This window comes from Astatotilapia calliptera, chromosome 6 (assembly GCF_900246225.1).
Source record: "Astatotilapia calliptera chromosome 6, fAstCal1.2, whole genome shotgun sequence".
In the NCBI taxonomy this organism is placed as follows: Eukaryota; Metazoa; Chordata; class Actinopteri; order Cichliformes; family Cichlidae; genus Astatotilapia; species Astatotilapia calliptera.
In genome coordinates this window covers 16202356-16324251 of record NC_039307.1, presented here as the reverse complement: position 1 = coordinate 16324251, position 121896 = coordinate 16202356, and the positions used below count along the sequence as shown (strand labels likewise).

Here is a 121896-nt window from a genome sequence, read left to right as displayed (position 1 = left end):
TTTTATTTTTTCCATTGTGCTTTAGTAAACACCTCACTTTATAACAGCTGCTGGGGTCCCACACAATGAGGTTTATCAGACCAGTCGACAGCTGAGGCTGGTTCTGTTATAAGAGTGTGCGATCTACTGTTTGAATAAAATCTTTGTCAAATTTTGTGCGACGGTAGCTATTAGTACAAGCTCGAGCTAATTCAGTTTTGGTTGTTACACCAAAAATGAAAATTAGTCAAAACATTATATTATCAGTCATCAAATTTCACAACATTAAACAAGGCCTTGTAAGATTGCAAGGCCTGCGAGTATAACATATCACATGAAAGGACATGGAGAAAGCTTGCCCTTTGGTGCAGGGGTTGCTCTCTGTAAGTACTCTTGTTATGGCTGAGCTCAGCTCGTGAAAAACAAGCCCCAGTAGCAACTGACTCTGCAGAAAGTTGGCAACTTCTGCCTCGGATCCGTTTACCCCACTCTGTGGCTTTACAACTGTTCATAGCTGCAGTGCTGTCGTTCCCAATCACTTCCATTTTGTTATAATTCTGTTCCAAGCTGGAATTCACCGAGTTCCTGAGAGTGACCCATTGTTTCACAAATGTTTGTAGAAGCAGTCTGCATGCCTAGGTGCTTCATTTTATACACCTGTGGCCTTCGGAGTAACTGGAACACATGAATACAATGAATTGGAAAGCTGAGAGGAGACTCTGCAATATAGTGTAGGTCCGAGTTGCTAACAAACAAATAAGCAAATTAAAAAAGAAGAATTAGTGGTCAATGAAAATGATCTGTACTGGACTGAAAGTGGATGAAAAAGCAGCCACTGTCCAAAGAATTTCCTCTTCTTTCTTTTTTTTGACTTGTGTTTTACACTCAGAAAGCCGGGAGAACTATTCCACTAACCGCTTGGTTAGTTTTTACTTCCTTTTGTTTGTGTCTTGAGGTTTGAAGGTGGGGCTAATGAAGTTTCACATAGTTTCATTTTCAATGAATCTAGTTTTGAAGTCCATTTAAGAGTCCTGCCATCTATAATCTCATAATTCTCTCCAGATCTTATTTACTGCTTTGTGGTAGTGGACCAGATGTCTGGGATTCAGTACCTGGCTTACTCGTGGGCTTTTGTCATCACACAGACTGGTTTTGGTAAGTTGTTTTTTTTTTTTTTTTGCACAGCTCAGGCTGGCAGTTTGATCGTTTGCTTTTTTCTGTGAGGCTGAACCGAAAAGTCACTGAATAATTTCTGGGCTAAGCCACTTTTTAAAAGTCCTGATGGATAATCTCTTACATTTGTTATAATATGATGTTAGAATATACACTTTTCACTGCTGTTTACTGTTTATTTATATGTATGTACTGAATGTATACCATTGTATGGTATTACACAAGCCCAACTTTTTTGAAAATGCGCTTTTAAGTAAACAAAGAGTTAATTTATATAGTCCTTTTCAAGATGAGGAACAGTTACAAAGTGTTTTGCATAGGTATCAGTAAAAATCACCCAGGAAAGCGAAATGAACACACACAAACTGTGCAAAAGGTCACAAACCACAACCCAAATTTCTATTGAACAAAAGTTTTAAGCTACTTTTCAAAAGAGGCCACACAGTCACGGGTGCAAAGCGTGAGTGGTAAGTTGTTCTAAAGTTCTGGAGTGAAGTTTCGTCCCTGTATGTAGAATCACAAGAAGGACCCTATCTGAGGGCCTAAGAACCCAGCTAGCTTTGGTCAGACGAGTAATAAAAAAGCGAGAGGAGACAGAGATAAATTACAAATATATTCGGGCTAAAAATAAATCACGTGTGGTTCTTCTCTGTTTGTGATGCCTTTCTTTTTTTTTCCTTTTTTAAAATTTTCATCAAGTTTGCAGTGAGATTCACTTCTTGAAGCAGTATGAGGGTGAATCCGTTGTTCTTCCCTGTGAGATTGAACAGAGGTACCCAGCGCCCCTGGGAGTCTCACTCAAACGATCCTGGCTGGTTGAAGAAGAAGTGCTGTTCAAGTACACCAAGGAAGACTTTACAGTTAAAAATTCTGCTGACAAAAGCCGCATTCGCGTCAGGGGAGACCCGAGCCTTCATTCTGTGAATATCACCATCTCTCAGCTGAACGCCAGCGACACAGATCGCTACTACTGCGAGTTTGTCGTGGAAAATCTTTCCTCTGCAGATGACCGCATACGTGGAAAGATGGAATTCTTCCTCCTTGTTGGTGCTGGTGAGTGCAATTTTGTTTTTTATTCAAACTAGAGGGTTTTTTTTTGTTTATTTCCAGAACTGTTGAGTATAAAGGCAAAAATCTCTCTACTCTTTTCCAAAGTAAGTATGTGGTGCTGTTGTATTGGGAATTGGACTTGTTTGTCTAGCACATCAAATCAAGTCGACTCGTCAGCTTCGTTGTTGTGCTCATCAAGCCTTTCCTAAACCGTTTTTGCTTTGTGGCAACGGCACTTTATCCTTTTGAAAGAAGCCATAGCCACCAGGGAATATGTCCATGTCCATGAAAAGCTGTACATGGTCTGCAAAACCGCTTAGGCAGGTGGCATGTGTCAAAGTAACATCCTCATGGATGCCAAGACCCGAGGTTTCCCAGCAGAACATTGCCCAAAGCATCACATCGTCTCTGTCATGTTGCTTTCTTCTAATACTTCATCCTAGTGCCATGTGATGTAAATGAAAACGTGATTCAACAGACCAGGTCACCTTCTTCCATTGTGTCCAGTAATGATGCTTTAGTGATTTCAGCAGTCGACAGGGGCACTCTGACTGGTCTACACACAACCAGCATCGACTTTCTTTTTGGCCAGTTTGAGTTATAGTACCCGTCTCTTGGAGTACAAAGCATAAGACAGTGTCTCAAACATCTTGAAAGTTCAGGTCTGATTTTAATATTTGAGTTGCCCAAGTTTCTTCTCTTTTCATAGATGCAGTTTTTTATCAACTTTTTGCGTAAGAATTTGAAATTAAATATAAATTTGCTCATTAACACACGGTGCCAGATTCATACACACAGCAACAATATCAAAAGATGAATTAAAGTGTGAACCTAGCTTTTTAAAAGTTTAGGAAAAATCCTTACTGTTGGTACCCCTGTCTGTTACTTCACGTTGTTTGCCTTTCCCTCTGGAGATGGAGCTGAGGACAGAGGTCAGCGGACATGGAGGTGACAGAGATGTGTGCCTGGGGTTCAGCCATGCTCCCCTGCCTCCCCAAACATGGCTTGGGAGGGATGACTCTAAAGAGGCAGTCTTTCTCCTCTTTTTAGTTCCCAGAGGGTCCTGGATAACTTTTAATTGATTAGATCAGGTGCTACGGAGCACTTAAAGGCTCTAAAACATAACCCCTGTATTACAACAGCACCGTTTGCCTTTTTACATGTGGGCATGTGGACAACTGACGAAACAAAGTCTGTAAATGACATCAAATGAGCCAGTGTTGTATGTGAGAGACAGCTTAAATAAGTAACTGTACAAATACGTCTGGTGACACTGCTGATATAAATGGGGATGTATGACTCATTGTCTCGAATAGTATACAGTAGTCAGGGATTTTTGTATCAGTGATGTGTGAGAGTTAACCTAATTATAAATAATGCAATAGACCTTTTGGATTGTAAAGAAATAAACATTCAATAATTGTTCAAAGATGCACTCGCCATTTTTCTTAATGTTATTACATTTTTGCAGATGGCAATAATGAATGAGAAATCATCTGTAACGTATTCACAAGTCAAATGTTTGTGAAGGAGTTTGTGTCGTTTTGAGATTTGGAGTATCAATCAAGAATTGTGCCAACTGTGCAATAAGTATGATGTTAGCACAGGGTCAGAGGTTCTGAACGTCTCTGTCTGGTTCCTCGTAGGATGCTTTGACCTTGTGCCTACAGGTGCTCAGTTTGGTGGCTCCAGTTACTCCTTTCTGGTGTACGCTTTGTCATCAGCTGTGGTTTTTCTCCTTCTGCTCTTCACTGGATTTGTGGTGATTTCTAAAGTGAGTAGCTTTTTATGTGCCACTTTGAATATACATATATACACGAGGCAAGAGGTGGAAATGTGTCACAAGTATTTCCACCTACACTGCCTGTTTGTTGCCATCAAGATCCTCTGCAGCTAACCACAGAAACCCCCACTGGTTTCAAAACTTTGTGCAGCCAGTTGGCACCTTTGAGTTAAACCCCCTCCTCTTCTAGTTTATTTCAGGTTATTTGAGCGCTAATAAAATGGTATTACAGTCATGTCTGAGTTAGGTTAACACTTCTTCTTAAATTTCCACAGAGGATGCTGCATTGAGAGAAAATGATGCATTTTGATTTCAACACAGGAAATCGTGAGTGTATGTTAATTCTGTCTTTTTTCTCCTCCTTTCACAATGACTGTCAGTGCAAAGGATCTCAGAGTATGAAGTCACATGAAGCCGATGTCTACGAGGAAATGGGTAGGGCAACACCTCCCAGTCAAACACAAGCACCTGCCCATCAGAGGGAAATAACAGAAGCTTCCCAACAAAGTAAACTTCACCTGGGGAACCCCTATGAATTTCAAGAGGTGCTCTCATCAACATCATAAACTAGAGTGTCCAAAAACACTAAACTCCAGTTAGTGTGCAGAATTCTTATATCTTTTAAATCTCCTGCATATTGCTAGACAGCTTGCATTCAGACATTTTTTTTAACCTTATTATAAAATAACTTTGGCTGCTTTTGCTGTGATCATAGTGATTAAATGCTCTGTACATTACTGAATTTTATTCTGCACTCCGTTACATATCCCAGTATACATATCCTTTCCAGTTACTTAGCAGTTGTCTCAGATTGGAGTAGATAGTGGTAAGTTGATCCGTTTTAGCAGACAAAGAGCCAAATAATCTGTCAAAGGGCTTCGTTCTGGTGTGCGGTGACTCAACTTAGCAGGAAGCCTGAGTTGACAAAGGAAGTAGATAATCAGTGTTGCAATACTCGTTATCTCTAACTGAGGTTTTTAGGTTTTGTGAAGACAGACAACACAAAGATATACTGAACTTATCTTGTAGTACATTCAGTCACCTTTTTACACGTTAAACTGAACATTTGGGTTATATAACAGGAAGAAGGAATGAAGAATGCATGGTTACATTGTAACACTGGTTCTTTGAGTAAGTACACTAGCCAGTATAGGTGGAAGTAAGCGGCTACATATGGAATGTGAGTGAGTCTCTTCACTCAGAGAACCAGCATTACAATGTAACCATGCAATAATACAATGTAACATTTTGAAGGAAACCAGTAAGAAAATGTTAATGGAAAATAATCAGACGTGAATTGAATCTGGCGGGGTTTCATCTAAAATGAACACCACACCTAGCCCTGCACCAGTCCAGCACAGAGGGCTGCAAACATCACCACAACACAGAAAACTAAGCAGTTTATCCTAAAGCAAAATGAACAGCACAAAATTATATTTCAGCTAGCTCTGAAAAAAAGATAGAAATCTGTACTTGTTGCAGGGAGAAATGGGAGAAATGTTTCATCACTCATCCAACTGATTTCTTCAGTCTCAGTTGACCGCAGGTTTCCCAGCTTTATAAACCGAGCAGTTGCATAACATTCAAAACTAGCATCATTGCCTAACAATAAGCCATTTTTGCTTTTATTAATTTGAAACCGTCATGACCGTTAGTGTTGTCATCAATATAGTTAAATATAATAAATATAGTTCATGCAAACAGTCATGGCAAATTACCTGTTAACAATGAGAAACTGTTGTGGCTCAATTTTTGGCAGTTGTGCTGATTTTGATTGTTTTGCAACTTCATCTACACAACTGTACTGTTTATAGGATTGAGGACACTTGCGATGAAAGGAAATTCTAACACATATCAGAAATTTTACCGTCGTTGGGACAAGGTCGGTGAATACTCACTTCTCACCAATTGTGTCATGTGTTAATATGTCATTTTTTTTTACATGCTGCATCGTACTGTTTTCTAAATGTGTTTATTTGCTGTGGTTTACTGTAGCTACCACTGTTTCACTTACTATCCCAGATTTGTTTGTGTGAGCATTGTGTTGCAGTTTGCATTAAAGTCATTTTAAAGCAAATGCAGTCTCAGTTTTTTTTTTTTACTATGTTGCAGGTTTAAATGTTGTTTATTCCTTTGATCACACATTTGTTCTGAGACTCCAAAGCCTGATTTCTTTTTTTAATAGCAGTTGGGCTAAATCAGGTGGCGGTGGGCTTTTTTCTTTTGTTTTATCACTTAAAAAATACATTGCTATGAACATTTGTCTCTGTATGGTGCTATTAAGTTACGTAGCAGTCATCAGTTAGTGAGTGTCATTTAATTGTAGGTTTACTGGCTTTAGCTACTGGCACCAGCTAAACTAACTGTGTGTGTACAGACAGCCCTATAAAGACACAGTCAGTGGTTTCCTCAGATCAGGAGAAGTGAAGTGAGGCTGTAGTGCCCAGAATGTGTTTGTTTCCAGTTACAATGAGTTATTTTGGTCTAAGTTTCACTTCATGTACAACGCTCACCTCTGGGAGGTGAGTCTGTCTAACCCATCACACTCCGTGAAGTCGTACATAAATTAAATGTTCTGAAGGATTTTACATCACTTTGACTTTCAGTCAAGAACTGAACCAAATTATTAACTAAGAAAAGAATATTCAATTCAAGTTTATTTATATGGTGTCAAACCACAACAACAGTTATCTCAAAGTGTTTTATAATGCAAGGCAAAGACGGGCTGGTTCTTGTATAGTGCCTTAAACAACAACAGCCTCATTCACTTATTCATACAAGTATGTTTTGTCTGCACCTAAGTTCTAACATTTTCAGACATCCATACTCCAATGAATGTATCAGAGAGCGAACAGACAACCACCAAAGCTCCAATTAGTAGATGACCTGCTCTACCTCGTAAGCTACAGCCAACTCTGCAGTTTTAAGATTATTGGTAAAATAAATAAATACATAATAATAATAAAATAAAAATAATTAAACAAAATCTTAAAGATACAGTAATTTTTGAGATTATGTAATAGAAAAAAATGATGTACTCATAACTATACAATGATTAGTGTGTGATTATGTGCTACAACAAATTGATGTGCTCATAAACTAAAAAAAAAGAATCCATTTAAAATACACAGGAAAGAGCGCCGGTCTGTGGAAGCTGCTATGTTGTCCTGCTATTTTAAATACAGCAGCTGAGACGGACACGTTTTGCCTGATCTTGTTTTATGTATCTAGCAAGAGATCGACCACTTTCAGACCTATTGTACACCTTATAAGTTTTTTTTTGTTTCTTGGGGGGGGGGGGGGGGAATTAAACTGCTTTCAAACTATGTATGATCATTTAAGAATTGTACATGCTTATTTTCATCCTCATCATCAGAGCTGTAACACATCAAAAGATGCCTAAACATTATTATTACTTACTTTGAGACATGCCACCCTTCCACCTCTGGACAGCTGACAAGTGGGCTAGACAATAACTTAAAACAGCTGGTTTTAAGTTATTGTTATTGGTGCTACATAAATAAAATTGAATTTAACTGAACTGAATGGAATGTCCAATGTTAGATCCACTTCAAAGAAAGTTTCACTAATATCAGCCAACAGCAGCGCTTACTAACAAACGTTCAGGATACCATCAAAAGCAGAAGTGAGCTTCTGCGACTTGTATTAGTTTTCACGCATTTCACCTGGCATTGCCAGCTGAGGTAAACAGCCGACTAACAGCCTGCATTTACAACAGATAAACTACCAAAACTACCACAGTGTGTTTTTCCCTACAGCAGCCACTGTAACTAGGATTATGCAATTAAATTGGAAGGGGTAAGAAACCAGAATTCAGTTGGCTGCAATCGAAAGGTGCTGAGATTTTACACATTGTACCTTCAACATAGCTCTTGGCTGTTACTTTGGAGCATTATAAAAATGTTCACCAGACCTTAAAATCTGCACGTATGGAATCACAAGTAAAATATGCTAAAAACAGCTTTAAAAGTTTGATTTTAGTTGCCCCCCAAAAAGCTTTTTTTCCCTTCTACTATTAAAAAAAACATACAATCAAACAAAGAAAAAAAAAAAAAAAAAAAAAAAAAAAAAAAACAGGACAAGATACAAAATAACAGACAAGAAAATTTGCAGTTTATTAATATAGTCCGAAAGAAGTTCCATGGAAACATTTTTTTTTTCTTCGGTGCATGTCTTTAACAATCACATTCTATGAGGAGAAAAAAAAGAACAACATTAAAAGCCACAACTTTGTATTTCAGTTACAGACAATTTCACTTTTTTTTTTCTTCAAAGTAAAGAGAAAGGCAAAGGCAAAGTACCCCCACTCCCACAACCCACCCGCCGTCCTCCCCTTAAAAAAAACAGACAGCCTTAAAAGTAACGGGCTTCTTTTTGTTTTTTCCTCAGTACAACCCACAGTGCTTTAGCAGAAGGATAAGCGCTCATTGGTTAAGGATTACACAGCATGACGACGCAATGTAAAATTTTGCTAAAACATTAGATGACAATGGGTGGGATGGGAGTGGAAGAAATTTCAGCAAAAAACACACACAAAAAAATGAAAACCCTCCATCAAACCCTGAACCCCAGAGTCTGAGTCGACAAACGCCGCAGTACAGCAGCAGGGTTTGGACTCCTCCCTCCCACTTGTGCATAGATCATGATCCATTAAAAACCAGCTTTATTCCTCCTCTTCAACATGCCTCTGAAAACCATCTGTTACATGTTAAGAAATCTCTCAGCTATTGAATACCTGTCACAGGAACTGACATGTTAACAGGCAGGAGAGATGATTTTAAAACAAACAAACAAAGAGTGTCTTGCACGTGCTCCTGAACTACAGGATGGAAACTCAAAGTCAAAACATACAAATGCATTTTCCTGTCACTGTCATAATGACAATCAAACCACTGATCGCGTTTAAATGTAAAGCAATTTCTACTTCAAATTTCACATGTAAAGCGCTCCACTTTTCTCAAAGTTGATTCTTAGTCTTATTTGGTAAATATGTGACTTGCTACGAACATTTTTTGTTGTTTTAAAGAAACAATGGTACTCTCTATATTCTGTTAAACTCATAAACTTCAGTGCTTTCTTGGAGTTTAATAGTTCTCAGTTGCTTATTTTCACACGAACATCAAACCTAGAAATGATGGAGTTGGTATCTGGAACCCTGGCCTTCCTGAGACAAAATCCACATCTTTTTTTTTTTTTTAAATGAGTGTGCAAGATAGTGAGTAAACTGCGTTGCAGTATTACAGAAAACATAAAATCACCATGTAACACATACAGAGATAGTCCATCGATACTAAAAGAGAAATTAAAAATTGAAATATGACAACACTGATCAATCCCAGAGTTCTGAAAGTAGCATAAATCTTCATTTTGCAAGATTTTCATGTCCATATTTGATGGAAGATGAAATTTGTCCTTAAAAACAAAAAACGAAACCAAAAAACATTCCTGTTTCCTTGAACTCCGATAAATGAAATGCTTTGTAAACGACAGGTGGCTTTTGCAAAATAAAAAAAGAAAAGATAGGCACCTCTGAAATGAGTCTTATAACAAACTCACCTCCCACACTTTATCCCTTTCCGTCTCTCCATGAAGTTAAAATCGGGATTACTAGTCCTTCTACAGCTATCTATGGCCACAGTTCTTTGTTTTTTTTTTGTTTTTTGTTACTCTTTTTTTTTCCTTTTATCATTTTTTTTTTGCACATTTTTCTTTTTTAATTTTTTTTTCCTATTTCCTTTTTTATATAATTGGAACAAAATGGTGCAATACTCAAGATAATCCTTGTATTGGATTATTCCACAATAAAAGCCACTATAAGGTAGATAAACTTTTTACAGAATGGAAAAACAAAGTCCTTGAGTAAACATGTACACATGAATTGTCACCATCGCCCCTCCGTACTTAGACTCGTTTAACTACGATTAGCTGAGTGAGGGGTAGAAGACACTCAGTGCAACGTTAGAAGATAACAACGTCTATCAGAATAGTTTTTGACAGATCATCAACAATAACAACAACGAAAAAAAGAAGATATAAACAGACACAAAATATAACGTACTGAGTGGAACATAACAGCAGGCCACGTGCCCTGTACACAGTTTCTTGAGCACACATTCATACAAACATCTGACTTTCAAGCACACATCTAAGATGACTTTGTTTTTTTCAAAGATTTTGTATTTGTAACTTAATGCAATACACATCTGGTGTTCTCTAAAAGCCCCTAAGTGTACCTGTCAGATGGAAAGAACAAAAAAATAATAATTACTGACTTCACATTATGTTATTGGCGTTCAATGATTCAAGTATTTCTGTTCAATGTTTTGTTTTGTTTTGATATGTTTGTGATTTCTTTTTTTTTTTTTTAATCAACTGGGTAAAATATGCATTAAACCAGGTGATTCAGGTTGGGCTTTTAGGCAGCCTAATTAACAAACAAATAACACACATATACAGTACAAACACTTCATAGTACTGTAATATGTCATCAAAACCAGAACGTGCATATCTGACTCCGTACAAGAAAGACTTTGCTTTCGATCAGTCAAGTATCAGTTTATACCCGACCCAAATTCTTTCCTTTGTCTCACTTATTTGCGGGGAAAATACATATTGCTCATTTTCAGCTGTGTTAAACCAAGACCTTTCAAACTAAAATGAAAGTTTCAGAGGTTACGATCCAAGAAGTCTGAAGAGGTGATACCACACACCGTACTCACAGTACATATATATATAGATATATATATTTATATGTAGTGTATACATATACTGCTATCTAGAACAGAGCTGTAGAGAGGAGAGCCTCTCGATGCTGGTGCAGCATGGGAAACCCCCTTCACTGTCAGGGTTCTCCAGTTAGTACAGGATGCTGGGAGGTCCTCGGCTATTGGGTCTGTCTGAGCTTGGATCAAGGCAGTTACAGAAACAGGCAATAGTGATTTTTGCTTGTGTGCTGCAGGACTGAAAGTCCTGAAAGGTAGCCTTTTCCCGTTTTCTTATTTTTTTTTTAATATATATTTTTTAAGCTTTTTTTTTTTGTTTTTTTGTTTCATTTTTAAGACTTTGTACCTCTTGAAATGTGCCTCTCTGCTCCTGCTGATGCAGAATCAGAGAGTGAGGCTGATACAGTGGGCCCAAGCCACCTGGGTCTGTGGAAATGTACAGTTCAGTGGGCCTGCTTTGAGCAGGGCACAAACGTAAAACGAGATAAATACAGCATCCACAAAAAAAAGGCACCCCAGCCACCGCTCTGCTCCTTTAGATGTTGGTAGCAGAGGCTGATGACCAGAGACGTTTCAGCTAGAAGTGCAGAGCTTTTAACATATTATAGATCTTTTTTTTTCCATTTAGATTTTTTAGCATTTTTAAGATTTTTATGTCAAACTTCATAAAAATGACGTTAAAATGCAATTTCATTTTTGGTTTTAAAAAAATATGTACCCGGGATTACCCATCATCAACTGTGCACTGTAGCAAACCGGAACCCCCAACTGAGTAAAGATTTTCTCCTTAGCTTGGGGCATTCCCCACAAAAGCATAAAAAAAAATCTCAGTCGCTTCAGGGTGTGATGCTGCCGCCCTTTTGTTTGATCCCTCCTGTCCCCCCCTACACCCTCTGCAAAGGTCATCAAAGCTCCTCCAAACAGGGAACAGAAGTGCTCTCTATAAATATACAGTATGACACAGCAAATTTATATTGGCACAATACATTGGCATCTTTTTACATGCAATAATGTCTCCCCAAACAATAACAAGAGGCCATCTTTTTGGGAAGAGGATTCAATGCGAGCCTCTTCCCCCCAACAATAAGGATTCAGTTTCGAGGCATGAGGTCTGTACGTCCTGCTGCGTGCAGATGGCCTTCGAAGTTTTAGACTTTGCTCTCACAGTAGAAAGGACAGATACGGAGAGCTGCATCTCATACTTTGTATCATCAACTCCCCTACCCTGAGATCAAGCTGGACAGAAGCGTCTTCAGCTCAGAGAGAAAGGCCGACCTTTTGATAAAGTGTTCTAACTTTTAGATACATGACAGTGTTCTGGTGGCTGAGCCTGACTTTACAGAAACTGCGGCCAGTTTGAAGTGCTGACAGGAGCGCGTGGGGGACAATTGTTAGGATATGCCAAGCTCTGGGAGGAGTGCTCATTCCCAAGACAGCTTTGGCGTGCTGTAAAGGGCCCCAGCCTCTCGTCTTTTTGCATAGAAACAGATATGAGGGCCTGTAGGTGCTTGGTCAGGGGAGGGCTACTGGGTCTTCTTGTGGTGGAGGAGGAGAGGAGGTCATAGCATAGCAGCTAGGCAAAGGGCAAGGGGGGACAGCCTGCGGGCAGGTGGAGCAGCTTGGAGCGGCAAACACCCACATCCCCCGTCTGAGACACCTTTTTTTTTTTCTTACACATCTCAAGATACTACCTGGAAGTACTACAGAATACTGTCAAACGAAGAAAGCATGATCAGTTAAAAACAAATAGACAATCATTAACGGTCTGTAGTATTGATCCTCATTTTGCATTCAATACACAGGATGAACATACAGAGGCACCTCTGACCAAAGTGTTTCTGCATATGAACAGTGAAGGGCTAGTTCAGCAGCCAGTACTTTGTAGACCACTGCATGTAGATAAAAATAACAATATAACACACTGGAAAAAAAAAAAAAAAGTCAAATGATCTTTTCCAAAAAATACAAAGTACACTGGCAAAAATTCCAGAAATATGACTATTACATCTTCCAGCTAAAGTGATCTTTGTGTCAAAGAACTGAGAGATGGGAGGTGGGGAAGAGGGCAGGATGACAGCAGGGTCGAGTGGTAGTGGGCCCCTGTTGGAGATGCCGTGTGTGCGGCAGAGAGCCGTGATTGGCCAGTCCCGGAGGATCCGTTTTTCACGCCAGACTGAGAGACGGTCAAGTGGAGCCCAGGAGGAAGTGCTGCGCTGTGGGGCTGCCGCTCGACATCCAGAGGACCACAGCAAAGAGGCACTCAGTGGACACTCCCCCACCTCACCCCACTCTGACTCAACCACCGACTGACCGGATTGGCTGTCCAGCGGGTGTCAGAGACCACTGACACTGCAAAGTCTAGAGCCTCCAAAGAGAGCAAGGATAACAATTTTTGGAGTAACAGTGATAATCACGTTGATATAGTTCAAAGAAGGGGAAAAAACCAAGAGTGAAGTTTTTTCCCCCCAAAAGTCCAATGGTACAGTTCAGTTTTGTTTCCCTTCAGCCTGCTACCAGAGGAACAACGCCAGACACGTTTCCATGGAATAGATACAGTACATAAAAGAGCAGTACTTTTTTTGTGTTGTTTTCATCGTTTTTGCTGCTCCTTTTTGATTTATTGGATTGCAGTTGAAGCGATTTGCTCTTCATAAGTGCTATGATAAAACCTTAGAACTCAAAAAAAAATCTTAGTCTCTTCTGTTTGTACAGTACCAAACGCAAGGAACACTCGTAGGTCTACTGCATTAGGAGAAACCCCTCTTATTTGGTATTGTGCCAGATGCCCAGAACCATCCAATCCCGCTGTGGTTTCAGTCTCTGTTGGGTGTGGCTGTGGCACGCAGAGAGGAAGTGTGCATTGTTGTGTACCCCAGTGTCACTTTTTAGTACAATTTGCTGCATACACAGTTCAACAGCTGCTTCTTCCTCTTTGCAGAATTTTCCCAACAGTTTCAAGGGGACTGGTGGTCTGGAGGGAATCCAAGTTTTGAAAAATGGGGGTAAGGTGGGTTTTTTTGTTTTTTTTTTTGAAGTTCCAAAGTCTTTTTGCTGAAATCAGCAACATTCAAAACATAAAAGACAAACAAGAAAACAAAAATATTAGACAAACCAGCTCCGGTGGACATCGACTGTGGACGGAAGAAAGGTCTATGGTGTATATTGCACAATGTAACTGTCACTTGAAAGTAGAATTGAGGTTTTTTTCCTCCGAAAATTGGCCGACCATAAAGGCCGCTGGGCTTCATAACAAATCTGTCATTAGAAAATTCGACAAAGCACCAGAAAGCAACTGGGTTCCGATTTTAAAGGTGACCAGAAGGATCCGGGCTCACAGAGGTCAATGATTAGGTGCCACCGGACATACATATTCATAAGGAAATGGACAAACGCAGCAAGGCTGACAAATAATCTTCTCTCAGCTTATTCGTTGTGATGGGTGTCAAAACTTTTGCTTGGATTTAGGCCTACCAAAGAAACAAAACAAAAACAACAAAAAAACAACTGTGTCAATCCCTTTAAGACAAATTAAAATAATACGTAGATGATTGGTAGTGCCAGTCACGTGGCGTGGCCAGGCCTTCTTACTGCCCGGCGACAAAGTCAGTCACCAGTTGTGTCCTGTACCGCTCGCTGGCTCAGAGGTGAAACTGTGCAAGATTTCAGCTTTTTCTTCAGTTACAAAACAAAAAAAAGAACAAAAAACAAAGACGGCTTGGGAAGGACCTGGGCCAGAGAGCACTTAAGGCTAATATTAGTGCTGAGAAACAAACATTAACATAACTAGTAAAGGTCTTTGAACAACATCATTGGCCATGGATATGCTGGGAATGGTTGTTGTAAGTCTTATTTTGGGATGATTTTTTTTATTTGTTTTTAGGAGGGAAAAGGAAAGTCTCAGATGGCAGCTTTGATTGCTTCTCCTAAAAAGAAATCCTCCCACAGAATTCCATGAATACTTATGGAAAAACTAATAAAACAGTTAAAAGGTTTCTTTGTGTTGTGTCTCACTTCAGTTTGTTTTTTTTTTTTTTTAATATAATGCATTTTAAAAAATACCAAGAGGACAAAAAGGGCTGTTTTCCCTCAAAAACAAAACAAAAAACGGCAAACCAAATGAGAAAGGGACCAAAGTAAAACAAAAGGACTGGGGTCTGCAGTCTGTGGTAATGACCCCAACCTTCTGATTTACAATTCACAGTTCAAACAGTTCAAATTGATACTGATTATCACCACATGATTTGCTTGGGTTTTGCTCCTGTTCACATTGATTTTTTTTTTTTTTTCTTTTCTTAATCCACCCCACCCTCCACCAATGGCTTACATGACATGGTGGCGGTGAGTTAGTTGGTTGGTTGGTTAGTGTGTTGTGGCATCATCCTACATGGACTCCCCACTCAGCAGATCTCCAGGCAGCAGGGTGTTAATAGGGGTGGGGCTCCCAATCACGCGTGCATCCTCTCCACTGGGCGGACCCCACAGGCTGGAGTACTGAGGCACACCGCCCCACAGCAGGTCGCCTCCGCTGGCCTTGCCTCCGCCGGTGCTGCTGCTCCACTGGCCAATTGAGTGGGACTGCGCTGCCCCGCCCATTCGGTTTTGATTGGTTCCCGGGTTGGCCTGCCAGCTCGTGGTGTTTGCCCCCAGCGACTGGCCTTGTGCAAAAAAGCGGTTCACTTCCTCCTCGCCAGCAAACTCCGCCAGGATTGTGGTATTTCCGAGCACGCACCTTAACGCACAGAAGAAGAAGAAAAAAAAAATTATGAATGGTTTTTACGATCAGGAGCAAACCAGACATGACAGATGATTGCTTTTAATGTTATTCAATTGTTTTTGTGCTTAATGCCAACATTACACTGTAACCACATTTAATGCTGCTGATAATGAAAAGTGGGTCACAAGGCTTGTATTTTGTTTCCATGGCAACAAACTATTAGCTAAACCGAATCAGGGAACTCTCATGAGACTCACAGAAATAACAACGTGAGCGTGCAGCCTAAACACGTGTCTCCACACTGCTCTTTTCCCATGATGAACTAATTATCACAACAATCTCTGTAATTTTGCAATACATCTGACCACGGTGTGACTCCCCACCCCCATGTGACTGTCCCAGACACAAAAATAACATTGCTTGGAATTATTGAGAATGTTGAACTGTTCTATTCATGAGAAAAGATACTAAAGAAATCAGGAACACTGTGTTTTCCCCAAGCATTTGTCTTTTTTTTCACTGTTATATTGCCTCAGTAAAAAGTGCCCTTTTCCCCCGTTTTTAAGTCCACTTTTGCTGATGTAAGAGACTTGTGCTAACGCTTACATGTGCAGGGACTTCTGGGCCTTGGCAGCCTCGTCCTTGGAGCTGTAGCGCACCACAGCATTCCCCTGGGTCAGGTTGAGATGGAATGTGATCAAGGGGCCGTGCTGCATACACAGGGTCCGCAGAGTTGAACCATCAATCTGCAGCAAAGAACAAGACATTAGCACACTAAAGTTGCAGTCACAACTATCTTACCATTTTATCTCAAACACAGTCTACCTTCTGTTTTTATTCCTTTTGCTTTGTTTCTTTTGTCATTGCAACTATATAAAAGGTTACACCAGCAGAAATCTACAACTGCAGATTCAAATTTGAGCGGACTAAACTCGAATTCCTTATAATGGCCCAAGGTATCAGTGAAAAACTAGCAAAAAAAAAAAAGAAAAGGAAAGAAAAAAAAAGAAAAAAAGAAAAGCATACGCACTTGTGGGGTGAGATTCCTCAGCACCAGCCAGCTGCTGGTTCTGTTGGAGCTGTCTGTACTCCATGTGGTTCCCTCTGTAACACGGATGCAGACAGAGTTAAAAATTAAGAGTTTTCTTGGAATAATGATTTGCAGAAATACTTTCATTACAAGTTATTTGACTCAATGTCAAAACTGAATCTTGGTCAGGCACAGGCACGCACTGCAAGAAGCCTAGATGGCTTCTTTCTAAAGAAAGATAAAGTGAGTGTGTATCAATGTGACAGTGCCCTTCTAACAGAAAGAGAAAAATAGCTGTATTCAACATACAACACTCTCTGATATTATGAGACTTTTTCCAGAGCCCTGAGACTCTGGGCCTTGAAGTCTAAGAGCTCAACTACTAAGGAAAACATGACACCAGTTGCTATCTATTCCACACACTAAATTTATTTCCTCTTTGCTGCATAAAGTATAGATCTGTCATGTCAAAACGAGGTCACGCGAAAGCTGGTAAACCTCAAGATGTCAGTTTGGCAGGGTGTGTTCAGGCAACCTTTACAATACCAAGAGTTGGGTTGTGCTAAGTCGCAGCTGTGAACACCACACCTATGCATAGGCAACCATGTCTGTGGCTTGCGTGTAATACATCATAGAGTGTATTCGCCTGTATTCGTGGTCACGGCAATCTGCTCAAATGTCCTGATTTGTCCTCTGTAAATTACAGGCACTGTACGCAGCTTAAGCTCAGCAATTTCAAAGAAATTGTTAGAAGCAACCTGATATTTATTTGTTCATGAAGTAAATAGCCAATATTGCAGTTATGATGATGATACACTGTTCTTTAAAAAAGCAGTTTAACCCACATGATGATCATTAACTAAAGCTGAAATGAAAATGAAAACTAAAACTGGGCATTAAAAACCATTTTAGCCACCTGAAATAAATATAAATGAGACTTCAGAAAAAAAAGAAAATAAGAAAATTACTTGTAAAGTGTGTCATTAAAAAATAAAAAAGGAATAATGTCTTTACTTTATGTTACTATAATCAAATTTATAAACGCAACCAGTCTGAGCAGGCTTTGGGGAATCTGGTTATTGAGACTGTCTACATGACTGTGTTTGTATAGCTTGAAAAGAAACATCATATCGTTATAAACTTTCTAAATCACACAATCTGACTCTTCCTCGTGTAGTAAAAACAAAACTAAAACTAACACCGAATAAAAACTAAACTAAAACTAGACACAATAGATACTGAAATGAGAAATCTCACTCAGGAAACTCATTGAAACTAAAGTCAATTCAAAACAGAATGACACAAAATAAAAACAAGAACTGAAGAAAAATGTAAAGTGGAGTAATCACACACCTGAAGTGCCTGAATCACACACTAAACTGTCAATACTGGTGTTTTTTTTCTCTTTTTCCAATAGTATGCTTATTTTCAATAAAAACTCAGTGATGACGTATCAGATAGTTTCACATCACTATTTCTGATAAAAAGAAATTGAGTGCTCACCAGAGGAGTATGAGCCACTCCAGCCTTGAGACAGACCCAGCGAATTGCCTCCCCAGGTAGAGGAGGGCTTGGTGTTAGTGAGGCCTGGCGGAGGCCGTGATGGGGCTGTGGTGCTGCGTGGCCCCTGTGGGACTTTCCAAAGCTCGTGGGACAGAGAAGCTTGGCTCTGAGAGATGGGCCCTGGGGACCAAGTGGATTTCATGTCAGACAGTTTACCTGTACATGGAGAGCAGAAACAGAGAAAGAGAAAGAGGATACTGTTAAAAAATGTTTTTTAATGTATTTATTTTTTTTATATGTAATATGACCGTTCAACTGGATCATCTGGAACTTCTTTATAGTAGCTTCAAAATGTGGAAATGAACAGCAAAACAAGCCACAAACCCACCTGTCTTCAATTACACCATACTTTGCAAAAATGTCTACAAATAAAAACTTCAAATATCCTTTTTTAAGATTCATGAACACATAGGGTGTGTACCAATGTCACGACCAGTTAGGTTAGGCTTGTTTTTTTTTGTGGGTTTGGTCAAAGAGTTTTGGTAAAGGATGTTTAAGGCGCTGAAGGAACAGGTTTTTAGGTGTGACTGAGGTAAGAACATGTATAAATAAAGTTCAGAGGTTAAGTAAGGTTGAAGATAAGGAGAATTTCTCCATTTGGGCAAGGAAAGGTCAGCAGGTCCACACATGAGTGGGAATACGTGGGATGTGTACCTGAGGCATCTCCATCACAGGACGACAGTCTGAAAGATCTAGAGTAGCCACTGACGGGCCAGTCGCTGCTGATTGGAGGCAAAGAGCCATTCTGAAGTGGAGAAGCTGTGGCTATATGGTTGTAGAGAACAGTGTGGTGAGCAGACACAAACCCCCAAAAAGGTTAATTTCATATATGCTGTGCAGCATGATGGTGGGGGTCTGTGGTGAAGCAGATATGGTAGCATGGATAGGCTTGTGGAAGTGGTTACTAACGTATATTCATCTAACTTTACAAAGCGCGACTTTTCGGTGGGGCTATCGGTCGTACTGATATTTGGGCCCTTGTCTGTTGTCATACCTCCATTCCTGTCTCGCAGCAGGTAACGGTTGACGTCGTGGATGTTGGTGTTGATGGTGGGACCGCTGGGGACGCTGCCAGGGGTCATATTGGGGTCATTCTCGGGGTCGATGTTCTGAAGGCCTTTCCATGGCACCCCTGGGCAGAACTCTAAAACACACGCACACAATAAAGGACTGCTAAAACTTCAAGGTTAGATGTACACAAAGGTGTGAAGCGAGGTGTTACGCTGAATTATACTTGGTGCACTGCAACTGCAGCAACTGGGGTGCGTGAGATGAATTGCAAGAGGGCTTGCAGATAGAGGTCCACTCTGGACAGGCTAAGTTTAGCAGTAATACTGTTTAGCCTACTTTATATAAGAGCTGCCATGTAAATGTGTAAAATGGTATTGTGGTGAACCAACCTGATCTAATGCTATGCTTCGTATTTAAATCTTCCTCTGAATTTTGTAGACTGAATAGCTGCTTCCTTAGCAGCAGCCTTAATTGATGCAATTAAGCAATTACGACATAAGAAAAGTACTGTTTGTATTTTATTAGTCCAGTGAGATTGTACTGCGTTCTAGATAAACACCCGACATGTTCATAAATGCCTTTGTATCCAAAGATTCAGAGACTTTTTCACACAATTTAAAGAAAAACACCTGTCTGTTCTACACCTTTATACCTCTGCATCTCATTCTCACCTGGGGGCCAGTTAATGTTGGTCCCATTGGAGATCTTTTCACTGGGACTCTTGCCCTGGCCCCAGTCAGGGGGCACGAGGGGGCTGGTGGGAGACTCAGAGCTGGAGATTAGATTGTAAGGGCTGTATGAGTCCTCCAGCTGAGGAGGCTTCCCAGGAGGGACCAGGGTAGAGGCAGCAGATATGGCACCTGAAACACACAAGGAAAAAGTAAGAAAGTCACCTGAACCTAGTCCAACTTAGTAGGAAAATATACACATTTTTGCAAGTATTAATATTATAAATGCACATTTAACACCACCCTAAAAATGGTGTCTACATTAAGTCTATTTTTAAGTCTACTGATGCTCCTATTGAGCTTCAGTAGACGTAAGATTAAGATCTTCAATAAACATTTCCATAGTGGGAGAAAAAAGATGAAACTATGAGCTAAGAATAACTGTTTGCAGTCCACAGATTGTTATCTATGTATAAGCTGGAAAACAGATCATGTGTATGAAATGCAGAACCTGACGAAATCTTAAATGCTAAAATGAAAGTAATGCAGTAGTTGACAAGTCTGCGTCAGTTAACTAGTTTCTCAAAACATTACAGAAATTGTTTTTATGGAAAGTAACTGACATCATTACTGAGTGCTTTGTGTACTTCAGTGGTTTCAAACTGACACAAATATAAGACTGCATTTGTCTTCTCGAAAATCACAGAAATGTCACAATTATATTCAAGGATGTGACTGCAACACCTGTCATTGTTATTGGGTGGAACTATGACACCTCAGACTCAGGGATTCTTAATGAGCTTGCAAACAGAACGTGCGAAAAAAAACAAACGCACAGTCGAAAGTCTTGCATGATACAAGTGGCAAAAAGCTACTGTCAGTTGTTGAGTTACTCATTGGGAAACAAGTCAACGAGTCCTAAGTGTGTTAGGAGGTGTGGCGTTTGCAGTAGTGCCTTATAATCACTCCTCAACAAGTGAAGCATGTCTGCACAAAAATCTCAAGATTATTTTTAAAAAGGCGTTGGAAAGTATTTATGCAAAAAAACAACTTAACATTAAATGTCAGGCTGGTTTCATCTAACAATTTTCTCAAAGCCTCTACATTATGTGAGCATGCTTGTCTGTGTTATTGTGCAAAGTACCGTGCTTATTGAGGTTGTTCTCCAGATTTGAAGAGTTGCCAGAGAGGTTGTCCATGGAGTTGGAGTGTGTCCACTGGGACAGGCGGGATTGGGGCTGAGGGGGCTCCTTAAGGGACAGACCCCCAACCTCCATGCAGTTTACATTCATGTTTGGATTCAGTCCAGCTGAACACAAAACACAGGAATCTTTTGTTAATATTTGCACAAATAAAAACAAATATTTCAAACACACAACACAACGATACACTGTTTGATACATTGTGTTGCACATACAACTATAAGACAAAAGATGCAAGCATTTTGGCAATTGCACGATTTTTTTTTTTTTTTTTTTTTTTTTTAAAGAGTTGCTGATTTTTTTTTACTTCACATGACACAAAATCAGGTGCTACACAGGCTGTAATACACAATGAGGGTTCTTCTTTTATTTCTGTGTCATGGGAAAATTTGAGTTTTAAACAAAGTGACCATAGTGTAGTTCTTTCAGCCCCGTGTTGTTGCTAGAGCAGACTCACAGAGAGGGTATGTGCTGTAGGCGCTGGGCGACGACGGCGGCTCTTTGGTGTGCAGTGTATCGGCAAGGCTCGGAGCCTGGTGAGTGCCTGTGAAGGGGTCCAGGGTTGATTTGCCAGAGCCGGGGCCTCCGGCGGGGCCACCGGGGGGATGCAGACCAGTGGAGGAGGAAGAAGAAGAGGAATGAGAGGGAAGTTGTTGCTGCTTCATCAGCAGCGCTTGGTACAGCTGACGCTGGTGCTGCTGGATCTGCTGCTGCATGTTGGTGATTGTACGTGCAACCTGGGAGAGAAAAGGAGGACTGTCATAATTATGTATTTCAAAAGAAAGCACTGGGAAATATAGGCCAGGAGAGCAACAACATTAATCAAATTATGGATGGAAATAATGAAACAAAAGAAAAACAAAGAGGAAGTCGAGACAGTGGAGAATAGAAAGGAAAAGCAAGAGGAAAATAAAATGTTTCAATGTTATAGATAAAGATACGCAAGCAAAAACAAACAGAAAGAACAAGCAGGGGTGGTTTGCAAAGATAAGCTTAAACAGAAAATGTTAGATAGATAAGATTTACCTATATCTTATGGATCTTGTGGGTTATTTTTAACAAAACATAATTTCTTTTACAAAAAGGAGAACAAACTATCGCCTTTTGCAAAATGGAGAAGTTGTCAGATAATGGGAAGTAACAAGTTCCTGTGTTATCTAAACGTTTCAGCAACTCCTGTTGTTACAAAGCACATTCTTTTCGCTGTTGTAATGATGTGACAAAAAATAAGTGAAAAAAAAAGAAAAAAAAAAAGGAATAAATGAAGTTGGGTCACAGTACGATGACTCATGGCCCACATGTAGTCACACACATGAAATTTTAAAAGACCTTCACGGTCATACTTTATTTGTAATGACACATTTATTGACTCACTTGCTGCTCTTGTTGTCTAATAGGGCCGGAAACATTGCGCTGCGCCTGCATCATCTGGTGCTGGATTTGTAAACGCTGGTACGCCTGAATCGATGAAGACAAATAAAGAAATACGTTGATGTAAACAATAAAAAAATCTACACTCCCTTTCTCATGCATTGTTAGATATCGTCATTTTTAAAAATGACATATTCATAGGAAGTAAAATCTAATTAAAAAGTCAAATCAAAAATGAAAATAAAGGTCCAGAAGACATATTCTCTCGCACAAGCTGTAAAGGTTAAAGCTGCGCTGCAAATGCAATGCAAAGAGCGATGGCACCTCACCATTTGCAGTTGCTGAAGTTGGTACAACAGGGTCATTTGTTGAGGGTTTATTGGTGAAGTTAAAAGTGCAGGGTTCAGACCAATGTTTTTTGCTGCAAACTGCAAGAGCTGTGCTTGGACCTGAAGCGAATAGAAAAAATGGAGGTGGAACAAAAGAGAGATGACAAGTTAGTCACTGCACATCACAATAACTGTACATAAAAGCACCTTCTGGCAAGATGAAACTAGCCACCGCTGCATTTGTGCAGGATAGAAAAGAAGGGAGGTGAAAGGTCTGGGAGGCAATCTTGCAATTTCAAGAGTTATGGCCACAGTATGTCAACCACATCACTGAAACTGCACATGAGTTTTTAAGTGTGATTTTAAAAAAAAGGTAAAAAGCGATCTACGCTGTGGAGATTTTAAGAGGACAAAGACGACATATTCAACAGAATTAAAATGAGTTAAAAAGCCCAAAATATACAAAATATACACGTGGGGGAAGAAAAGAATCATGTTCCTCGGCCATATCACAAAATCTTCAAGCTTTAAGCGATTGTTTATATGTGTTAGGACTTGACATAGTAGCACATAATAAATCTAATATGCATTATCATGTGTTTGACTACCTGAGGGGAGAGAAACGGAGGCACTTGAGCACGTAGACTAGGCTGGGAGGAGCTGAGAGGTGGCACTGGTGGCTGAGGAGGCTGCTGCTGCATGGCCCGGGTTTGTGCTGCTCCACTACTGCCAAACATTCCACTGGGTATCTGTATGCAGGAATCACAATGGTACAATTAAATATTCAAGAGTACTGCCATGTAATGGCAGTATAAACAAAAAAACGTCAAAACAAAAATACATAAATAAAAAAAAATTTGAAATGAAGAAAAAAAAAGAAAAGGTGAAGTGTCTGCAATATTGCAAAATTTGATTAGGTCTAGATCACGTGTTTTACAGCAGAGCATATACTGAGGGAAAAAGGTGAGAGCAACTGTTTGTTTGATCATAAAAATGTCAGAAATTGCATTTTTTAAATTGACGAAAAACAATCAGCCTGTAAAAGCCACTTGTTCAAATTTCTAACCCCATACTGCTGAAGAGGGCTTTCCTTTCAGTTTGAAAAAAGGCTGCTTGCAGTGCCTTTGTTTGGACTTCAAGGACATCCTGTAGTTTTTCTGGGCCATGCCTGCCTCTAGGGGTGATATTTGATAGAGCATAACTATCTGGTTTCAATGGGCTCTTCAGGCAAGGTTATACACAAAAGTGAGCAACAGAAAAAGGGAGATGTGGGAAAGCATGTGAATAGAGAGATGTGTATAAAACAATTTAACACATCTTTTGTTGCTGCTACTGCAATCTGTATATGGAAATCCCACAGAGAGCACTGCAAATTAGTGGTTGTGCACAGTGATACTGTCTGTATCAGCTGTCCAAGGGTGCAAAGCCCCCCCCCCCCCCCCCCCCATACTACATATGTAGTATTTTATACTACATATATTTTTAAAAAAAAGAAAAAGAAAAAGAAAAGAAAACCTGCTTTACCTGTCTGTTCAAGTTTTGCATGGCCAGCCCCGGGTTGCCCTGTCCCAGACCCTGCCCAGGAAGGCTACTATTGGCCAGGGGGAGCTTCAGGCTGGGGGAAGGCAAAAACGGTGATGGGGGGGTGTCGTCTGACAGGACGCCATCCTAGACCAGAGGAAAATAAACAGTTAATGAGGGGAATAAAGGCAGATGAGTGCAACATCAAACATTACACGTTGACAATGTTAATTATATGTGTGTAAAAACATTTCTTGTACTAACCAAGACGTTACAATCTAAAAACCTTCCAATGTGATGTGTTAACATATCATAAAAGCTACAATCTAAGCATATAATTAGAGAAAAGCCTAAAGTTACAGTAAGGGCTCAAACCTTTCCTTTTGCTAAAGCATATAGTTAGGGCTGGATCACGTGACCCTGAATCCTCCCTTAGTTATGCTGCAATAGGTGTAGGCTGCTTGGAGAGTCCCATGATGCATTGAGTGTTTCTTCTTCAGCCACCTTTCTCACTCATTATGTGTTAATAGACCTCTCTGCACTGAATCATACTTGTTATTCATCTCTGGCTCTCTTCCACAGCATGTCTTTATCCTGTCTTCCTTCTCTCACCCCAATCGGTCGCAGCAGATGGCCACCCTTCCCTGAGCCTGGTTGTGCCGGAGGTTTCTACCTGTTCAAAGGGAGTCTTTCCTTCCCACTGTCACCAAAGTGCTTGCTCATAGGGAGTCATATGGTTTTCTCTGTACATATTATTCTAGGGTCTACCTTACAATATAAAGCGCCTTTAGGCGACTGTTGTTATGATTTGGTGCCGTATAAATAAAACTAAATTGAATTGAATACCACCATGCATTTATACCCGACGTACCTTGTCGAGGAAGGCGTTGCGTTCGGAGGGGTCTTTGGAGAGTGCGGAAGGCCGACACACCAAAGGCTTGTTCATGCCATTGCTGTAATCAGACATGCCCATGCCTCGCTTGTCCAGGTCTGTTTTCTTCTCTAAAAGAGCAGCTAGAAGGAGAAGAGGTGATTGCAGAGGTTGTGAAATCTAGCCAAATAAATATATTGTGTCACTATAAAAGAGAGTTTTATTTAATCTCATTAGTGGTAAAAATATATATTTTAAAGAAAAAGGTCCCTCAGTATTCAACCAAGCGGAACTGAAGAGAATGAACTGATTTATTCAAATAAAAACAAACATCTCAGAACAGCAAGCGTAAAGACAAGGTTGACACACGAAAATGCTGGTGTACTTACTCATAGCCTGGTCAAGGTTCATATTGTTGCTCTTCAATGCCTCCTCAGCAGGGTCTCTCTGTGAAGTACAAAAACCTTGTAATTAGCATAACCAGACTGGGATTAATTTGCCAGAAGAGCTGATATTTCATCACTTGATAGTTTTTCCAGCCTGAAAAGGTTTCATTTATAATGCCCCAAAATTTTTGTTTAAGGTCACAATAACCTTTGACCATTGAAATCCAATTTGTTCATTCCACAGCGCTAGTGCATGCTTGTGCTAAATCGTAAGAAATTTCTTCCTGTGTTGAATAAATATCAAATTCCTGGTTAGAGGTCATAGTGACCTTCATCTCTGAGTATCACTTTCAGAACTGATAACCTAAATAAATGATGCCTCGCAGCTAAATCTGCCACCAGCACAGAGGCATTAAAGCAAAAATTCCAGAAGAAAGCTTGCGAGTGCTTTGAGTCTGCATTGACACTTAATTCTAAATATGCAGGGTTCATACCGGAAAGCCCATGTCAGTGAGTTGCTTGATGAGACGGTTCATAATCCAGGCCTCATCTGGCTTGTTGCCCATCTTCCCCTGAAAACAAAGGAGCAAAAATATTATGAATTCAACATTACATGATGTTTCCAAGGTCATAAATGCCACTGTGACAGGCGAGTTCACTGACCTTGTTTGGGCACTTCTTGGGTCCATTGCTCCAGGAGTTACAAGAAGAGCTGCTCTCCTGGGGGGTTGGGCTGTTCCATACATCCCCATCCTCAGTGTCCCATTGGCTGGTAGACATGCCCATCTCTTCCCCTCCATTTCCCCAGCCATCTTGCATAGGTTTGGGGCCTGAAAGAAAGGGATGGGAAATATAGGATTAAGTTGTGAGGAATAAAAGAAAAAAAATCTTCAGTGCATTACTCGATACTATGTGTCCTCTATATTCACAATACCATTTCAGAAGCTGAGCAGCACGTAACTTTAAACACAGCCACTTGGTGCCACTGTTGCTACATGCCAGTCTGCACTTTCTCCCTACACCTCCCCTCTATCGTTTCCAACATTTAAAACCAACAGCACAAATAACCAAGCTCCACTGAGGCGTGGAATTGCTTTAATCCAAGCAACACTCCAGCAGCACTAACAAAAACTTTCAAAATTGGCACAAACGGTACAGTTCTGTAGAAACTTCCCGTTTGTGTTCCCTAACTGAAGTGTGCTGTGCAAACATATTATGGAGCTACTGCCATAAACAAAATAGTGAACCCAAAGCAAACCAGTGCCTAAGTTGACAATTGTGTTCACAGGTTAAAGCAGAAAAACAGTAATTTTGTAAGTCTGAACTAATTGATGGCACTGAATATAGCACTGGTGGTATCAGCTAATCAACTCCTATTATTAACATCTAGCATTAACAATAAATTCTGAGTGTTACCTGGCTTGCAAGGTGCAGAACCTGGGGGTCCACTTCCCCTGCCATAGGGGCCAGAGGACTCATGGCCACCGTCTCCCCATCCTCCTACCCCACCTGGGGGCTTGCCCCAGGCTGAGGTACCATTGTCCACAGCTGATGTTGGAGCTGCTGGCTCTCCCCAAGCAGGTTCTGACTTGGGCTGAACACTTGGAATCTCCCCCCAGCCTGGAAGAAAGGGCAATTAATTAGTTAAAAGAATGAAATCAGCTTCTTTACAGCAGAAATTTTCATCAATTTTAAAACATCATTAGTTAATCCTCTTATGTGCTTCCCTGAAAACAAATGGAATAATACCACTGTTCCCATCAAGGCCAGCATAACATAGCATGAAGGTCTAAAGAGACTAAGCTTTAGTGACATATCAATAAGTGATAGTAACCTTTTCTATTGTATGCTGTGGTTTTTTATAATTATATGCCTTTCACCACCCCAGCCTGCCAAGCTGTGTCTATGAATGTGTAGGTGAATGAGACAAGACAAAGCAAAGCAGCAGATTAGGAAAAGCCTAAATTAATGACATCAGCAGAAATGGGCAGCTATTTGGCTTAAATGTGTTTTGGAAGTGTTCATGATGCTCCTTAGTCACTGCAGCACAAATTGCAGACAGCAGATGGCAGTGGTCTCATTCACAATTAAAACTGTTTGCCATTAAAGCTTTGGCAAATATCTATGCTTCACAGGGCTTTTGTTTTTCAAAGACTTACTAGATCTTGTGAAAGTGCAAACTTAAACCTACTATTAAATGCTGATGACAACTGTGAAGATTTTAACTTCTCTGAGAGCAAAAACAGTCACTTTGTAAATTCTTCAAAGAAATTATTTTTGAAAGGAAGGACCATAGTTCCCAAGCTTGTTATAATTTTCTCATTTTATGGGAACAGGTGAAAACAAAATCTCTTTGTCTTTGTCTGTCTCCCTGGCTTGTTAACAGACAAGAAAATCAGTATCCCTTGAATAAAACACACATATGCTGTTAGAAAGAAATACCCACTTTTGTAAAAGTCAGTTTGAAATTTTTAAACATTTCATTGAATATAGTATGGTGGGAGACTACAAGATCAGAAATCAAATTTTAATTCATTTTTGAATTTCAAATACTACTTGAATGTTAAGCAAAATAAGATTTTAGGTCATTAATGTCTAAGTCTTTTAAATACCTGGGTTGGAGTGGGTGGGTCTGCCTTGGGGCCCCACACTTGGATGTGATGCTGCATTGTTGGGCGACCCATTGTTGTTTCCATGGTGTTGCAGGTGAGTTGGGGGCTGGCCATGATGAGTATGGTGGTGCATATGGTGAGGGTGAGAGTGATGGTGATTGTTGTTGCCAGGTCCAACGGAGTGATTGTTGTTGTTATTGTTGGGAATAATCATTCCACCATTCTTACTTGGAGGGGGGCCGCTGTTGCCTGGGTTACTAGTGGGATTGTTACGATCCCACATGTTGACTGTCTTGTTGTAGGCACTGGGATCCCCCCAGGTAGATGTTCCATCGTCAATCTCCATCTTCCTACGAATGGAGGGAGGAGAGGGCTCTTCCCAGCCAGTAGGCTCCATACCTTGGTCTTGTTTGCTGACATTACCCCAGCTAGAGTTGTTCTGCTTCACAGAACTGGGACCTCCCCAAGAACCAATACTTCCACCTCCTCCACTACCAGTGCTGCTGCTGCTGCTTTCTTGTGGCTTGGAGGAGCCCCAGCCACCCTGCACTGGTCCATTGGCACGTGAGGTCTCCCCCCAGCTGCTATTACTCACAGCAGGAGTTTTGCCCCAGCCTCCTCCATTTGCTCCTCGAGGACTTTCCTTCCATCCACCATTTCCTCCGTTACTTCCTTCTCCTTCCCACATGCTGCTAGAGGAACCATTATTCTTGATGTCTGGCTCTCCCCATTCCCCTGTGGTGGAGCCATTAGAACCACCATTATTGTTGCCCCACTTATGGGCATTTTTGGGGCCTTCTCCCCAGCTAGTAGGCTGGTTTTTCACTAGGCCATTGTCCCAGCTGGATGACTTGTCCTCTGATCCCCAGGATGAGGTACCCCCATTCTTGGGACCACTGGAAGGCAAAGGATCTCCCCAGCCACTAGTAGTGCCATTCGGAGCTTTACTGAGTGACTGTGGGGGGTCACCCCATCCTGATCCTGTCTGGACTGGCTGAGATGCTGGAGCTCCCCACCCAGAAGATGAAGATCCTTCACTGTCACTTTTCCCTCCAGATCCAGGCCTCTGAGCAATGGTAGGAGTTATGGTGCCATTGGTAGATGAGGGTCCGCCATTGGAGCTGGAGGCTCCTATGGTGTCTGAGCTGCTACTGCTCTTTCCATCATCAGAGTTTGCTTCTTCCATCTCCCATACAGTGTTCTGTCGGACGGGGGTCTGTCCCCAACCTGTGTTACTCAGGACTCTAGGGTCAAGGTCTTGCCGTGGTAGCATAGGGGCAAATTCCATGCTGGAGGATCTGTCTCTACGCTGGGATCGACCTTCACTGCTGTCTCCGCTGTCCTCACTTGCTGGGGCTGTTCCAAGCTGCTGGCCCCAAGAGCTCAGTTGCTGGTCTTGGCCTGAGCCAGAACTACCAGCATCTATGTTGTCCCAACCTTTAGTTGCTTCTCCACCGCCAGAGGATTTTCCCCAATCACCCCAGCCACCACTTCCACTACTCCCACCACCACTGCCTTGGCGACCCCAAGCAGAGAGGCCTCCAGATGTTGTTGAGTCCCAGCTGGAGTCCTTGGGGGAGTCAGCTGCCTTGGTTTCTCCACTACCCCATACAGAGCTGCCGGTTGTATCCCCATTGAGCTGGGATGACTCAGTGGGTGACTGGCCTCCCCAACCAGTTAAACCATGGATAGGGCTCATAGGCTCCTGAGCTTGTTGTTGTTTAGTGTGGTTTGGTCCATCAGTGTTAAGGTTAACAGGCTCTATATTGAAGGACAAGTTTGTGTTGGTTGAAGGGTGCTGTTGCTCATTTTCTGTAGCACTCATCATGCCAACCCAACTTCCCCCACCGTTATCAGCACCTCCCATGTTCCCATTTCCTAAATTTCCATTGCCATTTATGCCTGGTGGAAGGGATGAAGAGCTGGACACCCCACTGGTACCACCTCCAACACTCTCATGGCCCAGAACAGGCCAGGCTGAAGGGTTGGCATTTGGGTTGAGATTCAAGTTAAAATTGGAAGAGCCCCAGTTATTGGGTGCTCCAACTCTGCCACTATTCATACCATCTTGTTTACCATCTGAAACCCAGCCTCTATTACCTACTAATGCGTTGGTTGATCCAGGTCCTGTCATCATGTTATTGTTAGCTTTGAGAGAGGGGTAGTGGGCCTGCTGGCCTGCTGCGCCTGTGGCCATACTCACAAAACTACTCCTACTGGTAGTAGTGACAGCACTGGTGTCTAGGTTAGAGCTGGTGGAGCCCGAGGGGCATTCTGGTGTTACAGGGTTGCAGGGGTCACTACTGCGGCTGATGGAGGGCCAAGCTTCTGTATCACTCTTGTCAATAATCACTTTGTCCCAGCTGTTGGCACTTGATGGGCTGTCAACTGGTACAGAGGCTCCCCAATAAGAGATCTCATACTGGGCACCAGGGCCACACTGGAGGGATATGTCTAAAGAGAAAAAAAAAAAAGGGGGGGGGGGGAAGAGATTAAACAAAGGAGACAGATAGAGAGGAGTAAAAGTACAGGGAGGACAAGGAGGAGGGGAGAAAGAAAAGAAATTCATAAGTTTAGAGTAAGGAGAATCATGTAATGCAAGTTCACAACCAGGCTACAGTTAGCTTCCTGAACCAATTTTATCTTCTTGGTTAGTTAACGCTAGCTATCAGACTTGGCAGGATGAGATGGTCAGGCTTGCATGTTTCAGGATTTAAAACATAATCAGAATGCACAGCCAAGCGTGCTTCTTGTCATATCAGCTTCAGGATATCCATATATCCTTGCTCTGGTGCAGTCAGCCAAACAGAAACACTGAGATGGAGCCTTTGCTTTCTTTTTACATCGTTCTTTCCTTCTCTTTTTCTCCCCAGTTTTTACTTAACTTCCATTTCTTAAACAGAGGTTACTGATTTACTCCCTTTTCACTCTCTAAAGTCATTTATTTATTATTATCCCATCTCTCACCTATGTCCTATTATACTCATGTCTCCCTCCTCCATTTTTCCCCCCCACCACTTTCTTCACCCTGTCCCTCTCTCCCTTCTGCACTCCTCCAACACCCGGCAGCGAGAGACCCATCCGTCTCCATCGTGGCTTCACTGGCTGGGACTGTGAAGGGAAGCCCAAGTGGAACGTCGTTCATTTATTGGAATGAAACCAGGACAGAGTCTCATCCATCACTCCTTACGCTTTACTGGGCCTACTCCTCCTTCAACTGCACTGCAATAAGAAACCACATAACAGTTCCTCCAAGCTTGTGTGAATAAGTGTGTGTCTATTTGCTTCTCACTACCTGCATATACATAATACTGCACATGCGATTCTGTATATCTAGGAATTATCTGTATGACAAAACTGAAAATGAGGGATTGTCCATAGATTTTGTCCTTCTACTTATGATCTATGATCTACAAATCCCTCACCAAGCTACCAAATCGCAGCTTTTTACAACTCTGATCAAGATGGAATCACGCACAAGCAGATTCGTTAGGCACAAAAGCAGCCACCATCAAATGGTGAACTAATAATAGACTGGGTTGATGCTGCAAAGGGGTAATCAATCTGTGGGAGGCAGCTAATCAATAATCTTATTAATGTTAGTGGGTGAGAGCAGAGAGGCTATTGATCCAGCATCCAAACACTCTAACCAATAGGGTAGCTTCAGGCAAATGACAGAAAAGCTAATGAGAAGTAGGAGCTACGAATATCACCATTGCGCAGACCAACTAACCTTATTAATAATTGATAATAATAAACATTTGTACATGAAAACTAGACATCGGAGTTTGTTTTTTCTAAAGTCCACACTAAATGTAATGTGTTTCTAAAGTAAAACTGTATAGCTTAAGATAGAACCTTAAGACAGGAAAGAAGATCCTATCAAATTGTTGCCATCCTAACAAGACGTTACACAGCACAAGATATAGAAGGAAAAGTCCATTTATTTGAGGTGTGAAGTCAAAGACACATATTCTGGCAGATGTATGACTTTTAGATACTTTGAACGTGCCACAGAGGCTGTGAATTACATTTTCACTTATCTCCACTTCCCAGGCAGCCTTATCGTTCAGGGTCATCAGACTGATGACACACACATGCACACCAACATTAATCTACAGTCAGTTTGCAATCAGCTGAAAACAGAAATAACTAATGAAACATCACAACAAAAGTAATCCCCATATTTGCTGTAAGTGTACTTTTCTTTTTACGTTCATTTAAAAGATGCTGGAAAAAAAGCCATGTGTGCCTATCATCAGAAAGTTTTTAAATTACACTTGCCATGGGTTTTCTGACTTCTGACAACAGCTTGGTATTAGGGGTGGGCGGTGTGAACGGTATACGGTAGAAATGATATAAATTTGGCCAACGGTAGCGCATGTTGATGGTGTCATCAAGCTGCACCTATTTTGGTCGACAGCATTGCAGTGGCTGCAAACAACATCATCTGCAAATTATGCTGGGCGACAGTAATAGCAGAGACAAAGCACTTTTGGAATATAGGGAAAGCCAAAAACTGCACTTCCGTAACATTGATTCATTGCTGAATGAATCAATGTTATCAATCAATTCATGCTGAATTCCCTAACAACTGCTCTATTCCCATGTTGTTGCAGTATATTAATGACTAACCTCGTATTGTGGATGGATTATCTCAGTTGTTCTCCTGACTGAAGTTTGGTCCGTTTACAGCATCCTGCCATGCAATTGCATTGGTCCCTAACCACCAGAAACCCTCACGTTAACTTTTATTGAGTGAAAAAAAAGTTAGCGGCCATCCTTCAACTTCACTGTGCTAATGTTATGCTAATGTAGCTGTTATGCTAACGTAGCTGTTTTGCTAGCGATCACGTAGCACATCATTATATACCAGCTAGCCCAACTCCAGTAACCCTACAAACATCACTGCTGTTTAGTTTTCTGTCTTCATTAATGTTGGAATTGGTAGCAGAGCAGTACGTTTTAATTTTTTTCAGAAATCTCTCAGTCAGAACATGCTATATCATATTTAGGTAACTAGCAAAACTAGCGAGCTAACTTCCTGCTAACTTCTAACTCCGTTAAATGTAATAAATTCGATTTTCATGGATGCCTAGATGTTAAACTTAATTGTTACACTTGGTAAAGCAGAAATGCTGATCATTTTATTAAAGATGAAATAATTTAGACAGTTTTAACTCTCAGTGATGCCGCAGTGATCGTGTGACTTTGGGACCTGAACCAGACGGAGTTTAGGAACCAGATTACTCCGCAAGGCTCCTGACTACGGCAGCCATAATGCTCCGACAATCCATCAAGCTGTGCGCCTTCGTAGCTTACCAAAGTCGTACTAAAACATTTTTGACAGATTTTTGAGTGGCGTGAACCACATAAAATCAGTTTGAGGTCAGTAAGCACAACCAGAATTCGTACATAAGGCACACTGTCGATTTTTGAGAAAATTAAAGGATTTTAAATGTCCCTATAGTGTGTAAAATACTTAATACAGAAGAAAAGAATATATCGCGATATATATCATATTACCGCACATGCTTCAAATTATACAGTGATATGGATTTTAGGCCATATCGCCCAGCCCAACTTGATATAAGAAAAAAGTTTGGGGTCAAAACTCAGAAACTGGTAGTGAGAGCTACACCAGCTTATAAAAACATAACATTAATAATAATAACTTTATTTGTATAGGACTTTTCAAAACCCAGAGCTACTGAGCAGAACTGAGTTTAGCTTACTGATGCAGCCCTCCACAACATACTCAGTTTCTCTTCTGGCCCCTTGGGAAAGTTTATTGTGCACTCCTAGTTTAAACTGATGTAGACTGCAAAAGTAATTGGCCTTATATTAAATTGTTCAAAACAACTTTTTACTACTACCGTAGTCAGTAGGAAAACAAATCCTGATCAGCAAAGCCCACTGATTTACTGTTTTCTCTTTGTCCAACTGTACGTGGTCGATTTCCAAGCAAATAGGAGCACTACTTTATCACTCTGTGGACCCTATCCAAGAAGCTCAGGGGAGGGCAGTCAAAGTAAAACTATTTTGTTCAGTCAGTTCCTTACCACCCAGCATATCTTCCTCCTTCATTCGCACAATTTGAAAATAAAAGATTACTTGACTAATGTAAACTCTGCAAAGCAGTCCTCTTTTATCACACTCAACACCTTTGTCACAGAGGAAATGTACAAAGCTAATTTTGAACAAGCCCCCCCAAACCACACACATAAAAAAATATGAAAGAAAAGGTGACTCTCATGCACATGATAAAAGAAAGGAGGTCAGAGAGCGAGAGAATGGAAAAATACCTGAGAAGTATAGCAGCCTTCGTCTTAAGAGTGCTTACACAGATCCACGCAAGAATAAGAAACAGCAGACATCATCTTAGTACATCTGCAACAGGTTAGTCAGTGAAGCAAAAAAAAAAAAAATCCTTTTGCAGAGGCAGCACATGTGGACATCTACCTCAACAAAACCGGACCATTATTAGCTCCACAAAAGGAGTGTTTACAACAGGATTACAGGGTTGCATTACACTGCAAAGGTTTTAATGTTGGTGCATCTTTGCCAACATGTACGAGTGGACTAATGCAAAACAGCGTTCCTTTCTTTTCACCTTAATGTGCCTCCATTGTTCCCCTTTCAACTCCCTTTCCAGGCATTCCAGAAAAAGGTACTGCTGATTCTTGGCAAATCATTGATTTGCGGGAAGGGCATGAAAGCAAGCTGAATATGAAAAACAAAGGCAAGGGGAGAATTATTTCCATCTACCATTTGCAATCATATGTCAGTAATGTGTTGCTTTCATTCTGGTTGCAATTAGGAGGGCAGCCTATGATTATGCCTTGTGAATGAAAAGGGTCAAAAACGGAAAGGAAAAAAAAGTAGCATCTCTGTAGCTCTTCACGTTTCAAACGGACAGAAAGACAGCCTTTTTGTATGCGTGTATGTGGAGTCTAGCTTATTCTCACCTGCACTGAACTACAGAAATGGTGGACATCAGTTTAATAATAAAAACATCCTAATGTAGGTACACCGACAGTGCTTACTACAAAACACGGACAAGCAGCATCAACACTGCAGTGGAGCTGTGTGATACCAGCCGGAGTTGAAGCACAAATAAGCAAGAGGTGAATTCCTGCTAATGACACTAGCTGCCATCATGGAAATGGGCAATAAGCCAAGAATTAAATGCCTTTCTTCCCCATTTGAATGAAATAAAGGGCTGGGTGACAGAAAGAAAGAAGAAGAGTGCGGTAGAGAGAGATGGAAGACAGTCTGTGGGGGTGGGGAGAGGTCGGTACATACAGTGGTGAGGTAAAAGAAAGGGAGACAGCGAAAGAGAAAGCATGAACAGAATGAGAATAACTGTAGTGACAAAGTGATTCTTTTAGCTTGAGTGTGAGCAACAGAGGCAGCTCGGCTTCTCGGTTAAAATTATGGGATGACATAAACCCAAAATCAAAGGAGGAGGGAACCTTTACTAGTCTTTTGTCACCATACTGACCCTCTCCATCTCTCTTTGAGGAGAACTTTACGCCCACTCACATAGAGGACGGCATGCACATGTTTTTCCGGAAACATAGAGAAAAAGAAAAACAGAGGGGACGGTCTCCGTGGGGTTTAAAAAGCTCATCATTCATGTCTGTTTACCTCTGCTGAGAGAAGAGAGAAAGTAGAAGAGCGAGACCATAGTGACTTCTCTGGTTTCCCTGAGAGAGGCTGCATTAATGAAGCCACTAGGGGGTTCTCTCACTTGTGTGTGCCTATGTGTGTGTCACAGCTTGAGCATATGGACCAATCTATACCTCCGTGGCTTCTTTGGGGCCAAGTGATCTTTTCATTTGATTTTAAAAAACGTAGAAATAACAGATTTATTTTTTTGATGATGTCAGAAGAGGTAAACAACATTTTTATAAGATTATATCTAAAGAATGTAAAAATGCGCAAGTGTTCTAAACGTGTTTTGTTTTTTAAATAAAGCAACACCAAACAGTTTACTTAAGATGTGTTCAAAATCTAAGCTAATTTACCTAAAAATCAAAGGAAGCATTATGAAAGGGTCAAGTGTTTTAAACCGCACCCAGCAGAGTGCCTTCTGGCTACGCGTGCTGTCTGGGTGACCGGCAAACAGCTGTTGGGCTACAGTTCCCACAGTCTTAAGAGACCCCATTCCAGCACCTGCTACTGGGGAGTCTGTCTGGCTGCTGGATGCTCCGGACTACTTAAATGGTCTCCAGTCAGCTGGAGAGATGGGAATGGTGGGTGTGACAGGGGGATGGAAATGGGACAGGGGGTCTCTGTCTGGTGGGACAATTGAATGGGTTGAGAAAAGACGTTGTGTGGGAGGGTGGTGTGTCGAGAGCAGACTGCATTTTAGACACTGGGGATGGGGTGCTTGGATAGCCTGTTGGAATCTCAAGCGTTACAGATTTACACAGAATTCATATAGATTCTACAATAATTAAATTTGACTTTCCAAGCCAAATGTGGAGTGATCAAAAATGTGTCAAAGAAATAAATTTAACATCTTTACAGTGTACTTCTACTAACTAAAACTACAGTGTGAGTACACTCCTCTTTAAAGTGTGAGGCAGACGCAAGGGAGACGCATATCTGAGGGGACACAACTAGGTCAGACTAGAGTACTCTCTCTGCTGCACATTCATTATATCTATATACATGTGTTAGTGTTTGCATGTGTGCAACTACAAAAGTGAACCATCACATCACTGCCACCCTTAGGGCCTCAGTAACCTCACCAGAGGTCAGAAACACTGTCCTCGAAAACAAAATAGAAACACTGTCCCCGGAACAAAGTTCATCTGTAACTTGCAAAATGAAATGAAACTTTACCTCTATATTTGCAGACATTGTCTTTGAGATATAAGCATTTTGACTTTAAAAAAAAAAAAAGATGTATTTATGATCAGGAAAAACTTCATTAAATCTATCACAGTCCAGTATTAACTTGTAAATCCAGCAAACATACATTTTTAGGTGAGAAGTTTTTCAGATTTTCTGCAGCAAAAGTCATGTTTGAAATGAAAGAAGCCACAGACTTAAATAATTGCTCTGCATTGTAGACTTAACTTCAGTGTCCAATCCCTAAGTTATGTATCGCAGACGCACTGCAACAACTGGTTACTGGCTTCAGGCTATTGGCTGTGCAGACAGGAAAGAACATGTTGTGGACTGGATGCCCTCAGGACAAGGACATGAGTGGAAAAGGAGGTGAAAACCCAGCCAATGGCTACTTCTGTCACAGGCTGTTGTACAGAGAGACTCCAGGGGAAACCAGAGGTAGGTAAAGGCCAATTAGGACAACAAGTGCTGGACTAGGACAATAATACAGCATTACAACGTAACACACTCAGCCAGGGCATCCTAACGTGTCCAGAGCTCAAAGAAGAAACATATGCTTTCAAATCTAAAGGTTCTGACTTAATGTTTCTCTTAAGAGAGTTACGCCTGCAGCTAAATTTTTTCTTGGCCCACAGCCAAAGAAACACTGCAGTAAATAGCTGTGCATAGAGAAAAAAACATTATTACCAATGTAATAAAAAAGAAATTTGTGCCGACAGATTGAATCTGTTGAATTTTTGCCACCAATTTAATATATTTACTGAGTTTAAAAAATACAGTGATGCAGTTGCCTTGAATTTACTTTCTGTGAAAATTCTTTAGACAATATTAAAATGAATCCATTTTATATAGATTCTGTGTTTTTATATGATGTCATAATATTAGAATTATTTTTTGATCTTCTTATTTTCTTTTTTTTTAAATTAATTAGCTCTATTATTATATTTTTAAAAACAATACATTAAAAAATAAGTTTAAAAAAACTAATAACACTATTTGTGAAACAACATCAAATGGCTACATAGTGAAAAATAACATCCAAACATAGTAAATTGACTAAATAGACTGAAAAGCACAATTTCTGGCAAAGAGAGTGTCACTGGGTGGCTGCATAGGCTTAAAGCCTTTGTTTGATGCTGTGACTGGTGGCACAGACTTGACTACAACAACAACAGCAGCAGCAGCAGAGCATAGAAAGACCAGCTGACTGTAATGCTGAGGACTGTAGCCTCCTGGCTAGCTAACCATACACCGCAGCAGCTGCAGATTTGTTTACTGAGTAATCCGTGTTCGCACAGCAAATTTAGAGACAATAATGAAAACCAGCACAGAGCAGCATGATCAAAAGCTAGAGTGGAAAAAAAAGAGACAGGAGAAGAAGCTCAACAAAGATGCAAGCAGATGCTCGTGCTAGATTCTGCTCAAACAATGTGTGGTGTTCTACAGAGGTAGCCTCACATCTGTGTCTTCAAAGCTACGGCTTGTTACGTTGGAGGATGAGAAGTACCCTCACTTTTGCATCTGTGTACATTAAACAGATGGTTAAGATTCCTTTAATAAATAGAAGAAAAATAAAAAGTGACTGTATGAAAAATGCTCATGTCCAAAACCAGAGAAATATAGTTGTAATATTGATATAAATGGCCATGATTTAAGAACACATGACTTGCTTACAAATACACACAAACCACTGTATAATGAGCCCCTCAAGGCAGGTTCAACATTAGTGAACTTCAGGGCCAACAAAGAGTTCATTAAAAGCCTACCGCTGGTGATTTTAAAAACAGTGCACAAGGCTAAAACCACTTAACCAAGTTCTTCAAACACTAAAATATCCCAGATGGCCTTTGATTACAAAAAAAAGAAAGAAAAAAAGACATAATTGTCACCGTTATAAGTATCATTATTCACACTAATACACGTAGAAAACACAGACATGCTTTGAAAACATGCATCCAAGTACCAGAACCTCATTACTTCAGAATAGCCACAAAGGGAAATGGGGAAAAAAGCAGCAATCAACTAAAAAAGTCTGAGGCCCGTTTTAATATGGTCAGTCTACCCACAAAATTTTAGGTGGCGAGTCTTGTCATTACATTTGCTGACAGAGAAAGTGCAATTATAATCACTGTTTTTACTGTATTGCCAGTACTGCTTTTCTTATGCGTCTCTAAGAAGAAAAAAGGATGCAAAGTTTGAAATGAAGTTACATCTACAAATGCAAACATCTCTCTCTCATAATCCATCCCAAGATGGATAATGGTTCCTGAATGCTTTAGGAGGGTTTTTGTATATCATGTATATGTATTGTATTATTTAAACTCACTAAAATGCACATCTAACAAGGACAAAAGTCACAACATCACCCTAAAGCAACCACTAAAAAATATATATATTTATATGAGAAAGCCATTTGGCCGCAATGTTTTTTACTGGACTGACACAAACCTTGGTGGTGTTTGCTCGCAGTGGACGTGGTAGAGTTTGTGGTAGTGCTGCTGGTACTCGTAGAAGAAGAGTAAGATGCTGAGGGTGAAGAGGAGGAAGAGGAGCAAGAGGAGGAGAGAGTGAGAGTGCTGAGGGCTCCTGCTGGCAGTGGCTGGCCTCTCTTCAGTAGCTGCTTGTGCTCCTGCTGACGGAAGCGCGGGGGCACCTCTCTGGGTGGGTAGCGAGCACTGGCAGAGGACAACTGGCACTGTTGCTGAGGGGGAGTCTGAGTCAGGAGCTGGCTACTGCAGGAGGCGCGCTTGCCATTGCCAGAAGAAGAGGAGGAGGAGGAGAGGGGCAGCGTGGGGCTGGCGGGGTGGTGGGATGGGCCGGGACTGGGCTTAGTGGGAGCAGGCTCTGGCACTGGACAGATACAATACATGGGCACACAAGCATTCACACACAGAAAGACAGATGCAGGTAGCAAGGTATTAATGTCGGGGTTAAGTCACTATTAATACTACACAGAGCAGAAGATATTTATTTGTCTGGGCAGTACCAACACTGAAAAAGGCTGAAAATATAGAGCTATTCTTTTTTTAATAAGAGAGCTGTCAACCTTTTTAACAGAGCCATATGTATAGCCCACAGCATGCCAGCACATTAAACTTGTCATCTTATCAAATTATATCCTAGCATATTTAATGGTCTTAACTACAATTAATGACACTTGAAGTCTGATGAAAAAAGCTTTAAAGACAGTTTACTAAAAATAGATGTTCATGCAGTTTCTGTAAATTCAGTGCATTTCATTTTATTTATGGTACTATCCAGGTAGTGAGCAATCTAACCTTTTCTCTGCACTTCTCCTGTGAACTATCACCTGAAGTTAACTGCCTCATGTAGCCTGTTGTTGAGCATATGTTACTGACCCAGATGCAATCTATGAAAAGGTCAGATTTTTTCTGCTGAAAGAACACCAACACACAAACACGACGAGATACCTCCTTTTCTCCTAATTAAACTCGCCTCTCTATCTCTTCCTTTCCCAGCACAGACACGCACACTTACACACGTTTCCCTTCCCTGCTGGTTTGGCCTCAGTCTGAACCTTTCCCTGTGGTTACACTGACCAGCCAGCCATCTAATCGAGTGTTAGCCTGAAAGGTGTTATTATTAGTAGGACTTGGATAGTCAGCAACCAAACAGATTGGCTTTGCTAAAGTTTTCTCTACAGGGTGCTGTAAGATTACACACTTCTTTATCGTCATGGGAACTGAGCAGCTTGTTGGTGTGAGTCTGTGGCTGTAGCATGTATAAGTACTCTACCTCACAATTTCCTGCTGCACAGAAATATTTGCTTTCATACTGACATCAATAGCTTGTAACTCAATAGCTGCTGTGAATTACAGTTTTTTGGTCCAAGGGAAAATACATGATGAATAGTTGATGATGTTATTTTCTATAGTCCCTGGATAGACACAACCATTCTACACAACAGCTGAGACTGCCTTGACTCAAGGGAGTGGGAGAGGGACAGAAAGACAGTTCTTGTATTTGTAGAGGTAGGATGGCCAGTTTGTTCGAATGAAAAATAAATGGAATAGAAATTAATTAGTCCAAGCTGCAAATATCCTATTATCTGTATTTACTTACATTCTCTTTCTTTATTACTTAGTTAATTAAATTAGTTATGAATTTCTTATTCTTATCATTACTGGCTGCAAATGCCTATCTACTTAAAAATAATTGAGTGATCTCATCTTCTTATATTGCGACCAAGCTAAGAAAAACTTTACAATAATATTTGCATCCAAACATTTTCTTTTAACTATCCGGTATACCTCCAAAATTTAGAATTTAACAGGAGGAAATAAAACAAAAAGAAAATTGCTCATTTTAGTTACATTAGGTCAGAGCTGTGGCCGCAACTCATTATCTGAGATCTATACTTGGCAACTAATGTTATATTTTTATATTCGTCAAAGAACAAACCCATGTGATTGATTTACTAACGGACAACACCCTGGCATGTCCCTTTAAAACTAAAAAATGTGCTGTGTCCTTCCCTACCTTTGCATTCTCTCTAGTCAGGGCACTGCTGGGGAATTCCCCAATATCACTCAGCTCTTTGCCCAAAGAGGGTCTCGTCCCTTGGTTGGACAGACTCTAGTAGTTGTTCTGCTACTGAGATTTGCTGTGAACTAGAAGGCCAGTGCTCCAACCAAAGCTCACTTTGGTGGCAGAGCAGAATAAGGCTTACCAGTTTGCAGGTGCAGTCTAACAAGGTGAAAATGGAGGTCATCCACAGAGGCGACTGCTTTTATTACTCAGTTACATGTCACTTAGCAAATAATATATTTGCAGAGAACCACTTAAGACCTACATTTTCAATATTTAAACATTATAAATGTAAATACACAAATAAACCTATAATAAAATATAATGAAATACGCTCACCTTATTGGGTGTGTTGACAATCATGTTTTTGCATTGGTAATTAATAAACATTTTCTATAGTGATAAAAAGATTCAAGGTCCTGTTTGCCAAAATACTACACGTGTGAATTGGTTGAATATGTTCAACTTCAATTTAAAATTAAATTAGATTCAATTTCAAATTTTACTCTGAGAGTCTGAGAGGGAAGAGCTCCAGTGGGGTGAGATGGTACTATAAGGTCACTCAGATAAGATGGGGTCAAACTGCCCACTGAGATCACCAAACGCTGGAAGGTTATTGCACTCTGACCATAGTTGCTTGCAGCTATATTTAGGGGTTCAGTCTCTCTGGTATGAGAGTCTAAACTACTCCTACAGCAGGCCTATACTGCAGTGGTAGTAATTAACCACACAGTGACATGCACACACCAGCCAACATTACCGCATAGGAGGTTAAAATAAATCAGAGTGCAGAGGTATTCGCTGTGGCTGCCAAAAGCTTGTCCAAAAGCACAGCTGAAAACAGAGGCCCTCTCAGGGTGCCTACCTGCTGAAACACACTAACAGCAGGGGAATTTGCATTGATCTGTATCAGAAAGAAATACAAATTACAACCACTCACTAATATATGTTTTTTTCCTGTAGAGAGTATTTTAAGTATTTGTATTATTTTTATTTGAAATCAAAACATAATGATCTTTAAAAAAAGAAATTAAAAAAAAAAATCCACTTCCCATACACAAAGAGTGTTATTCCACAGGCATACAAACGCACATTTAAGGTAAGAATTTTATATTTTGCATAGTATTTGACACATACAGGCAAAAAGACACTTTCATAGTTGTTTTCATCCAATTCAATTGAGTTTTTAGAAAGAGAGAAAGAGGGAGCCTGTGAGAGAGACAGGGATAAGAAGAACCTTCCCCCTTCCAGCAGTATGTGGTTGGCTGTTGGCTTGGAACTGCAGCTGGTGACGCACATCTGATTTAATTCAGCGCTGCCCGCCTGACATTGTCTCAGCCAATCGTACACCGGTATGGTGAATACACGCCGCCCTGCCCCCTTCCCTTTCTGTTCTACCCACTGTTTCCACCCGTTTCTCCCCTCATCTTCCCACCAGCAGGTTACTTCGTAGCCCCAGTGCTCGCTCACTCTCTTGCCATTCCTTTTTTCCATGCCTCCTTGTCTTTCACTGCTCACTATGTTATTCTCCCTCAGGGCCTTTATCCATCTTGATCCCTCATCTCTAGCCTTTCTGTCTCTTTTCACCCATGCCTTGTTTCTGTCTTTTTTCCTTGCCATGTTCTTGTTTCCACTTCCTTATCCTTCCACTCTGAATCTCAACCTTTCATTCAACCTGCCTTTATACCTTCTTTCTTCTCTCTTTGGTCTTTCTTCAAACTCCAGCCCAAAGTTTCTACTATACATCTTTTGCTTCCAGTTCTCCACATTTCTGTTACAAAAAGGAAAATCTTTTTTTTTTGTCTGATTAGCCACACACACACACACACACACACACACACACACACACACACACACACACACACACACACACACACACACACACACACACACAATCTGTTTGTTGTGGTAGTAACAAGGGTACTTTAAGACAATGTCTTTCACACATATACAATAACTATTAAACTTTTTTTTTTTTTTTTTTTTTTTAAATCATGCTGTCAAAACTTCCTTGCAAGGAAGCTTAAAAAACATCTCTTCTATAACACTTCCAAACTGGATAATGTGTAACCACCCTCAGTGTAATCTGTATTTAATAAGTACATCAGAATTGAGAATGAGAATTAATGCTCTCCTGAGAGGGAAGTAATGTGCGCGTGTGTGTGTGTGTGTGTGTGTAGACAGACAAAAATGAGACAGCAAAAATGGCTGTCTGAGTGCGTAAGAGGTGAGAAAAATAGTACAGACACTGTTCCCCTCTACCCTGCACAAACATAAATACATTTAATGAGACACGTCTTTTATTTTGCTCAGAGAGATTCCTAATCCATGATGGATGGTTAAGTGCTTTTGAAGAGGTGGGGGGGGGGGGGGGGGGGGGGGGTTATAGAAAAAGAGAGCCAAGGAGAAAAAAATAAAATAAGAGGTGTGTGTGTGTGTGGAAGGTGGAGGGGGTCCCTTGGATAAGTGTATAAGTATAAAAGATTAAAAGAGGAAAGTGAAGCATATGCTGGTTCACTGGGAATGGCAATGAAATTTACTGAATAAATTCATAATTTATAATTCACTGTTTATTAAGCTCTTCTAAAAGGTCCAGTATCTTTTCTTAGAGATTCTAACTCAGATTAAAAAAACAAAAAAGCAAAAGAAAACATTTTATAAATATTCACTCACAAGCAGGATTTAAAAGAATCTGAAGACATATTTACTGGGCATTTAAAATCAAACTACAACTTTTCGACAATATCTCGATAAGAAACTAATTTTTAAAACTGCAAGGAAAGACAAATGGACTATTGGAAATAACTGTTTTACTAGCAATTGTAAATACAAAACTATTTGAAACTTCAACTAGTGCTGTGAAAACCAAATTTAGGCTTTTATGATGTGGTGGTCTGGCCCTTAGTGCCTCTAACTGAACCTGAAAATGAGAGCCAATTAAGTAAGCATCTGTATCAAGTGCCCTGCAAATTCCATTAAACCCTCCAGCTCAAGGACTCTCTGCAACCTCGCACCAAAGTTTTAATTAAAGCAATTCTTTTCACTAAATGGTTAATTACACAATCAAAAGGATCAGTGGCTTAAGAATAGTCTGCAAAAAAAACATTTAAAAAAAAACAAAAAACTTCAGCCGCAAACTGAAGTTTATAACAAAATCACATATAGAACTGAAAATCCACGAATGAAGCACAAAAAGAGGGTATCTGCTATTATAAAGAACTGATTTGCTCCTTGAGCTTAGTGCCAGGCAGTGCAGGTTCACAGATCTCTTCTATTGTCTGCTGAGCCACTTTATTATGCAGCCATGTTTATAGAGGGGGGAGGGACAGACGCAACGCACAGGCTTCTATGCCCTACACGGTGCCAAATTTCTCAATGTAACAACATCCAAGAAGCAGAAAAGGTAAAGAAAACCCCTGGAAGGTTACAAAGTGCATTACACACAATAACTTTTTACAAACTGTGTTCGACTGTGTGTGCTGCAGTGCTTCCTCTTTGCATATGTAAACAAGGCAAAGAAAGAAAGCATGTCTATACCCTAGCAAAAGTAGTGGAACACAGACTAAATTTGCAGGCAATATGTAAGCAGAGGCACTAACACCACAATCACCACATCAGAGTCAAGTCCCTCCCCAGAAATCTGATCAGGACTCCTTTCATTACACTGCTCTGTGCATTTCATCTACAATTCTCACAATTGGCACAATATTCTTGTTTACCTGGAGACGCCAGTTGCTGTAATTTGTTACTTTCTATAGCAAGTGTAATAAATGTCTAAATATAATCAACAAGCATTGTGAGTATAAAGCAGATGGCAATGTTCTGCAAAGAGACGTTGGTTCTACAAAGAAATTAGGTTTGGCTGTTTCGATGAGATGACTCTTCACTTACAGGCAAATGCATGTGCGTGTGTCCGATTTTGCACTCAAATGGTCAAGTGGGTGTGTCTATAGAGAGCCCCATCTGTCTGTATAAGAAAAGAAAAAAGAAAAAACCACACAGAGAGAGAGAAAATTCTCACCCCTCACCCATCCTATAAAAGGACCACTACTATAGAGACTGACAGTTGCCTAATGCACCTCCATGTGCCTGTTGTGACCCCTTCTCCCACCACGCCTCTTCTACACTCTCTCCATAATTAGTGCCGCCATATTCTGGCTGTGTCAGGTTCATCTCAGCCGTGTCTCACCTGCTTGTTAGTATTATGACAGAGTGGCCTCAAGAACCCCTTTTTGCTTTTTAACCCTAATACCAGCCAACTTCAAACGAGGTAAAAAGCCTTAACGAGATCGCACTACACCTCTCTCCGAGGTCAGTGCCTGAGTGCAACGATCGGCTGTGAATCCCTCTGGCTCTGATAGCTCCATAGTGTGATTCAAGGTTTGTAAACTTTTAAAGGCTGATACATAAATGAGGAACAAAGTCTGCCCCAGTTATAATGTTAGTGTTATTAGAGTCAAGGGAGCTCAATTTGAGTATCAGTTTAACAATCTGAGCAGAACTCATTGGGGGTCTACAAAAGAATGTTTTCATACATAGGTATTTTATGACTACAGGTCCCAGACATTATTGCCTTACATTTTATACAAAAGACCACTTACATGGGTGAAAAACAAGTCAATCCCCATAGACGTCTATGCCCAACTATCTAAACAATCAAGTACAGAACCCTTAATTATTAATTCTGCATACATGGGAGGCACCCATAAAGTCTTTGGATGAAGTATTGGCTGCTGAAGGTCAGTTTTAAGTCCGACTTAAAACTGGGCTTCCCAAACCTATGGGTCACGGTGATTATGGACATCATTGAACTTGAACTGTAAGTCAGCTACAAGTATAAATTGCCATATGGACAAGATCACCTTTTTGGGGGAGCAAGCTGCCATATGAGGGGGAGACCAGACAGTTTTACAACATTAAACAAACAAATTGGCATAGACCTCGCGCTTCAAAAACAGGCTTAAGTGTCATTCATATCCTTCTCGATACATCCTATTAATCTGCCTGGTATTTGACATAAAGCAGCTCTCCGGTGGGGGAGAACAAGGTGATGGGGGAGGTATGTGAGGCTCTCTTGTCAGCAGCTTGTGAGTGATCATACAACATGAATACGGAGGGAGGAGAGCATTGTTTAAGTCTGAGCGTCCCCCTTGTTTTCCTTTATCGCTTCCCTTGGTCCATTCCTACATCCCTCACTTTCCCCTAACACTTGACATTCATGTGGGGTGAGCACACAGGGGGTAAAGGAAAAACAATTATGCTTGGCAGTCATAAATCCACAGGACGTAATTCACAAGCTATTCACTATTAATTCATTCAGTGTTTAGAAATGTGTTTAACAGCGGAAAAAAAGCAGCCCAAATGTTAAAGTAAATTAGCCTCTAATTAGATTGCAATTCATGAAATTCCATTTGAGCTGTGTTGACGCAATTAATAGCATGTGAAATTGCGAATGAATCCAATGCGGTATTAAAAGGACACACTTGTGTTTATGTGTGTCTGTTGCCACTTTGAAAACATAATGCTGTTACCACCATGGTGACACCGTGTAAATATGTTTCTCCTCGGATGCGGTCGCTGGGACACGTAGAGGGTAATGAAACAGGCGGAAGTAACAGCATGGTCAAAGAGGAGAGTGAGGAACGAGGTACTGACAGACAGCACATTAAATTTCCAACCTTTCATCAGGGAAAAGCACACAAGCAGGAGAAACAGAGACTGCAGATTTTCTGATTATCGGAGAGTAGGAATGTAAGAGACACAGCGTGGTGTTCCTTGTGGCTTTTTGTTTCTAAATGTAGTTTTCTAATTTTTTTTTGTTTTGTATTTTTGAGTTCTGTTTGTCTAACTTCCTGTTTGGGCCATGTTTTCTTACAAATTCAATCATATTTGTATGTCCGCACATGTGTTTGTGCATGCTAAGAGCAATCTTGGCAAGGACATTATTATCTTGGCAGTTTTGCAGTTAAACAATGTAAGCTTCCTTCACTGAAAACATATTGAAAGGCTCCAAGTCGCTGCAATGAGCACGTTTTGATGGCTGTGGGTATCAAACTCACTACGTACCCTGTGTCTCTGTGTATGTGCACATGCTTTTGTCAAGGTTAGTAGATATGTGTAGCAATCAAATCGACTGATTGTGATTGCAGCAGGAGCAAAGATTGTGATGAAGGTGCGTTTGTGCTGGGGGTGAATAATCAGCGTCTCCGAGGTACTGGGGGACCAAGAGGGGGGAGGATGGAAAGGCTCTGTATAGGCAGAGGTCCAGCCTGTCTGTGCGTGTGTGTGTGTGTGTGTGTGTGTGTGTGTGTGTAGGAGGGAGTGGGGGTGGGTTGGGGCAATGGGACACTGCCTCCTGGAACCTTGCATTCTGTGAAGCTCCATGCCTAATAGGGGGCAGAGAAGTTAATTCCAGTGCGCCGAAGCTTTATCTCATTTTCATACATATGAACGCGCCAGGCCGAGATCGATTACCGCAAACAAATTGAAATGCCTGGGACCAGGGAGGCCTGCAGAGAGGAAAGCAGCAAAAGGCAGAGAGGGTGGGGAGTGGTAGTGTGTATGTGACTATGAATTTCTGAAAGTGTATAAGGAAGACAGAATGCACTGATATGGATGGAAAGACACAAATCACTACCGCATACCGATTTCCCCGGTCTTGCGTGCATACACGCGAGCAGACACACACACACTTACACCTCTATTATTTAGTGTCATGCATGAAAACCCATCTCATTCTAGTCGATGCCACGTTCCTTTTAAAAGCTATTGCAGATGGGAGGTTATAAGCAAACTCACAGAAGTCCTGATTTCTCGATTAGTCTTCTTTCACCTACTTTCTTTATCTGTCTGTTTGCATGACTACCCACTACATAAACGCAATCAGTTTCTCATCCCATGTCCTTTTCCCTCTCTATCTCTCATTAAACACACCATAAAATAAATCTCCATGTCATTAGTCCTCTGCTATATTAGTGTCGTCATTGACTCTTGACGGTCATTTTTGGCACTTGTCTGCTGCTCGCTGCTTCATTACTTCCCTTCCTCTTTTCCTTTCTTCATTTTTGCTTTTATGTGGAACCAAAACAGCTCGTTACACTTCCTATTTCTTCTCTCTCGCTCCCTTTTTTCCCTTCGTAACTGTGCCCTAATCCATGGGTTTCTCTCCTAAAAAGAGTTTTCCCCCCTTCCCTTCTTGGCATTTCAATTGCTGCATCACACATCCAACATACACAGTTCATACAGCGCAGCAAGAAAATATGAAGACTGTGCTATGCTTTTCATTATTTAGACATTTATTTGGCACACTGGCTTTCAAATCTAACAATGGAAACATCAGTGTAGCAGGATGTGCTTTATATATAGTGCCTACATTTTAAAGCAAGTTAGTAAAAAGGGCTCCTGAACTGAGCAGCACAGTGAAGATGGCTGTAAAACATGCTTTTCAGAGCACCACCGGTGGCTATAGCACATTTCTGCTCATGTATATAATGCATCTAATTACTTTCAGTGCACTAAATTGGAGGGTTTGGTTTTTAATAAAAAAAAAATAAAAAAAAAATAGCAACAGCTGCAGATTTGCAGGGCCAAAACACATTACTGGTCAAAAGGTATTGCCTCATATTTAAATACAAGATCTCTGAAGACAAATAGGAAGATGCACAAAGAAACAATGCAGGCTTTCACAACACAAAACAGCATGTGACACGTATTGTTGGCCACATCCTGTGGTTAGGTGGACGGCTACAGCCTAACAACATAATCTTTTCCATGCTCCTTGTCTAATGCATTATGCGGATCATTGGTAAAGTTTGAGAAAACAAATAAACGTGCAGCAGTCCTGCTTGCCTTTAATGCGTCATCAGTGACCAAAACATACATTTTCTGTTGTAAATGCCAGCATACATGTGTGAAAGTAACGTATATTAGTACAAACTGTTTCTGGAAAAGATCTCAGTGAATATGTCCTGTGTACAAAAAAGAAAACCCACTATAAAATGTGCCTCTTCACTCCTGATGTTCTTTGTTAATATTTGTGACAAGCCCCCATCTGAGTACTATGCAAGCAGAAGTCATACAAATGTTGAATTGAATTGTAGCCCTAGAGGAGTCTGATATTTTAATCTCTCACTGAAGCAGAAGAACAGTGGCATTAAATGCTTATTGAAATTGGATGCATTCAGCTTTGTAGGCAGCTTTGAAACTTGGTTAATAGGTCAAACTCACAGACAGTGCAGTGAAACACAGGGAGGGTAATTAAATAGGCAGGTCAGAGTCCAAGGCAAGCTGTGGTGACCTTTGTTAAAGCCTCACAGTTTCACCCAGATGGCCAAACTGCTGCTCAAACTGGCAAAGTGCAGGTGCTAAGAGACACACTAAGAAAAAAACCCAGACAGGATGAAATCTTCTGCCATCTTCAATCCAACACTACCATGCATTAACAGAAACCTTTAGTTTAGGTATTTAGCATTAACAGCATTTTTTTAAGTGTCAACACAGGAATAACCTCACTGTGTTGCTAAGTGACAACAAAGCGGGAGGGTGTGCTTGATAATTATCCTCGTCCATGATGTATGAAAATTCAGGTTTGAAAGCAGATCGCAAATTATGGAGGCAATGGAGCATTTTAGATGTTCTTAACTAACAATTGTTCATTCCTTTTAATGCAGACAGCTGGGACACAACGCTTCCATATTTCATTTTATACCGGTATGCATGTGGATGTAAGCTACTGCATTAAAGTAGAACTCTATTTAGAAATCTATTTATAAAACAAAAGCATGCAAATCTATTGGCTGTACAGATCGTTATACATGTCTTACTTAAACAATCCAAATTACAAACTTGTTACAGGAACAAGAACGCTGAGAAACTATTTTAACATCTTAAGAAATTGCAGAGGGGATATGAGGACACTGTTCCTTTAGTTTTGCATTTCAGCTGAACACCATTTGCTTCTTTTATCCCACTCATCCTCTCCCTTCTTTCTATAGCCCATCCCCCCATCGCTTTACCTACAGCACACTCAGTGAGCTGTCTGGGTCCCCTCACGCCTCACTGCCTGGTGCTCCTGGCATACTGAGCGTCACTCTGCATTAAAACGCCCCTGTATTTGCTCTAATGAGCGTCTGCATGTGTGTGTGCCGAGTCAAACAGCACAATTGTGCATGCATGTGCAAAATGTGTGTGTCCATCTGTGTACAAGAATGCTAAATGCTACGTGTGTATAATGCATAAATAATGTGTGTGCCTTTATGTATTAATCAGAGCTGATTAATGTACATCAGTGGCTGGAATGTAGTGTTAGAAAATGAAGTATATGAGAGGGTGTAGTTTGTCTGCTCATGACACTCACCTTTGGGTTTCTGATCAGCAGCCTGCAGAAGAGAAGAGAAACTGATTTAGGAAATGAATAGTTTAAGTATGATGTTCACAAATAAATCAAACGACTAGTGCTACCGAATAAAGTGAGCCTATCGTTTCAAGACATCAGTGAACAGAAGTAGTCATTTGGTCCTTTAATGGAAATTTGCTGCCTACATTTCAACAAATCAACCATTAAGCACTTACAATAAAACCACTCCATGCACAGGGGCAACTTAAGTGAAGGCTAGTATCCTATCTATTTTAATAACAGAAAAGTGTGTGTAATGGATAGCACTGAGGTTTCTCACGTGACGTCATGCGCACACTGTGCGAGACATATCGGACATGATACAATCACTGTTTGTTAGGTCGCTGGATGTTTGGGCTGTTGCTTGGTGAAATCAGTCATAACTAAGGTGGTACTTTGGTTGCTCACAGATGGCCACGGTTGCCTAGAGTTTTTCATGTTCGTCTGCAAATACTTGCCAGCTAGAAGTGGAAGTACTTTATATACCAGAAATGGAGAGGGTTCATCTTCACAGTAAAAGCTGTACTTCGGCGTTGCAGCCAACATGTTTCAAAGTGTGCAACTTTTATTGTGAGGGCAAACTGTAAATTTCCATTGTGCATCACACTTTTACGATTTCAGCACAGCTCAGAGAGTAGCTGGTCAGGCTACAAGGCTGCCACTTCCACTCAAAACAAGACTGCAGCAATATGCTAGCAACCACAAGGAGGTTTTTACCAAGAGGTTGGGGAATACATGTTTCCCTAGTGACAGGGGGTCACTGACTGGTCCAAAGGCCTGTCTGACTTGCCGGTTATTAACTTGACCATCACAATGATTGTCACATGTCCAAAAATGGTGGACAAGTCAGCATCACTTGATTAGCACTCACATGTCTGCAAAGCCTTAATAGGGGTTTTATATTCACCTTTTTCTGAGCAATTTCCTTCTTGGTCTTTTCTTCTTGTTTTTTCTTTTTCTTTTCTTCCATCAAATGGTTCTCTTTCTTCTGTTGCTAGCTTCTCTCAGCTGTTCAACAAGAAGGGGAAAGAATGATGAGTAAAAAAGAAAAAAAGAAGAGCACAATTAAGGAATACTTCTACACATTATAACTGGTATGATCTGCATTGTAGACTTTGGACATCAAGAGTTATTCAGAAACATCTTGGCCCCACACTGTAAATTGTTTGTTTTGTTCATTTTTAAACTTTAAATGAACTTAAATGGTAATGCAATATTACTGTTACTTTTTTTTTTTTAATTTCAGGGGATTTCAAGCATGTTCAAAAGCACACATTAACTTGTAGTACCTTCCTTATGAGCCATTTGTAAGTCAGGGCCAAAGTGCACTCAGAGAACGTAAAAAAAAAAAAACAACAACATTTCCATCTACAAGCATCACTGCATACAAAAAAATCAATCCAGGAACTTGTGATAAACACTTTCCCTCATGATCAAAAACTAAAATGTAGAAGGTGAAAGAGGAGGACTACTCGAGTACAAAAAGGAAAGGGACAGAGGGGGAGATGAAGTGAGTGTGAACAAGAAGGCTTAAAAACAACAAACGAGTCAAGGGGAAAAAAGAGGAAAGGATTTAAAGGAGCAAAAGGAATAAAACATGAAGGCCAACAGACAAAATAAAGCACGAGTTCTTCTAACGAAGATCTCCTTTTAGTGGGAGTGTGGTTCCAAACTAGCTAGATAGCTAGCCTAAGGGCTCAGGGGAAACTAAGTACTTCATTTCAGTCTCCATTTGCTTTGGCTCAGCTTTAGTGACAGCTCCTGGAAACTATTAAAGGCATGAGCTAGAACACAGGCAGTGACTGTGTGCATGCTTTTAGGCTTCACCAAGTGCAATGGACATCAATGCATGTGTCATATTCAGTGAAGGGAATAAAGCATTTTTTCACATACATACATAAGACTGACATTATATCTGGTTTAGTGAAACAATTAGCACAATAATAATCAATATGATGAAAAATCATTAGTTAAAATCCCAATGTTGATAAATGTGTGTTATCGACCACAACTGAACAAAACACTAAATATAAAAAGTGCCTACACAAGCATGGATATGAATCAAAGTCTGAATATATGAATGAATCATAACTCTCCTAACAGAAGACTAATGGAAGGCCTGTCTCCCACTGTGTTGCCCACTGGCAGTGGGAGGGAGCTGTCAATCACAAAGACAGGAGAGGCTTCAATGAGACAGTCTGATGGTGCAGTAATGTCTCTATGGCAGCAACGGAAGAGGAATCATATAAAGGGGTTTGGGCAAACATACAGATCTTGCATTACTGCTCCTCCAACTGTATTTTTTTTTTCAGAATCAGAATCAGAATACTTTATTGATCCCTGGGGGAAATTATTTTAGCTTCCTTGTTCCTTTTCCTGCTTCATTGTTCTTCCTTTCTCCCTTACATTCACGCATACACTCAACACAATCCCATTTTTCATTGTGCTATCTCAACAGCTCACTGAACGCTAGGGCTGTGCGATATGACCAAAATCTCATATCCCGATATAAGAATTCTATCGTCCCGATAACGATATAAATCACAAAAATTTAACATTTTCTGTAAATTCTGTGAATCTCGGGCAGCTCGACTTGCGTGAAGTGTTTCCAGCTGCGCGTCCTTTACCTGGAGTCGACTGTTTTAACTAAGGCGTGAAACTATACATTTTTAGACATAAGTTGTAACGGCCGCCGTTTTCTTTGTATTTATTACACGGCGTGCTGCGGGTAAAAGCCTGTTCTAACGTTTGAGTCTAAGGTTTATTTTTTAGCACCTGGCGGCTCTTTTTTACTTCTAATCCGTTAATAATCTGCTCTTTCACGTGATTCTGTTTATTTTGAAAAGTCTCAACAGGATCTTGAGCTTTATTGTGAAAGGTTTATGTGGAACATAAACAAGCGGACACGCGATGGTGTTACCGACGTTGTTGCTAATGACAACGCATAAAAACAGGCGCTTGTCCGTCAGTAGTGTGGTTATTTACATATAAGAGAAAGAGAGTACTTTAAGAAATTAATATAGCCACTACAGTGACCATCAAAACGATGAAAAAATATTACCGTAAACAGCTTATTTTGCCACACCACGAAACAAACGATAGCATAAAATGAAACGATAGATGTTTTTATATTGTCATCCGATATATATCGTTATATCAAACAGCCCCACTGAACGCTGCCCTCGGGGAATAAATAGGGGTTCCATTATGTGTGGATGTGATTGTGTGATCCAGTGTGCATACAGATAACGGTATGGAATATGTGCACTGTGGATAGGAGTGGGAAAGTTAGAAATTTCAATACTGGGATTTCTACATTTGACACAATACCAATAGATTAATGATATTCTATTCCTTTTTCGTGATGTTGATAATGCTGCATCGATACTGTGAAAAATGACCACTGAAACCACTTCAAATAAATGTGCAACAAAAAAAAATTCTATTTTGACAACAGTGTGAAGTGATCTTACTCTTTATTAATTCTCTTCCGTATTTGAGACCATTATTAAGTATAGTATTAAGTCTCTTTCTGGCCACCTAACAAGAAAATAATAGAAAATGCTGCACTGCTATAAACATCTAGAATAGGAATAGGAAAAAAGTGAATGAAAAGCTTTGCCGATGGAACAAATTGGAGCGACTGGAGGAAAGAAATGGACAAAGGAGTTTTAGGTGACAGAAACTATTTTTGTTTTCCTTTCATTTGCTAGTGACAGAGTCTCTTCTACTACAGCTCCTCCTGATAGTCTTTATACACAAAAGATTGCACTAGTGTCTGTTTACAAGTATTGCTGTCACTATGAGGGTTGGACAAAAACAGGTCCAAGTATTAAAACAACAAAGTTATTATCCTGATTTCCTATGTGTCACACTCTGTAATATCATTTAGGGTAATGTCCTAACAGCATGTGAATGTGAAATCAGAGAGCGGGCAGTTGACTTTTGAGCTTATGTAGTCATCGTCAAAGTTAGCTTCCATCCTGACCTCTGTTGACCCTACATATTGCATTACCTGCCTCTCTCCCCCTTTCTCAGTACTGCTGACAGCAGCACTTCTTCAGCAGTGATTCTGGGCTGTATCGCTCTCTGCCACACTCCCCAGCATCAGGTTTACCCCCTCTGGCAGTAAGACTCTGCAATTAGGGAAACATTTCCCATTTTGACATTAATGACCTACAAAGCCAGCGTGTGTCACTTAAGGTTCTCTTAAATTAAAGGGACTTGCAACACCACAGCCAATAACCAGCAATCAGCTCATATTCTTCCCCATAAAAAGATATGGTTAAATGACATATGGAGATTTGCAGATAAAAAGACAAAAATCAATGCAAAGGTGCATTTAACCCAACAAAAAAATAAAAATTAATGTGTCTCCATGTTGTAACTGCAGAGCTCAATTGTGTATTATAACTATTATAACTGACTACTGACCAAACTGACCACTGGAAACTCGTGATTTCATATCCAAGCAGGATCCCCCTTTCTTACTATGCTAAATACAACTGCTTAATATCTCTATATGTGGGGATAAGTTACAGAGGAGGAGACATGACAAGAAACATGCTATTATACAGGAAAGAGGTTAGAAACTCACTACACACACACCAACCATGCATAAAAGCACAGACACACACACGGGACCAGACAGTCTGATGCCTGTCTTCTTCCGCCAGGGATGCAGAAAAGAGGGAGGAGGGATGGAGGAAAGGGAGGGAGCAGGCGGAGGATGAAAGCAGACGCAGAGCAATACCAATTAAGAACGACAGCCGCCAGAGAACTAGACAGGGCACACAGAGAAAGAAAAAATACTGCTGGAAAAGGGCAAAGACCAAAAGAATCCTCACTGGAGAGGAGTTGGAAACAAAACTAAATGAAGCTCTATTGAGGCTGGCAGACCAAGGAGAGACTGGAGGACAGGGGTGGAGTTTGAGGGGGGGGGGGGGGGGGGGGCTGAAATATTCGTACACCTTGATCACTAGTGTCAAAAGAACCAGACAGCAAAAATAAGGTTGAGGGCAAAAGATAATGCAAGGCTGGTAGAGAATGGGAAAAATGGAGGATAACTGTGCTAATGTTATTCTCTGCGTTACAATGAAAGGGAGACACAGGACTTCAAAAGAAAAAGAAGAGCAATCAAAACATGGAGAATCATGTTTGGAATGGCTACAGACAACACCACAAACACAAGAGTAGGAAGAGGAGTTTCCTCTCTTGGGGCAGGGGGAGAATAACAGAGTCAAGACTCATGACCACAGATTGTGGTAAATCTGCCACCGCTGCCATTCAGAAAACCACCCATTCCTGTCGTATTATGGAAGCTATGAGACTCTCCAGAGCCTTATTACATGGAACATTTTAGGCAGCCTTTACCTGGGGAATAATTCCTCAATACCTGCTAATACTGCAACACACCCCAACTAATCTCCACAAATGTGTGTGGGAGTGCATTTGTGTTTTCTCAACCTGAACAGCTTGGGGAAAAGAAGCCTGTAAATTCCACGGTTGGTAAGTGCTAATAACAATCTTCTTGTGTTTTCTATCCTTCAGTCTCAGTGAGTGCTCGGTTTGTAAGCATCCTGTGCATACAGTGCATGTCGGCTTTGCTTACAGCCGGTGGTCAAAATGGTCTATGAAAACATACAGTGCACTTTATTGCTATTAGACTAGGCTTGCTCAGTGAATTGTGGAATACATATTGTATGTTGGTAAAACCTGTAAAGAAGAGATGGCCCCTGGAGAGCAGTGTTTTGGTTCGGCGGGGGGAATACTGGGGAGGAAGAAATGTCAAACAACCACATATTAGGAGTCAGTTGTACTATAAATAACAGCTTTGAGGTTTGCTTCCAGAAAATTCTCTCTCACAGTCTTGGCTGCTGCCTCTGCCAAGCAGATATGAAACTTTAACACAGTGGCAGCTCATTAAACTGAAAAACAGCACAATACACAAGACTAAGCAAAGCCTGGTCCTTGCCATCGCCACTGCTAAAGCTTAGTGAATTCAAGAAGAAGCTGTCAAGCTGAATGTGTTGGTGTATGTGTTTATTTTTGAGTGCTTTCTATAGCTTGACTGCACTGTCGGCGTACCAGCAATTCTACCATTGCCAGTGGCACTTGTCTCTGTCAGCTAGTACATCTGGCTACCTTACCCACACCTAAATGTTATTCTAACCTGAGTCATAAACTGAGACTTAACCATCAAAGAGTCCTTTGAAGGTATATCAGGAAGTGAGGACTAACCAAAATTTCCCTACTTTCCACCAAATGATCACACACCCAAGGCTGAAAAGACAAAGTTCTACTCAGAAAAGATTGATATTTAAGCACACAGGCATACACAATGTCCCATCAGCAATTTACTGACTGCCAGCAGTATAAGCAATCAGTCAGTCTCTGAAAGTGAGAAGCAAGCCTGCAAAGAGATGCAGGAACAATGCCTAGAGGAAAAGAATGGCAGAAAAAGCCACAACAGCTCCTTCTGTTTGGACAGCAGATGAGATACAGATATTCTGACACAAAAAAAAGCCTACATCTATCAAAGTGAAATGAAACATTAGACCATTTTTTTTTTAAATTTAAAGTAAAAATTGGCTTAACTGATCTAATAAGAATAAATACCCACCCTAGGTCTATGTGGCCAATAACAATCCTCAGAAATGTCTTGCAGCTATTGGTTGAGAAAAAACTGAGAAAACTACTAATAAAGATATTTAAATATGAAAAATACTTGCAAAATGACATTCCTGCTGCCTTCAATGGTTTGTGCCTACTGTACTATGCTAATTTGCATATCAGCTATTATCTTGTTTTATATGTTTTTATTCTTCCTACCTTTTAATACTGTTCTTGTTGTTTTTGTGTTGTAAGGTGACCTGATTTGCCACCAACAAACATGATTTATTTTTATTTCCTATTGTTATAATTTGTCATGTATTGAAGTGCAAATTGAGCTGTGAAAACCACTTTACATCCATACATCAATAAAAGTAAAAGCAGACGGATAAAGTTCATTGATTGTATTCAAGTTTGTGTTCAGGGGTAAGAATTGACGTGGATTATCAACCAAAGCCATGACCCCAGTGAAGGGAGAGCTAGTGCATGCTAGTGCGATTTACACTGCCATAACTGAAAGCTTTGTTAGTGCTGTAGGGACCAAGTCCTGTTACATAATGAGGAAGGATGTCTGTTGATTTTGAGCAGGAAATGGGAATATTATATGGTTGCTTGTCCTGCATATTCTCTGTCAGTTTCTATCTGATGCCAATCTCCTTCTGTCCACGTCTCTCCAATTAGCTAACATGAAGTAGAGGGAGGGACCGGGGCCTCAACCAAACCTCGGCACATTGAACATTCCCCTGGATCCCTGCCAAGACTCTCAGGCAGCAGCTCGATGGGTTTCAGCTTCGCTTCCCCCATCCCCCTGCTTCCACCCAGTCCTAGCTTACCCTTGGTGGGCCCCTAAAGCCCCTGCCCCCTCAATTGGCACAGAAGTTAGATAAGGAGGACAATTACACATCCACCTCCCTTTAGTTTGTATGTGTGGCTACTAATCACAAGAAGATTCCTTAAACTGCCACCTTTTACTCACAACTTAAACTAATTTCATCCATGCCTATTTAGAGTGCATCTTCAATTTTTGCAAATTCACAAGAAATGCCAGATATGGGTATGAGAGTGTAAGACGTGGAGATCACATCTATCATAACATGAGATCACCATCTTATACCAAAACAACAGTAAAGCCTGGTCTACACGATGGATGGATGTAACCTAAAAAGCTTTGTTTTCTAGTTTACATCCATCGAAGGACACTGTAACCATTTATGACTTTCTGGTGCTCTGTTATTACAACTGCAAACACAAAGTACAGACACACTCCCCCCTTAGGGGTGTGCCCACATAAACACTACTCATTTGGTACAATGGCTAAACCAAACACCATTGCTTGGTAAATCTAGATCCTGCCCCCCTTGACATTAAAATAGCAATACAGTGAGCAGAGGAAGAGGTTAATGGCTTTTGGCAGCCCCCTATTCAATCCAGCTGATTCTACTGTCAATGTACCCTTACTTGAGGAGCACCCTGCGGCGGTGTTAAGCGCGTTATCTATCGCGACTGTGCCAGTTGTTTGAAAAGCCTCATAATCACAGGCTCAGTAACTACCACACTAAAGCCTGGGATAGGGTCAATGACAGGGGGAGAGGACTGACAACAGAAGCAACACACAAGTCCAACTACAGGGGGCTTCACCAGGGCCACAACAAAATATCTGACAAGGAAAATAAACTATTTTACCACTGTACAGAAAAATGCATGGTGGATACAGTATATTTACACTTGGCCCTGCAGTGGAAACAAGGCTAATGATAGTAACTTACACTGGTGTTCATGTTTTGTCTGCAAAGGGTCAACTAAGGATAAGCAACTTGGGTTTCCTTTCAAATAAATGATCCTGCCCCTTTAGTGATAAGGGGCTGCAGATGGAGTTACTGCCAAGATTTGTCCTCCCGGCATTGTTACAATACACTCTAATCAAAACAGTGTCTAGATGCCAACAGCCTAAAGCCTGGTTAGATCCAGAGCCAACATGGGTAATGTGTTTCCTGCCTGCAATGCTGCCAAAAAGGCAAAAGAAGTAATACAATTCATTGAGTCTGAGCCTCTGTGAGATGAAATTTCTCATTTTGAATCCTTTTGCATTTTGGGACTAAGGTAAACGTCACAAGACCGAGCTAATTTAATTCAGAAATGTTTTAATGACAATAGGACATATACCAATATTTATGCCACACTTTCTGCATATTTAATACATTTAGGTTATTTTTATACTACAACTGTTACATTAACAGTGACAGTGGGCTAACCACTTTCCACACATAAATACAGTTCAAATGAATTGAAGTTTTTTTTTTTTTTAAAGTTAAAAGTAAAAAGGAACCAAGCAAATCTTTAACACTGTTTTCCCATCGGCAGTTCAACTTATAATGTTTTGCTTATGTTGACTAATTCCAGCAGGGAAGACTACCTAATTTACTGCTGCAGGTGAATGACATTAAGCGTATTTCGATACATGTTTCGATACTGTTGGTATAGTACTTTCCCTTCGTGCTGGAAGTAGGGAATAAACTCCCCAGAGTGTCTCTCTCTGTCTGCTTTCATTAGCAACAGTTGCTAGAGTTGCATGTACACAGAGACTACTGCACTGCTCCCTCAGTATCACAGTACAGTGGACAGTGGCATGCAAAAATCAGTGCTACACCCCCAGATACTCCACACTGCTCCTGACTGCTTCTGGCAGAAAACCTGCACCTTCATTGCAGCATAACATGCACTGCCTAAGGAGTGACCCCCTCAATGGTGATCTAAGGTCCATGTGCAATCCCAAAATTTACCCTAGTGCCTTAAACCACTTGCTGTGGTTTAAGTGCTAGTTACAGTTGTGTCTGGTAATGGTAAAGGTAATTGCATGGTATTTAAGAAAAACTAAACTCCCTCCTCCTTTTTGTTCCACGGTGAAGAGCATCCTATTCTCTCCACTCATTTTGGACACCCCCCAAAACATCTTTTCAGAGCTATCCCCTTACTGCATGCTCATCAGCCTTGAAGGACCCTTAGCTCTGGGCAAAAAAGGGCTGTGTGTTTGTGCCCGTCTGTCAGCTGGCCGTCTAGGGTGCACTCAAGTCCTGATTAACAACTGGAGGGCATTACTTAATGGCAAAGGTATTGAGCTAGACATAAATAGTCACACAGTCCCATGGCCAAAAAAATGAAAGGCATTGCACATGTGCAGACACTGGCTGAATATGCCACAAAAATATTTACATTCACAGACAGTGCATATATCCATCATACACAAAAATAAACCATCCCCATCTGACTGCAAATGTACGGTGTGCCACTACAGCTTGGGCACATTTTTCATTTCATCACCTCACTGATGTGTGACGGTAGAGATAAGACAGTGGTGACAGAGATGTCAGAGGAGGGGTGGAGGAAAAGGGGGTTTGAAATTGAACAGGAAATTATGTACTTCAATTAAGACACGCGGTGGAGATATTAAAAGCTATACTCCAGCGCCTGGGGACAGGATGCACGAGGGGGGGAAGCAATGGAAAGCGACAGTTCAATCCGAGTTGGGAAGGAGGGGTGTGGAGGAAAGGAGGGAAGAGAGACAGGACAGCTATGTTTAATAATGTACTAAGAATTAGTGTAGTGGAATGTACAATGGTGTACAAGATACATAATGTGATACAGTTGAACCACAGACCGAAGCGTAGCGAAAATTGGGAACAAATGGGACTGTGCCTTTGCCACATTTAAGAAAAGTGTAACTACATCGGATAGGCACGAATTAAAACATTTAACGAAAATATAAAAAGGTGTTACAGCCCTAATGCAACTCTGTGCTATCTGCAATCAAACTATAACTATAAAATTAGCGCCCCATTACCTTCTAATAACCACACAGACATTGGAAAAGGCAAAGCAATTCTCCCAGTGGCTCCAAGAAACCATCACATTACACACTCACATGTACATAGTGTGCTCCAGCGCACTCAGCCAATCATAAAAGGGCTATGATATAACACAAAAGTTCCCAACATATTCAAGACCCTTCAAATAAATACACTAAAATTAGTCATCAAACCCGTGTCTAAAGGCACATCTAAGAATACCTCGGCTCAATCAGTGTTTTCCTTTGCCGAAGAATGCCCTGCATAAACAATGTGAGCAGAAATCTGGGCAAAACAAACACGCTTAGTAAACTGTTAATGGATGTTTTAATGATGTAGTACTTGAGCGTTTGCCGGGGCATTACCGCTGTTGTTAACCGGGCTTAGTCTGTATGTCAATGAGACTAGAGCTGAGTGATATACTTTAGCTTAAGTATAGAGGAACACGGCGATTTTCATTTTTCGGCTGCCGCTACAATTTTTGATTGCCAAACGTTGATTAACATTATTCATCAGTTTGCCAAGAATCTAAAAATATATATAAATAAATTACATGTATAAACTTACCTTGCTTTAATCACAGCTTTGGCAGCTTTCAGTTAAGAGTCGATGCATGGCAGGGGGGGGGAAATGCATAAAAGCATTCTCCGATGTCTTTTCTAAAGTTACCCGTAAAGAGATGGAGCAGAGATTTAGTCGTAATTAAAGTCAGACTTGGTAGATAAGCCGACTGCTGCTGTAGCAGCTTGGTGACAAGATACCGAGGTAAACAACGGCTACTCAGCCAGATATATACACAGCAAGTACGGTAATTTATGCTTTGAGCAAGAAGAAAAAAGATTAAAAAATAAAACCCAAAACACATACGCTGTGAAATTATTTTTACCAAAAAACAATTTGTTAAAACGTCACGATTTAACGGGGGGAGGGGGCGGGGAAGCGGACGAAGCACCACTAATAACAAAAACAAAAAAAATACGAACACGATTAAAATGACTTTTAAAAGCAGCTAAATTATGTAAGCTAACGTTAGCTGGTTGGCGTCGTAAGTCGTCGACCGTTGCAAGGTTTTGCAAACCAGAGAAATCAGGCAGTTTTCGTTAAAAAAAAAATCGCCGATGACTTCTCGCGGAGCAAGCCGACGGCCGTCAGCCAGCCACCCAACTTGTTTTAAAGTGCAAAAGATTTTTGTTGTTGTTGTTTAAGTCGTCGGTTGGACGACTAGCGACGGACTGGCTACCGCAAATGCAAAATGAGTAGCGACTCCGGGGAAATACATTCTGTGTTGATCCAGACGGCGGAGCGGACACTCATGGTAGGCGTTCAGTGAGCTCTCCTTGACAGTGGTCTCGCAGCCATTTTGTTCAAACTAACAACACTGCAGTCTCCGTCTCCTCCTCCCAGGGAGCAGACAGACCAGGAAGTCGCTCCGGATACGTCACTCCCGACCAACCAAAACACTAACCCCGCCCACTCGCCCCGCCTTCCTCCGGTCTTCAAACCTCCCGACTGGCCACCGAGGATGGACCTTTTTAATACAACCATGCGACGGACAACCAGGAAAAAAACAAAACAAAAAAGGGACAGAGGCAGCCAGCTCATATGTCCAGGGTAATTGCTGAAGCGTGCAGCAAGCACTGTGTGCTTAAAAGAGAAACAAATGTGAGACATGTCATGCTGTGGAAAGAACATACATGAAGAAAGTATAGGCATTTTGAATTATATACCCAGCAGATTAGCTATTTAAGTCTTAAAGTTGCTCCAATCAGTTAATTTTAAGAATGGATCAAATTACTCAATATAATAGCAAAGACAATGTTCATAGTTGCAAACCTACTTTTGTTAGTAACCATGTGTAATCATTTTAGCCTCCTTTTAACCTATAGTTTTTGTTTAAAGGGCCACATATTTTACATAAGATTTCATATTTTATCTAGTACAATACATTATGTGATGCATAACTAAAATGGTAAATGTGTATAAATTCCATAAGCAACTGGCAGTTACACTGTGAACTTTATTTAAGCAAGTGAAAATAAACCCCCCAAAAACTGGGGTCAGAGAGCCAGCCCCGGGTTGCTCTTACCCAAGATGACCTTTGTCAAGAATCTCTTCATCACATGATGTCCAGAAACACTGGGTGATAATTTTAGGCTATTCACAACATGATGGATGAGGTCGCCCTTGTGCACCCTCAGTCGCGTCTGCAGCCATCTCACAGAAAGAAAACGCAGCCCCTGTCCATTCTCTGCACTCCTTTCTCATGGAAATGACCGCTCCATGCACACACACACACACACACACACACACAGACAATGTGTGGTGGGAACAGGTCAAGACTGTGTTCCACAAAGAGGAGGGCTGACCAGTGAGAATGCTCCTATACATCGCAGGGAGAGACTACTAATGAGAAAGCCAGGGGCCCTGGCCAAAAGTTTTTTTTCTTCCTCCTTTTCAAGGCAATATGCCCAGAGCTATTAAATCAGCAAGCTCCAACTGAATGGAGAAAGCAGATGCTCCATGCTCAGGGGTTAAGAGAGGTGAGAGCAGAGGGGAATGCCTTCAGAAACGCCTTAAGGCAAGTGTAGTGCAGGCTATTAAAAGGGAAAATGCAGGAATTCGCTTGTAATGTGTGCCATTTGAATAAGCTGTGTTCCTAGTAATCATTTTGTCCCTGAATTAATATAATACGCTTACTTGAAGCGTCAATTCAGTGATTTATTAGGTCAAGAAAACTAAAGTGCATTACTTAGGAGATATCAAAGAGACACAGAAATGCATGCAGCACAAAGGACAGGTCAGACTTGAGACGAAAACTGTGGTTCGACACGATCTCAGCCATCAAAGGCAAGAGCTACTCAGGTGTATGTGCATTAAGAAAAAAAAAGACAGGGAGTGTGTCTTTCCTTGAGTGCAGACATTCACATGTATTTTATGTGAGTGTGCGCTCATCCCTCCCTGTTCCACATGCGCTCTCCAACTCATCACAGCTATTCTTTTAGGTGTCTTTGAGATGTTTCTTTGACTTCGCCAATTTCCCTAATTGCTTTCACATTTAAGAAGACTGCTGACAGAAGCGAGTCAATGGGAAAGGTCTGCCTGACATTCTGATAAGAAACAACCCAGACGAGCTGTAGTACTGCAGTGGTGGCAATCGCTCACTTCTTCTCTTCTTAGACAATACACCTCTCCTCCTCCTGCTGCTCTCGCCATCTCCTTCTCCTCTCCCCATTTCTTTTTTTTTTTTTACTCCGTGCTCTTCTGCCTTTTGTTTTAATTCCAGTTCAATCACGAGCTCTGTTCCGCATAAGGTTTTAATTTCAAGCCTGCTGCCAGAGTCTGCCACACGCGCACACACACACACACACGCGTGCATATTCACCCAAGTATGCATGTGTATACACCAAACCACAAATTCCTATGCTTACCGCGCACACTTACTCACGTCACAAGCACGCATACACACTTGTATGTTACAAGGCGACATGCAAATTTAATGCACGTGCTCTCTGGCTACGTCTTATCGAGACAAAGTATCTCCTACTTGAGACTTGAGACTTTAATATGCGCACACACACATTATTAAAACGCAGGCGCATCAGACAAATTACATAACCAGAATCCCGAACTGTATTTTTCCTTCTGAGATCAAAATCTAGTTTATGAAAGATCAGGTAGATTTATGGGATCATTAAATGAATTCATAGCACTTACAGTCTATGTTTCTTTGCCTTACTCAAAAATACAAAGCACCTCTTCAAAGGTACTACCAAGAGCTTTCATTTTGTGGAATTAGCTAAACATGATCTGAGGATTTACCAAGTCCAAAAGCAGGTCTCGGTGTTAAAACCTCACTCACTACATAATGCAGAAAAAGAGATTTACAGTTTGGTGTATGATGTGGGGTAACTGATGACTTGGTGATGTCAGTATTTTGGTATTGATTATGAATACACAATCCTCTGCATCAGTCTGGACTCTATGTATGTGAGTAATCAAAATGCAGACAGCGAGCTACTGTCGCTTCTCTCAAAGTGACATTTCCAAAGGCATGACTTGACATATGCAAAAGGGCCGTCATGATGATAATTCTGACAGGAAGAGACCATCTCCTAACTGCCCATAAAAGAAGAATGTTGCACAGTGACTCCTCCAGTTCTGCCACTTCAAGGCGAAATTTGCAAGTGGGTTGCTTTGTGGTTGAACTGAAACATTCATGGGAAGCTTTTCTCACTCTGATTAGCAGTGCTGATTGAAGTGCCTATCCATTAAATACACGCACAGAGTGGGAAAACCCTGCTGAGTTGCTCATTGCTCATCTCCAAGGTCTGCAGCATTGCATTGGGAGATAAGGAAGACTGCTAGTAGCTAAAGGCATGCTAGTGCAGGAGAAGAGGAGGAGGGATCCTTTTCATTAACTTTCATTAAGACTAAAGAGCGAATTAGTGTAAGAAGAGGTCTGATGTACAAAAGTCGTGCTCTTTTTAGCTGTAGCCACATACAGCATGTATGAAGTTCATGAAGACACACAAATTCAGTCTAAGCACTGGCAGCAAGTGTCTCTAATCCTCTGTACTGCTCTGTACCCGTGTACTGCTTTGGGTAGCATAATAGCAAGAATAAACAGAAAGCAGCATCTGGTAAAGGGTTTATGCTTGGGGTGGGAAAGGGGTTATGCAGTCTTTGTGTGTATGTGCTGGTGCTTTTAAGTGCACGCCTGTATTTGACTGTGTGTCTGCGGTGCATGTGTGTGTGTATGCATTTGCATGTGTCCATATGTGTGCTGTATGCGTGGAGGGAGGGAGGCAGAGCACAGCAGAGCAGAGCGTTGCAGTGCAGGCAGTAGGACAGCGTTTCTGAGCTGTGGTAATTTCCCCCGAGACAAGCGAGCAGGTAAAGGCCAGCAAAAGAGGGAGGGAGGGAGAGAAGGATAGATGAAGGCTGGGATAAAAGGGAGGGAGGGAGAGCATCAGCAAGCAAGTATGTCAGAGAATAATAAGGAATGATACAGCAGTGGCAGAAAAGAGGGCAGCACATTCGCCCAATCGAATGGGCACGGACTGCATTAAAAACGTTTCAAGGTTGAATTTAGCCGCTCTGATTGTCAACACATTACCGTTAACATTTGTATTTCCATTTCAAATGCCTTATCTTGTTAATGAGTGTTTCTAAACTGAGTCATTGTTTTTGTAATGAATTCATCTATTAATTACACATGCGCCGTTTTCTGATGACCTTGCTTTATTTTGTTACAAGCTGCAGACCTTAATATTAGCATACATTAAGCCCTGCTTATCTTTCATCCCCAAAAGCTAATACATCAAATTATCACCCGAAAAAAAAAATGCATCAAGCACAATTGTGTTTTGCGCACCAAGGTTTGTGTGTGTGTGTTTGTGGGTGAGCACTCTCACTTATTAGCCCCTTCCCCCTCCCTTCTTGCAAACTCATTACCAGCATATAAGACCTGCATGGATTTTATGGTGTTTTGGGAACTGACTGGTTAATCAGATTTATTGCACACTTAAGCTTAATTGATTGCCTTTATGGATTCAAATGAATAATTAAGTACTAACAAGCCTAGTTTCTGTTTCATCATTCTGAAATGATGATAATGACCCACAGAAAGGGAAAGTAGTAGAAGTGTCAATCACAAAATGCCAACATAACAATATTTGCTTTTCAGCCTGTGTAATCTACTGATCATAATAATGCTGTCAAAACACCGATACAAGCACGTTTTCCACTTAATCTCATACTAGTATTGGCCCAAAGCTGGAAATTTATTTTTCTTCACTTTTCACTTTGTATTTAAAAAATGTCTACTAAAAAATGAAGTATTATAAGCAGTTATACAGACAGCGAAAAGACAGCCAGCGCCTCACGATCAAGGCGCCCCCTGAACAAAGACAACATATCCTGACCTTCAGATGATCTTCATCAGATCAATACTATCATCGGCACAGACAAGCGGTCACAGATTAACCCAGACTCCTCTAACCAACCCCCAGCTCTCAACGCAAACACGTGCGCACACACTTTTCTCTCCCATACACAACAACAAACGTGCACGCATCTTTTTTAGCAGGGCCCTGGGTGTATTGACTGGTTTGTACTGACTGACACGCAGAAACACCACACGTACGCGCTTGTTGATTATACTTTTCTGGCTGGCTTTTATTGCACAGTATAAAGAGTGAAAGGGTCCTAATGTAGCTGTATCTATCCCCAGCTACAGGAAGGGGAGAGGGCGATCTACCCATTGCTGCCCTCATCTTGTTATGATTGCAAACATGTTGCAATTAAAAAAAAATTAAAAAATAACTGACTTGCTTGTCAATGTAATATTATATGAATGACTGTTTCTGTATTTACATGCGTGTTTGACATTATGGAAAAGGGCAGAATAAAGCCCATATGGATATATATATACAGGTCTGGCACTGGATATCATTTTCCCCACACCTCTATACAAACATTACATTTCCAGACACAGAGAAGAATATGCATATTTGACACCCCACCAGCCATTTACATGGAATATGTACCAATGAGCAACACAAGCAAATTGATATCTATATGTCTGCGAGTGGCCAGAAGGCAACTGACTTAATCCCAGAACCAATGTAAATGTTGGTGGCATATCTACAGGCAAGAGCTGATATTTAGAAGTCCATTAACACAGGGTGGAGATGGGTTAATTCACTGTGTGTAGCTGGAGATCCGGAGGGAGTTTAGGGCATACAAAGAAGAAGGAGGAGAGAAATGGATAATGGGAGGGAAAGAGAGGCGAAAGAAAAGAGGGTATAATGCAAAGAGAAGAAAGAATGAGAGGAAAAATACAAATAAATGTGGAGGGAGGTAGATGTGTATATAAGCAGGGTTGGTGTGGTGGGGGTGCTGGGGATGGCAGTCGGCTGAATGTGTATGTGTGCATAGTTGTTGTGAGCATTGCTGCCTGCTATCATCCGCCTGAGCCTGGGCGTCAGTTTGATTAATGCTGCTTTCCTCCAACTGACCTCCAAGGTCACTGGAATAGTGGGTACTCAGCCGCTCCCATTTGCTGCTTTACCAGAGGGGGGTAAGGGCCATATAATATGCTCCTCCAGAGTTTCCTCTGTTTTTCCTGTTTCCACTTTCCTCTCTGTCCCTCATTTAAGCTCTATCTCTCTCTCTCATCCTCGCCGTCTGTCCGTCTATCTCTTTTTTCCCTCCCCACCCTCGTTCTGTCCCGCCTCTCTTCGGGCTCTCTCATTCTGGTCCTCATCCATCTCTTTCTCTCTGCCACCATTTCTCTTTCCCTCTGTTTGACTCTTATGTGCTCGCCACCAGCACTCTCTAATCTGAAATGCAATCAAAAGTGGCAATAATGCAATGTGTTTGAAGACGCTGGCGAGAGGGAGAGAGAACAGGCCGGGAAAGGGCCATTAGGCCACCGAAAGAGGTTTAGATAAACACATTCACATTTCTCACACATGCTCACCTCCACACAACCACCACTTCCTCCCCTCTCTCCGTTCACAGAAAGACTGCCAAGGTGAAGGCATATGAATAGAGTTGTCCTACACCAATAGACACTTGGCACTGACACACTTCCTCTGGCAGAGACGCTCATAGCAAATGCTACTTATTGTGCCAGACGGCCTTTCCTGGCATGAACCTGACAAGAAGGGAGCCATGTACATACAAAGAGAGGAAGAGAGAAAGACGAAGGCTGAGACATGAGGAGGGCAGTGAAAAAGTTAGTTTTCCTTCTACTCAACTCCCCAACTCTATCAGTTGTTCGTTTTTTTGTTAGTCCCCGATTAACCTGATAATTTCCCAGCTTTTTCTTCCAGTTTTGTATTACTAATCTCCTTTTGCCCCATCTATAGAAATCCTCACTACATATAATATATTGTCAACACTTATCCTCTGGACAGTACACAATATGTATTCGTGTCGGTCTCTGTGTGAGCTTTGTTCAGATCAGCTTTACTTGCTTGAAACATAGCCTGTTCATTCGTTTCTGTGAAACCTGTGGGTTGGCACAGTGGGGAGTCCCGATGCACAGGGCTCTTCTAGGTGTTTTTTCTTGGAAGCCATTTCTTTTTCCATTGTATTATAAACCTATTTTAGTGTTCTTGTGGATGTATGGGTCAAACTGAACCTCCAGATTGCATTTCATCTCATGAGAACTTGTAACAGTACAACTACACAAACAAAATGCTTGCTTTTTACCACAGTGCTATTTTCAGACTGAGCACCTGTACAGCTCTGTGAAAAGGAAACTTGGCATTTGATGTACAGGTCTTTTTATCTGTCTGTGTGCACCACATGGCAGATCTTTGTAAAAATGTACATCAGATGTCTTTACTGGTTCAGTCCAAGACCTGACTGATGACTTTAAAGCTAGATTGGGCCCAAATTTTTTCTTATTAGGCTGGGTAGGATCTTGTTCAATAGGCATGGGCTATCAAATAAGTCAGTAGGTCCAAAAAAAGGTAAGCAGATTCCACATCATACGAAATCATCAGGCGTTGATGAGATTTATTGTATAAAATGATGACTTTTGCATTGCCAGGTACTGAATTGGTTTGAAAAATATTCATTTCTGTCTACTAATTGTTCAGTTGTCTAGAGAATATTTAATTCTTGGATGAAACACTAGACTTTTCATGGATTTATGTAAATATGTTTTTGAATACATAATGAATAGATAATACCTGTTTCTTAGTTTATAATAATCCAGTTAATGCACTTTCTGACTATGGCTGCTTCTTAATTGATAGTGCATCGCGCAGCTCTCTCTCGGTCCATTCAAACAAATAGCATTTTGGATAAGGTCTCATTTTTAGACAGTTATTACATGTATTCACATCGGCACTGACTGTGATAGGGTTTTATTCCAATCACGTTTCTCCTGTTGAAAATTCATTCATGTAGCTCATGTTTGGGTATTTTCCACCAGTCCAGTCAATGCAGTTTATTTCTGTTCAAAACTTTTTCATCTGTAAGACAGACCTGACTAAGATGGCATCCAAAAGTGTGTACAAAGAAGCCAGCAGTATAATCACAGCCTGGAGAGTTAGCCCTGGTGTGCACCATCAATTTGTCTCACACTCTGTACCCTCCATCCCCCACCTCCTTTCCTTTTTTCTCTGTCTCTCCATGTTCCCTTTTTCCAGTCAGTGCCTGAGCGTGAGCGACACACACACACACACACACCGACACTCCTGAGCATCATGAATCTTTCATGCGAGCGGGCTGTATAATCCCTGAGGCGTGCTCTCTGAGACCTATACACACCCGCCTCCATCACCTTGAGAGAGGGAAAGCCATCACTGGGAATGAGGGAAAGAGACAGAGTGAGAGAGAAGGCGAGGGATAGAGATCGAAAGATAGATGGAGAGACATGGAAGGGGGGGGGGGAGTGAAGTGGAGAGAGGAAAGGATGAGGAGGAGGATGAGAAGGAGGAGGGAGTGCAAGGGTGTGGGAAGCAAAAGACAAATTGAAGGTGTTAAGTAGGACCTGGCTGGAATTACCTCCCTTCTTTTGACCACTGAGGGAGGAATAAAAGAAGAGAGATAACAATGGGAGGTTGGTTCTCTTTCGTCTTGGGTGCTGGAAAGTCAAAGTGTATCATTTCAAATCTTTGTCTGATGGAAGCACAATGGAAACTGAAAAATGGATGGCATCAGGATCTATATGTCTTCTAAACTGCCTTTTAAATAGATGCCCACATTATATCGACACAGGGCACATCCATGCTTACATACAGTGTACATACACATTTGTTACAATACACCTTGTTGAATGGAAAAGTTTAGGCACCCCAAAAAACAGTATTCTTAATGCACATTTTGTGACAATTTCATGGGCTAAAAAACAATTATTGTTGCAGTGTGATTAACTAGTTTGACCTCAGTTGACTTTTCAGAAGTTGCCAGGCAGCTGAAGAATTAAGAATTCATTAAGAATTGTCAACAGATGACAATTCAGAGCCTGATACTCTTTAACCGTATGCTAACACTCAACAGCCATGGGATCCTCTAAACAACTAATTGGAACATGAAAATTAAATGATGTAAAGCCGAATGAGTCTATCAAAAGAAATTTAAAGCACTTCCATCTTGAAAGTGGCACTCTTCAAAAATTGTCTTTAAAAAAAAAACAGTGGGTACATTTGGAGTTGTCAAGAAAAAAAATAGGTGCTAAAGGCACAAAGGGGGAAGAAATTGCACACTATCAGACACAAGCCAGAAATAGAGCCTGTTTATTGAAATGTTGTAGCCTTTGTGAGAATATTGAAGCTTAAGAGGGTGCACAGTGTTGCAGTCATGGAATGGTCTAGAAGACCAAGTCAAACTTCAGATAAGTTTGACTTTCTGCCTGCTGGGCAGAAAGTCAAAGCTAAAAACTGCAGAGAATCCACAGGAAGCTTTAGCTGAGACAGGACTGGCAGTGCTGCTTCAACATATCGTGCACAGCAATGATGCACAAAGACAGCCTACATGGAAAAATCATCTGAAACTAACCTTACCTGCAACCGAATCACAAAAGTTGACGACACGGCTCTGCAAAGCAACATTTGCGTACGCCAGAAATGGTTTTGAAAAAAACAACTTCTGTGGACGAGAAAATGTTTAGAGCAGCATTTATTTATCAGAACACCTAGCAAGCTGTTCAGCATGCAGGTGTAAATGATCTGCATGTGGTTATGTGGAAGCGGCGGTACAGGAAGCATTGCAAAGATAAAGGAACATCGCTCCTCCAAACACCAGCTAACTGTAGACACAATGACTCACAGCTAGCTGTAAGTACTATGTGATGACCACACTTACACATGCTACATTTACAGTTTAATCCCTTTAAGACTGCAATAAAATGTAACTTTACACTTAACATAAACCAAATATGAATTTCCAAACTATATTTGAAATTCAATCTGAACATGAGAAATAAAGCTCTACAATTTTTATATGAAAATATCAAACTTAACCAGCCTATTTATTTCTGCTTTTACCACAGAATCAGTGTAATTTGATCTTGTTCAGTTTCTTAACGCAAGAAAAGCCAAACCCACTAAAAAAGAGAAAATGATGTCCTCCTATAAGAAACTCTGCAGTGGTAGACAGCTGAGAGAGAAACACAGACAAAAAAGGAATGAGATGTTCAAATCTGTTATTATAGTCCCTTCCCCCCCACATACAAAGACCAAGGTCATCATAAAGTTTCTTCAAAGTCCAGTTTTTTTCTTTAGCTCACTCTCAAGAGAAATATCATCAAACCCAATATATGAAAAAGACTGAGATGCTATCAAATAAAAATGGCTTAAATGACAACAGGGTGTTCATCAGTTGGACATCTTGCAAGTTTCCTAATATGATATTTTTTGATGAATGAATCTTTATTGTTAACACATAAATTCCCTGCCTGCTACGCGCTTTATGATATAACGACAGCATACTCACAATAGACAGTTTGCTTACCCTAACACATGGGATGATAGACAGCGTTTTTTCCACCTTCTCTTGTGTTATGAAAGCCATTTCTTGTTTGCCATCCTTTTTCATCTCAAGCTTTAGGATGTGTTCTAATAAATACACCATATTAGTCCCTGCAATAAACTCCCACCACAGTTTATCAGCTTCATATCGGCTTGCTTTGGAGTGAGTCAACCCGACTGCAGGTTGTCTCGGTAAGTTCCTAATGGAGTGACAATGGAGAAATCATAGAGACTGGACAGCATAGTTGTGGATGTTGCAATAATTACCTGAGATGACAGTCAACACAGCAGCGGTAAGCACCTTCTCACTGGCCTGATGAGCTTATTATGCCCCCCAACCTTCACACCCCATGACCCTGATTTAATTTGACACTGATTAATAAGGCTGTACAAGACAAAAAGGTGGCCCGTGCATGTGTGTAGACATGTGTTTGCAAATACGGCTGTCTCCGTGCATATCACTGAAATCATGCTGCAGATAGATAAGCATCTAAGGAGAAAAAAAAGATACTAATGATACTGATGCATGTGAAGTTCCATATATCTCACTGGGATGTCTCAAGGTCAGAATGAACGAACAGCTGAGGAAAGGTTGAATAAAGGAGAAGAGCTCCTTCATATACAAATGCATGCAGGAACAACTAATAATATGAATACTACGTCAGGTAAGTGCGCAGGTGTTGGAGGGTTTTGCCTGCGTTTTTTATGTTGTTGATGCTTCAGGGTGAGCATGTATAGGACCTATACTCATAGGTCTCCCGTCCTTCCAGCACACACACACACACACACACACACACACACACACACACACACACACACACACACACACACACACACACACCACAGTTGTCCCTTCCTTGGTGGAACAAAATGGAGGGGGCAAGTAGGTTGAGACTGAGGGGTGGGGGCCGTGGGTGGTGGACAGTGCAGTGCCAATTTCACGCCTCCACTCCTCTCTGCCTCTTTCAGCTGCATGCTGTATGCTCCTTCTTCTCCCTACCTCAACTCTCTGCTTCCCCCATCTATAAACGCACACAGCCTTTTCTCCAACGCCTGTACCACCCACTCCATCCATCCTCCCTTGCTCCCGCCAGCCTTTCTGCTTAGGCTGGAGTATGACAGCCCAGTTGCTTAGGGGATGCTTGTCTAAATAATAACCCAGAGAACAGAAAAGACCAAAACTGTCATGGTTCTGCAGACCCGGTGTTTTGAATGTTGTTTAATCATTACTGTTGCATTCTTAGAGTGACTTTACTTTCCTAGTTTCGTTTTCTTGCGTTTATGAGTTTTCTGATTATTGTCTTTATCTCTTGTGGTTCGGGTTGATTTCCCTTTAGTGTTTCCCTTTCTCTGTTTCTTTTTCCTCAGTGTCTCCTGTGGAAGTCAGTGTCTTGTCTCCGTGTTTATTTACCTACCTGTGCCTGTCCACCCTCTTCCCCTGTGTCTCGGTGTTCTGTCTTCCTTACCGGTTCCCATGTTCTTCTCTGTGTTTCATCCTTTGTCTTCCCAGTCTGTTGTGTGTTTGCATGTTTGTTTATTCCCGTCTTAGTTTTAAGCTTGTGTCTCGGTCTTCGTGCTACTTCCTGTCTTTTTTTGATAGTCCTTGTCTCATGTGCATTGTATTCAAGGTTTGCTTCCCCTGTCTCGTTATGTCTAATTTGTTCCTGCTGTTCTCTCACGTGTTTCCACTTCCCTAATCATCCCTCAGTTTATATATCGTCTCTGTTTTCCTCGGTCCTTTGTCAGAGCAACTGTTCACCGACTCCTGTGTCTCTCTAGTCCTAGCGGGCCAGGTTCCCTAGTGTTTTCACAGTTTAAGTTTTGACAATTAGTTCCTCGTTTAGTTTGGTTTTCTTATTTGGCTCTGTTTTGAGAATCAGCCTGAATAAAGGGCTCGCCTTTTGTTTAAGTTCATTCCTGCCTCCGCTGTCTGCATTTGGGTCCTCACTCTCCACTCCACACGATCTGCCACCCGCAAATCTTGACAAAAACAGAGTTCCCTTAGAAAGAAACAAGGTAGGAAAAAAACTAAATCACCAGTAGAGTAAAGCACCACATGAGAAACCTTGTCTCAACTCAGCCCTTCAGCACTCACATCCAGCTCTCAAGATGGATGCCTCGGTGCATTCACTTCTCATGCTTGGCAGCACAAGGACAGAAAGAGGGCACGAGAAAAAAAAAAAAAAAAAACAGCTCAATTTGCATTCGCAGAGGTAACATTTGTTTATCGCATGTATGACACCCCTCTTAACGACCCCACCGCTGATTGAAGCAAGCTTGCTAATTAAGCATTAATTACAAAACAATAGAAGTGGCAATTAGATGGTAGCATTTCAATGTGTAATATTCCCACCTGGGCTATTGTTAACATAGCATTATTACCATCACCGCCTGCTGTGGTTATGGTTATCTAAACAGTCATAAACGTCATCTCGCGCATACTGTACCACCCACAGTTGCCGTACAACTAAGTAATATGTTTTCTCTCTCTCTCTCTCTCTGTCCCTGCCTCTCTCTCTCCCTGTGTGTGTGTGTCTCTCTCTTTTTCTAGTGGCAAATATCAGCCGTTTGTTTCATTGCTGGGTTTTAATTGGTGAAAGCAGTGGGATTTACACAGGCACGCAGGCGGCAAGGGTTTTCCCTTTGTAGTGGCACAATGTTTACAGTCCTGCTGCAGAGCAGTCTGGGGCCGTGTGGACGACACCTTTGTTAGTGCCCCATTACATACAGGGAGAAAGATAAACCCTGCTGCTCTTTTGCAACACATATAAATGCTGATATATAGGAAAAAAAATAGAGACAGATTTGCACAGAAACACACATATATGTCTAACAGTGATGAGGAATTCAAGAGATACTGCTAGAATGACTGGAAAGTGTTGGTTAAGGTGTGTGTGTGTGTGTGTGTGTGTGTGTGTGTGTGTGTGTGTGTGTGTGTGTGTGTGTGTGTGTGTGTGTGTGTGTGTGTGTGTGTGTGTGAGTGCTAGACAGACATGAAGTCACTCTTGTGTGGACACCTTATTTGAAGATATAACCTGTGCAGGTTGATGAACACAGCAGATTGGAGAGAAGAAGATTAACAAAAGTGGAAAAGACGATGGTCAGCTGAAGTGTTTGACTGGAGTGTTTTTGACAGCTGTAAGGACAGCAATTTGGAGATACGGAGTGCGTGTGTGTGTGTGTGCGCGTGTGTGTGTCTGTGCGTGTGTGCGCGCGTGCAGTCATGGTACGATTACAAGTTGGATAGAGCAGAATAATCACTGAGCAAAAATACCTATGGTGCAAAAAAATGTCAAGTGCAAGATTTTCAAAGTAAAGCAATCAACATCGATTCGACACAAATGTATAAGGCTGCACAGCAGCTGCTCATCAGTCTAAATTATTAGCTTGATTAACACTGAAAAGGAAACGATTCATGCAGTTAAATAAAAACACTAAAGAGAGATGCAAATTGAGCAATAATTTCTAAATACATTATTGTAAAACATGGAGAAGCTGTATTCAGTAAACCTCTTCTTCATCTCCTTCATGAAAAAACCCCAGAATGAGGATTTCACACATGAGCAAACTTAGCTTTTTCCCTCCATCCCCAAAAGGCATGAGTCTGTGCCTGTGGCCTAACTAACCGATGGGAGTATCATCCCACTCCTGATCTGCTGTTCCCTTTGGCCCATTTCCCCCACCCCTAAATTAGTTGAAATTTCACAAAGCGGGAATACATTAGGGAGAGATCAGGGCAAATGGCACATTATGAATACTGTCAGTAGTGGCCTATTAAAGAGGAATCAGACATTATCGACGCCTATGTATCTGGAGAACTATCTCAGTTAAGTTAATAATGTGCAATTAATCATAGGTCACTTAGCGCAGGATGGGGTATGGGGACTACAGTGAAGGCAGGCCTAATCTGCTGTCCATCCGTCCAGAAGAAGAGAAAGATAGATGGAGGAAGGCTGGCAAACTGCAATCTCGAAGGATAGCTGGTTAGAGTTTTTGACAGCTGGCCAGCATGGAAAGATAGAGGCTAGCTACTTATCAAAGGCTTTTTCAAATTAATACAGATAAGCATTTTTCCTCATGAAGTAAAAATATGATTTCTTGTGACATTACTGATGAACAGAATCCCATTTGGCTAGTTTGTAGTATTGTGGGAGAGGTAACTGAATGGTTCAGTTATTGAAAGACTAAGGATAAAAATTCCTGGCGGTAGTTTGTATTCTCTCCATATTTAGGTAAGTTTTCCTTGAGTACTCAGACTTCCAGGTACGTCTGGCAATGCTTCTGCTGCTTAATTTAGATTTACCACTGGCAGAAATGCTACATCATGACATACTCTCATTTACTGATGACTCTTTGTAGAGCCTACCTCAGCTTTCAGAGGCACTTATTTCTGTCTGAAGAGCCCACACAAAAGGTAGAGCACCTTGGGGAGGCTTTGTTTGTCTAGGCTGTGCCTTCAAATAGAGCCAAGCTGATGAATTTCACACAGCATGGCACTGTGTTCAATAATGATGCAGGTAACTACCTACCCCTGAGAAGCCCTTGTCCCAGACACACTGCAAATCCATTTTTCAAATGCATAAAGGTCTGGAACCAATGGTGTTGTAAGCAAATGCCATCACTTTAGCAGATTACTGTTAGCCTTGTATGTTCACTCTGACAGGTTTTTCATTTTCATTGTCAAAGACTAAAATGGCTGTTTTCCAGTTTAATCTAAAAGTGGGCAAACTAATAAAGAAACAACAGAACAAAGCAAAAACAGAAATCAAGTCTCATTTCTGTTTATCTGTGTTGATTTTTTTAGTGATCGCTGCGCTTACTTCATGGGAGTGCCGTGAGCAATAAAACAGAACGTGATCAGACGTTTTAATGACTTCTGCTGAGATTTAATGTTTACGACAGATATTAACCTTTACTATCCAGTTCACCAGTGTTGACAGATGACATGTAGCCTGCGTGATAATCAGAATGGCATTCATTGACCAGAAATGGTCACAGGCCACAGTTAGCACTCTGATAATAAATCTACAACAAGGATAAATTAAGGAAGTATCTGCTTCAACTACAGGAAAATTTACGCATCATCACTTATTCTGAGCAGAGAGTTTAAACTCTCTGCAATGATAACATTTACAACCTGATATTTAGTTTGCACAGTGCATTCTCCTAGCCTCCTGCCTACTGAACTCCTCTCAGGACAGATGTTAGCGATGATGATCAGGACTGTGGTGACTTTGATCACGTTTTTCTAACTCCTCCCACTTAACTCAGCCCCAACTTAAATCAGGCAGTATTTTTTAGCTCCTGGCAATTATTTGGTGGGACTGCTACAAATGATCACTTCTGAAACGTTCAATTTTTTCTTGTGATAAAATCCCGTTGATTTTGATTGGAGAGCGAGGCCTCGTTCACCTTGTCTTTAGTGGTTCAGTGGCAAAGTCACCACTTGCTGACCTCTCCTGCTGTACGTTCAAGGTTGTGAGTTAAAGTACAACATGCAATATTTTTCACAATGACACTTTTTGTCATTATTGTCAATTGGATGGCTAGATGGATGGGTGTATATGGGCTTTAGCTGTTAATGTGCTATATTAGTAAAATTAAATTATATTGTATTGAATTGAACTGGATGGATGGATGATGGATGGATGGACTGTGCATTGCACATCAACACAGTTTTTATAAATGTTTTTTTCTCCTTATGAACTCAGAAAAAAACTTTCATACTGCAGAGGAACAGCTTCACTAAAGTGAGGTAAACGTTCCTGAACAGTGAGGGTGGCTACACTTCAAATACATAAACTTGTATGACAAAAATTATTTCAACCACTCAGAGCAATTCCATTAGATACAGAGTAGCTGATATTTCAGGTACAGCACACTTGTGGCTCATTAAAGTAGCTGCCCGTGTGTTTATGTGTCTATAAGCCATTTCCCTTCAACTTTGCTAGCCAACCTTTTCACCTCCAAGTTTTTAACTGCACCAGAGGCAAACTACAGACTGAGTTGGCCAGTAGCAACAATAATACTGCGATTTCTACAAAAATTGCATAGTCTAGTTACTAATGATGCTGCTTTGACAACATGTAGCCAAATCTAAGAATTAATTAAGGGAAGCCACAGTATTATTATAACTATATTAATACTCTCCTCAAGTTCTGATTAAGCTACATATTGTCCAAAACCGGCAATGACCTACATCAGCGGTCCCCAACCTTTTTTGCGCCACGGACCGGTTTATGCCCGACAATATTTTCACAGACCGGCCTTTAAGGTGTCGCGGATAAATACAGCAAAATAAAACTAGTACCGGTACCGAAAAAAAGAAAATTTATTCATAACACACATGAAAAGACCCTAGGAAAACCGAGTAAACGATAAAAACGATAACAAAATAACGCTGAAAACCGATAAAAACCCTGAAAACTATACATTTCTCACCTGAGCCTCAACTCTTGCGGCCCGGTACCAAACGACTCACGGACCGGTACCGGTCCGAGGCCCGGGGGTTGGGGACCGCTGACCTACATGACATGATAATTGTTTAAACTTTCAAATTTAAAAATACAGCTGTGATGACAAAAAGAAGTTCTTGCTAGAAGGATTTTAGTCATTAAACCTTACACCAACGGGGTCAATATTTATGTGGGTTTCAAAGGCACATGGCTACTACATTCATAGCAAACTCATTAGTCATTACTCATTGACAAATGACAAGTTATACATCAGATAATTCCACTAGGATAATCTAGAAAGGACAAAAACCCACAGAGTTCATGGAAAAGAGCTCCCTGTGTCTAATATCCAAGTGGATGGGTTATAAAAATATCCATGGCTGGTATAGTTGTCATGAAGGGTTACTAATGATACCTACAGAGACAGAAATGTTCTCTGACTGGACACCTCTTAAGGAAATAAACATCTCAGACGCTTTAGAAGTGTGTGCTGCAAACATTTTCTACCTAAAAGGTGAAAAAAAGACCCAATGAATTACATCAGTCTGGCTAATGATGAACTGTTGGATGAACAAATGAACTGGTGAACTAACCAGACAACTCTTAGTGTTCTTTGGCCTCTTTTGAAGGACAAAAAAATGACATTAACGAACATCATAATGTAAGTTGAGATCAGCAACACTGGAAAGATATCATTTCATTTATTTTGAAAGGCTTTAATTATGAAAATGGGCTCTTATGAATTATGTGCTGTAGGTATAAAAATATGGTTACATACAGACAGGGGATACAGGAGCACAATGTAACATCACAGTAGGATTGAAAGAGAAATTGGAATTGAATCCACTGGTCAGTGAGAGGCAGTATGTGATGAGGGATTGGGAGAAAGTGTGAGTGAGAGGTGGAGAAAGAGAGGCGGTGAGAGGAGACAAGCGGGGGGAAAAATTCACTTCCACAGCTGGCTGATCTAGGAAATCCTGCAATCTCTCAGAAGCCAGAAAACAGAAGCAGATGAGCCATGTCTCTCCATCTCTCATTCCCCCCTCTATCCATCCTCCTCCCTTCTTTTCCCCTCTCCCTCATTCTCCAGATGAGTTGGCTCTATATTTTTCTTTCTCCCTCACTCCTTTGTTCTCTCTCCTCTCATCCGCTTCTTCTTTTTGCCTCCATCTCACTGCGCTCACTCTGCCTCCAACCCATCCCTTTTCCTCTCTTATGATGTCCTGAGCGGTTTGACTAGTGCTCACGCCAGACTATAGCCCCCAGTGGGCTCATTTCACACCTCTGGGCATGATGCCAGCCAGTCAGCCGCTCGTGGTGTTACAACTGACAGACAGACGGCTCTTGGCACTCTACTGGCCCTGATTAGGATGCATACAGTGGACTGAAAGGGAAAAAATGGGGGTGAAAGAAATACTGGAGTGTGGCAGGTTAATTTTCCCCCCATTAAATGAATTGGGTGGGAGAAGGGTGAGCATGTGCATGTAAAGCAGAGTGGGTCCAGTGTTTGAGTGAGTCTTAAAAATTGTGCACCTAGAAATGCTGAAGTGTGTTTTGGGGAAGCGTTTTTTGTCAGATTGTGTCTACCTTTGTGCATATGTGAGTGTGTGTGTAATGATGCAGAATACCAAAAGCCAGTGATACAGCCAAAGCCTTCGGACTCGCTCAGCGTATTTCATAGCAAGCCTCCCATTACCAGTGAGAGCTCACTACTCCCCGTGAAAACAATAAAGACAACTCTCTCCATGCTTGTAGAATAATAACTGAAGGGGGATGTCACGTATTACATAGCAGGTCAAGTACGGATGAGCATGTGCATTGTATAATGGCAGGAGTAAACGGCGCACAACAAGGACAAATTGAGATGCTCTAACAAAGCAATTACATCTTCTAATAAAGCTGTAATTGTGTTTCATTATGGCGAGACGACATCTATTTGCATCATCTTTTATCCCCATGCTCGGTGAGTGGTGCCTGCTCACTAACCTCTGGCTGTCTTAAACAATGCTTATTATGCTTAGGGTGGTGATCACACACACGGAAACAACAAACACGGGCAGTGCATGCATGCACACACAGACACACACACAGACACACACGCATAGAGAGAGAGCCAGACAATGAAGTGAGGGAAGCCTCTAGCCTCACAGCGTCGATCTCTCCATTGAGAACCTGTAATTATAGACCCTGTCTCAAGATAAATCTATTAACGCCAACATATAGCTTTTAATTTAATCTGTAGCTAATTAAAGTGAGGGGACAGGAGGGAGGGGGGATGTTAGGAAGAGGGGGAGGATGGGTGGAGGAGGTGGCGGAGGTGAGACAGTACAGGAGGTGTGTGTAGCAGTGGAGGCAGGGGGATTGTCTCGGTCCCTGGGTTCTGCCGCTCGCTGCGGAGATGATTGAAATGAATTCCGCCGGCAGTTTGGTTTGGCTTGGGATCTCTGATGTTGGCTCAACATTACAAAGCATCACCTGAAGCTGTAAGACTGACAGGTGACACTATAATTGAAATAATTTAGCTGCTCATCAAGGGAGGAAGCCTGAACCTTGAAGCAGGCAGGAAACCAACGTGTGTGGATAGAAACAGGAGTTTGGACGAAGAAGAAAAATAATGGAGCAATTTATCTGGAAGGAGCTTTTTCTCCGTGGCTCGCGGATGCGTGTAAAAAAAAGTAGCAGAGTCCTGGAGCTGCTGACTGAGTCTCTTGTTGTATAAAAATGGAAGCGGAGAAAGTAATTCTTGGCTGTACTTTTGCCATGCCAACAACCTAGTTATAAGACTGCTTTGCAGGGAAGCCAAATAGATGCATTTTTAATGACAAGACATACTAGATATGTGTTAGATGAACCTGATGGAGACTAGATTGTGGATGTATGTCATTTCTTTTGCATGTTGTTTTATTGAAGACTTCGTCCATATCTCATGCATCTCCGCTGGCTGCAATATAAAGCCCAATACTAACTGAGATCACGCGGGTCTTCAATAAAGCCATTGCTGCGGTTTACGAAGCGTATTTCCGGTCGTGCTGATAATCTGCTTTTGCGATCTTGTAACACCCCCACCGCCCCACCTTCCAACACACACATTACTCTGAGCTCCCACGTCTCCATATGATGGTAGGGAAACCCACATCTCACAATATGAGAGACAGTAGCACAATTTTGAAGTAACTTTTAAGAGCACAAGTTTGATTTCTGTCTTGTACTTTTGACAGAAGTCTGAGGTTTTTGGTGATGTTTCAAACACTAAAGCCGTTTGTAGACTGTCTCAAGCATAGAACACACAACAGGAAATTCACACTAATGGAAAAACTCTGTTCGGTTTAGCACCTGTGTAGTGAATGCAGGAGGCAGAATACATGACACACAACTCCCACTTGCTTTCTTTGAGTTCTCTGCATAGTTACCTGCTCTTTTCTTGCATGGGCTCAATTACACATCACACATACTTTGTAGTAGGGAGCTGGCAGGGAAAAGACCAATGAATGTCTAATCCGACAAATTCAGGCATTTTTATATGCAGCTCTGTCAAGAACAGTACATGTGTGACAACCTATGATTATTACTGACGCTGTAAATGGCTACTTCTAGAAATTTCACAGCAGAATATGATTTATATTCTACTTAGTAATGACCGAGAACATGTGTTCAGCATGAATCAGATACACATTATCGAGCAAATTCTTTGGAAACTAAAAGTAAAGTTAGGTTTCTTTCAAAAGTAATTTGCAAACTTCAAACAGTGCACACCGTTCCATCAATATTTAGTGTAACCACCCCCTGCCTTTGAATGCTGTGAGAACCATAGAATTTGCACTGCTTGGTCTTCTTGTCACTGAAGACAGATGCTTCTGTATGGTTGAGGTTTCATAATCTCATCAAGAAGTCACGTCTCCAGTCTATGCGTTTCTCAGCCAAGGGTGCCATTTGTCACTTATTCCTACTCTAGAAATGCCCTTCTACTTTTTGCAGAGGATGCAATTCTGCTGGCTGCAAACCAAAATGTTCAGCTTGTAGCTGAGTGGGAAGATGCTGCAGTTCTATGCACAGCTTAAGTTGGTTTTATGGTCTTGCAAAGGTAGAATGCCCCCTCTTCGGCCCACTTTTCCAAACAAAATCTGGCAGATGTTAACGTCATCCGCTTCCAGCAATGTGCAGTCAGGGTATTGGAGGACTGTGCAGAATGGTGGGGTGCACTGGGGTGGGTGAAAACCCCTCTCCACCCTCTGTCCGACCAGAATCGACACATTTGTGGTACCATAAAACAAACTATAGCAGCTTACAGTCACTAGGGGGCAGTGTGACAAACAATCAGTCTGTGGGCTACTCTTGTTTGTGCTGTTACAGGTCCTTCAGCCAGCTACGGAGAAGAACAAAGTTAAAGCATAACAAAGAGCTAAAGAGTGTTAAAAACTTCTCAAGATGTATTTTTTCTTATTCACTTCAATTCAATGTTATCTATATATAGCTCCAAATCACAACTGGTGTCTCGAGGATTGTTATGATAATTTTATCAGCTGTTGACCTATATGCACCATCGTCCAGGTTGAGATACACGCTGTTGGTGTTTTGTATGTTTGTGTAGACTATAACATCCTCTGCACAGGCTTTCCATAGATGGACACAAAAGCAGTATTATAAATTAGCCAAGAGGCTACACTCTGTGGGAAACATGCTGTATTGCTTCCTCAGGGTTGGGGCTGAGTCGCTGCTCGAAGTGAGGCAGTTGAAGTATCTCTGAACCTTGTTCACATGTGAAGGAAAATGTAACAAAAGACTGACAGGTGGATTCGTTGGTGTGACATTAGGAGGAATGTAGTGCACTGAAATGTGGTGAAGAGCGAGCTGAGGAAAAAGTTAAACCTTCTAGCAGTTGATCTTGATCTCTGTTATGAGCTCATAGTGACTGAAAGAATGAGAGTCCAAATAAAATCTCTGGAATTGTATAGAAAAAACAAAATAATGACTAAAAGAAGAAGAAAAACTACTGAATGTCAGCTCTCTCTACTATGGGCTCTCATTACTTGGTCTGAGGACACAGTGTGTGATTTTTTGCTGCGCGCACACACACACACACACACACACACACACACACACACACACACACACACACACACACACACACACACACACACAAAAGTACAATAGCACATTTTATCCCACTGATCACATTGATCTTCATCTTCTTACTATGTCTGCTTTTACATTGACTGCAATTTGAAATCTGCTCACATTAATGGCTGATCATTAGGAAAATACACAGGAAGAGTGAGAATCAAGTCCTTAATTAAGGCAAACTGATTTTTCTTTATCTCCGTTGTCACTTTCATTTTTAAGTTGATCTCATTTGCCAGTTTGCATTTCCAAAACCACTATCAGGATCTGGCAACACAACCATAATATCAAATAAAAAGAAATAAAAATAGCGTAACAAGAAAAATTACTCAACAGCTGTTCATCTATGTCACTTTAAAATGATACCCATGTATCACGTATAAATTACTGAAGCTGGAGATGGCTGAAGGGAAGCAGGGTAAAGCATCGTATGGATGTTTGGCTGAAAAAGTTGCTTTTCAGATGTAGTGCGATAATTAAAGTCACAAATGACCTCAATGAGGACATTAGTTACTTCATAAATTTAGGAGAAATACACACACACGGAGACACAGACGTCGAGTGACTAACGAGAGATCAAAGAAAATGTGAGAAAGAGAAGGAAAATGGGAGAAGAGAGCCTCAAACACTTCCAAGATAAACAGAACGACGCGCCATCTGAACCTACTTCAGAATATATACATCAAACAGCTACACTGCTCTTGTGTTCCCAGCAAAGGCTTGAAATACTCATTTAATACCCCTCTGTATCATAATCCATATGGACACAACATATTGAGGGATTATATGTGTGTGTACACAGAGCACATAACCATTCTCGACAACCCTTTCTGCCCTGGGGGATCGTAAAATGCTCATTAATTCCTTAAATTAGCTTAAATGCCCTTATTGAACAGCACCTTCATGATTATTTTTTGCTTATTAACTATTCCCTAAGTGGGCTGCCGAAGGTCCTATCAGGTCAAAGCATGTGTGCATGTCTGTGTAGGTGTGTGTGTGTGTGTGTCAGGGGAGGGAAAACCAGTTCAGACTCAGTCCTACTAAACCCCTCACCCTCCTCCCCTTTCCCCATTTCTCTCTCACGCCAGGCACAGGGACCCATTGCAGTTGCCTTGGTGACGCTGGCTGGCAGCCGACAGGAAAAGAGGCTGGCAAATAGAAAATGTCAATTACTGCTGAAGATATGTAGATCTGAGTGAGACACTGCTGCAATGAGAAAGAGTGGGAATGAAGGAAGAGAAAAAGAAGGAAGAGAGGACGTAGACCAGAAGAATGGGTGGGAAGAAAAAAAAAAAACACCCGAAAAGAGGTGTGATGTTAGACAGCGGCAGGAAAAAGGATGAGGACAGGGACGGAGACAGGTTGACGGGCAAAGATAGCAAAAGGTTACAGTGGATTGTTGAAGGAAGGAAAGTGGGGAAGGCAGGGAAGGGATGGCGAGGGCGCGTTAAAGCAGGAGATGAGAGGCTGAACGGAGCCCTGTCTGCTGACAGAGAACGTCTGTCCACATCTATTATAACACCTTTCCTTTTCTGAGGCTGACTGAAGCTGCATGGGTGCATTCATTATTCTCTCTCTCACGCTCTCTCCCAACCTATCTTCCATCCGCCACCTTCAGCAACAGCCTCTACATCTGGCTGGCAATTTGATTAAGTCTAGGAGATAAGGTCGCCAAGGAGAGAGGAGAGCAGAGCTGCTGGGGGTGGGGAGCGCAGGGGGTGTTAGGCCGATTCTGGAGTAATCACTGTATTGATCTCTGAAAGCATGTGGCTGGTGTAGATTATGGGACTGAGTTAGGTCCATGATGAGTTTTGGAGTTTGAGATAAGTGGTTATATGTATACTTACACGTGCGTGCGTTTATAGATTTAAATCCAGTGCAGTTAATTATACATGTATGCATGCATATCACACATGGTATACGTCCACCCTATCTGTATGTGTGCATAATTATCCTCTTTATGTTGGTGTATGCATTTCTGCGGTGTGTATGTGTGTGTGTGTTTGCATGTGCTTCACGCAAATGAACATATCCTTTCTGAGTATGACTAGTCCTAAGTTGAATTAATGCATTCCTACCCCCATTCCAATTTCCAATGGAGGTCTCTTGACCTCCCACTCTGCAGACACATAATGGTCCATTTGGGGTTTAGCAGCAGGCATTACCAGGAAGCATGGAGACACTAAGCTAGACCGTATTTCCATAAGACTGGGACATAGAGGCCCTTCTATACATACATTACGTTCTTTGTGTCTGAGAGGTCTCATATGGGGCTTGTCTACACCCATGCAGAAGCAATTGTATACACCCACAGCACTCCATAAACACCCAGGCACAGAGGATGGGATGCATATGCAGCATGATATGAAAACACATACACTTCTATAGGAATCGTCTCATATGTCGTTTAAGCAAACACAGGTATATATGCACATTGACATGACACGCACACAAAGATGGTAGCACAATGGGACCTGCACAGCAGCTGCAGAGTGACTGACACTGATAAGATCTGAAGGGCAACAAGCCACCACTGCTGTCACGTTGTAGCTTTGCTATCGCACACAAACATTTGTAGTCTTTTATGCCAGATGATGTTCCTCAGTTATGTTTTGGATTTTAATCTTATTTTCTCTTCAAACACAAAAAACAGCTTGGAGGGAAAGTTTTTGCATCCATGTGGCTTATTGGCTAATTTAGCCAATTAAAATGCATGCATGCTACTAATGGAGAGGTTTTCTGGGCAACCAGAAAAACGAATGAAAAGTTGCACTCCCACCCTCAGAGACCTGCCGGTCAATGTCATTGGAATAATTAATTATGAGTAATTACAGTGGTAACAGTCGGGATAGGGTAAAAACTCGGGAACTGCAATCTTAATTCATTCATGTCAAAACGTATTATTTCATTAGAGGTGAAACTTCAGCTCTGTGCTTCAGCTATTCCATATAATATTTCCCCAGAAGATGGAAAAAAAGGGAAAAAAAGAAATAATGTCTTTAACTGAACAATATCACTGAAATCAAAAAGATGAAAATGTTCAATTTGACTTTAGATGTATTTCTTCAGTTTTACACAGTGCCAGGAGGTGCTTAAGATGCCATTAACTATTAGGGCTGGACTGACATCATCAAATCAATAATATGCGTAACTAAGTATCACCTCAATGAACACATTCCTAGGGCTCACTTAAATCTCTCTCTCCTTTTTTTTAAACATACACACACACACACACACACACACACTATATACACAGTGCACATCATGCTCCACAAATATCAGCAAACAGCTGACACAGCTCTCTGTTGACCCACTTCTGATAGTATCATCTTCAAAGAGAAGGGAGCAAAAATCAAAAGAAAAAAAGGGGAGAAAGGAGGAGAAATGGGATTAACATGAATAAAGCGGAGTAATTGACCGGCGTTTCTCTATCTAAGGCACTGTGCAGTGTTGGTGCTGTGTAGGTTAAGGTTGCCCAAAGGCAAAAAATGCTCTCCATTCATTTAAATTTACAGGCTTTTGCTGTTTGAAGCCAGCCACTCATCTTCATTTGGGATTCACACACAACTGCCCGTGGCAGATGGCTGTTTCATCATCATCACACACACATGCTCGCACACGCATACAAACGCATACAAATGCATACAAACGCATACAAACGCATACAAACGCACAAAGTTGATGAAATAAGGTGGTATCTGTGTGTTTGTGTGTATGTGTTTCTGGATTGTGGATTCCAAAATATTATTTTAGCATAATTGGCTGACAGAGCCATTTGGAGTTAATTGGTTGGCTGACAGTCTAAACCCCAGGGCTTATGGGTATTGTAGTACGGATAATGCTGACAGTCTGCTTGTTCACACAGCCTGACTGAAACAATTATCTAAATGCTTGAATTAATCTATTTCTGGTGTTTTTGTTTATATTAGTAAGGAAAACAACAGTAAGGATGACTTAGCATGAAGTCCCTTGTTTTACTTGTCACTAGATAGATAGATAGATAGATAGATAGATAGATAGATAGATAGATAGATAGATAGATAGATAGATAGATAGATAGATAGATAGATAGATAGATAGATAGATAGATAGATAGATAGATAGATAGATAGATAGATAGATAGATAGATAGATAGATAGATAGATAGATAGATAGATAGATAGATAGATAGATAGATATCTATCTATCTATCTATTGTATGTGTATGTGTCTATGAATTCAACCTTTTGCATAAAGTTTTGAGCAACCACTCATTTCTTTTCACCTCCAACGAGCCAACCTTTCTTTTGGAGGTTTTTTCTTTGGACATTGGCTGCTTTTTCAATTATTTTTAGGCAATGACCTCAGGGGATGAACCAGTGCTGAACCAATTTTAAACTGTATCTTAAGACACTTTGCTACTACCAGTCTGACACAAAAACAGACAAATTGTTCCCATTTCTTACTTGATCCCTAAAATAATGCTAAAGATACAAAATTTGATATAACATTGTATTTCTGCACCAAAAAGGTTCGAAGAACACTTGACATATCTTGGCATGTTGCGCATTGTATTTTAAAAATAAACTGAGAAAACAGGATAAATGGATGATAAAAGTAGTGCCGGGCCTAAAACAAACAAACAAAAATACAATCTGCTGCAGATGAACAGTATCTGAAAGTCATGTCCTTCAGAAATAGCAAAAGCATCAAGCAAAGAGCTGATACGGGAGCTAAAAGAGATTTCAATTTAGTCGATCCACCTCATTGGCAATGGTTTCATTTTTTTAACATGGCAATGATCCTAAACACACTGTCATTCATGGATTGGCCTCCCCAGAGCACGAACCTCAGCATGATTGAGGCAGCCTAGGATCACCTCGAGAGAAAACAGGACAAAAGGAAGCCAAAGTAGAGCTTTGGAAAGTCCTTCAAGAAGCCTGGAGAAATACTTCTGAGATGTACTCAAAAATGACAAGAAAGCATGCATAAGAGAGTTCAGGCTGTGTTAAAGGTTTGATTATATATTCTATATCCATTTAAATATCCAATTCAATTTCCATTTCAATAAATTGCTGCACCTCTTTCCAATTATCCTGGAAAAAATGTACAAATGTGAGGGGTGACGTGAGACTTTTGCACAGTACTGTCCATTCACCTTTTCATGTAGCACAGGAAAACCATATTTTATAAAAACAGTCCTGCCAATACTGAGGTAATAAGTCAAGTCGAGTTGGTGAGGAATAACAGGTGGATCACAAGTGAGAAAGGTTTGAAACAGCTGCCTTAAAAACCCTGTAAACAAATCAATTAAAATATTTATGTGGCCATAAGGAGAAGTATACGTCACATAAAAAGCAACCAACTATTTAAAGTCTTGTTTTAATCATAATAACGAAGGAATTAAGAAATTGTTATACTGTGAAAGTTACTCCTGTTAGAAAACATTTTTATAAATTTATACATTACTCTCTTGAATATCTTTAGGAGATTTAAGGATTTGTTTTGGCAGGCGCTCCCTTGATGGAGGATTGATGTTTAAATTGAGATATCTGCAATAGTGAGTGCAGAAGTCTAGGTCAATAGCAGAGCGAATCTGCTATCTCAGTATCTCAGAAATCAAAGTAAAGAAACTCTTACACCAAACTGTGCCCCTGAGGCAAACTTCAACTTTGGCAGAGCTACTGTATGAGAGATGCTGCCACCTACAGCAGAAATGTACCAAATCCGCGCCTGGTAATGAATTCAGCTCAGCACACAGCAGCAGAGAAAAACCCTCCGGCAAATACAAACAGAGGTTCCCAAATCTGCTGCAATAAACCTCAATCATACGCTACTTAGGCTGACTGACAGTCAGTCAAAACTGAAGCACGAGTCCCTCGATTAAAAGGGGAAACAGAGTTGAAGAAGGTGAAACTGAAGTCATTTGTTTAGTTTGCTTTTCCTTATTAAAACTGTAAAATTTCTAAAAGAACTTCACGCTCACTCATGCTAAGTTGATATGAGGGAGTAATGAACTCGTGCCTTTCTCTGTGCTCTGCTTTTCTCACCAGCCATTCGTCTGATCCAGTTCACACTTCTTGGGCTGATGGCTGGGGATTCCAGGAAGTGGATCAGTGGCTGCTTCATGTTTCTTGTTCACAACAGCTTAAATGAGCAAGACAGGCATATGCATGGCAGCTCAAGAACATAGGGTTCACCCGAGGACTGACAAACTTTACCGCAATGTCTAAAACTGTGCCAACCCCTATGACTGCAACCCTGGTCCCCTTAAACCACCAATGGGCAACTGAGTCCAAAGCCATGTTCACCGATACTGCAACCTTTTCTAAACATCACCAGAAGAAAGTGCATGTGAGAACACACATGAATCAGACATCATCTGGTTTATAGTAATGTCAGCTTCCCAGCTGTGATGGTAATATTACAATGTGTGCTACATGTGAGAAAGGACAAGTGTGGAAATAATCCCAACCAGATTCTCCAAAAACTGCCTGAATTTTGAGGAGAATTGGTTTCTGCTGTCTGTGATGTTAAGTAGTCTGTGTTGGTGTGGGTTAGAGGCTTCCTGTTATTTAACATGAGATTATTTACATTTACATGTACACGCACATCTATGTCACAAGTATTGTTTACATACAGAAAGCCATCATGATGCTATAGCAAAAGAGATTAAATTTATTAGGAATCGAATAAAAATAATTTGATTTACTTAACGTTTGAATCTGCTGGCTGGGCCGGTTGAGTGTGGAGTTTGCACGTCCAAGGACATGCATGTCAGGTTAATTGCTGATTCTAAATTGGCCGTAGGTGTGAATGCAAGCATGAATGATTGTCTGTCTCTCCACGTTAGCTCTGTGATTGATTGGCGACCTGTCTAGGATGTATCCTGTCTCTCATCCTACCACACCTGGGATAGACTCCAGCCGCCCACAAACCTTAAGTTGATAAGCAGCAAAGAAGATTGATAGATAGACGGATGATTTAATCCATTCCCGGGAAAACAAGGACAAATAAAACACCTTGATTTTTAAGCTATTAGTAATTATTCTGATCATGGTAGATCCCCGAGCTCATCCGGCATCGGCACAACCATAACCTGGATTGCAATCTGAGCCCAGTGTTCTTTAAGTATTGCAGGTAAATTCTGGGAATCCAAATCAGCAGCGTATTTTGCTGATATAACCTATTCAAAGAGCAATGAATGACTTAAATTAAGTGCTCAAGTTGTATGCCACAATCAGACCACGTCTCATTTTAGCCAGGGACTAAACTGATAAAAAAAAAACATCTTTTTCCACTGGGCAATCCGGGCTTTTTCCCTTTCATACACCCTGAAGTGTGTGTACATTTGGGTATAAAGGCAATGATTTTTTTTTTTAAAGATGTAAATTGGACTTGTGGCGGGCATTTGTGTGGTTGCGTACGCCTGTGCCCAGTGTTAAGGAAGGCAGTAAATAATTTGCTAGACATGAATGTGAGATATTACCTCAGGGCGAAACAAAAGGACAAAGCAGACACAACGACTAGCGAAAGGTCAACGGGAAGCGAGGCACTGGGAAAAGGTCGGCTGGTACCAGTAAAAATGAGCTAGATGTGAAAAAAATAATGTGGTAGAGATGGGAACATCATGTTCACTAACCGCAGTGGAAGGACCGGGCACAGAGGCTTACTGATGCCTAAAGAAAAGAATGAGCAAGTTGATGAGGGGCTGCAATAAGTGTGAAGCTGACATGCAGTACTCATGAGTGTGTGTTTCATGAAAGCCAGCCTGAGCTACACTTCAGTGTTTCTTCTGTGTGTGTGACTTAAAAAATAAAGAGAGCAGCAGTGAAAAGGACCTGTTTTTGTTTTTTTTAATGAGCACAAGTATCAGTGAGCTATATATAGACAACCAGACAGATAACGATAGCTCCCACAGCACAGCAGTGCAACATAAATGATAACCCAATGGATACACACAGGGCGCTAATGACATTAAATCATAAACACACCCTCGAATTAATCTATCACCTTCATGTTATTCCTAACACACACATACACACGATTAAAGTGCTAACTCGGAACATGATTTACATCATTATGATTATGACTGTCATAATTACGAGCGCTGTTATCACTCTCATTATTAATAGCAATGACACTATTATTAGCCTGTCTGCTGGTGTGCTACTTAGTCTGCAGGCTAATTACTGCGTCTGACTGTCCAGGCATGGTGCTGGTCCACAGCTCCAAGGTCAGGAACCTTTTCCTCCTCTTGTCAAGGGGCACTCACACTTACTTAATTCTGCCACTCATAATCTCTTTTAATCTGGCAAATGATAGTGAAAGCTTTAATTCCCACCCACACAATTTATTAGTGTGTGTTTGTGCCGCTGAGACCCAGTAGTGCATTACTGTCATGGCTAATCCAATTAGTGTGGATGCATCTAGCCGGGCCCAAGGGGAAGAGCAGACTGGGGGACTGGGGGAGCATGTACAGTAGGGGAGGCATGTGGGAAGATGAGGCACCCCGCTGCGATGAGAGGGAGCCTCCTTTTCTGTGGCTAGTGTCTTTTTTTTTTATCACTGCAATGATGGCCTGTAAATTAGTGTGTGATCAAAGGAGGGATGGGGACAATGCTGAGCCCCTCTTTGTATAATGTGTGACTGCATGTGTATGCACTGTAGGTGGATGTGTTTTGTACACCGACCAAAGCGCATGTGTGTGTGATTGTTTACACAGCTGAAGTGGTGTGATGATGAGGTCCTTATGGAGCAACACAATTTCACAGACCATAGAGCTGAGAGGGCTTTGGTGCCCATAAATGCATCAAACAATTTGTTTCGTTCTTTCTTCTTCTTCTTCTTCTTTTTTAGATCATCCGTAACCACAAAGGTCTAACTGGGATGTAAAGCTGTTTCTTAGTAAATGTGAAAATTATTCTGTGGGATTAAAAATATAAATACAAGAAGTTTTTAATTCATTTTTTTAGTACATTATCTACTGCCATTGTTTCCCAGGTCCTGATGAAAACCTGGAATAACATGCAACAGGTGATAATTTACAATATTAGCCCACTATAACAGAATATGTGTGATTTGAATTGTATTGAAAATAAATTTTAAAAAGTTGGTTGAGTTAAATTGAGTACTGCATGAATTTTATCACACATATAGTAATGTCACAGGCCACACATTAACTGGTAACTATGCATCCTCTGTCAAAATAACTACAAAATCAGTTGTTTCAACTACAGTGTGCAAGAAATTAGAAAAAAAAAGCATGTTCCACCGGAAAAAGTGGGTTAAATAAACAATAACAAAGTGAATTCCTTGATAAAAGTAATTATGATCCTCACATATCTGCAGAAATATAAAACATAAAAAGGAATTTGAGAAAACAAACCAAAAAAAGTCATTCAAGCCCAAATGCATTTAATTTAACTCCTCCCAGAGTGGTTTCAGCACTTGTTAAAACTGAAGCTTTAATTAATGATGGCAGGAATTGCCCACAGGGAACAAAAAACACAACAGGATGTACGACATTGAAGAAAGAAAGCATCTGTTTCTTATCCTAGTAAATATAACGTGACAACACCCCACTGTGCAATATGCTTGGTAATGTTGTTTCTGTTTGTGTGGTTTAATAGTTATTGCACTCAAGATGAAAACGTCCTACTTTACAGGGTACAGTCATTTATCTGCTGTTATCCTCAAAACTTACATTCAATTTTCCTTTTTTAACAAGTACTGGGTGTTAAAAATATACTAGTCACAAATTTACAGACATTAGCACTCACTTGCTAACTACCACATTTGTCCTTACTAGTCAACTTGCCTTTTACTTTCCATGTGAAAATGAACAGTAAACAGCTCTTAGGATGGTGCTAAGGCATAAAAAGTGATAAGTGATAGAAGAAGAGAGTGCATTTAGCTCAGGATGAGGGATTCTTGTAAGGTCTTTGCTGAAAGCATCCAGTGTGACTGCTGCAGACTCATCTCACATCTGCAACATATATTCATTCAAGTGTACTGAAGAGATGAAAATAAAATAAATGAATGGGTATACATCTGTATATAGTTCAAATGTAATTAATTCAGTTAGATGATTAAATGCCAATGTTAGTAAACAAAAGTGAAAGAAATGGTCCTACTTGAGTGGCTTCCAACATTTGACACCATCTTCATTTTCCTTAGACCATGATCAACTAGCTCTGAGTTGCCCCCAGACCTTATCGGAGAGCATGGCTACCATGAAAAACAGCTCTCAAACCCAGAGGAGGGAGTCTGTTTAAATGACTATAAGCTACTTATTGCATACCTCAGCTTGCTAACCTGATTGGTATATGTGCCACTTAAAGAGTGTAAAGTGTGTGAAAAAGTACACCTCATGATGCAGTAGCTTGTAGAAATTCTTTACATAATTAACGTGAAGTGTGAATTTTCTGTATGACTTTATCAGTCTCTCACATCACTGTGGAGGAATTTTGGTCCACTCTTCCTTAAAGCCTTGGTTCAGTTCTTTGAGGTTTGTGGGATTCATTTATGCACAGCTCCCTTAAGGTCCCACCACAGCATTTCAAGTGGGTTGGAACTGGCCATTTCAGCACCACAATTCTTTTCTTTTTCAGCCATTCTGTTGTAGATTTGCTGCTGTGTTTGGAATCTTTACCTTGTTACATGTCCCAGTTGCGGCCAGTCTTTAGATGTCAGACACATATTTGACTCTGGAAAACTTTGGTGTGCAAAGGAGTTCATGGTTGGCTCAATGACTGGAAGGCGCCAGGGTCTTGTGGCTGCAAATAAACTCAAATCATCTCCGCAACTGTGACTGACAGTTAGTATGAGATGTTTATGCTGATATGCTGTGTCTGGTTTCCTGCAAATATGGTGCTGTTCATTATGGTCAAACATCTCCAGTTGGTGTCATCTGTTTAAAGGACATTTTTCCTGAAGTCTTTGCCTTTATTAAACAGATCAGTAGTGAAGAGTAGACAGGAACAGGGAATAAAGGGAGAAGGGGAAGACATGTGGCAAAGGGCTGCAGGTCAGACTCTTACCTGTACTGCTGCTTTTCAGGCTTAAAGCATATGGGTGCCTGGTGACCCAGTGAGCTAAGCTGGAACCCCTGTCATGAACTCCAACATTTAGTCTGAGACAGCTTTTTTTCCCCAGAGCATTGCACAGTTTGACCTTGGGGTAAATTTGGAGGACGTCCACTCCAGGGAAGACCCAAGACCTTATTAGCTGTTTTCCACTTGTGAATAATCCTTCTCACTGTAGAAAGATGGATTTAGAAATGTCCTCATAACCCCTCTGAGAGTGATGGGCAGCAACAATTGCTTCTCTCAGATCACTGCTGAGCCTTCCCTTCTTGCCATTGCGTTAACAAACACCTGAATGCTCCAGGCCGGCAAAATGCCAAAGATTCTGCTTTTATAGAGGTGCTCAGCACTTGCTGATGATCAAGTTATAAGATTAGCAGCACCTGGCTACTGAGGCAGTAATTTATCCCAACTACTACCGCAGCCCCATTAAGAGATGACAGGACAGATACTTTGAGAATTTATTACAATTTTATGATGCTCAAAAACATAAATTGAAAAAAGAAGAAGAGTAGTGATACTGAATCTTTACTGTAGGCAAGCTCCCACAATGAATGAGAGATAATATCTTCATTTCAGATGCTCATCTTTAATTGACTTTAGAGATATTAACATTAGTTTTTTTGCAATGTTCAGATTTAACCACCTTAGGACTAATAGAAAACGAGTTGTGAGATGAATGCCAAGGTTCTTGTTATGGCACATTTATTCAAAGTAAAAAAAAATTAAAAGAGCTTCTTGTCTAAATAGAGTAAAAAAAAATCAATCAAGCAAATGTATCTATTTCAGCTAAAAATGATTGTAATATTTTCATTAAGAACTAGTGGCAGTCAGTCTAAAATAGAAGACCCAAAGGCCGGATGGTAAAATCTTTTTTTCCCCTCAAGAGTCTCCGGTAAATATTTAAATTGTGACTTTTCTCTGAATTCCTGGCAAAATCATCATAATGACAAAGATAGTGTAGTCAAAGTGAGGAAATGTGAAAGAATGCGGCACGCACTTTGGCTGATAAAAGACACAACCAAAGAGGGGTCAAGCTGTTTCTTGGCAGACAAAAGCTATTTCAAAAATCCATTAGTGACTCAATGCACCATCATTATCACCAGCTGCTTAAGCATACAATATCCTGGCTTTGACTTTTTTGTCTTCTTGGCATTTTCCTCTGAGGTGAGTTTCAAAATACCACATGAAAAAGGAAAAGTGGAGGAGAGATTTCTTAAATGGAAAAAGCAGAGGTGGTATTAAAAGCCATTTTTATGCCTCTGCTGAAACGACATAAAGTCCTTCCATTAGCCATCACGTCGGCTTTGTGTCAGAACACATTTTGGAGCTTGTAGAGTATTATGTGGCACGGATATGTCTGTTTCTAGTATACTGTAATCAGACTTCCACAAAGGAAAATCAGTTTTGACATGTCTGAAATAGAGGGATACAAGCGGCCTTGGAAATCCAGTTACTAAGAATAAGGCATCTGCTGCGAAACAAAAAGCACAAAAAGCAGTGGAGACACATGAAAAGGATACAAAACTAGTAAACTCAGTAGCACTACTTTCCATGACCACAGTTATCTAGTAATTTCAGAAATCTCTGATCTGCATCTCAATCCACTTGTCTCTGACACACCATTTATCTTCCCTCTGTACTGGCATCCTTGAGGCTGTGTGAAGTTGCTTTCAGATGTAATAACTTTAAAACACCATTATGTTAAACTATGTTAGAGTGTTGTAATGTAATGCAGTGTTGTAAGGGAATGTATTGCTCATTAGGCTCCATATTTCTATTACAGAGGTCTATTAGAGTAGATTTGCACTGTTTAATATGATATTTCATCTCTCTCACACACACACACACACACACACACACACACACACGCACACACACACACACACACACACATATTTAAATTGTGGCCATGTTTAATAAGAACAATCACCACTGTAACCAGTACCGGTAAAAAATTTTTTTATTCATAACACACAGGAAAAGACCCAGGGAAACAGAGTTCACGATAAAAACAATTTAAAAATAAAGCTAAAAACCGATAAAAACCCTGAAAGCCAAGTATTTCACACCCGAGCCTCAACTCTCACGGCCCGGTACCAAACAACTCTTGGATGGTACCGGTCCGTGGCCCGGGGACCACTGGTCCAAACTATACACAGCAGATGAGTTTAAGAAATAGAAATAGAAAAGATATCAAGCAAAGAACTGGCACGGGACCGGAGAGACGCATCTTGTCCTTTTGCGGATCCATCTACTGTTCACTGAAGCTTCATCAGAAATGATCTCAGTGGAAGGATGTCAGGCAATAGACTGATGTATGTCAAATTAATTCAATTCAATTTTATTTATGTAGCGTCAAATCACAACAACAGTTGCCTCAAGGCACTTTATATTGTCAGGTATAGACCCTATAATAATGCAAAGAAACGTGAGAAATCTCCAACGATCATATACAAAAACTGGACTGAAAATCAGTGTCTATTCACATTCAGTCAATACTTTAAAACAACTGCACATTTTTTGTTCTTACAGTTTCTTGTACCTAAACAGAAAAAAAATATAAAATTGAGGTGCCATCTGCTTCTATGCTTACTTCTACATATGGCTCTGGTACTCTGAGCAGTGAACGGTGGATTTATTTCATCTTTTTGTTGGAAATAAGACCTAAAAACAAACATGAAAAGGGGTAGTGGCTGTTATTGTTATGAGTGACTATATTCATATAAAAAAAAACTTAATCTAAACCTTTGTTAACATAAAATTTAAAGGTAAAATTGTTATTACAACAAAGATAGGGAATATTTGAATTACAGTAGAGAACTACGGCATACTATAAGATGTAGCAATGATGGATGTGGTTGGTCAGGCGGGGTCATAGATACCTGGTCTGAGAGAACACAGGGACTGACCCGGGGGAGTTAAACTCATGCTCTCTTATGAAGGCTCGCTCTAGAGCTATTTGTGCTTTGTGAGTCGAGGCTCATTAAAAGACTGCCAGACTCTCTCAGGATCAACAGAATGGTGTTGAGAGGGCCAGTGCGAAAACCCAGAAGGTACAGGCTTCTGATTATCACATACAAAGTGACCATATCAAAAACATACACATATTCACACATGTAGATACATACGAGCCTAATGACATAGCCAGTATGCATTTCTGTGTAGCTCTCTCAAAGGAGTTTCTGTGCTGGGCTTACAGTTCGCCTGTGAACGCCAACCCAATGTGTGCATGTGTCTTGATCATGTCTGGAATCACAGCGCCAGGTGCTGTCACACACGGGGATCAAAAAGGATCAAGTATCAAGAAGCTACAGGACAGGTCAGACGAGAAGAAAAAACAGAAGAGAAATAGAGGAATGGAGAAGTGAGACAGGACGAGAATAAAACATGAACAAGGAGACTTTGTTCAATCTTGAAACAGAGACACCTGTCAACTCAGCAGATATTTCTTCGTGTGTATGAAAACAGCCAAAAAGAGTCAGGCAGTCAGGCAGGCAGTCAGGCACCACTTAGGTGCCTCAGAAATGTTAACATTTGTTCAGCCTGGATAAAAACACACAAACAATTTTAGGAGAGGGGGGGGGCGCTGAGATACTGACAGAATGAGCAATGACACACATGCGTTCAGCCTGTGGGCTCTCACACGCTGGAGACACACTCCTATCAGAGACACATGAAAAACACACATATACAGACATACCCAGACACAACCTCATTTCACTGCCCCGTGACACAAAATGGGATTTCTGTGTTTGAGCAGAGGGGGTCCAATGGCTACAGAGGGACACATGAAGAGGTGAGCGCTTTATAATCACTGATGCCAGATTGGATGTCAGCTGCAACATAAGTGACTATCTATCACCAGCGCTCCACATGTGAAGAGGCCTCTTTATAGATGGCTAGACTTCAGACAGCACAGAAAAAAAGCCTCCTCCCTCCAGCCCACTCCACTGCCCTGCAGGAGGGATTGCACACAGAGGCTTGCATTCATGCATACATGCACAAGGCAGACACACACAACATTCACCCACATGGTTGTAAACATTCATGGGCATGCGGTGGAGCGGGAACGTTTAGAAACACACACTCATTTGCATTGCAACACTCACACGACTCCTTCTTCAAACACATCACAGATGAAGCCTTGGGCCTCCTCTAAGCGCTCACACACAAACACAGCCACGCGGTGCGGTTTTTTTAGTTCTCGGGTAAGTGCTGAAAAACTCACTGTACTGCTGACACTCGCAGAGAGCCGCAGCAGAACTGTCATCAATTTAAGTGGAAGCTGATTAAGTATTTTTCTAGAGCTGTAGTGATTAAAGGCAGCCGAACGTCTGGATCCCGTGGGTTGCAAAGTAGGAGTCTCCGTGGACCGGGTTTGTCTCTGCAGAAGCTTAATCTGATTGGGATCTGGGCAGCTTAGAGGACAGGTCAATGCCTCAGGCTCTTTGTTGTGTTCTTCAAGCTGTTCCTGGGCTTTTTTGCAGTGTGGTGAGGCATATCATCATACCTGCATGCAACCGAGTTGCATGCAGGTATACTGTACACCTCAAAATAATATCCACATGAATTCTAGGAACCAAGCAAGTATATAAATAAAATTTATTCATATAACACTTTTCAAGGCAAGGAAACAGTCACAAAGTGCTTTCCAAAGGTAAATAAAAACCAGCACGTCACCTCAAACATGAAACGCCTGTCTGAACAGCTACTTTGTAAAGGAAGCCACCTAGTCAAGGGTGTTCTTCCAAAGTTTTCCAGCTAAGGTTTCAAATGCACAATGTGTTAGCTTTCAGACGTTAGCGTGCGGAATCGCAAGAGGACCACATCCCTCCATAAGACCATTAAAGTAAGAACCAAGAATTAAACTGATATGGAAGCCTGGCAGGTAGCCAGTGCAAAAGCTTTAAAAATGGAGCGATATGAGAAGATTTATTTGAGTGGATCAAAAGCCTCACAGCAGCGTTTCTGGACAGGCTAGAAGCAATTACTAGATGCTTTAGACAGACAAGAAAGTGGTTTTTCCAGCTGAACATTTACCTGTAAAAAAGAGAATCAGTGTTAATCACTTCACCTGTTTCAATGCCGACTGACTGATGCGATAGTCAGTTTCAGTTCAGACTTTCAGGTCTGTGTTTTTGTGTTTCCTTTAATGTTGCATCTTGGAAATATTTGACCTTCCCAGAACAAATTTCACTGTGTAACATGTGAGTGTGTGCGTCTAGCAGCAGCAGCAGAGGTGGCGACAGATGCTAATCTGTACGGAAAGCCATTATCTGCGTTTCCTGGGCCATTAGACTAATGCTAAGGGATAACACAGAGAAGTGGATGAGACCTGACGCTAACAGGAGCTAATCATCGAGACAACCTCTCACTGTGAGTTCAGCTATGACACTAAATATCCCTCAGAGGCAGGAACCTCAGGCGCAGGCAATCAGATAATTACGAGAGCCTGGAGCATTATATTAATAAAATTTCAATAAATCGTCTCAAATATTTGAACTAGCCGCGGTGTGTGTGTGTGTGTGATTTGATATGACATGCGAATGGCCTCAGAAGTGCTAACACCCCTTTTGTCGCTGTTAATTTTCAAGTCTTATATTAACCTTTCTAACTCGGTCTTTTTAATGTGCTCTTTTTAAACTAAAAAAGGAAGGACGCCTTCATAAATATCACAGCTTTCAAAAACGGGAAAATATCAAATGATGCACAAAGCCTGCTAAAAATGATGCAGGTGAATTCATTACAAGTCACAGCTCCCCCAACCCCCAAAAGTTCCCCTAGCAACAACCATTTCAGAGTATGTGTTTTTTTTTCCTCTTTGCCAAGCAATGGAACAGCACGGTAGCTCTAATCTGCATATCACCTGATCTGACCAATGAATCGCTTCCTGTTTAATCATTCCATTTGACCTGGCAACCAAAAGCACCTGGTGAGCTTTTGACTGCCGATGAGTAAAATAGAATACATCCCTGGGACCGCCGAAGATCAAATATTGAAGAAAGAGCTAATGAGGCAGATTTCTGAGCCTTTTTTCATTTTTTAATGAGCCACTACTCAATGTGGGTGACCCTGCTGCTTCACACTGCACCAAGGTTATTGAATGCACCTCCATGGATTCATCAAGGCTACAATTCAATATTAAACAGTCACAGGTATATATTTACCCAGGGTAAATTCACTGTCTGGCCCCCATGAGAAATAAACTAAATTGCATAATAAAAATAAAATTTAAAAAAAGCGGGGGGAGGGTGAGTGTGTATCAGGTATTTCACATCTGATAAAAAACAGATCGCTCATCTCTGCATGTGCCAGTCTCTGTGTATATGTGTTTGCCACCTCCTCCTTCAGACAAACAAAAAGAAAATGTAAAAGATGATAAAACAGCTTCCCCGTCTTTTGTCATCCCTGCATAGCTAAGTCTTGGCTTCATTTCAAAGCCAACCTGACGGATGGCGGCCTGGCCAGAAGGCAAAGGGAGGGCTGCGTATGACTGAAGAAAGTCTGAAGAAATATGGTGAGCTCGCACACACATGCATACACCAAAGCACGCACTTCTCTACTGAAGGAAGCAGTGGTAGGCTCCAGCACGAGGCTACAAAGAGACCCCACTGAGGCCGAGCAGACAAACAGAGGTGGCCTTGGGCCGAGAGAAATGATTGAACTGATGAGGGAGAGAAATTTCAAACAACCTCCAGGAGGAAAAGATAAAGGGATAAGGAAAGAAGGATGGGGAGGAAGAGGAGTGCAAGCAGGAGGCAGTAGCTCCTGTTTAGCATACCAGTGTCTTCATTAGACCTTGCAGGGCTGACTGAAAGACTTATAAATAGATGGAGGGAATGAGGAACTTGAAGAAGAAAAGAGGAAAGAAGAGGAGGGGTAGGAGGGTGGAGCAATGGAGAGGGCCCTTATTAGCAAGGTCCGTCACCTTTTGGCCTGCCCGCATCTCCTCATCTCCATAATAGGCTGACCCCCTGTGTTTCAGGCTCATTAGAAAAGCAGACAGCAGGGCCAAGCCTGTCACCTCTCCACTCCCACCGGAGACCTTGATGAGACAAAGATAAAAGAAAGATGAACGGAGAGATGGTCGGACAGAAAGAGCAGGATGAGATGGAAGGTGGGACCCCAGGTTTTGAAGAAGCCAAGCCAAACAGCTAGACTGTTTTCTCTGATGGAAACACAATGGGGAAACAGGGAGGAGCAGGAGGGTGTGTGAAAATAAATCTGCCTAGAAACAGTATTTTGGTAGGACTAGAGTGCACAGAGAAAAAATAAATAAATAAAAGTCTTGTGTGATTTGTCACCGTAAGCCGAGCATACAAACCCAGTGAGTTCAGTTAGTGCATCACTAAACAGACAATCCGATATAAACCCAGAATCATGCCCACATCTGTAAAAGCGTAGAGAAAAGTTTGTTGGAATGAGACATGAATGAGTTGCATAAAGTGCTTTGAGTGCTCAAGTACAGTAGAAAAGCACCATACAAAATCACTCCATTTACCAAATGTGCAAAAAGGCATTTCTTCCCCTCTTTTCTTCATCTAAAACATTCTTTAAGAGACATTTTTGTTTTCTCAGACTCCCTCTCTGGCTTTCACTCTCAGCAGTTTAGATACAGGCTGATTTAGACTTGAGCAGGAAATCTTTGAACGGTCTACAACGTAAGTGGCCAAAGTTGCTGCCGACATTTATGTTTGTCCTGCTGCGTTACATTTAAATTACCATCCGGTCGTGTCCCGGTGTTTCATATTCAATATTTTATTTTTTTTTTTTTTAAATGCCAGGACTTTTTTCCCTCCAGGGCCTCCACTCTTTGCCGTGGTCATTTCTTTCCCCCTCCAGTTTTTCCAGTTCTTTGTACAAAATATTATCACAACTGTTGTGATATTTTCAGCAATCTCCCTCCAGGAATTTGCTGAGATTTGTGAACCCCTATATTGATGCTATGATGATGATTCCTTATACTGAGGTGATGATTGTTATTCTCTCACTGATAAACTAAAAAACTACAGTGAAAAAGTCTCAGAAATGTGCAGGATACAGGCTCCTTCAACCTGATGTCCAGTTACATTTCTCGTGAGGTGCAGGTACCTTATATTGTAGATTACGGTGTAGGGTTCAGGGGGGTTTACAGTAACATCATAGATAAATTGATGTATTAGATTTACCAATAAATAAGAAACTACATTCAGGAATCTTTTTTTGTTTTGTTTAACAAACCTCAGTTAGCATAAAATTATACCTCAGACAGAATAATCTGACCATATATAAATCATCTGGAACTGTGTCATCAGCTATTTGAAGATGTAAAAATTGAGCATATTTTCAAGATTTAGAAAAATGTCAAGAAGCTTTGGCCGTGCCTTCTCAGACCAGATCAGGTGAGCCCTACGAAACAGCAGAAAAAGAAACAGTTCATAGAGGACGTAAGATGTGACCTTGACTGTGAATCCTTCCTGGTGGGAAGGATTGAAGCAGAGGGAGAGAAAAGCCACAGCAGGAGAGCCATATATTTTACATTTTTGTTTGTGCCTATAGTGCCTGCTGCAGCCTTAATGGCAATAAAACAAAGCAAAAGAGTTTCCGAAGATTGTTCTTGACAGAGGAGTGTTCCCCTCTGTGTATATATACATCCCTCCTGCTGCTACTGTTAACACAAACAAGCCTACAAAAAAGCATGATGCTGTAAATGAGATAAAGCAGTTGTCTGACAGACAGTCTGGTCACTCAGGACACTGATAGCTTGTTTGGGATCCTCTCTGGGGAGCCCTTGTTTTATTACATGCTGCCCCTGCTATTGATTAACCCAGCATCCCTACGCCAGACTCCCACCACAACAGAGCCAGAGGTCACGAGAGCAAGGTCGCAAGGTGACAAGGTTGGCGACCTCATCTAGCCTTTTCACTCATGGCTGGCGATCAGTCACCCCACAGCTGATTGACCGGTGGGTTAAATCATTGCTACGTCTTGCCTGCGGGGAAATCATGTCTGATGAAATCACAGCTGCCCCACAGGAAGAAAATCCTACAAGAACAGCATTAGCATCAGGGCAAAAATACTTCCTAAATAGTATTTGAAATAATAAATGGAAAGCATGTATTTATATAAAAAATGTTTTTTTTTTAAAATAAGAGCATGATCTCTTGCTAGCTTTCTTTGTTCACTTCAAAACTTGATCCATTTCTGAATCTCTTGCTTCCATCTCTCCCTTATCAGTGTGCATCATTTAAATCTCTGTCCTCCTTTCCTGTGTAAATTCCCTGCAGCCCTCCCTCATCCAACAGTGTGCTCATGTCTGCACCCATACCAATCCGCTCTGTGTCTTGTATGTGCATTATGGCTGCTATGCACACACACACACACACACACACACACACACACACACACACACACACACACACACACACACACACACACACACACACACACACACACACACACACACACACACACACACACACACACACACACAGGCTGGGATCCCCAGAGAGCCTCCCTGGCTGTACAGTGTATCGACTGGCTTTGGATGGTAGGTTGTTTGGGTTTTCATAGATGTGAGCGACGTAGAGTTTCTTGGAGCTCTTCTCCCCACAAAAGTGACTTTTCAATAATTTAACAATAAAATCTGCTGCATTGTAAAATAAAGCAATACAAGAAGAAGAAATATAAGGAGTTCTTGCACAAAACAAGTGTAATATAGAGCTGCAAGAATGCTCTAAATTTAAAAATCCATCCATCCATTCTGTTTCACTTCTAACTCAGAGTTAGGGGGGGATTGGCCCAGCTACAATAGGGCAGGAGTCGGGGGAACACCCTGGGCAGGTCGCCAATCTGACACAGGTTGTGATATGACCTCAAATAAAATTTTTATCTCAGTTCTGAATAATGAACAAGTAACAATTAAATACAGCCACTCACAGACAGACAGACAGACAGATAGAGAAAGAGCATTAACAATTTTATTAGACCATCTGTCATAAAAACTAGAAAACCCAAATATTTCAAAGCTTTTTAAATCCTTTAAAATGATTTATTAGGCAAATCAACTGAATTCACATTTAGAAAAACATTTACACCCAAATTTGAGGTGAAACACATGAACTTCTCCGAGAAGTCAGAAATTAATAAAGCATAACATTCAACCACAAAAACAAACTCTTCTGTTCAGTAATGCAAGTAAATAACCGTAATTTGGCTTTTTAATCAAAAAATGATGATGTGCTTTAAAAACATTTCTGCTTTTTTGAACAAAGTAAATGTGAAAATTTATGGATAACAACAATAATTATTTTAGCATTAACAATATAATTTTATGATTTTATAATTTTTAATTTTCAGATACGGTCTTTCTGCATGTTCTCCTCGTATTCAGGGTGTACCCCGCCTCTTGCCCAATGACAGCTGGGATAGGCTCCCAGCATTCAGGTTCTGAATGTCAATTTTTTATTCATTTTCAATTAATTGCCCAGCCCTAATTAAACATATAATACAATCAAAGATGAGTGTTCCAAGAATGGTGTTTACTTAGTTGGTGCGATGCCATCGGTGTCTAGAGTGCTTTCAAATTGTTGTTCATTTCACATTTAGTCTAATGGTACAATATCAAAGATTGATGTAGCCTCCCATCATACCACCCAGTGGGTTGAGATATCCCATTACGAAGCCTGCCATCCTTGGCTTAGAGTTTTAAAGCCTGACGAGTAAGAGGTACATCTGACAGCAAACCCACAAGCTTTCCGGTGATGACATCCTGGATGATGCTCCTTTCTGACTCTTGGACCATAATTTACAAAATGGACTTAATGTTCTTTTCAATATGACCCCAAAAATGGTAACTGATCCCATAAATTCAACAGTAAAGTGTTTACTGATGTCACAAAGCTGTGGGGATACAACTTTCCATACAACTAAAAGTCTTTTTTCTCCCACTTGGGCTGCCCCCTGGAGGCCATTAAAATGAGTGCAAGTTAAGGCACTTCTAGAGTATATACAGAAAACAAAAATAAAATATAAGTTAAATAAGAAAGGCCAACCGGTTTATATTCTCTATAATGGGGAAATGTTTAAAATCAGTTTACTGGTCGAGGGCCACTATATTCAACATTGTAATATGGGGATTTTAGGGTAACTATAGCATTATTAAACATTTTTATAGCTACGTTAGAGTCAGGTAGCAGTTGTTAAAGGTCAAATGAAGGTTTTGCTTGAACATCTTTCTCTCTAGAGCCCCATGTTCCTCTGTAACACTGTCGCCCTTCATGTCCTCACTACATCCATGAATCTCCTCCAGCTCCATATTCAGCCTCCTTTGTCCTGTATACCCACCATCATTCCTCTGTACATGTCCAACCCATCTCAGCATTGCTTCTCTAACTTTGTCTCCAAAGCTGCACCTGTGGTTTCTAATCCTGCAGGTCGGTCTTCTGTCTTCTTGTCAATGCCACCATCTCCATCATTGTTGCACCATCTGACACCATTGTGACCACCGTTCCTGTTTTAAGACCAAACTGGATATAGTTTTGTTGGGCTCCAATTAAAGCGCTGTAGTACTGTTCACGTGTAAAATTCAACATATGTAGTAAATGTAACGCTCTCTCTTTGTAATGAATCAGTACAATATCATATCATCTTCTCCATATTACCTACTAGTGCAAATATTTTGTGTATTTGCAAGAAAAAACCCAGTTTTGAACATCTCCATCTTGTATTGTCAAACAAATAATGACAAGAATTTCTTGCAAAATCTGCTGTGCATAGATCTGCATTCATACATAGTAACCAAATACAATAAACCCTTTATCTACACACACAAGAATATGCCTCTCCTTCACACACACACACACACACACACACACACACACACACACACACACACACACACACACACACACACACACACACACACACACACACACACACACTCCAAAGCAATGCACACAGAACTAATTGAGTGGATTTCAGATTTCACTTCCTCACAACTGATACACTGGAGATCCCTAAACAAATTTATCCAGCTTTTACACAAATCTCTCCCCGGCGTCTTAGATCCGTGCCCCACCCGGCTCTCCCGCTCTTCTTCCCCCATCGCTCTCCCTCCCTCCCTCCCTCTCTCCCTCTCTCTCTCTCTCTGTCTGTCTGGCTCTTGGGAAGCTCAACCATTTACACTAGTTGACCTCATTGAGCCACTGATGGAGATGGAAGGAGGTAAAGAAAGGAAGACAAAAAGACATATCTAAGTATATGTGTGTGTAAGTCTCCTCACCCCTTCCCCCTCTCACTTGGCTGTTTGCTTTAATTTGCCCTGCTGGCCGTGTCTGTGAGCTCATAGTTTATTTTGATAAATTGAAGGGGAAGACCCACTAATAAATCAGGGCTCATGATGAAGAAAAGCCTTAAATAGGGTATTAAGATTTATATCAGACTCCAGTAGTACACTGACAAGTACACAATTGCTCCTTCTTCTACCTGTCTCTCTTTTTCACGAGCACACTGATTCCATCTTCTTCTCTTGCTCTCTCCTGCTCTCTCGCTCAAGTCAAATTGTCCTTGCTTCTTTCATGGCACTGAGAGGATGATTTGTCATCAGGGCTCTAGAAAGTGTAGGAGTGAGGGAGTGGGGAGCAAAAAACGTGAAGCAAAAATGGAAAGGGTGAAGGGGAGAGAGGGAAAAAAATGGAGTTGGAGAGCAGAGGGGAGCTCTCTGCTGCAGTCTTTCTGTTATTGGCTCAGTGGCCAAGTGTGAATGCAACACACCGGGCTTCATTACTGGAGCGTGACGACTATCTGTGCAACAGAAAGAAGGATGGGGAGCGTACGTGTCTGTGAAGGAGCGTATATGTGTGCGATCTACATTTGTAGCGAGATGCAGGATTGAATTTGTGTGCCTGCGCTAGGAAGCATGCATATATACGTGTGTGTGTATGTGGCTTCCTTAGATCTGCAACGTGAGCACACACACTCACAGTGACTTATTTACTCCAGAGGCGAGGCTCTAACCCCAGGTACAGAGCCCTGCACAGAATAATTGCTTTTCTTCATCCCTCTGCATCATGCCGTCTCTTTGTTCCTAACCGCTCACACGCAAGAAGCGAAATCTATTTGTGAGTGAGAACGTGCCAGCATGCAGATGAATAAATAAGAGTGAGTCTGGCTGCCTGCGAGTATGTGCATCTGAATGAATATGAGACTCAGCCTGTGTTAGTGTTTAAAAAATATTCATACTTTTCAGTCTTTATTTGCTGTCTCAGCCAGAATTAGATGTGGAGATAAATATTAATTTGATCTTTTGTGTAAATATGCAAAACATTTTGAATGGCTTAGCAGAAAGACAGTAAGTGGATGGGAACCAGCTTACCTATCTCACAGAGTTACCTCCATCTTTACATTGCACACAGTGTTGAAATGGATATTAATCTCAACTAACTCTCAGTGAGACATAATAAGCTGCTTTGCTTGAATGTGACACTTTTCCTTTAAGCTGCATTAGTGCCGTCTGTGTTTTCAAATATGCTTACATCCTCTTTGAAACCATGCAGCTATGCAAATCTGTAACAATTACCAGTTCAGCATTCCACCATCAGTTCATTCAGTTAAAAAAAAACCCAGCTATCTGGTCTATTAGACTGTTGAGTAATGCTTTTAACTCCGTTCCCATAATTAAACCCAGTGTACAATTGAACACTCAAAGGCGGGTTCCTTGCGTTGCGTAATGATTGCAATTAAGGGTCACACACAATGCTGGGGCTGCTTTCGGAGTCGCCGCGCGTGACGCTGGCAATTAATTGAAAATGCAAATACACAAGCTGATGAATGAGAATAGTGCTGGGTCTACACTGCGTGAAAAGACTATCCGCTACACTTCACAAGGCTGGAGGGGGGGGGGGGGGTGATGCGCCTTATATTCTTTCAGAGAGGAAATCAAACCAATTGGATATGAAGCATCGCCGTGCCGCTGGGGAAAGCGTGTTGTTTGCTGAGACAGTGTGATACCGAAGACCTCAGGCGCAAACACAATAAGAAGCTGATTAGACAACAACAACAGGGTCATGGAAAAATGCTCTTTTTAGTTTAGATTTGCAACTTACAAAAAAAGAGAAGCTCCTTTATCTTACTGATATAAGCTTCAGCAGAAAACTCCTAGTTTCGTAGTTTATCGGTCAGACGCAGCCTTTCTGTGATCGGTCACGCTGCTGCTGGAAACTGCAACCAAACACTGCTCTCAGTTTGCAAAGTACTTGGATGTCTGAAAAGTACCACACAAATAAAAATAGACAGGCGGGCGCGGGCAGACAGACAAATAGACACACAGGCAGAGCCGCTGTGTGCGGTTGTCTTGACAACAGAAGAAGAGCAGCACCCTGAGAGTGGATGGAGATCGAGACATGAGGAGGGATGGACAGAAAAAGCATTCCTAAACCCCCGTTAACACACATGAACCATTAAAAAAAAGAAAAAAAGTCTGTGCTACAGCATCCAACCTTTGCAGAATAGATGCCTCTGTCAGGATCCACTGACAATATGAAATAATGGAGACTGGCTATTTTAATCAAAAACTGTTCATTCAGCCCATTATGTTATCTCCACTGATTTCACCCCAACTGCCATTCTAAGAATGCTTAATGAGCTACCAGCAATGCACTGAAAAGTTGCCCATTATCCTTGATTGCTGTAACATCCTGATCATCATCCTACCCAACATGAACCCTGACATTAGTCTGAGCTGCAGTCCAAAATAAGAAATCCAAACGTGAGCTTCAAAATGAGTAACTATTATGTTTCTGCTCTGAGTGTTACTGTGCAGCACACCGATGTACGTGTGTGCTATTGAACATGTCTAGATGCATTCATCTCTGCATAATACTACACCAGAAATAACACTTAAGCTGTCTGTATCTTCTCGAGTGGAGGGGCTCAAGTATCTCAGGGTCTTGTTCACGAGTTAGGGAAGAAGCGAGCGTGAGATTGATCGATGGAGTGTTTTTAGTGATGCAGATGGTGTCCAGTACACCGGTGGTGAAGCGTGAGCTGAGCATTAAAGCAAAGCAAAACTGTCGATTTACTGGTCGATTTGTGTTCCTATCTATGATCACAAGGTGATGACAGTAACCAAAAGAATAAAATCCCACATACAAGCTTTGGAAATGAGTTTTCTCAAATTGTGTCTGGGCTCAGTCTGAGAGATAGGATGACAAACTCGATCACCCAGGAGGGTCTCAGAGCAGGGTTTGTTGTATGGTACCACAGTTGTGTACAGTTGTATCCAGGCTATCGGGAGGGATTTCCAAAAAGAGTCCCCAAAAAAGAGCAAAGTAGCTCCTTGCTACTAATCTCCTAACTAATTATTCATTTGCAAAGTGGTGACTGAGCATCTGATAACGCAATCAGACATGAGCAACCAAGCGAACGATCCATTCAAAGACAACTTCACTTTTAGAGTTTAAATATCTAATTTTCACTAATAGACTTCATGGTATGCCTCCTTTTCAAAATAAGATAGCTGGCCAATGGAGCAGTAAAAATAATATGAATCCTTATTATAACAAACCAGTGTAATATTCACAAATAAGTTAGGTCATCTACAAATGGTACAGTACAACAATAGCTTCATAAAGCTAATTTTTTTTCTTAAGCTGTTACCTTTAAAGGTTGGATTATCTAGACTCTGTAGCTTATTTTGATCTGAATGATATTCATTCTAAATTATAATTTTATAAAACATGGTGAAATCACAACTACATACAAACAGCTTGAAGACTTCTGCTCCGCCTTTCCTCAATGTGGCATGGCACAGCATGGCACAGTGTGGCTGGGCCTGGCACAGAGAGCCAGACCACCTGGCTGATGCCAACTGTGATGTATAGTTCTACCTTGGCAGGGACCCCCTGCACAGTGACACAAGAGCATCAGGAGGGTCTCATGAAGAACAGGCGCTTAACATCGTGCCTCTCCATCTCTGTTAACCTCCTCTGTGCAAAAGGGGGTGGACCCTCTCTTATGCCAAGCAGCATACACACAAATGCACCAAATGCGCACACTGTGCATGTCTTTGCACACGCATGGTGACAGATGGGGGATGAAGTTGTCAGACCCTTGCTCGGTGGTGCTGTAGACCCTTGTCGGCTGGCTGCTGCTTGTTAATGTGTTAATTAGACTACTTGCTCCTCCTGTTAGGTAATTACAGTCAGTCTGGGCCAGGCCACTCATCAGGGGCCACTGAATGCAAGACAGTCGGGCAGACAAGGCCGAGTAAGGAGACATATGACTGAGATGGTATCTGCTGCATTGATTCACCAAAGAGTGAAGAGTGTTACAAATGGCCAACACTAAAGATCATAAAATATAGATCTTACAAAAATAGTTTGTTAGTCTAACATAAAGGATCACAGGGACATTTTTAAATGTTGGTTGATATCAGATGCAAATAATCAGTTCTTGTTCCTTTATTTCCTCTTATTTAAGAGAGACTTCACTGAAAGTAGTGCCATCTTTTTTTAGAAAGGCTCCAAATCTGTAGAACCACCTGTAGAAGTCATATAAGTTAGGGTACTTATCTGTATATTCCCTACAAATTGAGAAAAACAAAACATATTGGCCTCCATAAAGTCTGCATAAATTCACGTAAGCGATACAATATCACGGAGTGGTAATGCAGTTTTAGCATAGACTCATTTTAAACGTCTGCATGTCTGCATTACACCACAAGAACAACTATGACAATAATGTATGCAGATTTGATTGCCAACGTGATGGTTTTTATATTTCTTATGGAAATGAATGGAAACCAGGACATCTGAGGTCAAATTCATGAAACTTTGCATAGATTCATAGCCACAACTCGATATATGCAAAAAAAAAAAAAAAAAAGAAATATGCAAAAGTGTTCTTTTGTCAGATTTACAAAGTTATCCAGGAGAAAGCCACAAATGGATGTACATCACCTGTTTGCAGATCAAACCTCCCGGCTCCGATGCTTGTTAGACCTCAGTCAGCAGAATGGCAGAGAAGGAGAGCAGTTGCTAATTAAGTCTCGTTGGCGAACACCTGTGATTATACACATCTGTTACGCATGAGTGTAGTTATTTAAAGCAAATTCGTGGCATATACTTAGAAACCATCATTAGGCTCATATTTGAGTCATTGCTGTTAAAAGTCAGAAAGTTTATCAGAAATTACCTTAAATTTAACTCTGACTTTAACATACTTTAAAAAGTTCTTCAAAACTCTGGATGTAACTGTGTCTCTACACTTACAATAACCACTCTGGGAAATATTTAGCAAACTAAAATAGAAAAAAAATCATTATACATAGAGCCATAACGAAAACAAACAGCTTTTTTTTATTGTGAAGCAGACAGAAAGGGCAATAAATGAGGTGACAAAGGGGAAAAAGATAGAGATAATTTGTGTGGTAAAAAATGAGCAGGGTGCAGGAGAAGGTAAATGAAAAGTAAAAAAAAACCACACAATTTTAAAGCACACTGAGTGGACGTCAGATAAGCGCTAGGAGGGGTGGAGCGGTGCCGGGGTGTCGTCATCTTTGCCGTTATCTCTGGCTCTTTCCCGCTCCTGCAGGAAGCAGCCAGTTCATTTGCCTATGAGTGCCTGACAGAGGCGATTAAGAGCAGTTTGTTTTATAGACGTGGGCTAATTGAGTTGGCTAGATTGCCGTCGCTCGGTTTGCTCTCTCCATATTGGAGATTACATATTTCCTTTTTTCATATCTTGGTGCTGCAGCCGCCCGACCCATCTATCTCCATTCCTTCTCTCTTCCATTCCTTCTCTCCCCCCATGTAAAGTGAGAAGGGGCTTTGGTCCTATGTCTAATTAGTGCTCCTCTCCATCACTCTTCTTCTGCCTTGTTCACGACTACATCCTTGCCCCAGAGACCTTGCCTCGCCTCTTCTTTCTCTGTCTCTGACCCTTCATTCTCATTATCTACTCCTCTCTCCCTTCTTCCTCATCGTTTCCTCTTTGCACCACTCCATCCTTTACCCTCTCCATCTCTGTCATTATTCACCCACCCCCTACCTCTGTTACGCTCTCTCTTTCTTTTCCTCACCCCCCACAACATCTCTCGCTCTCTCCCTCTCAATGAGTTAATTAGGCTCATCTCTGGCACCCTCTTGCTGAAGCCTGTGCCCACAGGGCCGGTTGCAGAACTCCGCTGATGATTGGGGAGCTCTATTTTTAGAAGACAACAGAAAGTGGAGAAGCACAATGAAGAAGAGAGACAGCTGAAGGTCATTTGGTACTTTCATTTTGAGCCTCTGTATCTGAATGTGAGGAAAGGAAAAGGCAGAAAAATAAAAAAGGAGGATGACGAATGAAGCAAACATCTTCCGCGTGGATTGGATAATTTAAGGCAAAACTCTGCTTATGCTGTTCTTTTAGACCATTTCTTTTAGAGGAACTACATGAAAAGCCTGTGATTTTCCTTTCCCTTTTGAAACTAACTGTTTTTGTACACCTCAAAAGTAGATGCACATGCTGAAGTTCCAGCCCACTGTGTGCAATCATAAACTCATCTCTCTAATGAGCCAAGCCCTTTAAGAGCTCTGTATACTATAGCCTAAGTCCCGCCGTCATTTGCCATTCATACTAAAAACGCACATCTTCTTGTGATATACTTTGTTAAATTGCCCGAGCAGCACATTATAACGCCATTGTTGTAGCAATAGACAACAGAGCTGCACCATATATAAAGATTTCTTTCTATGCAACCTCGTAATCTCTCACAACTCATTGCCGTAGGGATAGAATGAATAATCCCTCGAAATTCCCCAAACCTATAACAAACTGTGGGCAGAGAAAATTACAAATCTAAATATGTGGGACGATAAAAGCATATGCAAATGCTGCACCATATATCACAGCAAGTGCTGCAATGTGTTTTCCCCCCTTTAGCCATGGTAGGAAGGAGAACAGTACATTGTTTTGATGTAGACAACAGCCACATGTGCAAATTAACGGGATTACCTTCACAAAAACCGAATCTATTCTTTCGTTTTCACTGGCACAAAGTTTCCCCTCTTTTCTGTGTGCAACAGCACAAGAAAAAAGCTCGCCATGCAGACTGCGGGCAAGCTAAGTACTTCCATCTAACTGAATTCTGGCCGAAAGAATCCGTTGGCCCTACGAGTTTCTCAAGAATTTCAGCTCATAGCCTCCGTCAGGATAGTCCAGAAGCCCACGAGCCAAAACGCATTCGTCAAACAATAACGTTTATCTATATGCTTCACGTGTTTCTGGAGACTTCATGCTCTTCGTGGTGCATTTGTGCCAGAAACTTCTACTCTCTGTTTTCACAGCCCAGAAAATGTCAGAGGAATTACCAGATGGTGAAACTCTAGAAATTAAGAAACTCTTGCGAATGTCCTCAGCCAAGAATCAGTTACATGGAAATATTCACCTTGGCTTAGCCTCCCAGAACTCTTTGGATTTACATACAGAATCAGTGTTTCAGATTCTGTTTTCATTGGCCTTCAATCATTTTTACTGTACAATCTGATTTTCAGTTGGTAGTTGGTTACATTAGGGATCAAACATGCTCGGTTTGGATCATGATTTGGGTTAAAATTTACTAACTGATTCAAGGTTTTTCAACTTTTTTGATTCCCCAGCTGATATACATATTTGATGATGGCACTAAATATTTCTCCCATACTGTCTTTTCTTCACTGGCTCTCTGTGAAATCACAATTGAATGAAATTAAGCTCTTTCTCCTTACATGCAAGGCCTTTTTTATTGATCTCATCTTATCTTAAAGACCCCAGAGCACCGCATCACCCCAATAGAGCACTTCACTTTCAGACTGCGGCCTTACTTGTGGTCACTAGGATATTTAAAAGTAAGCATTCAGCTCTCAGGCCCCTCTTCTGTGGAACCAGCTCCAAGTTGGATGAGGGAAACAGCCACCGTCTCTACTTAGAATTAGACTTAAAACTTGCCGTTTTGATAAAACATATAGTTAGGGCTGAATCCTCCCTTAATTGTGCAGTAACAGGCAGAGGCTACTGAGCACTTCCCATGATGCACTGAGTTTTTCACCATCACTCACTATTTTTCACCTTCTACTTTGCAGTATTCTGAATCTCAGGCACTCTTCGCCCATCACTGTGCGCTTTGTTGTGCCTGAGGGTTTATCCTCTTAATAGGGAGTTTTTCCTTCCCGCTGTCGCCAAGCGCTTGCTCATAAGGGATCATTTGATTGTGGAGGTTTTATCTGTACTATTGGCGGGTCTTTACTTTTTAATATAAATTGTCCTTAAGACAAATATTGTTGTGATTTGGTGCTTTATAAATACAAAAGAGTAGAATTTAAGTGAATGAACTAATTAGACTTCAGGCTGAACTAAAAATAAACATAAAATGCATCCATGCATGCTAACAAATAGGTAATTTTGTGATTACTTTATGTTTTTCCATGAGATCTGAATAAAGTATGTGCTGCTTAAATAATTTGTAGTGAACCAGCAAGATTTCTAAATTTTAAGTCCGACTGAAGACCTGCTGGATGTTATTTGAGCCACTATAGTCTTATGAATCTTCTCAGTTCAACACAGCTGTACGGACGTGATACGGCACAATGACACGTCTACCTCTTCCGCCACTATCATGCTGGTTGGGGTTACATTTTTTAACCACTTTATTAATACACCAATTGCCTACTGTACCTTAACAAACAAGACCCCATGGCACACTTTCTTAATGACAAATATAGACAGTAGAAATAGCGGAGACTGTATGAGTGAAACCACCCGGAGTTCATTTACCCTTCTCCCTCTAATAAACAAAGCAATCACTGATAGTAAGAGACACAATTATGAGGTAATTACAGAAAATAACAGATTCTCCCTCTCTACCTTCCACGCTTGTTTCACACGGGTACCCCCACAGATTACAACAGCCCCTATCATCCCCTCCCTTCCTGTGCCACCCCACCCCACCCGCACTCCATAAACACACACACTCACACGTATGCTTGCACAACATGCGAGTATACACGCAGATACACAAGCACAAAAAAAACAAAAAAAACCACGCACGCAGATTTATGCAAAAGGTTATTCATGCGAGTGTGCTCGCTCCCTCGCACGCAGTCATCCCATGCCCTCCCAGAGCTCGTCTTAATTAGCAAGCAAGTCGTCTCATGGCAACACACTCGTCAATCTCCCTCTATGTAGCCTCACACTAATTAACTGATTTAAATGGGAGTATCGAAGTGACACAGGGTGGAGGTTCTAGTCCCTCAACTGCCTGCCTTTCATGAAAACCCTCCACCAGCTCCCTTATTGGGGCGTATTTTTGTCACCATCTCTTTTTTCCTCTACTCTTTCCTCGCTCCATCCCTCTTTGCTTTTTTCTTGTCTGTCCTCCAACAGACCCGCTCACTTGTTTGATTACAGTTATCAACCCCAGGCAGCCTTTTCATCCTGCCAACTGGCAAGTCACTGTGCCCCTGTGCCCACATGGCTTGCTGGAAAGGGCAAAACATGGTCATTATCATGGGCAGCTCCGCGGGGAGGAGTTCCTCAAAATATGTAAATGAGAGCAATGTTGAAAGTGCCATACACCAAGGATGAACAGGGAGACTCACAAAAAGAGCTGCTGGCGGTGTCTCTAAGTTTTTTCAGAGTGCAAAAATTACAATTTGAAGAGACTGTGGTGCATCTCAGTATCAAACTGAGCCAAGAGCCACAGGATAATGCGTAACAGCAGAAATGAAATCTCATTTCCATAAAATGAAATGTGACTAAATCTGAGCAACCATTTTTGTTTCAGAGATAGTCCCGCTTCCAGCAGTTTTAAAGCAGGCAATTTCTTCATTGTTCTGAATGAATTTATTTTGGTTGCCAAGTATTTAGACAACATGAAGCAGAGTTTTTTCTCTACCCCACTGACTAGCGAGGTTTTGCCAGGAAAGGATCTATTTATGTATATAAAGAAAGTCTTTATGTAGAGCCCAGGCACAGGCTCCAGTCAGTCCCTGCAGAGATGGACTTAGCAGCATTTGGAAGATAAATGATGTCCAATTAATATGAGATACAAAAGTCTTTTCCCCACAATTCTCTGTTTCAGTCTGGGAGGCATCATGGGAGGTCCTTGGCTGGAGCAGCCCAATAGCTGTTGGGTCTTGCAAGCTGCCCTGAGGGCTTCTCACCTACTGCTCAATTACAGCTGAGAATGATAAAGCACTTGGTGGTAGCTGAGCTACAGAGCTGTAAGCTCCATGTCGGGCCCTCATCAATATTTCAGGACTCTTTCTTTATACTGTATTTCCCTTTATCTGGACGACGATAGCCCACATCACACCTCAACTTTTCCTACCCTCAGGCAGGGTTGTGTTGGGAAATGAGCATTTAAGCCTGAATTAAAACAAGAGCAAATGGACACAAATGAGGTTTCATTGAAGTATGTGTCTTATTTGTTTTGGCAGAGGTAGGTGTTTCATACAGAGTATGAATTCAGTGGCAGGTTTCAGTATTTCCAGTAAGCGTCTATCTCTGGGGATTTTGCTGGTAAGACACAAAAAGACCCCCACAGGCTGTTGTTTTTGGATTTTTATCAGCTTGGCTTGTTTGACAAATCTGCTTTTTCTTCTTATTAGTCTTTTTCTCGTCTCCTCTTATTGTTCTTCTTCCAAGTCACAGAATTCAATTGCATGACAACTTTGGGTTGAGTTCAGGTCACTTCCATGTAAAGGAATTGCGTCTGACATAAAACTTTTGCCTAAATCAAACACTCAGATCACAAAGAATGAAATTTCCTTACCGGATCACTTGCGGACTTGGTTAACAATGACTGCCTTCAGCGCTGTTGACAGATGAGGATGCCAGAGATGATGGGTGAGATGATCTGCTACAACAAGTAGCAGATTATCCCAAAAATGGAATTCCCCTTTATTCCTGCACACTGAAGTGTTTTTTATGTTGTTCCAGCGTGCAGGAAGACACTGTCAGTCTGCGCCCTCCAAAATCAGTGGAGGCAGAAATATGCTTTCATGAAGGTTTTAGGTTTCAGGACCTAAGATTGAAATGATGAAATTCAGGAGAAGTGCTAAAATGGCCAAAAGAAGTCTCAGAAAGCATTATGGTTAGGCTTAAAATGATTACTGAAAAGGTTTTGGGAACTTCACTATCATTTTTAACAGTAAAGATTTTAGGGGGGGAACATTCGTGATTGAAAGAAGCTGACACGGAGTATTTTCTGGAAAACTATTTAGCTAACAGTTACATCGTGTGCTGCTACTCTTTGTGAAGACACCACTTGACTTGCTCGTTTTGGGCCATTTATTGAAATGGAACTAAAATATAATAAGAGGAGCTTAGGCATCTACAGCAACAGATAAAGAAGTCAAAACATAAAAATAAGGGGATATGAAATTGAATCAGTGTGCAGCAGTGAGGGTCAGTATCTGCGAGCCTACTGAAGCACAACCTAAGGGGTGTTTTAAGGCCATTTTTCTCACAGGAATCCAATATTATCAGAACAACCACCACATCAATACACACACACACACACACACACACACACACACACACACACACACACACACACACACACACACAGTGTAAAGCTGTGGAACCCTCCCTCCTGAAACCCCCTGGCTTCCCATCACGGCTCACAGTGCCCGTTTTTCACAGCAGGTAGCTAATTCTGCTTTTATCCCCAAGTAATATTGGCCTTATCGCTCGCGCCACTGCATCTATGCCGAGACTCGGCGAGCCATGGGGGTGCGGATGGTGTGGGGGTGAGGAGAGGAGAGGCGAGGCAGGTTCTGGTGGAATGTCAGCTTGGTGGAACTGATTGTGCTTTGCAGTCACAGAGCTGTTGCTCTATTAGGTATAAACGCACACACTCAAAAATACAAACAAACAGCCTTGCTTCCATGACTGCAGTGGACGGCAGTGACTCACAGTACATATATTTATTTCCTGGAGACTCATCTAAATAACTAAATGCAATGTAATGAACTCCCGTCTAGTCTTTCCTTACCCGAAATCTGTTCTAACCACAAACTGATTTATGTCCTCAAAACTCCAGAAATATGGCTGCACACACAAAGAGAGAGTAAGAGAGAAACAAACTCCCCCAGGTCCTGCTCACTCGAGCCCTTCGTAGACCACCAATATTCCCGCTGATATTGCCTCGGTGTTACATCATTCAAGACACACCCACGCACGCACACATTGCATTCCCCACTGCTATCACACACCATCCAGTAATCTCAAGGAAGCCACAACCTCTGCTCTAGCCACAAGGCAAAAAACCATTTCACATTTCGCCCACAGCTGTCCCTCTTTGACCATTTTCACTTTTACATATTTTCTCATTCCACTGCTAAATTATAAGACTTGGAGCTCCACTCGTGCCGCCCCCCTCTCCTAACCCACCCACCGTCACCCTGTGGATAAAAGGTGCCTCTCTCTAAGTGACACCTGTCAGAGTTTACAGTAGACTGGTAATATGCTCCGATGCTACACCACGCCATACATCACACTCTTGCTGTCACCCTTACACATGCAGACAGGTTAACACAAACATACTGGGGAAACTTTGCAGTGCTGAACACTAAATGCCACTAATAGGCTGATTCTACACACACAATGAATTCAAGTTGCCTGCTGTACACCACACCAAGCTTAACGTGCTGCACTTAAGCATTCCCAGGCAAACTGGGGACATATTCCCATGATGCCTATCTGTGCTGTGTTAATGAAGATATATGGCACAGGTACAGTGATGACAATTTCATAGGCAGCAGACATCCTCCATCTGTCCCGAGGCATCATTTCATACGATGGCTGTCTGCTCCGTGATTTGGAAAGTCCATCGTTTCACACACAATGAGGAAAAAAAAATACAGTGAAGAGTTTAGGAAAATGAGCTCTCTGTCCTGTCAGATAGAAAACTCAATCCAGATTCTGCCATGCTGATTTAAGCTATTGTTTTCATTGACATTGAAAAATTACAGATCGGTTGTTATGCAAAAGTTGGCTAAAGTTTATCCACAGAAAACCCCTTTGCACCACCTTTAAACATCATTTTTCTGTATTAATGTTTTGAGGTATGAAGACTTTCTTCAATGCCAACCTCTAAATTTGTGTCGTTAGTCCTTAAAAGATGCCTTTTACCTCAGTGTGCAATAACACCATTCTCAATAGAAAAGGAACAGCAGTATCTGCGTATCTGACACCATGGGATGAAAATACGTTAGCTTGTTTTCGTAAGCACAGTCTTCACCACAATAATCGCTTAGAACTAGAAACACTACATCGATACACTGAAGTTAAGGGTTTTTTTAAGTCACTTTAATACAAAGTCAAATCACCTTTGAAAAAAATATATTAATAATGCTGCAGGAAATGTAGCTGCTGAGCACATCTGTATGATAGCTAAAATGGACAGCTTTAGTAAAACTTAGGCAAGACTTTTCTAGCTTTTTTGCATAAATGAAAAGTTATATATAGTTATATATTATGGGATGGTTAAGAGTAAAAATTAATGATAGAGGGAAACCATTCCCAGGTGTATACAAGTACCAAGACTGTTACGTAAACTTACTATTTTGATAAAACCCATTAGCCATTAGATGACTGTCAACAAAGGCCGGTAAATATAATGTTTTTCAGATAAAGTATACAAGACTTGATTTTCTGAGTATTTGCCAACCAGAAGACCGTGATCTGTGATCTGCTTGGATTTTGTTTGGCTTGTGTTCCCTTTATGATTAGTTTAATTTGCACTCCCTTTATATTTTAATTCTGTAGTTGGGTTTAAGCGCCAAAAAGTACCAGATGAAGTTTAGGAAAATACTAATGTTTGTTTGTGTCAAAGAATGCCATTGAACCATATTAACCCTTCACATTGAAAAACTATGCATACTCAGTGCTTTTAAATGCAGAGAGGTCCTTTTGAAGCATCCGAATGTGACAGACCAATAGCGAGAGACCCATCTCACTATTGCCATGACCCGCTGCACCATGCCACAGACGCCAAAGGAAAGCTTGCATCTGTGAGACGCCAGCGGCTTTAACAAAACAACAGTGGTTAATGCCCTGGGAATGGGAACGGGTTATATTATTACAACATGAATGGGAAGCCAACTGCGACAAAATGTGTTTGTTATGGAAATCGTTATTGTCTTTCTTTGAGGAGTTTCATCCTCTACCCTCTCCACTGATGCACCCCAGCCCTTATTCTTTCCACTCTCCCTATGTGTGTCTCTCACTAGGTGGTTAAAGCTGGGAGGGCTGAGGTAGTAGCTGACTGACGGATGCGGCGGAGCGTGTTGCCATGGTGCTACCTGGCGGGGAATGTTCCTGCAACAGGAGGCTAGCAGTCTGCCAATGACAACTCGGAGAGAAAGAGGAGGGCGGTGTTAGCGGTGTGTGCGTTTATATGACTATTCATGTGTGGAGGGAGATATTGTCTAATTTCAGAACCACATTCACATACTAGCTCAAACAAAACCTCGCAGGCATGCATGCATCTAAGCAA

The 121896-nt window shown here is 41.1% G+C and overlaps 2 protein-coding genes and 1 long non-coding RNA gene across 6 annotated transcripts in view; 1 reads left to right on the top strand and 2 right to left on the bottom strand.

Moving 5' to 3' along the window:
* The first annotated feature begins 655 nt into the window (after nt 1-655).
* Nucleotides 656-7280, top strand: LOC113024024 (uncharacterized). Its single transcript, XM_026170591.1, has 4 exons — nt 656-1134; nt 1852-2205; nt 3849-3976; nt 4366-7280. The coding sequence occupies exons 1-4, from the start codon at nt 1074-1076 to the stop codon at nt 4549-4551; spliced, it is 729 nt and encodes a 242-aa protein (XP_026026376.1). The 5' UTR covers nt 656-1073; the 3' UTR covers nt 4552-7280.
* An 817-nt stretch (nt 7281-8097) lies between these two features.
* tnrc6c2 (trinucleotide repeat containing adaptor 6C2) lies at nt 8098-62715 on the bottom strand. 4 transcript variants are annotated; one of them, XR_003272625.1, is made up of 23 exons: nt 61832-62715; nt 51718-51818; nt 50772-50793; nt 39317-39718; nt 28007-30460; nt 26811-27014; nt 26058-26224; nt 25889-25966; nt 25398-25455; nt 25009-25151; nt 24141-24284; nt 23225-23365; nt 22617-22736; nt 22291-22374; nt 21374-21653; nt 20859-21023; nt 19718-19906; nt 19030-19179; nt 17976-18191; nt 16473-16546; nt 16049-16188; nt 15053-15457; nt 8098-8195 (listed from the first exon to the last, which is right to left on the bottom strand). XR_003272625.1 is itself a non-coding variant. In XM_026170583.1 (23 exons), exons 3-23 carry the CDS (start codon nt 51778-51780, stop codon nt 15109-15111), a joined length of 5643 nt encoding a protein of 1880 aa, XP_026026368.1. In that variant the 5' UTR covers nt 51781-51818; nt 54826-54946; nt 61832-62715; the 3' UTR covers nt 14749-15108. The 4 variants fall into 4 exon arrangements, 3 of the variants coding, with proteins under 3 accessions (XP_026026368.1, XP_026026367.1, XP_026026369.1); XM_026170583.1 differs by lacking the exon at nt 8098-8195 and adding an exon at nt 54826-54946 and having other exon boundaries at nt 14749-15457; XM_026170582.1 differs by lacking the exon at nt 8098-8195 and having other exon boundaries at nt 14749-15457.
* Nucleotides 62716-106629: 43914 nt separating this feature from the next.
* The window catches only part of LOC113024020 (uncharacterized), a 46373-nt gene continuing 31106 nt past the window's right edge, over nt 106630-121896 (bottom strand). Inside the window, exon 3 of the long non-coding RNA XR_003272624.1 lies at nt 106630-106887. This is a non-coding gene — a long non-coding RNA (uncharacterized LOC113024020). The remainder of the gene's footprint in view (nt 106888-121896) is intronic.

Bases quoted from the DNA above. Each gene is read 5' to 3' on its own strand.
- LOC113024024 (XM_026170591.1), top strand. From the start codon at position 1,074: ATGTCTGGGATTCAGTACCTGGCTTACTCGTGGGCTTTTGTCATCACA. The intron at 1,135-1,851 runs GTAAGTTGTTTT...ATTTTCATCAAG, and splicing joins CATCACACAGACTGGTTTTG to TTTGCAGTGAGATTCACTTC. The intron at 3,977-4,365 runs GTGAGTAGCTTT...AATGACTGTCAG, and splicing joins GATTTGTGGTGATTTCTAAA to TGCAAAGGATCTCAGAGTAT.
- tnrc6c2 (XM_026170583.1), bottom strand. From the start codon at position 51,780: ATGGAAGAAAAGAAAAAGAAAAAACAAGAAGAAAAGACCAAGAAGGAA. The intron at 25,456-25,888 runs GTATGAACCCTG...TGTACTTCACAG, and splicing joins TCACTGACATGGGCTTTCCG to AGAGACCCTGCTGAGGAGGC. The intron at 19,907-20,858 runs GTACTTTGCACA...TGTGTGTTTCAG, and splicing joins GAACAACCTCAATAAGCACG to GTGCCATATCTGCTGCCTCT.